The following is a 144,179-nucleotide window of genomic DNA, read 5'->3' on the forward strand; positions in this document are numbered from 1 at the left end:
TCTTTAACGCAATTTTCACCTTTGCAAGCTTCATCAACATCCTTAGGTTCAATTTTAGAAATCAATCTATACTCTTCAGCAATTCTTCTCCTAGTCATCACACCTCTATTCTTATCTCCCATGATCTGATTCTCTGAATGATTCAACCTTACATACCTAGAAGTCTTAGGATTTTCCCGATTCTCATATCCTTGAGCTCTTTCTTCTGCACTAGCACTTGCACCTTCTCCTTCATTCTCAGGCTTTTCTGAAGAAATCTGATTCTGGGTCTACACTTGCTTTCCTTTATCTGTACTGACATCCTGATCATTTGAATCATATCTGGAGCATCTGGGCTGATACTCATTTCCTCTATCAACTTTCACATTATCACTCTCAACTATCTTTTCCAATCTCTTATTATAACACCTGTAGGCCTTCCTCTTACTAGAATAACCAAAAAAGATTCCTTCATCACATCTAGCATCAAACTTCCCTATCTTCATCTCTTCTGATATAGCATTTACTTCCAAAAATTCTTAAATATCTAACTGTAGAAACATGACCAAATCATAACTCATAAGGAGTCTTACTAGTATCACCTTTGATATGCACCCGGTTAAAAGTGCATACATCAGTACTCACAACTTCTCTCCAATAGATATGTGGAGCATTTACTTCAATCATCATCTTCCTAGCAACTTGCTGAATTGTTTTGTTCTTCCACTCCACAACATCATTCTATTGAGGGGTTTGCGGAGCAGATAACTGTCTCTTCACCTCATTCTCTTCACAAAAATAATTAAACTCATCGGAAGTAAATTCACCACCTCTATCAGATCTCGGACACTTCATCTTCAGTCCAGTCTCAGTCTCAACCATAGCTTTGAAAATCTTGAACTTCTCCAAGGCTTTAGACTTCTCCCTTATAAAAGTAACCCACATCAACCTTGAATAGTCATCAATTAGCAACATGAAATACATTTCACCTTGCAAGCTTCTCACTCTAGAAGTACCACACAAATCAGTATGCACAAGATCCAATATTCCATTACAAGTATATTGTTTTCTTTTCAAAGAAACTCTTGTCTGCTTCCCTAATTGATATTCCTTACATGTCGGATTAGAAGGTTTTACCAACTTAGAAAGATCTCTTACAACTTGAGTAGAACTTATCTTAACCATGTAGTCAAAATTTACATGACACATCCTTCTATGTCATAACCAACTTTCATCAATCTGAGAAATCAAACAACTTTTACCACCAACATTCAAGTGAAAGATATTACCTTTAGTTTTTCTACCTGGTGCAATTTCAATTCTGGAGCTACTCAAGATCTTACACTTACATATCTTGAATTGCAAAGCATAACCCTTATCAACCATCTATCCAACACTCTAGAGATTATGCTTTAGACCTTCAACATACAAGACATCATCAGTGTTATGATTATCATAAAGAGAAATAGAACATCTACCACGGATTATACCAGCTTTATCATCTCCAAATCTTACTACACCACCATCATACTTTTCCATACTCACAAACTTACTCTTATCACCTGTCATATGATGAGAGAAACCACTATCAATAACCCATTCATCTTTCTCTTTAACTTTAGCAGCCAAAGCTTTCTCCTCAATAATGCAGCTAGTAGAATCGGTAGTCACCGAATCATCTTCCTTGATAGCAATAAACACCCACTCATGTCTTGAATTTCCCTTATAAAATTCATCATCTGTCACACCTTCATGAGTAGCAAAATAACACTTCTTCTGATATTTAGGCTTATATGGCTTTAATGTCTTCTTAGAAACTCTTTTTGAATACCTTGAGGCAAAATGTCCTATCTTATTGCATGAAAAACATTTAAGAGGCAACTTCCCTTCATGCTTACTGGCACCTTTAGGAAATATTTTGGAAATCAAGGCTTCAAGCTCTTCAATCTCTCTTTCTTCTTCGTCAAGCTCTCTCATCTCCTTCTCATATCTAAATACTCTTGTAGAACTTTCTCTCGGGTCATATTTCTGCTTCCCAAAAATAGTAGCTTTGAACGCAGATTTTGACTTAGGAAGAGATTCACCAAATTCTCTCAACTCAAAGGCAACAAGCTTTCCAATTAGCATGTCTCTAGTCACATTTGTCACCATCTAGATCTCCTAAATAGTAGTAGCCTTGTGCTTGTAAGGAGGCAAGGATCTCAACACTTTATCCACAATCTCATATTCTTTGAATGCTCCACCACCACATCTGATATTCAACACAAGCTTGTTCACTTTCTGCATAAAGGAAGTAATGTTCTCATCTTCGCCCATCTTTAGCATCTCATAGTTTCCCTTCAAGCTCTTCAACTTAGCAACTTTCACATGGTTGTCACCTTCATACAAACTCTCTAGATTCTTCCAGATCTCATGAGCAGTTTGCAAATCCATGACATTAATCATTTCAAAATTAGACAAGGCACTCAACAATGCTTCCTTAGCTCTAATATTGAATTCATCTTCCTTTATCTCATTCGGAGTTGTAGGACCATGCGGAGGAGCATTATACACATTCTTAGTAATCTTCCAATAATCTTTATCGATAAATCGCAAATGACATTCCATTCGGTTCTTCCAAAGTGTAATTCATTTCATCAAATCTCGGGCTATACTTCTTAAAAACAAAGGTCATCATCTCGGATCTCCTCAAGCAATCAAACTTCTTCCAAAGGATCTAGCTTTGATACCAATTGTTGGCAACAGTGTATCAAATTGAGAGGGGGTGAATCAATTTTCTCACAAACTCTACACAACTCAAACTTAAATTCAGATTTGTTAATTAACAATGAAAGCACAAATCAACATCACATCAATAACACACATTACACCAAGGATTTTTATGTGGAAAACCCGGTTAAGGAAAAAACCATGGTGGGAACCTACCTACAATGAGATAATATAAGAAGGGCTACAACCCTAAGGAAGACTCATTGTCTTACAAAAACATTTGGATTACATCTGAAAGATTATGAACTAATAAAATAGCATATCCTCATGCCTGGTTATAGTTCCAGTTAATCCCACAATCTGATCTACTCTGCCACACACTTCTTCACACTACTAAAAGATCAGAACAATAGTTCGCACACCTATTCAATTAATTTGATCTCAAAGATTTCATTTATAGTGCATGTTGCTTTATGATCATGTGTTTGGTAAAATGCATTTCATACGTAGATCACCTCAAAAAATTTGTAGATTCCAATTCTAGAGATGCTAATGAAAAACCTAGTACTTGTACCTCTCCTAGGGTATCTAATGTGAATGAATAACAAGCTAATACTCTTATCAATGATCTCTCTAATGGAGAGAAAGCATTGAAGATCAACATGGTACCATCTTTTACTCATACACATACCCTAGCACAAGGGGGGCAAGATCAAAATATTGGTGTTTCCATCTCTAGATCCTCCTTATCCTCCTAGAGCTTGTTTAGTTATCAAAACATTTGTAAAGAAGCACGATTTATGTGCATCTTTTCATATTACTTCCAATAGAGATTGGTTTTTTGAATATGATGAATTTGATGAAGACAAGGTGTACTTGGATGATGATTCTCATTTAAATATTGTTGTTTAAGATAAAGTTAGAATCAAGTTTTGATGGTAGAATAAAATAGATTAATGGTGTGTTGCAATCCCTAAACTACCATGAAATTTGTTAGGTATAAGCCAGCTAATAGATGTGAGTGTATAGATAGTCTTTTCTAATGTAAGCTACAAAATAGTTAGAGGTGTTATGTGTTGAACACAAGGTAGGACTAGGAGGGGGTGGTGAATCATTCTCCATGAAATTAATGCAACACATAAGCAATTAATCAACAACACATGAACACCAAGATTTTCTATGTGGAAAACCCAAACAAGGAAAAACCACAATAAGCACTTGCCCACAAAATATATTCACTATGTATATTAGATTACAAAGAATGAGGTCACTTCTCTAGACTTGCAAACCAATGTTAACCAATCTTGGGGCAAGATACAAAAATGGGACTTGCAAAACTTGAAGCTAACTACAACAGGGTAAGATACTAAAATGAATTGAAAAGAAGGATCTCCTAATCATGAAGTTGTCCTTGAACTCTACACCAAGCGACCAACATCAACACACACAACTCATACCTCAACTATCAACACTCTTTCACACACCTCTACCATAATCTCAAAACAGCTTGCATATCATGCAATCACAACTCTTCTTCTCTTTTCTAAATCTCTTTGATTATCTTCACATCACATACTTTCTATTATCCTTTCTTCCACATGTCTTCACAACAACACTCTCGACACACAACATTATTTATATACAAGATAGATCATCAAATCTTGAACCGAGTCGGCCTAAAATAAAATATACCTTCTAGACCAAAAAACACACTCTGATCCACTCCAGGAGAAAGAGGGGACCAAAACACATCTTCAAAAGATCAATTCACTGATTCGCAATCACTGAAACATAACTAACAGCATACCAACACACTACACATCCATATAAGCAATTAACGATGAAAACATATCCTCCAATACAAATAACTCTAATCCAAATCTCCACACGCTATGGTGAGACACATAACACATCAAATTACCTTCCACAAATCATATTTGGACCCCAAGATAGGTCTAGCATAGAATATCACAACCAACTATGAACAACACCACAACATTCGAAGAACACAAAGATATTTTTGGACCAAAAAACCAACATATTCATGATCCCAAAAACATAACCAATGAAGATAACAATATCAAACAATGTCAACAACACTTCCCAAACTTGAACACTTATGGAACAACCGACTGATAGAACAATTGCAATACCAACACAGCAAGATATCTCTACACCACATACATTCTGAACCAACCACTATCTAGAACAACAAGTTTGAAATCAATGACAACTACAACAACACATACTTCTAATAATCTCCCTCTTTGTCATTGATGGCAACACTTGACCAAACATGACTAAAATCAAAATATTGATCAATCTACAAAACAATACTGCTCTATAGGGAACACTGCAAATACTGCTTAGTCTCACTCTAAAAACCTGAATCTCTCCACTGCTCAATCTCTCCCCCTATCAGAAATATCTTAAAACTAGTCAATCTCTCCCCCTTTGCCATCAAAGACAAAGGCCACAGAAACATTGCACACTCCATTGTACCCCCTAAGAGCTGCCACGACATCAATCCAAGATAAGAAATAGGCTTGAAATCTCCCCTTGGAAAGATGCATCTCCATAATGCACCTAGCTAGAAGAAGGAGGGGCAATAACCCCAAGCATCTCCTAAATAAACTCAAATGTATCCTTTGCCAATGCCTTAGTGAAAATATCTGCAACCTGTTCTTTTGTAGAAATGTATTCCAATCGATCTTCCTTCTCAGCAACCTTCTCCCTTAAGTATTGGTATCTTATTAAAATATTATTTGTTCTTGAATGCATGACTGGATTCTTCGAAATATTTATTGCACTTGTATTGTCACACATAATAGGAATTGATCCATCATATGTTACCTTGATATCTTTAAGAGTATGTCTCATCCACATCACCTGAGTACAACAAGATGTTGCTACAATATACTCTGCTTCAACAGTAGATAGGGAAACTGAATTTTGTTTCTTACTGAACCAAGAGACCAATCTATCTCCTTAGAAGAAATCACCACCACTAGTACTCTTTCAGTCATCAACACTTCCAGCCCAATTTGCATCAGTAGAAGCTTTCAACATGAAATATCCACCTTTTTTCTACCAGAGTCCAAAATCCACAATACCTTTCAAATATCTGAAAATTATTTTCATAGCTTATTCATGTGTCACCTTCGGATTTGCTAGAAATATAGCTACCAAACAAACAGCTTGCATTATATCCGGTCTATATGCAGTCAAATACAACAATCCACCAATCATCGACCTGTACTTCATTTGTTCAACCTTCGGAGACTCGTCATATTTTCTCAGTTTGTATCCAGCAATTAAAGGAGTCGTAACTGATTTACAGTCATCATAACAAAATTTCTTCAACATCTCTTTCATATACTTTCTTTGAGTGAAAAAATTCATTTTCAGATTGAATAACTTGCAACCCAAGAAAGAAAGACAACTCACCAATCATTGACATTTCAAATTATTTGTGCATCTCTTTAGAAAATTCTTTATGTAGGCTATCATGTCCTCCAAATATAATGTCATCAACATAAACTATAACAATCAGCAACTTATCTCCATCAATATTGAAATAAAGATTACTGTATGTTGTACCTTTCCTGAAATTATGTTGAAACAAATACATGTCTAATCTTTCTTAACAGGCTCTCGGTGCATGTTTGATTACATACAATGCTTTCTTCAATCTGCAGAACATATCCGGATATTTTGTCATTCTGAATCCATCTGGTTGCTCAATGTAAACTTCTTCTAGATCTCCATACAAAAATGTTGATTTGACATCCATCTGATAAACTTTAGAGTTCATGTAAGCAAAAAATGCAAGAAACATACGAATAGCTTCCATCCTTGCTACTAGAGAAAACATTTCTTCAAATAATATGCCTTCCACCTAAGAGTTTCATTTACATACCAGTCTTTCTTTATTCCTTGTAACTCGTCCTTGCTCATTTAGCTTATTTCTGAATACCCATTTAGTTTCTATCACATTTTTGTCCACTGGTCTAGATACCAACTCTCAAGTCATGTTCTTCTGGATCTAATTTAGTTATTCTTCCATCGCTTTAACCCAACTTTCATCTTTAATTGCTTCCTCATAAGTCTTCATCTTAGTCATTGAAAGAAAACAGTAATTGGCTTGTTCTTGAACTTCTTGCAATCTTCCTTCTTGTCTGAATACCTTTTTTCTTGTCTCCAATTATCGGGTTTTCTAAATGATGCTTCTGAGCATACTTAGCAGGAAATTTTGCTCATTCTTCCTCTTCTTCTTCTTCTTCATTTGTTTCCTTTTCATTTTTCTCTTTTGGATCACTTGTCTTCTCTGTAACTGTTGGAACAATCTCAACCTTATGTGCTAGAAAACATTTACTTTCTCTTATCCTTTCTTCCACATGTCTTCATCACAACAATCTCTATACACAACATTCTTTATATACAAGATAGATCATCAAAGCTTTAACCAAGTTATCTTGAAACAATATATACTTTCCACGCCAAAAACACACACATTGATCCACTCCAGGAGAAAGAGGGGACCGAAACACATCTTCTGAAGACCAATTCACCAATCCGCAATCACCGGAACATAACTAACAACATACCAATATTCTACGCATCCATATAAGCAATTAACGATTGAAACATATCCTCCAATACAAATAACTCTAATCCAGATATCCACACGCTACAGTGAGACCCATAACACATCAAATTACCTTCCACAAACCATAGCCAAACCCAAAGATAGGTCTAGCATATAATATCACAACCAGCTATGAATAACACCACAACATCTGGAGAACACAGAGATATTTCTATACCACAAAACCAACATATCCATAATTCCAAAACCATAACCAATGAAGATAACAATATCAAACAATGTAAGCAACACTTCTGAAACAATCAATAGAACAACTTCAATACCAACACAGCAAGATATATTTGCACCATAGACATTCTGAATCAACCACAATTTGGAACAATAAGTTTGACATCAATGACAGCCATAGTAACACATACTTCTAACACTATGATAATTGCTAGAGGTGGTGGATTTGGCACATTGTATAATTTGGATGCATACAAAATTGAGTGTAATAGTACTTACGTGCAAAGCAAATTTGTAGATACTTTGTTAAAAGGGGTGAGGGTTTCACTTTTAGCAAATGATCATGACTTTTGGGTACCCAAAGATGCTTTTTCTTTTGAATCAAAGTTACCTACAAAGAAAACTATGTTATGCCACTAGAAATTTGGCCACATTGAAGAAAAGGGTCCAAAGACCTTGAAAAATAGAAACCTTGTTGAAGGATTGATTGATTGATTGATTGTAATATTGGTTTTGAATTTTGCGAACATTGCAATTATGGAGAAGAAAATTATGTTTAGTTTTACTTGAGTTCTCATAAATCTTACGGCATATTGGATCTTCAATTTGGTGTGTTTAGTCCTGTAGATGATCCATACATTGGAAAATCCACATATTACATTTCATTTATTGATGATTATAGTAGAAAGACATGTATATTTCTAAAGATTAAATATGAGGTTTTCAGTCATTTTACCGAATTTAAAGCAATGGTTGAGTTGTAGACTTGAAAGAAAATAAATTGTTTTAAGGATTGATAATGGTGGTGAACTTTTCTATAATAATTTTAATAGATTATATAAAGATTGCAACATACATTAAAAAAAAAGACAATTCTATATTCTCCACGGTAGAATGGAGTTGCAAAAAGAATGGATACAACACAGACAAAGGCTAGGAGTATGTTGAGTGATATTGTTCTAGAACAAAAATTATGGGTTAAGTTCTTTTCATTTCTTTCTACCTAATTAATAGAACTCCTACATTATCTCTTGTTGACAAAATGTCTATGGAGGCATGGCCAAGTCATATGCCTTCATTGAGACATCTTGGTGTTTTGGGTTGTAAGGCATATGCGCATGTACGAAAGGAGCGAACAAAGTTGGAGAACAAGGCTCTAAAATGTATCTTAATTATGTAAAGTTATGGTGTGAAAGGATGCAAGATTTAGAATCCTATTGCACAAAAGGTACAATATAGTAAAGCATTATTTTTAGGGAAAGTAAGCCTCCTATTATATTATAGCTAGAACAAATCAAACAAGAAGATGTGATTCGACTTCCTTTAATGCCCGATAAAGTTAAATCAAGGCCCCTAGAAGTTAAGAAAAGCTCATCTAACTCTAAATCTTCAAAAGAGGAGGAAGAAGCTCCAACTCAACTTGTTCAAATGTCTACAAGACAAAAAAAACCACTTGAAACTTATTAATTTAATGATTATGCATATATTTTTTGTTTGAATACTAATATGAATGAACCTAGATGAGTGAAAGAGGCATTAGGTATGAATGATGCAGAATCATGAAAAAAATCTATAGATGAAGAAATGACATCTTTGAAAAAGAAAGATGCATGGCATCTAAAGCCATTTCCTAAAAGACAAAAACTTGTTGGTTGCAAATAGATGTCATTTTTCCAAATTGAAGAAAACTTTATATGGCCTTCATGGTGATTTGGTGGAGAAATTTATATGAGAAAATCATAGCACTTTGTGGTGAAGGGTAAGTAATTTGGTTTGTAAATTGAAGAAATCTTTGTATGGCCTCAAATAGAGTCCCTAGAACGTGGTACCAAAAATTTGGTATATATGCATTGAGTTTGAGATTTCAGCATTCTAAATCATATCACTATGTTTATTATAAATATGATGGTGATCATTTCCTATACATTGCACTATATATTGGTAATATATTATTCATTGATAAATGAAAATGTCTCAATTTGCATCTAAATTTGAAATGAAAGATCTTGGTGTAGTTAATTAGAAGAGATAGAGTGAATGAAAAGTTATGGCTAAGCTAAAGTAAATATGTACATTTAATTTTATCGAGGTGTAACATGAAATATTGTATACCATTGTGTTCCTTATATAGATAGAACAATGTTGTTTGCTTCATATTGTCCTACATCCCCATTAGGGATGGATTACATGAGTAGGGTAACTTACCAAAGTGCAATTGGAAGTTTGGTGTATGCTATGCTATGGTCTACAAATATCCTTGCTAACGAAGAAGTGGATGTTAAGAAAAAACTGATTAAAATGCAGTTAAAAGAGTCTTCAGATATTTGTATTGTACCTCAAAGTATTCCTATGTTATCATGGCAATTTAGTAGAAAATGAAGTTTACTTCAATATTTGAGGTTATGTGGATCCAAATTGGGCAGGTGATGTTGCTAGCAGACAAACAACTAGTGCTTATATGTTTACTTTATTTGGTGGTGCAATCAATTGGATAATTAAGTGATAAACTATGGTTGTATTGAAACTGAATATATAAAATCTACTCATGTTTGTAAAGAAATAGTTTTTCTTAAGAGACCATGTTCAAATATTGAAATAACAGTTTATTGTCACAATCATAGTGCATTCTACCTAAGAACCCAACATTTCATGTCAGGATGAACCACATTGATATTCAATACCATTTTATGATACGTTCAAACTAGTTAAAATAGAGACTTTGATAAATGTTGCAAATTCTTTAACTAAGACTATGAACGATTATATTATGGTAGATTTCCCTTTTCTTTTCTAGGGTGTTCGACAAGTGGGAGAATGTTACAAAAAATAATGTTTCAACCTTGCAATTGCATAAGATTATTATTTATAGTAAGTTTACATTTGAGAACGAATTGGTCTAAGAGGAAGGAGAGGATTGCATCACCTACAAGATATGTGAGGTAGGAGCATTCAACCTAGAAGAGCGTAGATAGGAGATCGTAAAAGCAATAGGCCAATGAGTAAGGTTAGACAGATGAAGAACCCCAAAAGAATGAAATGAATAAAAATTGTAATGAAATGTCTCATTAATATAGCATTACTAAAAATGGGTATCCCCACAAATAAATTATATGGAATGTGAAACCCATGAACAAAGAATTGCACAAAATAGAAATTCCAACTAATTAATAAAATAAAAAAATAAAAAAGAAAAATCTACATCACATTTACTCTAGCCAATTAAATAAGCTCTCAAGGAGACATGTTCGACCAATAAATGCAATTGATGTGTCATATTAATATTTATATGTTTTTCATATTAATATTCATATCATATCTTAAATTTAATGGTTGTTTGGCCTATAGTAAACATGCAACCAATTGGGATAATAATCAAAAACACAGAGCAAAATATACCATGTAAAATTTTCCAAAATGGTGCCCACAGGAGCACCAAGCAATTATATGCAACCCTTGAATTCCATTCGTCTCCAATTTTTACATGCACGTTGCTCAACAATTTACACTTGATTCAAGATTATCATACCACACAAACACTACCTCCATGATCAAAGAAAGAAGTGTGTCGCTAGGGGAGAGGGACCAATAGTTGTATAGGGTCCAATAGTTGTACACCCACTTGTGCTTATAATACCCAATCTTGTCATATATTTATACTATATATTGTAAACAAATAATCCATATGTAAATAAAAAAATTACCAAATGTTTGTCAAAATGGACCAATACTTGAACACAATAGAACCTATAAATGTTATATAAAGAGGCATAAATACATTCATTAACAAATGAAATAGATCATTTTTTGTTTCAAATAAAATGGCATAGCTATCCACTATAAGTGTGTCATTTATAATGTTGCATATGTCTTTCCTCACTTTGGAATTATACTTAATGTATTATTATGATTGGGTAATCGAGGTTTAACATTTATTTTTTCATATGGAAGAAAAACTCTTAACGATTAGGAATTCATTGAAGAAATAATATGATAATTCATATTTCATATTTAAAAGTTATTATTCGTTAAGATTTGACTAACTGATTTCATTTCATGCAACCAAGTGGATGCAGGATATGCATTTGTTGAGAATGGGTGTCTCAAACTTACTGGTTGAAATCTCGTAAAATGACTAAGTCATGTGGTTTCGTTACAGTTTTTTGTAGTGATCTGTTCAATGTCGGACAAAAGTGCTATTAGTAGAACCTGAGTTTTTGGAAGTGTCATTTTATTGTCGATTTTAGATTCTATGCCGATAAGTGATAATCTTGGTGGGTACCATGGCTGAGTCACTTTTCTCTTCGATGAGGACACAGCACTATCACAGATTGGAGATCAGGTGGAACAAAGCTTGATGACAGTGAGAACTAATAAGTTACACTTCAACCGGGTAGCAATAAGTTGATAAGCTTTAAAATAGTTTTGGTGGGGACCACGGCTAACTTGGTTTCATCTACTGAGTTGGAAGTCGGTGGTTGGAGAAGTTAGTATGTTGGCTAGTTGATGCTTTTGTTGGAGCCGAATTGCAAAATTCATTGTGCCTGTAATTTGTGTGATCTAATTTGATCTGATATTGTATGTTGCCTGAACAGAGACTGATTCAAAGTGATTAATTTGTAACTTGTATGTAAATTTGATTTATTGTAATACAATAGATATTGCTTTGGTGTGTAGGTTTTTCACCCGTAAGGGTTTTCCCACGTGAAATCTGTTGTTCACTCTGTGTTTGCAAATCTTTCATGTTTGCTCTATTTTTCTGTTATGTGCATCTTAATGACTATAATTGGAATTAAAAGACACCCATGCTTCTCTCCCCTTTGAATTTAACATTTTGGAAGGCATTTTACGCACTTTACTTTCCTTACAAGTGGTGTCAAAGCCTAGCCATTTGTGTTATCCTTGTGTAATTAAAAGTATAAAGCTAGTTGGTTGCAAAGAGTAATTCCCAAGTTGAGGGAATTGATTATGGGGAAATATTTTCTCTTGTAGCAAAGCTGACATCTATCAAATTTCTTGTGTCACTTACAGCAACATGTGACTTTGAGGTCGAGCACATGGATGTGAAGACAATGTTCCTTCATGGAGATTTGGAGGAGAAGATTTATATGTCCCAGCCTGAGCACTTTGTTGAAAAAGGTAAAGAATCATTGGTTTGCAAATTAAAGAAATCTCTTTATGGTTTGAAACAATCACCTAGTATGTGGTACTAGAAGTTTGACACCTTTGTGTTGTCATTAGGATTTGTAAGATCAACATCAAATCATTGTGTATTACAAAATTGAAAATGGTCGTGTACTTATCATTGCTCTGTATGTGGATGACATGTTATTCATTGGGAATGATAAGGGTATGATTTCTAATTTAAAACCTCAGTTGTCAGCACGTTTTAAGATGAAAGATTTAGGTGCAACTAGGTATATTCTGGAGATGGAAATCAGAAGGGATAGAAAGACTAGAAATCTTTGGCTCAGTTAGAGCAAGTACATTAGTACTATCCTTGAGAGGTTTAATATGTCAGATTGCAAGCAGCTAGTTGTTCCAGTCTCCCAGCCCACTAGAACTATAGGCCCTCATCTGAATGAAATGAAGGTGAGGGGGGCGACCACACACCCTACCAAAGTTTGCATGTTACGGCGAGAGCAGCCCTCCCCCCTACTATGTCGAAGGGCCCCTGCCCAATTCGGTTGGGGCGTACATTAATGGCAAATCGAGAAATGATTCGAGCATGCTTTCATTCTGGAAACTAATCTGTAGGGAACGAAACTTTCTATTGAGGATTGTCCAAAATATTCTACTAAGAAGGAGGGTGTGACCAAGGTGCCTTATGCAAGTGTTGTTGGTAGCTTAATGTATGCAATGGTCTGTACTAGGCAAGACATTAGCCAAGAAGTGCGAGTACTAAGCCAGTTTAAGGCAAATCCAGAAAGGCCACATTAGGATGTTCTGAGAAGAGTGTTTAGATATATGAGAGGTACTTCTCAGTATGCTCTGTGTTATCATGGGAATTTGGTTGGATCACGAAGGACTGTTAGCATTCAAGGATATGTGGATTTTGATTGGATAAGGGACATTGACAGTAGAAGATCCACCAATGGATATGTATTCACATTGAATGGTGGTGTAATTAGTTGGATGAGCAAGCGGCAAGTTGTAGTCGCTTATCCACTACAGAGGCAAAGTACATGGCAATAACTTGTGCCTCTCAAGAGATTGTTTGGCTTAAGCATTTGTGTTCTCATGTTGGTTTTAATGCAGGGCAGATTACTATCTGTTGTGACAATCAAAGTGTCATTTGTTTGGCAAAAAATCGCACTTTCCATGCCAAGACGAAACATGTTGATGTGCAGTATCACTTCGTTTGTGACATGGTGGAAGATGGAAAGGTTAATCTGAAAAAAGGTGGATACTCAGAAAAATGTTGCAAATGCATTGACAAAAGATGTGAGCACGGCTAAGTTCAAATCGTATATTAGCTCTATGGGCCTTGGAGCCCATAATTCTCTTTAGTCTCAAATGTTTTGGATATACCAGCAAGTTCTTTGTCTAGTGGGAGAATGTTGAGAATGGGTGTTTCAAACTTATTGGTTGAAATCTCATAATATGACTAAGTCATGTAATTGGGCATTTGGTTTCGTTGTAGTTTTTTTTAGTGATTTGTTCAATGTCGATGGAAAGTGCTATCAGTAGAATCGAAGAGTCATTTTAATGTCGATTTCTAATTCTATGTCGATAGTCGATAGTCTTGGTAGGGACCACGGTTGAGTTACTTTTCTCTCTGATGAGGACACAACACTATCGACGATCGAAGATTGGGTGGAACAAAGCTTGATGACAGTGAGAACTAACGAATTACACTTCCCTCAAGTAGCGATAAGCCGATAAGCTTTGAAATGGTTTTGGTGGAGACCACGGCTGACTTGGTTTCATCTACTGAGTTGGAAGCCAGTGGTTGGTCGATGTTGGAACATTAGCCGATAGTCTTTAGGATTCAATGGGGACCATGTTTGACTGGTTTTTCCTTTTGAATTGGATGTCGATAATTGGTCCAAGCTAGAGCCATGGGAAACTAAAACGAACCGTTTTTCCTAACAGAGATATAAAACGTCTGAAGAAATGGTTGCAGTTTTTTTTTTAAGTTGAGGATTCGATCAATCAGGTTGGAGAAGTTAATCTGTTGGTTGGTTGATGTTTTTGTTGGAGCCAAATTGCAAAATCTGTTGTGCCTATAATCTGTGTGATCTAATTTGATCTGATGTTGTATGTCACTTGAACATAGATTGATTCAAAGTGATTAATCTGTAACTTGTATGTAAATTTCATTTACTGTAATACAAGAAATATTGCTTTGGTGTGTGGGTTTTTCACCAAGGGTTTTCCACGTGAAACCTATTGTTCACTATGTGTTTGCAAATCTTTCATGTTTGCTCTATTTTTCTATTATGTGCATCTTAATGTTTGTAATTGGAATTAAAAGACACCCCTGCTTCTCTCCCCTTTGCATTTAACATTTTGGAAGGTGTTTTCCACACTCTTCTTTCCTTATAGCATTGCCCTCAAAAGGTAGGGAGAGTATCATCAAGGAGAGGGTCGCAGATATTAGAAATATTAGAAATGAGTTCTGGGTTCGGTTAATCGGACATACATCTTGGGCATCTCAACCTTGGTAGACTAAGGTCCATATCACCCTACTGATGTCGATCCTAATTCAATTTGTCACCCTTGTTTCGTCAGGTATTCAGATATCCTAAGTATGAGTTTATTCTTTTGATGTGAAGGATATTTTATTAATGTCTCTTTTGATTATGGATTTGAGAGAATATATGTGTGTGTTTCATTTATGCTTCTTGTGTGTGAGGGAGTTATATATATATATAACTTCGATGGTGTTATAGCTTGTGAATATATTAATACCCACACACACGTACACTAGAAACTGTATGTGTATGGATATTAATATATCCAATCTTGTTTATGTTTATGGGATGGTAGCACTACGATATGTATTGTGCTTCATGTTATAGACCACCGATGGTGGGACATGGTGGCCACCAACTCGGTGGCCGAGCTTTCTTATAACTATAGTGTTTTGGTTCAAGATTGTTGGTGCTCGCAAGCGCTTTATAGCAAGTGGATTGTTATTTAGTTTGCAATGAATGATGTCGTGGGGGTTGCCAATTTATTCTGGAAATGATTGAGTCGCTTTCTCTATGCAAATGCAAGTATTTGCTCTGTATTTCTTTTCTTTGGGGAGACTATTGTATTGCTCTTGGTAATACTGTCGGAACTCTGCTAAGGTGCAGCCCTCGATTTAGAGGTTGTTATTTCCGAGTTGGGACAGATCTTGAGAGTCGTAGGTTCATTTTTCTGTGTGGATTGGTTGTCATTTTGGTTGAAGAACTGAGCCGAATAGCTTGTGTCAAGAAGCTTCAAGGCACTGTCGATTATCAGGAATTTTAGTTTTGATGAATGCAGTAATAGGTAATGAAGATCAAGCATTATTATGCTTTGTTGTTCTTAATCTGTATGATTGATACTTAAGATATGCGTGTTTTATTTAATTGATTTCGAATGGAGCATCATATGCATAATACCTTCCAAATACTAGATCATAGTATCGATGGAATGAACTCTAGATACTTCATTAAGCCATGAATCTGAGGAATGTGATTGTCTTGTAAATAAGCTGAATGGATTCCGTAGAGTTCAAATGTTTGTATTGAAGTTGAGTTATCTACTCTAACATACGTTTTCATGTTGAACTTCTTTGATTACTTTTATTGTTGTGATCGAGACAGATCAGTTACTTTGGATTCTCTGTTTTGTTTTTCTTTAGCCGATTATCGAACGAATCACACTCTGTTCATAGATTATGTTGTTCTGAAGGGCGTTATGCATGTAGTCCAGTCCATGGTGAATGTGGGTCAGGGCAGACTGTTTAACATTGTTAATTTTGTCATGTTCCATCAGAGGCAGACATATTATCATTGATGGATTTGTTTTGTTATATCAGGGTTTGATATTTGATTAAGGCAAAACCGATTTTGTTCTGTTCGAAAACAGTAACCATGAATAGCTTGACAAATCTATCAGACCCAGATCTTAGTATGTTAACTTGCACCCTAAACTAAGGTCTTACATTGATTCATATAGAAGGGTTATACCTATGTCCACCTTGTTTTTAGTTTTCAAAGTTTACCAATGGTGGGATGGACCCAAGGGTAAATTGCAAGTACGCAACTATTCATTACTTATGTCGAGGAAGGGCAATGAACATTGATTACACTCCTATGTGTTTATCATGAAATGTTGACCAAGGTGGCGTCTGTCAATTCTCAAATGCACCACTAGTCAGATTGTCATGCAAATAGGGTTATACCTATAGTGTATGACCGATTAGTCTATGTAGATTCTAAACACCAGATTCAAAGGTTTATTGGCATTCATTATATCTTCTATTTGCTTTACTCGTGAAGGGTCATGCCCTTCCAGTAGGAAGTGGCAAGGGCCCCCCTTATGTTTGTGGTTGGACTGTTCATCGAAAAGTTCATTATTCTATTAACTCTTAACCCTTCTCTTTCTTTTCTTAAAAATATAAAGTTGTTGTATTGAGGACGCATATGTCCATCGAAAAGTTCATTATCTATAAACTCTTAACCCTTCTCTTTCTTTTTAGTTGATGAGATGTTAGTTATTTTTCCCTTCTTTGAAAATAGATAGTTGGTATCAATGTATATGCATTAGAATATTTCATATTAATAATGTCTTGTCACAAATACAAAAAATGAACACAATAAATACCTTATTTTTTTCTTGAGAGAGATTGTCCAAAAGTTTTAGTGCTCAACAATTGATCTGTGTGTTCAATATAAGTTGTATTTTATATAATATGTTGTTTTTATAACAACAAATATTTTTGTGTTCAACTATTGGTCCTTTGGTGTTGGATATAAAAGTTAGAGATAACAAATATTTATGATTACAATCAAATATTTGGTCCATTTAAGTTGCATGTAAGTTATATTTTACATTAAAAAAATGATATTATACTAATTACAAGTTATTTTTCTATTCAACTGTTAGGGATTTTTAGATAAAGTTTTAGTCAAATATTTAAAAAGTCATTTTTCGACACTTTGCACTAGATGTGTTATTTTGGTGAGTTGCATGATGAGTCGCACCTTCAAACCTTAGTTGTGGATAGTTAAGTGTCAATTTTACATTTCTAAAGAAACAGAGGTCTTATGATATTCAATGTGAAAACTACATGTTGACAAAGTTAGCCCTCATGACTATTGGTCCATCTCCCCTAACGAAGAGGTTGCAAGAACTGAACTTTAAAATCTGAGAAAATTAAAAAATACAAGACCAAAATCAGACCACCAAATTGAACTATAACTAATAGTTAAATGATTTTGAGTCGGCAGTTGTCCTCAACATATTTTAAAATTTAACAGAGTAAACATAAGAGGAAAATACTCTTGATCATATTGCTTTTTGTCAAACTCTCTGAAGTCAAAAACTGTGATTGGATTCATAATATTGCTTCCTCAAGAGCTAGCACCTGATTTATCCTTCACAAAATTTTGACATCATACACTTAATGAAACCAAACATTTGTGGAATATCAAAAATAACTAGATTATTCTTTTTGATGAAATATAGATTTAGGTTGAGTTTTCAACAAAACCTGTTAAACTGGTTGAATTTCTTCTTGTAGAATAATTTGCTCTATGAATAACCTGATCTTTAACCAATTTAGCTTTGACCAAAGTAATATGCCATTCAAGCTTACATTCCCTGGGTGAGATTTGGTCATAGAGCGAACATTCAATACAAGCAGATTATGTTAGTTATCTTTTCTGTATGTGGAAAAGTAGACATGCATGTATCTTAGTAGATTGTTGAATATTATCCTTGTCATGCCATCATTCTAGGCTAATACAAATGCCTATAAATCACTCAAATCGAACAAAAGTGGAAAAACAGCTAATTCCTTATCCAGATTGCAAATAGATCATGGCTGACAATCAGCTTATATGAATGTCCAACTGAATATTCTGGGGCAAAAGATTTTCAAAATACTGCTTTAAATGAATGGAAAACATAGATCTCAGTGACTGAACTCAGGCACAATAATCATCTTATATATTGAAAACATATATAACAGACAACTAATTCAGCCAGGAAACAAATGGTTAAACATGGTGCTTCATGTTGAATCCTACAATCAAAAAGTTGTGAAACACTGAGAAGTTAGTGGTAACATAATTGCATACTGTCAAGACTAATATGTACAAAATAAATGGGATGGACACTTAGTTTCACATTTTGTATCTAGCATCGAAAATCAATGAAATGAAATTGAATTATTATCGATGCCATCAGATGACCGAGAGTGGTCACAGGACAGAAATGTTCAAGTACAAAATAGGCTTAATGGGGTCCCTAATGCATATTGAATACAAATAGATACTATAAAGGTGATGCAAAAATATAAAAGGAGGGCAAAACTAGGTCAAGAGCTACCTAATTTCACACCGAAATCAAAATGGTTACTTACAAGCATCAGAAATTAATGCTGAGACCACTAAAGGTTTTTCCTATCACTCAGGTGAATCCCATCAAATTTACACCGGTGTCAATAATAGTGGCCATAAAAGCAGCTTCTAACATTTCCCTAGAAGCAGCACAGAAACATGTTTTATCTTTTAACTAGGTCCTATTAGAGAGGACTTTACTGTACAGAAGTAACTACAAAAATCTTGAGCAAAATGCTTTGAAACCATACCAAACCATATATGCCATGGTGGCTTTGTGCTATTGCTGTCTCTCACGCTGAAGGGAGAGGAGAATATCAGCAGTTGATTCTGATGCTGCCATAGCTGTCCGTGGAACAGCTTTGATTACTTGCACTCGTTCCTCCTTTGATGAAAACAGGGCTTTGTCTTTTACTGTTTTAGACGACCACAAAAAGGATGATGACAAAGGAAAAAGAGATAAGGCCTGATTTTCAAGATCCACAACATCTGGTACACCTGCATCATCTTCATTCAATTCCTTTGTGTTGGGACTTTCACATTCGTGAGCATCTTCTGAAAGTATCCATTTCAAAGAATCAACCCTCTTCTCCTGCATGTCTGTGTTGTTCAATTTTTGTTCAGATAATGATAAAGAGGGATGGAATGTACCATTCGTCTTTTTTGAATGCAACCCAGGCTGCCCTGTCTGGACAAGTGGTAGGTTATCTTGTCCAACTGAAACCTGTGATATGGAATCTTGTGATTGATATGCATTACTAGATTTGTCAATTGAAATGTTTGTTACCTGTTTTGATTGCTTCAATACAGATTCAGATCTAAAAGACCCTGCTGACATCTCCTCCGATCCATTCCCCACAATTCTTGCCGGCTTGAAAAAAGGATGGCATGCCTTACCCGCTGGTCTGAAAGGCTCAAATGGAACTGGTGGAGTTGGAGAGCTGTAGCGTAATCCATCCTGGGAGGGATATTTGGGGAAATGTCCCAAACCTATTGTTTGATGCTCTGCTGAACACTGGCACTGATGTTGACATCTATGCATATTTCGGGAGCCAATAGAATTTCCCTCCAAAGAACATGGTATGCCCATCACTGCATTTGGAACTCCCATCTGGTTCAACGGATACTGGTGATAATAACCATAGCACCCAGGACTGGCAGGCATTGCAGAGTGATGTTGTGGGTAAGCAGGATACCCCCATGCACTTGCGGACCCAGGAGAAAAGGTCCCTACTGGAAATGTAGCAGCATGTGATTGATCCCTTGTATCATTAGCTATAGGTTGAACACTTTCCCTAGGTGATTGATGAGATGACAAGCTATAATGTGTGAGCATTTCTTTATTACAAGGTTTAGCTTTAGCTGTTACAATTTCACAATCATGATCAACAAGATCTTCAAATGATTTTGTGCATTTCTCAGGATCAATGGTGGGTACACACTGTTCCTCTGATATACTGATAGGGAAGCTCTTATATATATTTTCTTCAATCAGCAAATTTGACGGCATAGCTATCAGCTTTTGGACCTGAACAGCACATTTTAAAAGTTAGAGCTTGTCTTCACAATCTACAAAGTTATAAACAGAGCACACATCATTCCACAAATAAGACATTTAAAAAATGTCCAGACCTTTACAAGTCGATGAAGTTCAAATACTTGAGTTGAAAAGATCTTCTGTTGTCTGAAAAAGGCAGAGATAAACAAAATTAAGATGATCAGTAATAAGCAATTGAAAGACGCCCAAAGTTTGCACTATACAAATTGTCCCACAGTCATTTATGTTGAGCATATGAAAATGTTTGAATTGTTTCTAGCAAAGATGGTTTTCCTCATGCCACTCTGGTAAGCTCTTCTCACAAATACAGGAGGGGAAAAGGTACTGGCAAACAGTATGACAGAAGCTCAGAACATGTTCAGTTAACATGAAGACCACAAGTTGAGATTTTTCCAACAATTAAAACAAATTGAAAAATCAAATATGGACTTTCACGGAGAAAAAATACTGATTTTACATTCCATCTGCATGAAGTTTGCAATCGAAGATAGAATGAACTCCATCTCTACAAATCAGGATAACATATGCAAATCAAACCAGGCAAATGTTACGAGTCTTGTCAAGCTCTTTCCTTTAATCTTTTAGTTACCAAGTCTTCATTTTCACCAATATGATATGGGTCCGGTCCAGCCAAATTTGACATAAAGAAAAAAAGGCTGAGTGGACATATCAAAAATCTGACTAGCTCTAGGACTCCTGCAACAAACTTCTCAAGCCAATGGCTAGGATCATTGATGTACTGCATTTTCAATTTAATATATATAGCAAGGCTTCTTTTCCATTGATCAAATATTCAAAAATCTTCAATCATCACTGTCAAAATGATTTGCAGCAATTACGTACACAAAATTAGCATCCTCTACAAAATACCTTGGACATGCCAGTCAGAGTAGACAACTTTGATGTTCTTATACATCGAACCTACAAAGAAAGCAGCAAAGCACTAATGCAAGAACACACACGTATATATTCAACAACGGAGGCTCAAAACATTAAACTGAATAAAAGAAAAGGCTTGCATGTTATAACACTTGCCTCAAGGACGTGAAGTAGAGACATTACATTCAGAGATAATAAACAAGGTGCCAGGATTTGGAACTTTTGAATGAAGCCCGCAGATATTGAAGCTGTTGACAGACATCTGGCAACATCTACATAGGAGATTAAAACGTCGTCACTAAATTTGAGTACAGAACGTATATGGTAGGTGACAGAAATGATAGGGACATTTTGGAAGTTGAGCAATCATTTAATCAATTTCCTGTAAAGGTAAGAGCAACAGTTCATTGTTTGTCACCTACTTGGATCCAGATTGGCTCTAGATTCCTGCCACTAATAGATCTCTTCTTTTGTTTTTTGGAACTCGGTGAGATTCTCCAGTAGTTTTTACTCTTGTTTCTGTAAATGCTCGTCATACTCTACACCTCCTGTTTGAGTCTCAAGCAGTACCACAATTTTGTCTTTTTTATCAACTTTTGAAGGATGATACCAAAAGCAGTTTCCCCATCTCTCAGTTTGCTTTTATTATCAATTTTTAAAACTTTCCACCAAATGGAAATGAGTTAACGGATTTCTTACAATAGCTACATATTCTAAAACTTGAATTTACTTTCCTTCATTTGGAGAGTATTGCTAATTTATGTTTGTGTTTTCCCAATCATCTGAGATGGTTCAGTCATAACATCAAGAAGTTGTTTAATTTCTCAACTATGAATGATCTTCCTCTTCTCCTATCACACCAGATTGTCCTTGAGAAAATTTTGAGTTGAGTAGTCCGTCATTCTTTATAGTGTATACTCTACATATGGTTACTAAACATTGACAAGTGTCAGATCTGTTCACATGCTCCGCTTTAATCATCATCATATCGTATCATTTTGAAGTCTGCCCCAATAATGATAAGTTTGCCTTTCTATGTTTCTTGACAACTTGTAGTTTCTGCAACAATGTGATTTTTGTCTATGTTGAATTCAAAGAAGAATGCCCATTCTAATCGCCACTATTAAATCTTATTTGATCCCCAAATCATTTCATATAAAATCACACCTTAACAGTCTTCTGGAATGTTTATATTCAGAATTTGGGCTGTTTTGCAAACAAACCATTTTTACTTGCTTTGCATTGATATAATTCTGATTTTTGGAGAATCAACTGTCTTGTTCTCTATTTTGGCCCTAAGATATCTCCATTTATTTTCTGATCCTATGACCCTTACACACCAGCAAGCCATCTTCGTAATTAATTTTAGTCTTTGTAGTTAGTATTTTTCAAACAATTAATGCCATGTCAAAATCCCACCCATGGCCCCAATAGTCTGCATGATCAACTAAAACTTATCGGCTCTCAAGTGCAGCCATTGGATCCAGAGCAGATGCTGTAGGCATTTTTATTATCATTTTTCATAGAATGAGTAAGGGATGAAAAACTTACATTATTTGTAGATTTCAACTTATTTCTATAGCTTTCTTCCCACCACCCCAGCTTTTCCAGTGGCTTCAAGAGGAAATACAATAGTTAGAATTTCATTTTTTGTGGGATTTGAATCATGTGTTTTTAGTCAATCCCAAGATGACCTTCATGAGTAATCGTAAAACTAACGACATCTCATCGCATATATTCCTTGGTACTTTGCATTTTCTCAGTTTTTTATGAGATTGATCAGACTCAGTTCTTTCTATTGCTTTGTAAATAATTCATCCCCAACAATGTGCAGAAGGAAATTAAGGTGAGACAACAAATAGTAATCAATTGAAATTGAGGAATATATCATTCAAAACTATGAAGCAGACAACACCCTTCAATTTCATTCAATTTTAAGCACATCAAGAGAGTGGCTGTAGGAAGTGCTTTGGATCATGACCTTGGATTTCTCTCTTCTGTGATTCCTGCATCCCTTTTTTGAGAGTTGTTCTTGTTCATATTGATCAATTTTTCTCCCTCTGAATAAACAATTTCTGAAGGATTCTATTATTTATTAGTTTCAGGTGGAACACTAATACACATGGAAAAAATAGCCAGAGAAGTTAAAAATTGTGAAATCAGACAATTTACAGTTCCCTCGATTTTTAAAGTATTCCAAAATTGTCAGAAACAGTAAACCACAGTTTTCTCATCTTGTAATTGATTTGGACAATCTGTGTAACATCGGCTTTAGCAAAGGCTTCTTCAATTTGTGACATGTTCCCAAGTGTCCAGGTTGGCTTCCATGTTGAAATTGTAATTAATGTCATCAATTTCCATTCCAATAATTCCTTGACCCTCCAATGGGTTGTAATTCAAACTACCTCACAATGGCCACGAGGTTTTTGCAAGAAAATAAGCTCTCCATCTTTTGCTTCCAAACATAAAATTTTAAGGCCATTCAACTTGACGACAGGTATTAGGGTACCCACGATCAGAACAAAGGAGCTATTAAGAAACTGAAATATAACTAGCCACAAAAAAAAACATTACATGGTAAAGCTCCAATGAATAATTTATCCAATAAACATCGACAGAAAACGCAAACACGCCCTCACAAATTTCAGCCTAAACCAAAAAATATTATTTCTTTATCACCTACACCAGATCGCCCAAAAAATCCTCCACATAATTAAAATTTGGCAGAGGCGAGATCTATTGTCTGGTCAAATGGAGAATATTGATTTTGGTCTAGTCCCCATGGTGGCCTGAAACGGCAGTACATAAGTTGAACTTAAACTCAGTGCAAAAGGGCATGTGGTTTACACAAGAACTTCCTTTTGACAGTGTTTCATGCCAAAAGGACAGAATGAATTATTGATGAAGATCAAGTAGGGTTAATTTACTACAAGATCAATTTAGTCAGCTTCATCTAATGTTTCAAGTTTCCAAAATGGAAGGACGTAGCAACAAGTTTTAGGGATACAAAATTTTGATACGAAGTGAAAGTACAATGATCCTATCTAATCTAGCTCACTATTTGATGTGAATGCCATGGCATACTCTTCATCATAAAACTACTAGACTAAATTTACTCTATAAATGGAACACTTACTAGCCCTTCATGTGTAGCTTGATCCTCATCAATCTACACCAGCTCCTCTAGCTCTACATCCCATCATGTTGTTCGACTCTCTTTGTACTCAATCATCATACAATCCATGGGACACAAAGCACCATGTAGAGCCACAAGCTTCTCCATTCTCCTAAGGACCTAAAGCTTAGCATATTCCTCTGATTAGAGTGGATGAAATTGTGCGTAGATCAATTTCTCTCAACAAAAAAGAAACTGCAAACCTGTGATAAGAGTCAATAGCTAGTGCATCTAACAGTGATGGAGGCCCATACAAGCTTTACAAATACCACCAACTCAATAGGTTCTCTTGCACCAAAGTCTCCCTACCTATCTTTGTCAAACTCAATTGCCCCGAGTTTGGCAACTTTGGCCCAACCATGTTGGAACAATGCAACATCCTCTACAATGTCTTCTTAGTGATCTTCATGAAGCCTCTCGTCGTCTCCACGTCATCTATGCAATGATCTCTACAAGGCATCTACACATAACACTTCAAGTTCAAAGCATAGGCAGCCATGAGCAAAGGAGTGTTGAGTCTCTCCTACCTTGACTGAATGATAGGTTAAATGTGCTCATTCTAGAAGTACAAGGTGGGTCTCTCTATCATATAATCACCTTCATTTTGGCCAAGCATTCTATCAATGCAAATATATATCTCCATAAGGTTGAAGACATGAAAACTAGGGATATAATAAAGGTGATATATTTGGCATCTAACGAAAAATATTCACTCTTCACAAATCCCTTCACCATTAGCCACCACTTATCTTTGACTCAACCCATTGATTCCAGTCCTATGTCATGATCATTGGTTGCAAGGACTTTTGCAAATCAATCATCCTCTCCAAGAGACTGAAGTATGATTCATATCTAGTTTTGACAAGTTTCATTTATTTTTCTTGGATAAACAAAAATGTGCATGCAACTTATGGTGATTGTAGATAACTATCTACACATCTCTCACATTGGCAAATTGTTTGATCCACCCAATTTCACCAATGTTCTTCATTGCAATATTGATGGTACCCACACAAGGGGTCCATTAAATATGATAATAGGAAGATTCAACCAACTTCTTAGCTACCCTACATACATATGATGTACATAAATGACTTGCACAACATTGTTAGGGCCAATCTCCTCAATGGCACCTCCAAGTGTATAAAATTGAACTCTACATCCTTGTATTTTCCCATCCAATCAATTATCGAAGGTAAATGAGGATCCTTTCTACATGTGACTGTGATATTGATAATGTTGCACCAATGTGAGACCTATGTGGCCCTCATTTCCTTCATAAGTAAATTTATATTGGAATAGTTGTTATCCAAGATTGTAGTCCTCAATTTTGTCTCCCTTAATGCCACATATGAAGCCTACCCATGCAACCTTGGATATGGCTTCCTTAAAACAATGAGGGCAAGCAACATGGAATGGAATAGCATTGACAGAAAAACATTTGTCAATGGCATCATCTACCTCATCTTTGACCTATAGATTCAGCATATCTACCACCAAATTTGGAGTTGAACCCATGGCCTCACTTCCTCTTAGGATAAGAAAATACGAATGTATGCTTGTCGAGTAGTAGTAGTAGTAGTCTTAGAAAGAGGGGTGTGTGTGTTGATGTCAATGTTAAAAAAGGTGTGGAGATCCCACCATTAACTGATTTCACTATCTCTACTCTCTATTAAACTAAGAAACAACCACATGCCACAAGCCCTTTACTAGTGATGTGTGGGAGTTGTGCATTCACTCTTGTAATGCTGCCATATTATTCACAACCACGGAAATGGATTGCCAATTTTGAAGGAATCTAATAGTGTTTCAAATTGTCATAAAGGGGTTTTCTTATTGAATGGACCCTTGGCAAAATTTTCCAACATCTTAGAAGCGCAAGAGAAATTCACAGCACTCCCAATTGAACTACTTTGAATGTTCCCCCTTTACTCTCCCACACCTATATCACCAGTTTCTATATTCCCCAAATCCTCCTTTATGTCATTTAAATTTAAAGTAAATCATACTAACACTACAAATATAAAGTTCAATTAAAATTTTACTACTTAATGCATGAAATGAGGACTCTAGCCACAAGCATTATCCTTTCATTTAATCTACTCTACATCGCACAACTTGTTTGAGTTGTCTAAGGCTCTTAAGACATTATTTGATTACCCAATGCAATTTAAAATTGACTAGTTTTACAAACAAGGATTTTACAACTTTAGATTCCACTAGGAGCATAAGTGGATAATACACAAACGTTTTAATCCTTTCTTGACTTATCTACTACTCCCATTTGATTAAACTGTTGCAACTGAAATTTAAAAACAATCAATAGTCATACAAAGACAAGTATTTTTCTCATTTCAAATTGCACAAGATTGGAACCAAGGATATACAAAAGTTGCAATAACATATAGCAGGATAATCTATTATATTTAGTAATTATTTTTGTAAATTTTATTTTTTAAATTTGATAAAATGGTTGTGGGATTTTCCTTCTATTATTTTACTTAAAGTTGCACAAGGCACAAAAGTAGAGGATACAAAGAAGGTCAATCTCATTTGGCATTATATTAGTAAATGTATTTAGCATTTATGTAAATAAAATGGTAAAACAGCTATAAGATTTTCTTCTATTTTTTGTATTTCAAGTTGCAAGAGACACAAAAGTAGAGGATTCACAGAAGTTCAATCTCATTTAGCATTATTTTATTTAATATTCATGGAAATAAAGAACAGCTATTTCTCTGTAACTTTGAAATAGAAAGGTTCAATATGGGAATCTGAGAAACAGCCATTTGGTTTTAAAATTGAAGTAGAAACTTTAAAATGGAATTGGGCAATTGGAAGATTTGATCAAGATCCTAGGTGGTTTTGAAGAACAAGGCAATCTTGAGAAAGACAGCTTTAAAGATTATGCTAAGGAAAACAAGAGATTAGTAAACCAACAAACAATCAAGATATGCAAGTGAAAAAACTCAAGAAAATATGCATGCTATTTCTATTCATGATCATAAATGAAGATTATTGTGACCAAAAAGGGGTAACACATCAAACTAGTTTGCCAGCAACTATTCAATTATTTGTCCATTGATTTTGACAATCCTAACAGTTGGCATTTTGTAAACCATTCATGTTGTAAACCATTGATTTTGACAATCCTAACAGTTGGCATTTTGTTCTATGGTTAGAGTAGTTCACATGTAAAAATCTAGTAATGTTGTGAACTGTACACAAGGTTAAGTGAAATCATGAACGACAACGGCATGCATTGCATGCAAGGCACATGTTCTAAGGAAGACAGTAGAAAAGTTTCAAAGACTACCAAGGTGTATACAATTTTCCAAAGGTTTGTGTGGCCATGCTCTAATAATTTGCCCTTGCTTAAGAAGCAATTGCCTCCATCATGTCTTCAATGAATTGTGGAAACTAAACACTGAGCTGCTAAAGATCGTACTACTTTACTTGATCTACAACAACCCTAACTTAGCCCCTCTAAACAAATGACGTGAACTCGAGCAACCAAATGTTGTAGCAGTAGCCACTCTAAAGTCTAAACAAATGATGTCAACTCTAGCAACTACACATTGTGGCAATGTGATGATCTCATCTTACACAATTGTGCGCAAGTGCTCAAGATCCAAGTCTAAAGGGTGTTAACATGATGCTTGCTCAAGAAGAGGAAAATATGGTTTAAGAAGTTTCAACGTTGGATGCAAACCCAAAAAGTGTGAGAGACCGAGAACAAATATGTTCTCACCAAATGAGCATAGGATGGTGTATGGGCCATAGCACAAAGGCTTTATATTCCAATGTGGACCCTTGAAGCATTCCTTCGGGAGATGCAACCAGACTTTGTCATCAATCTTGAAAGTGAAAGGTATGTTGTGTGTGTCATGGCACTCTTTCTATTTCTACTACTAGCACAAGAGAATCTATTGAACTTGTTGGTGAGCACCTTCAATGTGCTGCAGAAATTTATGTGCTTTAATTGCTTCTTGTTTGTGTGTGAATCCCTATGCAATGGTACACAGTAGGCTATATTGAGGGGTGTTGTAAACTAAAACCCACGACATGTCTATAAAGGACTATGTCTTATAGAACTATGCAAAGCTCTATTGTCAACATATTGGATGTATACAAATTGCCATCGCAATTGCCCAAATGCATGCATTTGTAGGATGATTATGCAAGTCATCACCTTCCTTTGACCATCTATCTGTGGATGAAAGGTTATGGACTGATCCAATTGTGCAGTGAACATTTCCCACAAGGATTGCTAAAACGTGCTGACAAATCTTGGGTTACAATCAAACACAATGGATGTAGGTAGGCTAAAATTTATTCATACATATGATATAAAAAGAGGTGAAAATTTTTGTGCGTTGTGATGCCTTTCTTACAAGCAACCATGATGGCCATATTTTGAAAACCAATCCACTACAACAAATATCAAATCATTCTCATAAGGAGTTTGCTCATGAAACCTATTCTACTAGATTCCCAGGGCCTATGTGGTATTACAAGATGTGTGTAAAGTTGAGCTTCCTCATCATGGGCTTCCCAATGTGACGTGTAATCCAAGACTTGAAATGGCACTCGATATCCACATGCATGTGAGGCTAATAAAAATGTAGTGTTGTCAGTGTGTTGGTATCACCAAAGTGTCTAGTTGTCTTACCATAGTGCACCTCCTAGATGAGTCATTCGTGAGTTGTGCATTCTATAACACAAATATGTCCGAACTTAAAAAGAAGCATGTCACTCAAATGAAATTCACCAAACAGTTTGTGCAAGCATGGCATAGGTTTGTTTCAAGTTTCAGTCTATTGAGTAAAGGTTCTCTCAGTCAGCAAAATTGTGGCCACACAAGTCCAATGCCATGAGTGCATGAACTAGAGTTCAATTGAGAAAATCCAGCGTATTATTATCTATCCTCTTCTTATGCTTGATCACCAGATGGAATTGATGCAAGTTTGCCATCCACTTCATGTGGCACACATTCTCCAACTTGCTTTGTGTGCAAAAAAATTCAAGTAGCTTATGATCAAAATGAATGATTGTCTCCATACCCAAATTGTAATGTCACCACTACTTAACAGCTTGGACACTGGTATACAATTATTTCTCATAGGTGGAGCAGCACTAAATCGTGTTGTTCAAATATTTCAAATAGTAGGTGTAGAGGGTGGTGCAAACAAGATCCACTAGTCTAATTATGTAAACTAGGAATCAAACACATCTACCACCTCAATACATTAAGGAGATTTAATTTCAATAGGCCCTACCTCAGACCTATTGAAAAGGAGTTGGACTCTATTGAGAATCTCCTTTAAGTTGAATTGAATTGATTTGATTTGAAAATGATGTGAACTAGGGCTAATGATCCAAAATTGACAATAATCAACATAAACAGAAAGTTTCAAATCAAATATGCAGACTCTGAGTACAAATCTGGATATGGGAGTCAAAGAGTTATTTAAAATTTGAGGTCGAAAGTGTCTAAGTATGGGGCTAGGCAACCTACTACTCAAGGTGTCAAATTCGGATATCACAAATAGTTTCAGGATCAGAATGTCCCTCAAAATATCCTCCTGAGATTTTCTCGAAAATGTGTCAGACATTGTTCGCCGATTGCCACTGTCCAAGGTTTTCTAGTTCTTCAAAATTTGGTTCAATTTGTCTCAGTCTATAATATCTAGATTTGTATTTCTTCTCTTATGAATTTGTCACCTACAAACACAAGAGAGGGAAAATGATGTTGAGTTAATAGGGGTTTGCCTAAGTCGAACCCCAAGCTTGGAATTAACCCTTTAATGAAAATAGATGAAAGGAAAGCTCTGAAGTAAATTGCTAGATCCACAATATTATACCTCAAGCTTGCTATCGATGATGATGATGATGATGATGCAATGCTATGCTCTTTGATAAGACCCACAAATGTTGACGCAATAACACGACATGACAAAGCATAAAAGGTTCAATCATAAAAAGCCACTTGCATGAAGATTGTTGCTCCATAATGCTCAGATCTAAAGAAACTCGCTCATAATACTTGCTCTAGGAAGTGCTTGAGTGATAATGGATACTTGATGGATCAAAATGAATTAAGAAAGATGCTCTTATATAGAGTTCCCAAGGTATTTCATAAATTAGGCCGACCTCCAACAATCATATTAAAATATCGGGATCGGGAATCAACTTGTGAGAACCAATACACTGACATATTTAAAAATGGGCCCTAGTCTACCTAGAAAGGGATGAAACAAAGGTGGAGCTATTGTACACAGCTCGAGGACAAAGACCCAGATCACCATATCATCATATGGCATCAATTTTGCAGTGCAGAGACAAAAATAGGCTTGGAAAGGAACTAGGAGGAGACACACTAAGGCAAGAGCACAAGAGCACAAAAAGGAGTGTGAAATTGTAAGCAGTTACAATTTACAACACTATAGTAGGCAATCAAATGCCCAAGCCAAGTGAGTATTGCACTGAATGCATGGTCAAATGCATCAGTTTGAATCTCAAATGGGTGCACAATGTCAAGCATTTCCAAGACAAACACTACTCAAAGACACTACTTGAGCTCTTCAAAAGTGTGTTGTTGTGTAAGGGTCCAAGCAAATGTTGCCTTAGCATGAATGATTTGATAGAGAGACCAAGCGATGTTAAGAATCCAAGGACAAACTGGCAACAAAAGTTGGCAAATTCGAGAAAGCTAAGCAATTTAGTGAGATTGCATGGAATCATCCAAATTTGAATCACCTTGATTTTCTCTAAATCCACATGGGTAGTATTTTAAAATCAATGAAGTCGCTCAAATACTAAATTTGCATTGTGTTGATGGTATACTTGCTAAAGTTGGATTGCAACTTCTATTGGCACAAAGTTTCCCAAACATGTGTTATATGTTCCACATGCTCGTCCCAAGTCTTGTTAAAGATAATGAGACTGCCATTGTAATGTTACCATTTTGAAATAGGATTTACTAATAAATAATAATTGATATAAAGTAATAGAAATTAATATAATATAGTTGAAATTATAGTTTTAAGACTCGCCGGACTCGCCACGGACTGGCGACTCCATGGGCAGGCCAAGTCGACTTGCCAAGGACTCGCAAGCCGAGCCCTGGCGCGTCTTAACAAAAGACTCACGAGTTTTTTACACAAACTCGCAAGTTTTTTACACAAACTCGCAAGTTTTTTTACAGAGACTTGCGTCGCCCAGCATGCACACCCAGCCATGTTTTAAAATGGTTTTTTTTCATTTTTCACTCATTTGGCATTCTTACTTGCTGAAAACAAGTTTGTAGGGTTTGAAGAACGAGAGAAAACATGTCAAAAAATTATATAATTTTTTTTTTTCAAGTCAGTCTCATTCTCTTCATCAGAATATATACATGAAATATAACATTTAAGTATTTCTTATACTTTAAGTTATATTTCATGTATATATTGGCAGGATGCTTGAGAGTGGTTTCAGATCTCTAGGAGTTATAATGCAAATTCTAGGTTTTAGAAGATCTTTTAAATTTTCAGACTCAATCAAATTTCAGTAATCAATAGGCTCCTATTAGCATTCTCTTACTCACTCTATCTGCCCCAAATTTTAGACCTACCTATCTCCCTATAACTCTTCCTCTATCCCCTCTCTCTACCAATCTCTCCTCTCTCCCCCAACATCTAGACCTATCTCTCTACCCCTCTCTCTCTCACCCTCAGATCCTAGCAAGTGATGCTACCCTCAACCTATTTTTGGCGAGCTGCAAAAGCCACATCAAACTCCTAGAACTAGTCCCTCTAGTTCTATCTCTCCCTTGGTTTTCACTAGAGCTAGTAAGAGGAAGATGTAGTCTTCTCTTTAGTTTGTTCATTGTTGTTTTTCACATTTGGACATATCATTATATGTAGTTTTGTTAACATTTATAAACTTATGCCGCTATTATACATTTTAAAGTTTGAAACTAAGAGTATGAATGATGAAATTTCAAATATCAAGTGTTTGGAGATCATATGACTATTATGACATGTGTAATGTTTCATTTATGGCTCTTATGCTCTCTAAATGGATTAATTTCTTTTTGTTTTTTTGTAAAACTACGGTTTTTTTTGGTTTTTTTTTTGCCGAGTCCTTTCACGAGTCTATGGCGAGTCCCAAGTCTGAGTCCAAATTTTGGGCTACCGAGTCCATGGCGAGTCCGAATATTAAAACTTTGGTTGAAATGTAATTAAGATAATGAATGGTCAAAAGGCATGGAACGAAAAGTTGTGACTCTCTCAAACATGAGATATAAAAGAGAGAAGAGATCGTTTGAAAAGAGATAAGGAAATGGAGGAGAAAAGAAAGAAGGAAGCATGTGAATCAAGGAAGAGTCAATGGAAGAAGGAAGGAATGGGAAGTAAATAAGGAAGTAACTCTTCCAAAGGAGGGCAGAAATTATGAAAGGTTGTGACCCTTTCGAAGGGTGGTGATTGTGAAAGGTTGTGACCCTTTCGAGGGTGGTGATTGTGAAAGGTTGTGACTTTTTCAAAGGGCAGGCATGTTGAAGGGATGTGACTTCTCCCTCATAATGGAAGATACAAAGGAAAGAAGGTCTCATTTGAGGAGGTGAGGAAGAGAGAACAATTGGGAAAGAACATATTATTTTAAAAGCTAGCAATGAAGGCTGGTGACCCAATTCTAATGAAGGCTGGTGACCCAAGTCTTATGAAAGGTGGTGACCCTTTTATCAATGAAGTATAAAAGAGATCATTCCAATTATTCAATCATCACTTATCAATCATCCAGAAAACCAAGCACTTAATAATTAATAAGGCACTGAATATACAGCAGACAACTTAACTGAGACAGTTCAGTATGAGTTTCCTACGTGTGTATAATAAGCACCGTGACTGTATATTAATATTTCTGCATATTTATTACCACTAATGTACTGTCTTATGATTGATTATACATACCCAAATAGATGTCAGTCTGATTTAATAACATTCTGCAGTTAATATTGTGATACTGTATTTCTCCATATTCTCTGAGTGCTTCCAGCCATGGTAGAAAGGGTATAGGCCTGCATGAGGGGTACGGTGATGGGGCACTCCTCTACGGTACGCCACCTCTCTGAGGGAACTAGATGGTTCCATGAGGCCAAGGGGGTACGGAGGGTACTGCCCTTGGGCCCAGAGTAGATGGCATTCCAGGGCACCCTGTAGCAGCCTCATTCCCCTACCATGGTGCAAGGAGACCAATCATATAGAGAGGGAAAAGTTTGGCCAGATGAGGGGATAACAGAAAAGTGAACACCTCACTGGGTAGACCACCTCATATGGATGGCATGGGCCACATGAGGCCAAGAGGGATGGTATATCCACTCTTGGGCCTAGGGTAGAGGGTCCAAGACACCCCATCAAAGTCACATTCTCCCAAGTTTTCTAATGGTTGAGTCCTCCAGAGATATTTAATATTCTCTGACTGAACTAATAATGCAGATATGAATTTATTGATTAGGATAATCTGATTGTTGTTGTAAATCTGATTTAATTTACTGATTGTAATACCTGATTATTATCTGATTCTTGGAATCATTGTTGTAAGTGGCTTCTAATCTGTTTGCAAGGGTTAAATCAGGAGAAAGGTATTCTCTAACCTACTTCTCTATTTGGAAATTGAGAATTAGGGCAAACTTAGGGCTTTCCCAATTAAGGGACATTACAAATGGTATCAGAGCATGATCCTGCCAGCATCCAAGGAAAAGCTAAAACGATGAAATACATTCTATTCAAAAGCAATCTGAAGGTCTAAGAAAGGGATCTATAAACTTAGTCCAAAAATCAAATCAAGTAGACCAACATCGCATTTTCTATATATGTATGCCTTTTATTACTCGTGTGTGCTGAGCATGCTTACTCCATGTATATTTAATATGTGTGCTTTTTTTCATGAATGCCTTGTGTTTGCTTCATGTCTGATATGTTTTTAGCATGTATGCCTTGTGTCTTATGTGCATTTATATGTTGCTTCATGACTGATGTATGTGCACTCCATGAGTGTCTTTCTCATATATGCTTCGTACCTTATGTGTATCTATGTATTGCTTCGCGCCTTACATGTGTGCTTCATGCCTCCGTGTATTTATGTGTATTACTTCATGTCTTACATGTTTTACGTGTATACTTCATGCTTTACGCCTTGCGTGTATTCCTATGTATGATTTATGCCTTATGTGTATTCATGTGTATACCTCATACTTTACATATTTGCTTCATACCAAATGTGTTTCAGCATGTTTACTCCACGTGTGTTTTATATGCGTACCCTTCTCATGTATGCTTGGCATCTTGTATATATGCTTCATATCTTACGTGCATTTATGTGTTTGTCTCGTGTCTGTCATTGTGTCTGTGCCTTCCTAATATATGCCTTATGTCTCGAATATAATTCACATCATGTTTAATGTGGTTTCAACAAGTTTGTTCCATGTGTGTTTGCAAAGCAATTTCATATTGCGAATAATCTTGACCACTCCATCATCATTGCTTGAGGACAAGCAATATTGGGCAGGGCGAACAGTAATGTCCCCATTTTGAAATAGGATTTAATAAATAATAATAATTGACATAAAATAATAAAAATATAACATAATATAATTGAAATGTAATTAAGATAATGAATGGCCAAAAGGCATGGAATGAAGAGGTGTGATTCTCCCACACACGAGATATAAGAGAGAAGAGATCATTTGAAAAGGGATAAGGAGATGGAGGAGAAAAGAAAGAAGGGAGCGTGGGAATCAAGGAAGGGTCAATGGAAGAAGGAAGGAATGGAAAGTAAATAAGGAAGTGGTTCTTCCAAAGGAGGGCAGAAATTATGAAAGGTTGTGACCCTTTTGAAGGGCGGTGATTGTGAAAGGTTGTGACCCTTTCAAAGGTTGGGGACTCTTTCGAAGGTCAGGCATGTTGAAGCGATGTGACTTCTCCCTCATAATGGAGGATATAAAGGGAAGAAGTTCTCGCTTGAGGACGTGAGGAAGAGAGAACAATTGGGAAAGAATATATTATTTTAAAAGGTAGCAATGAAGGTTGGTGACCCTATTCGAATGAAGAGTGGTGACCCTTTTACCAATGAAGTATAAAAGAGATCATTCCAATTATTAAATGATCACTTATCAATCATCCAGAAAACCAAGCACTTAATAATTGATAAGGCACTGAATATACAGCAGACGAATTAACCGAGACAGTTCAGTATGAGTTTCCTATGTGTATATAATAAGCACCGTGACTGTATATTAATATTTCTGCATATTTATTACCATTAATGTACTGTGTTATGATTGATTATACATACCCAAATAGATGTCAGTCTGATTTAATAACATTCTGCAGTTAATCTTGTGATACTGTATTTCTCCATATTCTCTGAGTGCTTCCAGCCATGGTAGAAAGGGTATAGGCCTGCAAGAGGGGTACGGTGATGGGGCACTCCTCTATAGTAGCCACCTCTATGAGGGAACTAGGTGGTTCCGTGAGGCCAACGGGTTACGGAGAGTACTGCCCTTGAGCCCAGAGGAGATGGCATTCCAGGGCACCCTGTTGCAGCCTCATTCCCCTACCATGGTGCAAGGAGACCAATCATAGAGAGAGAGGGAAAAGGTTGGCCAGATGAGGAGATAACGGAAAAGTGGACACCTCACTGAGTAGACCACCTCATATGGATGGCATGGGCCACATGAGGCCAAGAGAGATGGTATATCCGCTCTTGGGCCTAGGGTAGAGGGTCCAAGACACCCCATCGAAGTCACATTCTCCCAAGTTCTCCAATGGTTGAGTCTTCCAGAGATATTTAATATTCTATGACTGAACTAATAATTCTGCTATGAATTTAATGATTAGGATAATCTGATTATTGTTGTAAATCTGATTTAAATTACTGAGTATAATACTCTGATTATTATCCGATTCTTGGAATCATTGTTGTAAGTGGCTTCTAATCTGTTTGCTGGGGTTAAATCAGGAGAAAGGCATTCTCTAACCCAATTGTCTGTTTGGAAATTGAGAATTAGGGCAAACTTAGGGCTTTCCCAAGGGACATTACAACCATCCAAGTAGAAAATGAAGAAAGAGTTGGTGTAAGGTCAAAGGGGTTAATTCATTAAGTTGATGAATGTTGACAATGCATTGGTCAAGCTAAACGGCATAAAAAGTCTATCCGTTCAATCCCTCATCGGTATTGAATGTTGTCGTCCAAACATCTTTGGAATAAATTAGAAGCTAGCAACATCCTAGCTTGAGATCAATCTTCATGAAGAATTGTGCACAATTTTGTCGATCCAAATGGTCATCAATGCATGGAAAAGGATATCAATTCTTCCCAATAGTGAAAAGGATAGCCAATGAAGAGGTGCCATGTAGCATTTTTATTTGGAGCAAGGATTATCAAATTGCCACATTGGGAAGAGTCAGGTCTAATCTTGCCCTAATCAATCAACTCTTGAATTTGGCATTGAACTTCATCTTTCTCCAAAACAAATATGCAATATAGAGGGCTATTGGAAAGAAGGGATTCTAGGACCAAATTATTGTACGTTGCATTGCAATATGTGTAAGATCTTAGCCCTCTTCAAAGACATCCTTGTACTGCTAGAGTACCTTGTCAAGTTGTTGCAATAATGTTAGTACAACCTTGCATGCTACCAATCTATGCTTGCTTTCTTGCAAAGTGTCTCAAGGCAAACCATGGGCAAAATGATCTTATGGCATTTTATGGTAGTCGATACCAAAGCTACTTTGGTCTTTGGTGAAGACTCGTTAAGTTAGAATTATCAATCACTAACATGAAGAATCCATCATTGTGGATTTACCTAATAAACATCATCTCTATCATACACACATGGCCTCCCAAGTAGTTTGTTGGTAACTTCAAAACACACAATGTCAAAGTGACTATCTTACGTGAGTTTAACTGCAAAATTGAAAGTACATTAGCATTTTATCTAAATATCCTCACCTTGTTGCAACCATCCTAGAGAATATGATCTTGGGTGTGCTTTACTGGAGAGATCAAAGCACTTGACTACATCTTGCACTATGTTTTTGGCTTCCATTGTTGATGATGACATGAACTTCTCATATTTTGACCTAGCACTGCATATGGAAGAGACACATTCCTCTAAAGCGTTAGTTGTCATAGTACTTGTGCTAAGACATTGTGCCTCTTGATCAATATCATTGAGCTAAATGGGATCTAATGCAGTTTGCCTAATTAGAGATTGTTACATTTAACATTTAGCATCACTATGGGAACTCATACAATAGTGATGGCACCATTTATGACCTTGTTTCTTCTTTCACTTGTCCTTGTTTGGAGAACACGATGTTGCGGATTTATAATTTTGCATGGTCCGTTTAAATTTTTGTTGTTACTAGGTAGATTTTTCTTATGTGTGGAAAGCTTGGAAGTTGTTTCTTGCATGGACTTTCTACACAAAGAAAACTCAACTTGAGCTTCACCTATTGTATGTTGGGTTAGTATCAGTCCTACAAAGCACTAACAAATGAATCCCGTGTGAAATAAGAATTTGATCATGATCCCTCTTATGGTATGCGTTAGGCATAAGCCACCAGTGGGACACAATAATTGACATCTTCAATGCCACAAAAGAAATCTTCTTTGCATCTATGAAATGACAAATAGAGAAATGCACTTCCAATTGCCATGCCAAATTTTCAACATTATGTTGTCAATTTTACCTTCAAATGTTAGAATGTCCAAGTTGACTTGGACCTTGGACCTTGGACCTTGGACCTTGAAAGGATTTTGAAGTTGTATGGGAACAAGTTGTTTGGTGTTATAACATTGGCCCAAGTTGACACTTGAGTACACAAAGTTGTCCAAAGAGCTCCTTTATACTTACAAGGCATCGTTGATCATTAATCTTATGTTGTCGTGGACACATTTGTACATTTGTCCAATGAAGCAAAGACTAGTATAGGTTCATGCGTGGTGGTACCATGTGTTGTACGCAAGGAATGCTATAATGTCCCCTTCTTCAACCTAGGCATTTGGAGAAGACCATTTAGCCTATTTTATTTTGTAGGCTAATTCGAGTAATTGGAAAGAGAATAATTTAATTAATTAAATTAAGTTGACTTAAATTAAAGTTGCAGGCGACTTGTATTTAAATAATTTTTATAAAGCGACTTAAGTCCAAAAAAACAAAATAATATTAAGTCGCTTTATGTGGGCCTAAAGGATTATGATTTTAATAATAGGATTCACAATTGCATTTAAACGGATAAACAAAGATATTGTTGCCGGTTGCTGGTTCCAAGAAGTTTAGGTATACATCTATTTAGATTCGCCAACAAATAATAAACTTGTAAGTGTTGTGTGTAAAATTGAAAAATAAAACCAAATATTGTAGTGTTGTGTATGTCTATGGAAGAGCATTATAAAAAATCACATTTTATATATTACATTGGGATTTCAACTCAGCCGTACCATTTTATAGCCCCCAATGGAGCCGTACACATCATAAACAGTGAGTTGATGCATGGGGTAAGGCATTTAAGCCCTCTTAACATCCAATGCAGCATATAGGAGGGTCATCAAAGTCAACACACCATATAAAGGAGGGATTGCAGCACATCTTAAGCACATGTCATAAAGTCTTAAAGTCTTCACAATCTCTATCATAGCCTTTTATAGGCTCTACAAAGCCAGCAAGGCCTCAAAAAGTGGGTATTGAAGCCTTTATCAAGCTGTTGTACCAGTATATATGGAGCCGTACTGTCTAAATGGAAGCCATACAAGTCATAATGAGGTATAAAGAAGTGACTTAGTTGCTGTTTGGTCTATCAACAGCACTTTATCAAGGTCGGATATATCATTTTACATCAGCATATATATATATATATATATATATATATATATATATATATATATATATATATATATATACAAATATTATCTAGTGCATATTCAGCAATTCAGTAAAAGAAAATTTGACAGATGTATATACAAATTGTAAAAATAAATTTATGTGGTGGCTGTTTATTATATTATGTCAAAACAAAATTGAATGCAAACTGTTTGACAAAATTCCTGCACAATAACATTGTGAAAACTGCAAGTTTCAGTAAAAAATTCTGGGAAGACTTTGAGAGACTGTCAAGGCACATAAAATATTCCCAGAGCTTGCATAGTTGCTCTAATTGACATTCTTCTCCCTCCTCTCTTGGTGATAGAAAAAGATCATGGACTGGATTAGAGTTTTTTTTAAATTTATTTTCCTTTTTTACTTGTAGGGGTTTTTTTTTTTTAAACATCAAGGGACATCTTCCATCCACAAGACATTCAAGGAACATCTAGATGTCCCGCTCATAGGGAAACATCTCTGAGGATGTGCCTACATCTGCATGGACATCATAAGGAATAGGCCCCAATGAGGGCACTTTTTTTCCTCATCCCACCACCTCTAGATCATCCCCGTTCCAAGGGACAAGATAAAAACCCTTATAGCATGTTTGCTTGAAGCCTTCACTTTCCTGCTTAAAAGAGAAAGTTCTCTTCAAACAAGAATACTCCAAGTTCATGAGCCATGAACTCATGGATGAATAGCAAGCAAAATAATCAAATCCAGGAGATCATTTCGATACCGTAGCACAATAAAGTGCAACTGTTCAAAGCAAAAAAGATAACAGCATACACACTAATAGGGTACCACCGGACCAGAAATAGATGGATAACAACGGCATCTAAAATCAAACAATCCTCAACAGTATATGCTATAACACATGAATCTACAATCACCCACAATGAGAGAAAGTGCTCTCTATATTCATACACATATAAGGTATGCACAACTACAAGTGGAAGATTCCTTTAAGTGGGCACAAGTACAGGTGGAAGCATGCATTAGCATGTATAAATAGAAGAATAGAAAGACATGGAAGAGTACTCAAATGTACAAAACGACAGACACGATAGAAAGGCATATATATGCTAGTCACGAGTGTTGCCTAAAAATATTATCAAAATCAATTACATACTCCTACTCATCAAATATTACATATCCAAAAAGATTTATGAAAACAGCTCAAAAGCACAGAGCTTAGCACATCTAAAAGTCCCACACTGCATAGAGTCCAGAATTAGTTTTCTTTCTTCATTTATCTGTCCTTGTCCACATCTTACCTGATGCTGTTCTGATTGTACAGATGTCATTATTAAAAATTGCCTTCATATAAAATATACTCCACTTAATTTTCTAGGATACATACATCGTACCATTTTACAGAAGTTTTCCTTATATGTTAAATGCATAGTAAGTCATTCCTTGTGCCATGCAATCATATATAATACAAATTTACTCAATTATTGATGATAAACATCAGGGCAAGCAAGAGCTACCACAAAAATAATACTTGCATAAACAAGCGTAAAAAGACAGGGTTGTAGTGTAAGCTTATATATAGATACACACGCCACAATCAAATAAGCTTACAAGGTGATTAACCATTGATAGAGGATCTGGCAAAAAAAAGGCCTGAAATGAAACAATACAAGACAAGATATGTATTATATCCACAAACAGTAATCTATACAACTCACAAGTGGTTATGTAAGCCCAAATAAGCATTTTTAGTTAAATGGAAGACTTGATGATCCATCATTGCCAAGCAAATTATAAGCTTTAAATTGTAAGTACAATTATTAAATGCAAAATACCTTAGAATTGCTTTCCGGACTCTCCAGAATTCTTTCTGCCCAATTGCTGAAATGACACTCTTGGGAGTTATCTCAAAGGCATGGAGTGAATCTACCATTGAAGAATCAGAATTCTGATCAGATGAGTCACCCTGATCGCTTAAGATTTCATTTTGATTGCTTTGACCTTCTTTATGACAGCCATCTATGTCTTCGTCTGAATCTCTAGAGAGAACTTCTACTAAATACTGGGATTCTGCACGAGCTGAACTAGCTTTCAAATGTTCTCTAGCTCTGTGACTTTGTTGTACATAGGCTTGGGATTCTCTTATGGAAGAGCAGGTATTGATCCCTTTTGAATTTGCATTATTATCTGACATGATACTCTTTTTATTTTGAACATTATCCTCATACTCTACTCTAGATCCAGCTCCTTCATTTGGATGCTTATCCAAATTCAGTACATCATCAGCACAATATGAATCACCAAAAGGGGACTGACTACTGTCCTTGCACAACTCAGGTTCTCTATCTCTAGGTTCTGTTTCATCATCTTGTATCACAGAACTTAAACCTTGGTGAACTGGATACTTCAACCTACTGTCTACTTGCAGTGGAAGCGTTCTCAAATTTTCAGAAATGCTTCGGACAATAGGATTGCTAGTCTTTTGTCCTTTTTTTAGCAGATGTGAACCACCTTGCATCATGCCATCTTTTACATCACTATTTTTCAATTTTCGAGATGCTTGCAATGTCAAATCTTCATCATGATTCATATGTGATGAAAAAGGGTTTTGATTACATTGAACATTATGATCCCTTGGACTACTGTGAGATGACTGTTGTGTGCTTCTAAGCTGATCACATTTTGTTGACTTATCAGACTCTGTTGCAGCACTATTGCTGCAAGACATCACATTCTGTCCCAAAAACTGACCTGGAAAATTTACAGTCGGATATACATGCGGAGAAACATAATATGGAGCATACATAAACCTCCCATCACATGAAGCCTGCACCAAATACATTTATCAGAATAAAATATACCATTTAAGATCTAGTTCTACCAACTGGTTGTAATAAGAATTTCTCATGACAATAAGAGATGAACACAAGTTATGAATGTTGATACAGGTGACTATAAACATACATACGTACATCATAAAATGAGCTAAATTTGATCACATGCAGCAAGATAATACACTTAAGAGATCAAACTGAGCAAAGAAGCACGAAATCTAATCGTTTACAAAGGAAAAAGAAAACCAAGGAAAATACATGCATCCACATAAAACAACTCTCCAAAAATTCAAAATATTTAGGCATTTCATTTGTGGTTAAAAAATCTAGCTTCAAATGAACATGAAATGTGATTACATTTGATTCGACTACTAGACCAAAACATAATTCACTGTAATTGTTCTTAAACAACTTTCTCAATTTTGTTATTCTTATCTCTGTCACAAGGAAAATTTACAGTCGGATATACATGCGGAGAAACATAATATGGAGCATACATAAACCTCCCAATACATTTATCAGAATAAAATATACCATTTAAGATCTAGTTCTACCAACTAAGGTTGTAATAAGAATTTCTCATGACAATAAGAGATGAACACAAGTTATAAATGTTGATACAGGTGACTATAAACATACATACGTACATCATAAAATGAACTAAATTTGATCACATGCAGCAAGATAATGCACTTAAGAGATCAAACTGAGCAAAGAAGCACGAAATCTAATTGTTTACAAAGGGAAAAGAAAACCAACGAAAATACATGCATCCACATAAAACAACTCTCCAAAAATTCAAAATATTTAGGCATTTCATTTGTGGTTAAAAAATCTAGCTTCAAATGAACATGAAATGTGATTATATTTGATTCAACTACTAGAGCAAAACATAATTCACTGTAATTGTTCTTGAACAACTTTCTCAAGTTCGTTCTTGTGATCGACAACAATAAAATTCGGATGAAGTTCAACAAGAGAAAAATTCAAAAAAAAATGTGAAAATATGATTTAAAAAAATATATAAATTGTAAATCCATAAACATAAAACAATATTATGTTGAATCTAAATACATTATGCCATTCATCGAAGAGTGTGATGGTTAAATCGTGGCTTTGTTGTTGCCACCAAGGTTCAAACCCTCGTTAGGCCATTGTGATCGTGGACATTGTACCCTTGCTGATCCATTCCACTCACAGGTTTGAACTTTCGCATTAATGATGTTGGCATTCATGCAAAGTGACCTTGTGTTCCAAACCCTTGTTAAGCTAGTGTTCTTGTGGGCTTTGTACCCCTATTGGGCTACTATGCTCGCAGGTGCAGATTGTTTGCATTAATGTTGTGCGTTCATGCTGAGGATGAGTTCTCCCATTTGTGGCCTCGCTTGGCTCAGGCCAGGGTAAAAGCTCTCAAAGTACTGAAAAAATATTGAATACAATATAATAAATTTAAAAACATTGCAATATAAATATGTTTAAAATTTTAATTTTAATAATTAAAAATATGTCAAATTTTATATATCATATATATTAGCAATTTTAGATCTAAATTAAATTTTTTAAATAATAAATTTTAATAACAAAAAATTTAAAACAATCCAAGTCAAACATCAAATCACCCTACAAAATGTAATAGAATATTAATTATCTGATCACTACAATATTAACATGTTAAATGAAACTCGAGATACCTAAAAAATGACTTAAAAATGTAAAGATAAAATAATGGAGAGATATATTTTAGATAAAAAAAGTAAAGTATCTTTATTTTATTTTGAATGTAATATCTCTGCTTTTAGGGAGACGTTTTAGGTCACACAGCTTTGCAATAAAGATCGGTTGGCTCTATCTCTCTTCGCTCCAATTTGGAAGTAAATGGTGTATTCAATATTCTACATCACCGATTCTTCAGTTTGGAAGTGTTGATCAACATGAGTCATGATGCATTAGCAGATTGAATGGGTTGAAGATGTTTGGGTGAGAGATATGCTACACATTCAGCAACCAGACCTCCTTTGCTTGATTTATTGCTTTTGGCTAGCCTTTGAAATACAACCGATCTTCACTCATTGAACAAGAATGACAGCATTAAGAAGGTTTTCTATTCTATGCCACCAATTTAGCTCAACTACCCATATTCGTGATGTGACGTTTTGTGATGCAGGAGGCTCATGACAAGAGCTTCCAAACTTTTTCAATTTGATGATGAAGGCTTTCTAGAAGGGCCAGCTAAGGACTTGATTGAAGTAACCAAAAGGGGAGCTGTGAACTAAGCAAATGCACTTTTAAAATATATTTTTATATAAACTCTATTTTTTTTCATATGAATTTTATAGTGAATTAAAATGATTTTTATTTTAATTTCCTTCCAATTTGCCAGATTTCAATTTTTTTGTTTCAAGTTTGGCGAACCCTGTGACATAGATTCTTATATTGTATTTTATGTGTATTGTCAAGATTCCATGATAGTATGATACTAGTGTGATCTGATTATTCTATACTTGTAGGCATGCACTCTTTATTATTTCCTACACACATCTCTAACTTGACGCATACTGCAGTTCTTAATTGTTTTATAATCATAAGCACATCTCTAAATAAACTCTGTTCTAATCAAAATGGGTGCACTGTATATGACTTGTGATGTCCAGCTGCCATCGTACAGTCCTGCTTTGACTTCACAACACCATCTAACATTAGATCCATCCATCTTTAGGAATTCAGAATCGTCTAGATGACTGGGTGACCTGAACTGATTATGATATTCTTGATAGATAAATAAAACTAAGTTCAAGATGTTTCTTGTGGCATCACACATTTCTATTTTGGAGACCAAACCTGTGTCCAATTATGGCACAATTTACATGAAACTTAAAACACAACTTATTTCCAAAAGGAACACATCAACTTCTGCAGCACTTTTAAAGAAAAATTTCTGATTCGCAATTAGAAGTGGTAAGATTCACCTAATGTGAGAGTGCTCTTCCCAATTCTAAAGAAAAGTTTGAACCATTATAATACATATTAAAGGACACTAACAATCTATCACTTAATATTTAATAACAATATTGAAATATAAGATCTTAAAATTGGCTGCCGAGATATTTGTTTCCAGGTTCCATGAATTTTAGTTGTCAAGTAAACACCACGCTATACAAGATTTTAATTGGGAGTTTTCCATAAATGTAAATCATTTATTGCTTATGTTTTGTCCTAAATGCATGAGCTGGATCATCAAAAATCAAGCCTTTCAGCGAGATTTTCAGATTTTAATAAGGGTGAATTATTACGCACAAACGAACAAAAACAACTTCCTACATGCTAAAGCAAGAACCAATTTTCTAATGCAACAAAGATTTATTAAATGAATAGCATAGGTAAATGCTTACTGACTAGCTAAAATAGAGACCAGTAGGTTTACATCAGCAGAAAATAAATAAACAGATGAACATCACACGATTCTCGAATGTAAGTTGCTAAATGATACACAAAGTTATTACTTAGTTACTAACGAGCATCATTAGAAAGCTTGACAAAGTTGATCAATTCAATTTAATTAACAGAACTACAAACATAGGATCAATAACTTCAACAAAACACCATTTACTGTAGCATAGGCTTAGCATCAACTAAAATTCACAGTTATGTACCAAACGCACTTATTTATAAGTTCACAAGGGTAGCATTTAGGTATTTACAATAATAATAAAATATCCCAAAAAAGTACCACATTAAAATTATCATATCCCTATATATAGAAAAAGCAGAAATAAAACTACTTCAAAGCAATATAATTCTAAAACAATTCATAAAATAAAAAGCCTACTAATTGTCTCATTTCCATCACTTGAAAACACCCACTTCCAATGATGACAACTCCCAAATGCAGTCACTGATGAAATAGAATTAGGCACGAGTAACCTTTCGAAAATCTAAAGGAACTTTTGCAATGAAACTGCTAAATCCTCTGAAACCTCTGAAATATGGTGAACATTCTAGAGCCTCAAAAAACTTATGAAAACCCTATGAACATGAAATTTATAAGTACCTTGCCAACACCAACTTGATGACTTGATGCAAGAACCCTGACCATGATTACTAATCTACTGACACCATCATACTGATATGTCAGCCTTCGTAACATTGGAACCCTCTACCTCTAAACACTTCAAAGCTAAATCTATCCAAAGATCTCAATGAAACCTTAGATTTGATAGTATGCCAATACTTTGCATTTGAAACCTCAATTCAGTAACAATTTGATTAATTCCTCCATGATGGCAACTTGAGATCTTGAAAGACGACATCCTCTTTGCTGCATGAACTTGTCCTATAGTTTTAGACCATACATCTTAATTAACTCAGCTGATATCTTTGTAAGCACTACAGCTGCTCCAAAAACCTCCACAAATGGCACTGGAAACTCTTGAAAGAACTGCAAATTATGAATAAACAGCCTTGTGCCACTATGAACAGCAGATACAAACTTGTTTATGAAGTCTGATAAGTGAATCACCTTTAACTTTTCTTTCAGCTGACTGAGATAGTAAGAGGCAGAATTTCTTGATGCATTTGCCACCTTTTAAACCTTGGGCACTAAAAGTGAGTAACAAAACCCAAAACGTGGCACCTTATGTCTCGTTATATGCTAGCAAGTATCACTTATCCTCTTGCCACTTAAAATGATCTTGGGAGAGTTTTGGAGTGGTTAGGCCGCTAAAAATGTGTACCCAGTCTCAGTTTGAGCTCATCCTTTAAACAAAGAACTTTTATGAAGCAATGCCACTTTGAGAGTGCAACTCAACAGCTTGTTATTTCTCTCTTAATATACAGCTGCATTTCAATCATATTTCTGCCACTTTTTCAAGACTCGGCCCTGATTTAATGTGTTTTAAACATATTGTAGGCTTGGCAAGTTTTATAACCTCACTGCCATGTTTCATAACACATTAGTCATCTTTTGAACAATGACTTGAGGGAGAACACTTCACATTTGGTCACCTTTTCATTGACTTAGGTGTAGTTTCCTAACACTCTTGCTACCCTTCATAACTTGTGAATGCTTTGATATCGTTGGGGGCAAAGCCACCCCAAAGGTGTGCAACAGATGTTGCTGTTATAGACTTTTAAGTTGGGTGCAGATCACTACAGAGCTAGCCAAGTTTAGCCGATGGCCAGTCAGAAATTTGATGGTCTCTGCCACTAAAAAGGGGGGCCCCATTTTGAGTGACTTCTGAGCAGAGTTTTGGGTGCTAACTGTCAGGTGCACATCACTAACCAGTTTGCCTCTTTTTATGCTACTCCAAAGTGTGCATCATTTAACTTGAAACCACCCCTCTTGAATACTAGATGGAGTTTTTAGGTGCTTTTCAACATGCCTGGTGGAGTTTTTGGTGCTTTTCACTCAGCTCTTTGCCACCTTTTTAACATGCCTGGTGAATATCACTTAAGCCTTGGTCAATTTTCCATAATGTTTGAAGCCAGATCACCAAACATGTTTAGAGCAGAGAACTAGACAGCAAATGCCATTCACTTGCCATCAAAAGTGCACACCAGCAGTGGCATTTCCAAGGGAAACATGCTCAAGCTTCCATGCCTTAGTCATTCCACGCTTTTCCTTTTTTCATAGCCACTGTCAATCAAGATCCTCATCAATTATTATTTGGAATAGTGCAAACCTGCAACTTGACAAGATCACAACACAACAACACTGCAACTTGACAAGGAAGAAGGTTGTAACTGATTTGACTTGGCACACATATGATGAGAAATTGATGACAAAAACATATACAAAGCAGTACAAACATAGTTTTTATATGGCTACCAACACAACTAGAATGGCATGGACTTAGTTAATAATATCTTCAACCCAATCTTGTCCGTATCCTGTAGTAGTGGGTGAGAGAATTCTCTTCGTTCTCTAATCACAAAGGTAGTACCACAACATGGAACTGCATATTTGCTACTCTATCAGATGACTCTCCCAACTTGATTGTCAAAATTTGTTCCACAAAGACATCTTGCTTCCCTAGTTTCACAACTACCTTTCATGTGAGCTCCCAATGCAGGAGGGCCATACACCATCCACAACACCTCTATTTCCATCTTACCATCGTTTATCTATAGCCTTATAATCATTCTCTACTTAAGCAACACGCTAGATGATCTAATTTGTCATCATCTTGCACCAAAATACAATTGCTAACTTAAACACATCCACATGGACGTGAAATTCCTCACTCCAATTAAGATATGCTAGAAAAGGTGTGCTTATCAATTGAGCAGCAATTAGCATGCATATTCCATTACTTAATTCATCAACATGAAATGTAAGAACTTCCTAATATACTTACTTTCTGTTTTAGTTCTACTTAAGGAAAACAAAATTTAATGTCCTAAATTGTGTTTTTTAAGTGCTAAATGTAAAAGGAATTCAAAGGAACATGAACAAGACTGAAAAATATCACAAAAAACAAAAGGCTATTATGGTCTCAAGAAAACCAATATGGATAAAAAATTCTAGGAAGAGTGAGATGTACACTTCCTCAAGCCACCATCTTCTCCAGTTGTTTATAAGTCGACTTGCCCCAAGTACTTGAGGAACATTTGCAAAAACACTCCAACAATCAATTGTCACAGCTCGATTTAATCATTTACGTTTTACACCTATTTTGAGGACTTAATCATCATCGAGATATATTAGACCAATATTTTGAAATTCTGTGTTTTACAATTGCATGAATTATTTATTAGTTAAAAAAGAAAATAATTTGATGTAGTGATAATAATATTAGCATTAGATAAAGTTACTATAAATATTAAATAACTTTTCATGCTAAATTTTTTTTAAAGTATAATCAAAACAAATTAAGGTAAATAAATTTTAAAAATAATAATAATAATAACTAATGATCTCCTGCTGTTAGAGTTGTGGTTCTGTTCCGAGGTTTGCAGCCTCAACATTCCAAGTTGGGGTCTCTGCTATCCCCAACTCAATTTGGTGGTGGTCTAAAGAGATCTGACAGATTGGTTTCTCTGAAGACGGGTTTCTTTGTCCCAGTTCCTGTTGGATTCGAAGGCTGATCTGTGCGCTCTCCCACTGCGGTTGGTGCCCTGTCGGGGATATTGACTCCCTGCTTGTGGTTTTGGTTCTCAGTGGCTTTGGTCTCCATGGAGCCATCTCTGGTGGGTCTGTTGGGGGTTTCTAGTGCTGTGATTTTTTACCTCCTGGGCGCTTTGATCAGTGTAGTTCCTCCGCCCAGAGTAATAGTGTTGATCAACACAAGAGGGGTCATATTGATCATACCCCTACTTTCTCTCCTGCAACTCCTATAGAGGTGAAGTTTGTTCCTGCAGGAGAGGGTTATGCTTTGGTGCTGTTGGGGCTCCTCAGTACTATTGGTTTTAGTTCTCCTTTGGCTTCCATCCAAATTGGTGATTTTTGTTGTTGCTGATCCTATTGAGGTAGTGTCAGAAGCTGGGGTTCCAGGGGTTTTGCCTCTGAGTTGGAAGTACGCGATTGTAAGACTTCTTCTTGCTCTTTTCCTGCATACATGGGCTCTTTAGCCCAGATCTTTGCCTTTTCTCTTCTTCTGGATTCAGTTTTTTGCCTTCCTCTTCCGCCGCTCAAGCAGGTTCATCTTTGTCTTTCTTTCTGTTTTGATATGGTCTTGGGTGCTATCCAGGTGATATTATTGGGGTTCCTTGAAAGCCCTCGCTGTCTGAGGTGTTCTTGGGGCAGGTACCTTCTTACTATCTGGTTTTCTAGGGGGACTTTTGCTGCCTGTCTCCCTGTTCTTTCTACTGCAGGTCCTATGGAGGTAGATTCCATGGTAGGTTTCAGTCTCGTTGGTCCTATAGAGATGGACTCCGCGATTAGCTTTGCTCCTAGTATAATGTCTGTTCTAATCCATTCTTTGGCTGAATTTTCCTCAGTTCAAAGTGTTCTCAATGTTAGAAGCTTCATGAGTTCCTTTCAAAACCCGTTGTTCTATTTATCCATTCTTTGTCAGTCCTCTTTAACGTGCAAGGTGACTTTAATTCATGCTTTCGCAGTGTTAAACCGCTCTTTGGTTGTCTTCTCTCCAATTCATGGTGTCTTTGGTTTTAGGTTTCAGGGTCCTTTTGAAAACCTGCAAATTCTGTATGAGTTGACTTAGCTCTAGGTTGGGAACTGTGTCTCCCACCGGTTTGTTGCTCCGGTTAAAAGTTTCTTGTCAATCTCGCTCCTTGTGAGACTCTTTGTTCACGCCTTTTGGCGGTTTTTACTAGCTTAGCCATTTTTGGGTAGCATTGTTAAGGGTTTTGGCCCTAACCCAATTTACCCAATCAGAACTAATGATTATTTTCTATCATTCCTTGAAAGAATTATCACCAAATTTCACCTAAAGACTAGCTGTAAACACCTTAATCATAGAGGAAATTAAGGGGAAATCACAGATCACCAAGGTTGGAGCACCAACATTACAAAATCCATTAATCCATTACAAAAAGTGTGTCACAGTTTGGCACCAAATTGCCTTCACAAAATTGATTAAGGATCAGCATGGAGAACGATCAAGGAATTAGGGGAGCTTCAATGCAAAGGAGTCATCATTCTATCTAGGGGAAGCAGCAATGGAGTCTAGTTCGAAGAATGGGCACCAAAAGTAGTAATGGAGGAATTAGGAAGATTTTACCAAATAAGTGACATAGACTATCACTTTTAGTGGAGAATGAAGTTAAGTAGGGAATGTTGGAAAAGATTGGGAAGTCAGGCCTTATGCCTTCCAATTGCACTTGTAAATAAGATTTAAATCTTCTTTGATAGATCCATGCCTACTAATAGATCACAAGCCTTGTTGATATTCCACTAAAAACAATTAAATTGTTTCAAAATGCCCAACATTGAACATAAAATCCACAAAACATATTCCTGACTTAACGTATAGATACACAAGTAAAACATTAACTAATATAAAAGTAAATAGAACTAAGAAAAAATAAGACAATACTGTAAACTATATAGTTTGCCTTGACTCAATCAATGTCCTACCTTGAAACTCCTCAATGAATAAAACCCATGCCATCATCTGTTGGCCTTCCTTTGATAATGTCCACTTCTGTGTTGGCCTTCCTTTGATAATATGTCCACTTCTGTGAGAAAGAAATATGATCAAACTGTCCAGAAACCTCCTTTAGCTAGATTGCTAACGTTTCAGGGGAAACACAAAGAATATCATGTTCATATGTCATCCATTTTATAACCAAAAATTGTATCACCATAGACTGGCAGCTTTTAATCTCTTTATCCCATGCCAATTTTAACAGTAATCTATAAGCTAGCAGCTCAGCTAATTGTTAGTTCCAATTTGAAGACAAACTGTATATTTAATATAATAGTTGTCAAAAAGGAAGAATGCTCCACCAATGGTGCTAAAGTCCCCTGGACTTTGCCAAGCTCCGTAAAAGAAACCACAAGGGATAGATGCCTTTCCCGTATGGATAGATGCTTGAGTAAACATGTGGATAAAAATTAAACAACTTTGCTTTAAAAATTAATAAGAAAAGAATAGTGTTAATTTTTTAGGTATATGAATTGGGTTATTACATCAATTATCCTCTCCTGCTGCACCTAACTTCCTAAGCACGATAGCTTACAAGAATGCAAGGGAAACTACACAAGTTCGTTTTCTCTTTATAAACCTACCTTAATTCTAAATATAAATCTTCCATTCATCTCCTTCCCTAAACCTAATTGGATGATAGTCGCTCCTATGATCTATCTTGAAATAGTATCGTGCACCACTTAAGAAATCCATTAGGTCATCCATGCGCAACAATCGACACCTATTCTTGTTGATTGTGCTAGTCTATAGCCTTTCTCACCTCTCCATCCTTCTTTAGCACAAGTGGGCACCACGTAACAATTGGGACTCCCATATCAAACATCGTTCCAATAGTTCTTCAACCTACTTCTTCTACTTTGCACTCATGTCCAGTTTCATTCTATATGGCACCTTATTTGGAATAGTAGAACCCTAAATAAAAGATGTTCAAAGTTAGATGCTACACTCAATGACAATTCATTTGGCATTCCTACACCAATCACAATTGCATACTTCTTAAGCAATGTAACAACTTATAATCCCTTAGATTTGAGTCAATAGCAAGCATGCAAAGTTGCAAACATCTCACTTCCTTGAAAAACCCCTTTGTTGACAACATCACCTTGCTCTTTTGCCCACATACCTCCTCTTCCTGCATGGAAAGTAATTCAACGTTTCTTACCATCCTTCATTATGATGAAGGTGTTCTTGAACCCATCATGCATTGTGTGTCTATCACATTACCACAACCTTCCTAATAACACATAGAATGCATCCATTCAAATCACATCACACCATACCTCATCTACATATCCTCTAATGCAAAGTGAAACCTACACTACTCTATCAATGTGAGTTGCTCCTTTTGCAACCAAGAGACCTTGTGTGCACAATCTTTTTCAACCCCAATTTCCACACCATCTTTGTCGTTACTAAGTCGTCAATGCTACCTCAACCAATTATCACCTTGCAAAACTTTCCTCCTAACTTGCACTTAATTCAAAAGAGGCTCCTACTCAACCACAGTTTCTTGTCTTCGAGTGTGCATTTTAGAACCTTGCACATCATCACATTCTTCCCAACCTCTCAATTTGCACACCATGATTCGCTTCCCACCTCCTCATTCTTAGCCTGTGCAATATGCACACACTTCTCTATGCAACCTTGCTCTCATGTGGCATATGGGCATTCAACCACCCAATGACCTACATGCTAGCACTTGAAGCAAGTCCCACTAAAGCCTTTGTCGCAACCTTGCCTTGCTCATTCTTCACCTCTATCAAAGATTTTTTGACACTTTACACTTTTCTATGTGCCCTCCTTGCATGCATTTGTTTGCCTCCCACCCACCTTGCTTGCCCTTGCCATTGTTGCAACAACTTTGTTATCTATAAGACAACTTCTTAGCTTTGAGTGATTCTTGGTGGTTCTCCTCTATAGAATGAATTATTAGGACACAAATCTCATCTTGCATTGAGATGCATAAACCATTCGCATACTTGGACACCTCAATGTCATCTTTCAAAATGACCAATGTGAATGCATAGTTTGTAAAACTCCTTTGTTTACTCCTTCATGGTCATCTCCCATTGGCATAGGTTTTGGAGCTTCTTGAACAACTCCAACATAGTTGGTTGACATAAACTTTCCCTTATGTTTCCTCGCCATTCAACACCACTACAAGATCTTTTCTAGTTCACCTCAATGTGACAACACTCAAAAAAGCACAATGAGTTTGAATGTAACTTGCAAAATGGTAAATAAACAGGCAATCAGTACCAAACAAATAACAAAATACACAACTAGTGCAAAAATGGCAGTACCGTATAAAAAAGAAAACAACTGGTTCACAGCTAACAATACACCAAAGCACAATGAGTTTATAAACAACTTGTGATCAAATAGTACAGCAACAATGACATTCAAACCAACAGGCAATCAGCACCAAACAAATAACAAAATACACTTCTCGGATGAAACTGGCAATAATATAAGAAAAAGAGACTAATCATGATTTTTTCACAGTCAATTAAGTAGCGATGAAATGCAGGAACATTAACAGGGAAAAGTTGAACAAATAACAATCAGATCCTGTCAACCAATTATCAAGCTTCGAAGGATTTTATGCAAACACGCCAGTTAAGCATTTGGCATTTTGTATGGAATTAATGTCCGTGATCATCATCATCAGAATTGGTGAGAGTGAAGAAACTGAGGCATTCCTGTATTTATGTTTACAGGACTAGTGTCACTGGGATTATTATATTGGGCCAAAAATTCAGCAGTTTACTTGGTATACAAAAAATTAAAAATATCTGTCCATAAATATTCATGCAGATAGGTATACAAAAAACTAAAAATATCTGTCCATAAATATTCATGCAGATATATTTACCAGAAACTGGTTGGTTACTGGCCATTATACTTGGTAAGCATCATCAGCAATTAACTAGCAAAGAGTTGCAGGAACATTAACAGATAAAAATTGAACAAATAACGATCAGATCCTGCCAACCAATTATCAGGCTTGGAAGGACTTTATGCAAACACACCAGTTAAGCATTTGGCATCTTCTATGGAATTAATGTCTGTGGTCATAATCATCAGAATTGGTGAGAACAAAGAACTGAGGCATTCCTGTATTCACGTTTACAGTACTAGTGTCATTGGGATTGACATATTGGGCCAAAAATCCAGCAGTTTATTTGGTATATAACAAATTAAGAAGCAAATCTGTGTCAACAAATATTCATGCAGATATATTTACCAACATCTGGTTGGTCCTGGCCATTATACCTGGTAAGCATCATCAGCAACTCATGAGGAAACATAAATAATTACTACAAAGAATTCTTTCACACTCTGCACAAAAAATAAATTACATCACAAATCTTAGTAAATATAATATGTATTGACACTACCAACTCCAAGAAATATAAGAGAACAAAATATGTTTTACTAACATAAGCACAAGTGCTTTGCTTCACTACTAAATTGATGAATTTGTAGCCACATCTACTTATAGCCTTCTTAAGCAACAGGGTAAGGAAGTACAATCTTAAGCAACAGGGTAGACAATGCAATCTTAAGTGACAGGTTAAGTCCGTGCAGAGAGTTGAGGTGTGGTGGTTTGTGGGAATGTGGACCAGTTCACTGAAACGCAAGATGGATATTCAATAAATAACCTGACCTCTTTAGTTATTAGAACATCCTCTATAGACAATAAGTTGGCAATGATTCAAAATACTTCTAACATGCATGGTTGATGTTCCTCTATAAGCAGAAAGGAAGCTGGTAGTGCGCATCTTTCGAGGACACCCTGGACCAAGGGCAACGTGGATATCATATCAAAGTCATTTTCAAATTCCAAACCAATTTATTTTCTGCCTTTCACTCATCTTTTTGATTCCATGAGAGTGTTTCAAAAAATAGTTCTGGTTAGATGTGTATGAATAAAATATTGTGTGCATCTATGCTGGTGCCTTAGAATTATTCCTACAACTATAAAAGCTCCTCCAAATGCAAATCATATTGGAGATTTTTTCCAACAATAATCAGACCCTTGTCTATGGTAATTCTGTTAAACAAAAATGTCTTTCTACACGTGTGCATTTTGTAATCTTTTCCTTACTCCACACATGATGCAAACTCCAAACATGTCCCCTAATAAAGGTTTGGGAGCATGAATTTCAACTCACTGGAGAAAACAGAACCTACACATGGTCTAGATGCTCAAGGTCCTACTACAAGTTCTGGTCATTTAACTTGCCCCAGTAAGGTCAAAAAGTCTTCAGCTTCTCACAGCCTTCTATTCTTAGAAGGTAGAAAGTTCCCAAACTAAGATTTCTTTCTCTTCAATACTGATTTACAATCTGCTGCTTGCTCATTATGAAAAAACTCTATATGATCCTTCTCAAACAACTGCATCTTCAATTTCCCAAAATTTGGGACCCAAATAGATGGCACGAAGTCTACGGGATGTCCAAGACATTGGGTGCAACCCTTGGACTCTAGGTGACACAACCCCACATCCCATGGAATGCTAATTTCCAACTTTAAACTTCAAGAATCGAATCAAGGTAAATTGAAAACCTTCAGTTTTTCTCTCATTCTTTCTTCTTTAAATTATGTAGTATTTTGTTTTACAAATTTTAAATTCAAAATCTGTAGAAGAAAAGAACACCCTAGGGTTTTATCCTTTTTTTCGCGTGCATTCTATTTTATGTTCTTGCAATTTTTAACTATAACCCTTCTGTTTTTTAATCTCTTTATACTTTATTAAAAAAGGAACAAAAAATAAAAATAGCCCAAAATTTTAAAAACGAAGCAAAGAAAAAAGTACTGCAGCAAAGCAAATAAATAAAAACAGTCATTCAAAACCAGCTATAGAGGCAGCGCCTTCTATCCTATGTGCCACTAAACCATGCAAGTCTTTGAGGAGAGAGTGGGTTTGAAAAACTAGATGCATTTGAGTATGGGCAAAAAACTACATCCATGGCAATCATCACTTCACTTTATCTATGGGTTTAGAAAATTGTGGGCACCTAGGTTCAAGCCACAAAACCTCAACATAGATCAAACTTGCAGATGCACAAACACAGATTCGCTAGTTCTCACAAATCATTTTACACCAACATTAAACTTGTTCCACCTTCCACGAATCACATGGATTGATGATATTTTAGCCTGAATCCACCTTCCACGAATCACATAAATTGATGATGTTTTAGCCTGAATCAGCAACTGCAAGCGGCCACCACATCAGCCAATAAATTTAACATAGGCAACACAAGTTGTAAGCACCCATGGTCAATGAACAGGAAAAGACATGTTTTTTAAATATATTTTAATAAGAAAACCTAAGCCCTTTACCACACATATTTTAGAGCAAACCACAATGGCTTTTTTAGGTTTTATCCTAAGTTCATCAAATTTAAATTCATGCATTAAATTCAGCAAACCTCTGACATAGGTAAGAAGGACAAAAACCTAGAAGCAAGGAGTGTAGTTGGTAATTTTGGTATCGTTGCAGCATTCCCTTCGATACAACAGGGTAACATCTTCATTTCTCGAGTCTTATTTCTTAACATAAGAAAGCTTCTTTTAAGTTTAAGGGTCGATACAATTGCCATGGCTAGTTGGGGATTCAAACCCCCTTCATGTGATGATTTCTGGGGACTAATTTTGATGGAGAAGGTGGATGATGAATAGTCCATTACTAATGAGCAGCAAGTTATTTTGAGGAAGAAGGGTTGCATTATCACGTCTAACAGATGGATAGATAGAAAAAACCAGTGTCCCATGGGGACGCATCCCCCAAAAAAACCCTGCATCCCCTTGATGGGGGCATTCTTGGGACGCAGGGACTTTGGGGAAATGTCCCCCAACAACACTGTCACCTCCTCCAAGGATGCCGCCAAGTTGCTTACTATATAGCACACGCCATTACATACTGATTGCAACCTTCAAGTTTATGAAAACTAGTTTGCCTTTCACAGGGCACTTGCAGAAACGTTATATTGCAGATTTTGCCTTGAAGATTTCAACTCACCTCAATTTGTATATGGGTTACATTTACGAGGGAATGGACCAATCCAAGGAACATATTAGACATTCTATGGTGTTGTTGTGAAAAAGTACAGGCCCATTTGGGACATCATAGAGTAGGGATGGATAAAGAAGGCTTCATAGGCCACTTCATACTTGTGCATATTTCCTCCACCCAACCATACAACTTCTCGAGTCTTCAAGGCTGATGAGAAGGTTATTCAAAGGTCTCTAAACTATTATAGAGGCTATAGAGCAATGTTCCATGGGGCCGCATCCCCCCCCCAAAAAAAAAACTCAAGTCCCCTATAGGGGGATGTTTCCGAGACTTCGGGACTTGGGGGAAACATCCCCCCATATCACCACCACTACCGCCACCTCTTCGAGGATATCGTCAGGTCGCTTGCTATATGACACTTGCCATTACATACTAATTGCAACCTTTAACTTTGTGAAAACTAGTTGGCCTTTCATGGGGCACTCACAAAGATGTTATATAGCAGATTTTGCCCCAAAGATATCAATTCACCTCTATTTTTACATAAGCACCTCTTCGAGGATGTCGTCAGGTCGCTTGCTATATGACACTTGCCATTACATACTAATTGCAACCTTTAACTTCGTGAAAACTAGTTGGCCTTTCATGGGGCACTCACAAAGATGTTATATAGCAGATTTTGCCCCAAAGATATCAATTCACTTCTATTTTTACATAAGCAAGTCAACAAGGACAACTTCTAGACTAGGTAAAAATTGCATTCTTTGAGACATTGCTATAAAATCTAAACATATTACTTCTTTGTTATTAAATTTAATATTTATATATAAATCCTTAACATTTTACGTGTATCATTATAGATGCATGGTGGGAAAGTTTTGGTACCAAGGTTGCCAATCTTAGAGGATTGTCATGCAAATGTTAAGTCAACCATGCAACAATTCAGGTTGTAAGCACAATTGGAGTATGTTTGAGCACATACACTCCAAAAAATTAAAAAACACAAGTTGTCAATGCAAAGCTTGAATGACCTTGCATTTGTGCATTAAAATATGCACCTCTATAACAAGAAGATTTCAGTTGAAAATGAAGAATTAGCCATTATAGTATCGAAGGAGTAAGGTCTTGCATTTGAGGGGATCATCAAAGATAGTGACCCCATATTAATAAATGACAAAGGAGGAACATGAACATGTCAATCAAGCTAATAGTGAGGCAAAGCTTGTAGCGAAGGAGGAGAAGACACAAGCCTATACAACTAAAGACGACGAAGTCATCCATGATGTTGTTGCTATCTAGTTTATAGATAGAATGGCTAAGTTGCTTCTATGACATATGCAAAGTAGCACAAGGTCTAGCAACTTATATCTAATGTATTTTTATTTGCTATGTATTTTTATTTTTTTTGCTGTGTATAAAAAACAATTTTTAAGCATATAAAAGCAATTTTTCGTTTGTATTAGCATGCAAGTTTGAAATTCACTTTCAATATGACATTTTTTACTTATTTATTTGTGTACACATTAGATCTACCTAATTAGTTGTTGTGTATATTGAAGTTATTTTGATATAGATGCAATATAGTAAATTTTTCATTAAAATTCTATTTTTTATTCATTTTTTAAATTTACTAAATTTTCGCCAAGTTTTGACATTATGTCCAAGTCCAAGTCAAAAAATAGCAGATGATCTTCATTTTCCAACTTCAACACATCCAAGCCCATCCCAATTGTGATGGCTCAACTTGGTGGAGTTGACCCCTAATGATGGCAAACAGAAGAACCTAATTTCAAATAACTTAGTTGATTGTCTTTGTTAGGCAAACAAGCGGAAGGATCTCTATAAACCAATTGACCACCATATCGCACTAGATCCATTTAGGGTGTTGAGATGGACCATCTTATCAAACAATTATTAGAGAAAGTCAAGATTCAACCTAGATTTTTTCCTTGTGGGCCTAATACACTTGTTGTGCCAAAGAAAGAGTATAATAAGTGGTAGTTACAAGAAATTGGACTCTTCCCAAAATTACTATAAAGATAAAAATATCACTTCCCAAGATCAATGATTTCCTAGATCAACTTTTAAGAGCTAAGCACTTTACTAAGTTCAATTTGACTTCAAGATATTATTAAGACAACATGGAGCCTCTTGGTGACTAAAATATAGCCTCAAAGACAAAGTTTAAGATCTACAAGTTGTTAGTTGTGCCTTTTAGCCTCACCAACATGCAAACACATTACCAATGATGTTTTCAAGTCCCATCTTCACAAATGTGGCATCTATCTTTCTGACATTGTGATTTATAGCAAGATTGGGATGATCACTCGGTCCATGTGCAAGAAAACTTCTTCGTCTACACCAACTTCAAGCCAAGATGAAGTCATCCTCCTCTAGACAAACTTTCATCAAGTATTTGGGCCTTCTTCATTCCCAAAACATGCATGCATACAAATGCAAATAAAGTCAAGATCCTTCATTAACAACCCATTCCATCCAAGATTTTAAATTTGACAAGTTTTTTGGTTGGTATAAATTTCTATAGGAAATTCATCTATAACTAATCACATGTTGCCCACTCTTTCATCAACAAACTCTTCTACATGGACTACACAAGTTGCCTGAGTATTTAGTTACTACTTGTTCCAAAGGCGATATTTGCAAGTTCCTATTCTCGCTATCCTTATCCTAGAAAAACCATTTACACTTGGTATGAATGCTTCTTGGATTGAGTGTGTCGAGACATATTGCCAATTCAAGAGATTGGTAAAGGCAAGAGCACTTCTTATGTATGTAGCACTATTGTAGAAACAAAGAAAGAGAACAATAAGTGGTAGTTAGTAACAATTTATTGAGCTCTAGAAAAATATTGTTTAAAACAACTACCCACCTTCCCAAGATCAACCATCTTCTACATCAACTTCACAGACATGAGTACTTCAACTAACTCAACTTGACTTTTGGAGATCAAGTTTGCATGTCGAATCATGGTGTCTAGAAAACAACCATCAACACAAAGTTTCAACTCTACCAAGGGTTTTTTATGCCTTTTGGCCTTGCCAAAGATCCTACCATGATCATTGTTTATGTAATTTTTATTGAAGTAATATTGTAATATTTAGCATGTAATTGTCATCTAATTAGTTTTAGGAAGTTTCCTTTTTGTCTTCCGTCATCTAGTTAGTTTTAAGAAGTTTCCTTCCTGTCTTTCATTCTCAATCGTTTCTCTTATAGAAACATCACTTGTACTCTCTATTTAAGGAGCTTTCGTCAACTTTGTTAATATCGAAAAATCAATTATCATTTCATGGTATCAAGGCATAGGTTCTTTTTTCGCGAATTTTTTTAGTAAAAAATTTGTGGTGTTTTGCTTAGAACTTTCTAGAAGTTTCTTTTGATAGATTTTTTTTTTTTAAATTGTGGTTAACCTGGAATTTTTTATCATATCTGGACAATTTTAAAATCATGGGAACAAACTAAAAATCGCGTAAGGGTTGTTTGTTGCAGATCACGGATTGTTCTTTCTCTAAGAAACATAGGGTCCGTGTCTAACAAAGAACGCAAGTCTCTTTTGTTGAAAAACGTAGTTTCATGTCTTGCAAAATCACGAATATGTTTTTCTACGGGTTTTGTTGTGGAATCAAAGGTGTTTTTCACACAATTTGGAGCAATTTTTCTCTGCATTTTTCATGACATTTCAGCTTATTATTTGTTTCCGCTGTGTGTGTGAACTCAAGGGTTTTTCTGCAATCTTTGAGGCACATGATGAGTTGTCTTTTTTCCTCCAAGGCTGCACAAAAAGTCTTTGCTCACGCCAGGGTTTGTAGGCTGCATTTTTGACAGCTTTTTAACAAAAATTTTGGGTTTGCTCTTATCTTTCAGCTGCACGACTAGGATTTGCACAATTTTTCCTAAAATTCTGGGTTCTCTATTTCACACAATCTGTTCTTCTACACCCGGTTTGTGCGACGAGGATGAGGGTTTTGGTGTGGTGAGATTTCAATTGGTTTTTTAAGAATTTTTTTTTAAATCGTGAGATTTCTTCATCCACAACTAGGGTTTCAGCACACAATGGTTTTTTGATGATTAATGTTCACAAAAATCATAGTTTCCGATTTGCGATCTAGTGTTTCATGTTTTTGACAATGTTTTGAACAAGAAATCGTAGTTTTTGCAGACTTCCTTTAAGATCTGCAAGCGCTCCCTTTCCTATGACCAAGGATTTATATTTTCTTGCAGTTTGTTTTGGGTCGCACCTAGGGTTTCTAGAGCGAACAATGTTCTTCTGCAAAAGTTTTTGACCCTTTATTTACAAAATATGGATGTTGCTGTTTTTCTAAAGCATGGGAGGGTTTTTGACCTGGTTTTCTTTTGATGATTTTTGGCAAAATCGTGGGTTTTCAAGATTTTTGCACAATTTCAATTTTTTGCCAATTTTTTTATCAATAAAAAATTGAAACTTGTTGCTGGAGCTGATTTTTATCTCGTTTTCCATGTTTCTGAATAGTGGGAGGGATGGCTTCATTACCCAACGTCATGTTGGAAGGATTGTGATAAACTTGGTCATATGAAGAAATTTTGCAGAAAGCCGTTGGCTGATCAAAAATCCAACCAGGGAAGGTCTCACCAACAGGCTCATTTCACTGAGCATTAAGAAGAGAAGGGGACAGCCTTCTATGCATTCATGGCCTAAAGACCAACAGATTTTGACCAATAGAATGACCATTAAGGGTATTTCAGTAATATTGTAATATTTAGCATGCAATGGTCATCTAGTTAGTTTTAGTTGGTTTCCAATCTGTCTTTCGTCATCTAGTTAGTTATAGCAAGTTTCCTTTGTCTTTCATTCTCGATCGTTTCTTTTATAGAAACATCGCTTGTACTCTCTATTTAAGGAGCTTTCGTCACCTTTTGTTAATATCAAACAATCAGTTATCATTTTAGTTTTTAGACCCCATCTTGGCAAATTTGTGATCATATATCTCTATAACATTTTGTTCCATTGCAAGATTTAAGATGACTACCTATTCCATGTGTTGGATCTTTATCAACACCACATCACGACCAAGATAAAGAAATACTTCTTTGGGAAAACTTATATCAAGTACATGGGCTTTTTATTGATGAGCATAGCATACATGTGGATGCAAATTAAGTCAGGGTCTTTTATTTGTAGCCCACTCCAACTAACATTTCAAATTTAACGATTTTTTTGGGAGTTATGAAGAACTTCCATAGAAGTTCATTCAAAACTCTTCACAAGTTGCCCACCCCTTTCATCCACTCACTCATCATAAACTCTTACTTGGAATCTACAAGATGCCTCAACATTTAGTTGTTTGAAAGATATTATTTGCTTACTTGTGTACTTGTTCTCCCTAATTTAAACAAACATTTCAATTTAAAACTAGCACTTCTCAATATGCCATAAGCTTGGTTCTTAAGCAAGAAGGATACCCAACGGCATGTCATTCCAAGGCCTTGTCTCAAGTCAAGCTCAATTATAGCACATATAAGAAGGAATTATATGATTTATCCAAGCACTCAAGCAATGGTGTCGTTATCTTCTTCATATAAATGTGGATCACTAGCCCTTCAATTCTTGAATTCTTAGTCCAAGAGTAAATGCCACCATGTCATTTGGCGATCACATATAGGTAAGGTGTTACCAACAAAGTGCCAATTCTTCGTTGTCATCCTTGTACTCAAATACTTAGAATCATTCTACTGAGTTGAAATTTTTCTACTCTATGGATCAGCACTTTGATTTGATCATTGATACTTTACAGCGGACCACAATGTTTAACCAAATGCCTTTCTTTGACTATGGTATAAAAGTTTGGTTATTGTACAAGCTCACTCAACTCTATGTCCCCATGGGGCAGACTCTTCTGCCCCCTTTCAACAGAAAGAGATCCATTCATCATATCATTGGCATTCTAACATAGAAAAGATCTTGCAAAACTTGCATTGCCATTTTTATTGCAAAACCCACAACTGAAAATCAACATAATTGCATACTGCGTTGGTTTGTCAGTTTTCCACAATGGAACTTTCATGCCATCCACCAAGACAATTGATGCTCCACAAGCTAATGACTTGTTCTTTAACAATGCTTGGAGCAATTTCAAGCTGCCACTTCCAAGTATTTTGATCATGAATCCCACTACTATTTGAATCACTTTTTGAAATCATTATAAAAGCTTCTTGACTGCTTGTTGAATTTCTCCACTTCCATAAACTAATAGCCAAATTAATGTTGTTAATCACACATTAGTTTGTGCATTTTGCACCTACCATTTGGGAAGAATGTCTACCCACATTCAAGTCATGGTTCATTAACAGAAATCTTTAGGAGGGGAAGTTAGCCCTTTGAGAAACCTCACCAAGGACTTGCACACAATTAAGGATGGCCAAGAGAAGATGACTATGCAGCTGAATGACTCTGTAAGATTCAAAGAACATGAGACTGAAAATAAGGTGATGTGTTCAGACAGGAAGAAAACAGAGGTTAGAAACCTGCTCTCCCTCAAAGACAACTTTGTAGTTGTTAAATCCTGGACTCAGCAGTCCATCCCTTATATTTTCAATTTCATTAAACAAATCATCACTTAAGGCCTCGGGAATCTTATCCAGGAGGAGCTACAGGCAAGGCATGCTCCCCAATTAATGACCTGTAGACATACAAGAAGCCCTGGAAGCTGTTCACCAGTTGCCAGATTAGATGATGGATTTTTGCTGGCTTTTATATGGCTATGTGGATGGCACAGTACAAGAAATTGCAACAAGGAGATTGTTATGGAGACACTGGAGCTGCAGCTGTCACAGGTATAGCTTCTCCTCTGCAGTTCCAGTCTTTCAGATAATTTCTCTATGGATATGTTGATAAAATAGCAATTTTAATCTGATTCACCGATATATAAATAGGATAGAAATTACTATTTTTGATGATCTTAAATCAGATCCATTTTAGAACCTTAATGCAGAGCTTTTACAGTACATCTGGATGGCTTTGTCAAATTACTTGTGATGGCTGCTTGAGCCTGGAAGTACACCATATTCTGCCATACAAACTCACTACCATGAATCTTGATTATTGAAATAGTTTTTAGAATTTGCTGTAAAATAGAGATCTATGAAGTGTACTATGTTCACTAATGAGTTTTTTTTTCAAATTGTCCTTAGATGTTCTAAAAGTGCAAGATTTATCAAAATAATTAAATATATGGTAAAAAAAATTGGTGGTTTTTAACGGCCTACAGATTCAAGAAACTTGGTTATCAGGACCCCTCAAGATGCCCACTATGTAAAGCAAATAGTACCTAAATCACCTCCTCAGTTGCCAATTTGCCTAGGAGTGCTGGCAGTGGTTATGTGCAAAATTGGGGTGGTCGGGTGCTCTTCCAAATGGCATCCTAAGCTTATTCAGCTATAGTGGAAGTAACTAACAACAAGCTTCACAATTTCGCCCCACGAAACAACATTCATACTATTTAGGATAACCTGATGATAAGAAGATGGTCTGGGCTGAAAGCTTCCCCTATAAATGGGGTCGGGTGAGATGATTCCCAAAGAAGTCGACAAGGCAAAATGGATGCTGTCCCCAATTGGGTAGTATAATCTTAATTTCGATGGGGCTTCCAAGGAAATCCAAGGAAGTTGAGAGCTCATTGTGAGGTTCAGGATTGGATGGGAAATTTGGTGTTTTCAGCTTCAAGAAGGCTCAAAGACGGAACAAACAATGAGGCTGAGCTACAAGCACTTCTATTGGGCCCCCATTTGTGCCTCAAATTCAATTTTCGCCAAATAATGATAGGAGACTCTACCTTAGCTATTAATGTAGGTAGAGGAAATAAAGCACAATGTTGGGAATAAACTTTTATTCTCAACTTGGTGACTCCAATGCTTGAAAGGTTGGATGAATACACCCAAAACCATATCCATAGAGAGGCTAACATGGTGGTGGACGCCCTCGCCAACTCAGCAATCGATAGCATGGTGGTGGTTTATGTGGACAAGCATAACATAGCATCATTTAATAAACATGAGATATGAGATCCCACAACTATTCATTACAAGGCATGAACTCTAGTGAGGTTGTAAGTTGGCTTGAAGGGTAATAATGAAGCATTAAGTTGGCCCGCTTGAGAGTTAATCCCTATGAAATTGATAATTCAAGATGGCCACAATTATTCATTGTTGTTTATGGTATCGACAACTTCTTGGTTCTGCTCTCTCTCCCTGGCATTTTTGGAACCCATGAATACTCCCTTTAAGTTGACTAGTGCCACCAATTAAATGGCTTTCCTTGGGCTGGTTTCTAAGAGATCATCGTAGAGCATCTTCAAGACTCGAAGTGGAATCATTATTTTTGCAACTCCATGGGTGTTGAGGGATGATTTTCTAATATGCATAGATAAGGATCAACTCAAAAGTGGTCTCAATGTTTCTTGTTGTTCTGCTAGACTTGGGAGGCTTGAAGGATAATATCAAGATCTTGAACTTTGTTCTCATCAATAAGAGGTATTTGGGCAGCCTAAATGAAGTACTAGAGGTTAAGTGTTATGGAAATGGCACTAATCTGCTGAACAGCTTTGCAGAGCTTCTGGGTTCAAGTAAAACAATGGATTGATACCCTTTTGTTATCTCCTTTCATCCAAGCTCGGCTCTGCAACAACAAAGAAAGGCAAAGAAAGGGGTAGAATTTCTAAATAAGGTATTGTGACAAGTTTCCATGGAGGGGATGGATTGGATGATAGAGTTTGTCAATGCCATCTCGAACAATAATGAATAAGGTGCTAGTCAGGCTTTTAAAAAGTAGATGAATAGGAGCTTCTAGGTGGTTAGGTTGTTTTGAGCCTAGTTTTTGTATATGCCCAAGCTTTGTTAAAATACGTTAATATACGGTTCATATAAAATTGGCACACTATATATTTTTTTGTTTCAATAATATAAATAGAGCAACCCCCATGGTTGTAATTCACAAATCAAAAAAAGAAATATTCTCAATTTTTGTTCTTCCCACTCTATTTCTATTTAAAAGGTTATATACAAGCATCGGCATGTTCACTTGGCATATTTGGCATTGAAACATCCCACTTTTAAAGCAATGTTCATAATTTGTTAGAGTCACCATTACTCTGCTAATAATTTTTACCCCTTGTCTTCCTCTAAATGGCCCAATGGGGGAGGCCTACCATAGATGGATAGAGTTTAAGAAGAGTGACTTCAGATAAGGCATATCTTGGAAAAGAAGAAAGGGGTGAATTCAGACAAAGTAATGCCTTCCTATTTATTGTTAGGTACATTCCAACTATGAATGCAGAACAGAAATTGAGACAAAACAGTGAGAACATGGGAAGCTGAAGCAGTAGCAAGAAGCTACAGCTGAGCATACAGCAAAGAAAATTGGTGGTGCTTATTTCTATTCACCTGAATTCTTAACCTTATATTAGCACATGCTATTTGGGCCTCAAAATGAACAGAAATCATTGCGTGCAGAAGGAATCGCTGGTTTTAGTTTCTTTTTGTCTCAATTAATCAAGCTTACATGAGGACGTGTCCCCTGCCCCAAAACCTGACGTCCCCGTCCCCGTCCCCTAGCCATTTCGGGACAGTGGTGTTGACGTGTTTTTTATGACAGCGTCTAACACAGAATAAAGTTACCAATGGTCACTTCACTCTCTCTAGATCAAAGTTTAACCATATGCTAAGATTGCGGAAAGTTCAAACGGCTAACTCCAAGGTTCCTTCATGCAACGGACGTGACTCAATTGGCGGATGTGATTGCTGGTAATCCAAAGGGACTTACGTTTGAATCATTCTTTCACTTCTTTGATGTTGCATGGAACTTCATCATCAAATATAGCAATTTGATGATGCTTACGCTTTGAATGAACTGAAATGAACTGAAAATAAATGGGAATGGGTTAGAAAGGCCTAGATCTACTCCTAAGGGCAGTGATATCAATAGATAAGGCTTTAGTGGACAAATTCCAAATAAACCACGCTCTGCTTCGCCAAGTTTAACTACAACTCCACAAGAACTGATGCAATCTTCTAAGGATGTTGAAGGAGATTCAAATTTTACTAGGAGGTTCCTTAAAGGGTCCTGATTCCAATTCTACATTCAGTTTTTCGAAAACCCTAAAAGAAACCCCTAAAATCTAGGACTCAAGACAGAAACCCTAAAATTGACGAAACGGGCCCTAGACTCCACCAAATTCACTCAAACAAAAAGAAGACTCAATCAATTTGACCCCCGAACACTTGCAAAGCGGAGAGACTGACGAGACTGCCACCAAAAGACCCCAAAAACCAAAACAAAAGACCGAGAGGGCCTAAAAAGTAAGGGGTCCCCATCTAGAATGGGGCGATGTGTGAAATCGTCACAATAGGCAGGACATCAAGGGGACATCCCCTTGCCATCCTCGCTACACAAAAAATCCTCAAGAAATGCCTAAAACGTTCCATGCCGTTTGGGGATGGCTAGTCATCCACCACAGTTGGGAACACTTCCGCACCAAAAATAAAAATAAATAAAGTTTTTATTTTTATTTTTTTGTTGTATTGTGGCATGGGGGGGCCACAAGCACTCCCACACCACAAAAGAACCCTAAAATCACACATAAGAGTTAAAACAAAAAAAAACAATAACCAAGCAAGCATGTTTCCTCTTTCACTTGCTCATTTTTTGCTCCTTCTTGTGAGAGTTTGCTTGTTGGAGAAGAGATTGGCACGATCTAGAGGACAAATTGGACTGATTTTTGTTTTGCTTCAAGTCTGAAACAAGTTCTAAGCTGCAAACTTGAACCTACAGCAAAAGTATGTCATTTTTTTAAGTTTTTAGCTTGTTAGTAAATTTGTAGATTGAAAAAAAAATTCATTGATTTGGTTTCAGACTTTTAGCCATAAACAAAAACACCACAAAATGAGCAGCAGCAGTAGCGACAATCATGAGGGTAGTGAAAGTGAAAATGAAGTGAACACAATCTCAACAGACCCTTCTGCTTCTGAAAATCAAACCTCAGCTTCTATCCCACAAGACCGTTATGCATTCCCTACATCTCTCTTCAAAAATTTGCAAAAGGCCCTTTCAACCCCCAGAAACCATTGCTTCAGTTTGCCACACCACCAAAAAGGGTAAAAATACAAGGGGCGGCAAAAAGTGGCTTTGTCATGTTTGCAACACTCATTACCATGGGAGCTATACTAGGGTTACAGGCCATCTAGTGGGTGAGAGTGGAAAACATGTTAGAATTTGAGAGTCAATAACATGGGAACAGCAGGTTGAAATGGCAAAGATGGCTAAAGTGAGTGACGACAAAAGCATTACAGCTCACAATAAGAAACAGTCATATGTACTAGTTTGCATGCCTCTTCCAATGTGTCATTTGGAGAGAGTTGTGATAGAGGGAAGAGGGAAACAAGTGAGAAAAAACAATGATGGGGTTAATGATTATGCAAAAACGTGAGCAAGCCGATGATGCAGTGGCCAAAATCTTTTATGCACATGCTCTTCCATTTCATTTGGCAAGGCGACCTTATTTCAAAACCATGTTGAGAGAAATATTGACAATTGGACCCTCTTATGCCCCCCATAGAGAACATAGATTGAGTATCTCTCTCCTTGACAAACAATATTCAAAAGTAACCATGATGATGGAGGAGATGAGGCAAACATGGATTAGGACCAGTTGTTCCATTGTCGTAGATGGGTGGACTGATATTCGACATAGGCCAATCATTAATGTTATTTTTACATGCCCTGCTAGTTCATACTTTCTTGAGCTATTGAATGTTTTGGGAAAGTAAAAGATGCTTATTTCCAATTTGCTATTTTGAAGGAGGCCATATAGGAGGTTGGGTTTTCTAATGTTGTTTAGGTTGTGGCAAATTCAACTCATGTTTGTAAGTTAGCTGGTTTGATTATTGAGAGCTAAGTCACCGTGTTCAAATTCAAATTCGAGTTCGGCAACCATAAAATTCAAATGAATTCAAAAAGGGCAAAAAATTCGAAACAAAAATTAGACATTAAATTCGCCTTACATAATTTATTTAAAATATATATATATATAAACAAAAATTAATATATATTTTTTAAATTTAAAAACAAAACAAAAACACTAAATACAAGTAAATATAAAAAATGCTATTTAGTATTTAATATTTTACTCTAGTTGACAGATCAATAAGCAAAATAGAATAATGATAAATTAAATACAATAAATATTAATATTTTAATAAAAATTAATACAAATTAAAACTATTAAATAATAAACGTCTCTCAAGGGACAGGGAGACGCCCAGACATCTCCTGTCAGTTTGTCATTTTGTCTTTGACTCTAGTCTCTTTTGTAATGCTATTGCATTTGGCTACTCATTGTAATAATGAATCATGTAATCATCTTTATTATTATAGACTTTGCAATGGCATCATATATTCATATTTTCCTTTTTCGATATAATAGAAATCTCCAATTTGACAATTTCATTTGTCAAATTTTATTTAGCAATTAGCATTGAAGAAATCTTAGTATTTAGATTTAGTATTTCAAATTTCCTATAGTTTCATTTGAAATGTAATTCTTATACTGTTATACTATCATACATCTTTTCAAAACTAGTTTTTCAAGTACTATATGTATATGTATAACTATATCAGCACCACCACCACCCCGTCGTCCCCAAACTTAGGGCCTTGGTCCCCCTGTCCCCGAAACCCGTCCCGCTTCCCCCCGTCCCCAATGCCGATGGAACACTGAAAAAAACAAAAACCTAAAAAAGACAACAAAAAATTCCCAAAATACAAAACCGAAAGCATCCTACTTGGGCGAATCGATGACAAAATCACAAACAGCTTTGAGCTCTGATAGCAGCATTGCGGGGGAAACTCGTGGCCACCTGGCTAGGGCTCACAAACACACACGAATAGAAGCACACAAACGAAGCACAAATAGAAGCACACAAATGGAGCACGAACACACACAAACAGAGCACGAACAGCACACAAACGAAGCACGAACAGGGACGACCAGCTTCAATCGCGCGACGGACCAACTTCAGCTTCAGTCAAAACCCTAATATTTCCATCGTGCGAATTTTACGCGAACATTTATGAATTTTGAACCTAAAGCCAAAAATTCAACAAATGTGGTGACACAAATTGAGAGCACTTACAAACATATTTATTAGACTTCGTGTTTGTACATACTTTGAATAATGCTTTGAAAGGCATTGGCAAAATAGATTGGGTGAAGGTAGCAATGGCAAAGGCTAGAGACATACAAATGTTTGTATGTAACAATCACACTTCATGTGCACTATTTCGGTCTTATTCAAATAAAGAATTCCTCAAACCAAATGAAACTAGATATGCTAGATATTACATTTTGTTGGAGAGGATGTTGGAGGTGCAGGATGCTCTACAATCCATGGTTGTTTGTGGAGACTAGAAAAAGTGGGCTCAATCAAAGACAGAAAAATGGAAGGCAACAAGAGAAAGGGTACTTTGTGACACTTGATGGGCCAATATCAGGTAAGAAATCTGAAAATTAAAATTTATTTTGAATTTGTTACACTTTGTTTTACTTTGTATTTTAAGAGTTTTAATTTTTAAATGTTGCTTACATGTATATTTGCTCTATCATATCACCAGTTGTGGGGGTAATCCAATATGCAGATATAGACCCTCCTAGCCTAGGAGAGATCTATGAGACTTTTAATAGCATGCTTGAACAAATGAAGCAAACAATTCATCAAAAGGATCCCAAATTGCAATTCTATGAGGAGCATATTAGGCCTATTGTCACAAAGAGGTGGAACACGATGAACAACCCTCTTCATATGCTTGCCTACGCTCTTAATTTGAAGTGGTATGCACCTAGTTGGCTGAATGCTTCCTTTTGAGGATGAAGAGGTGATAGAGGGGCTTACAGCAACCCTTCATAAAATGTATAGCAATAAGCAGGCAACCATTCTTCAAGAGTAGTGGCTTCAATTTGCCAATCTTCAAGGTCCTGCTCAACAAACCAAAGGCTAGGACAGATAGGGCCACCGTTGCACCAAAAAGCCCCATCAAATGGTGGAAATTTCATGGGAAGGTTACATAGGATTTGAAACAACTTGCCATTCGTTTTCTCTCACAAATTGCTAGTTCTTCTGCTACAGAGAGGAATTGGTCCACCTAAGGCTTCATCCACTTCATTAATAGAAATAAGCTTACATCAAAACAAGCTGAAAAATTAGTTGCAATTCATGTGCCTTGAGACCGACAGACTACTGAGCATCGACTGACTCCATCAACAAAATGAGATGTTGATCCTAAAGATGTTGGTCAGTGTTGGTGTACGTTTTATCATTCATCGAACATTAGAATAACATGTCAAGGACACTCTACACTCTCTTGAACAAAATCACTACGTGTGCCAAGATTGTTGATTATTCTATATTGTTGAAGAAAATATGCAACCATGTAACCATGCAACCACGTGATAACAATAAGGTTTCAAAGCAAATTGCAAACGAACTTATATTATCAAAGTAGCTCTTAGCAACAATTTCATAAATCTCTCCACACAACAAAATGAGAGAATGAGAGTTTATATAGAGTTCCAGAAAACAAATGAAAGGTCGAGATCAATATAAGATCAATGGCTGAGATCAAAACACAACCCCAATTAGAGTTTCCTAAAATAACATCAAGAACAAATGCATGGAGGACAAGTGGCAAGAGGAGCAATCTCCTAGGAAGGTGCATCCTTATCCTCTCGAGTGGCAGTGTGTTCAATGAACCTGGACACGAACGGGCTAACCTCCTCCATTGTGAGGGTCCAAGTCATCTGCGCATGCAGCAAAAGCAATCTCCCATTGCAACTCCTGTCTTTGGAAGGCATCCTGGATGGACAAGAAATGTGATGCCTTAGTCAATTTCTACTTCAAGACTGCTCCAATGATGGCGAAGAAAATCTCCTGAGTTCTGAGCTTTAGACTTTCCAGATGCATATCATTTTCTCAGATGGTCTCTTTCTCAAGCAAATTAGCAACTACAAGGACAATCTTGTTTTGAATTTCTCGAATATGCTCCTCAGCCTTAATACCGAGCCTTCACTTTTTCTAGGACTTCACTTCGTGCAACCAATGCCTAGTGCCATGTGTTGAAATCATATGCAACACCTGCTGCGATTACCTTTCCATCAATCAATTCCTGCTTTGGAATTCCTTTCAACACTCTAAGGCATGGGATAATTCCGTTCTAGACATTATGAAGGTCGTCCCATGCTTCAGCCATGTTCGCAATTCTAGAAAGCAAAACAAGGAAATCTACCCATATGCTAACATTAATTTTTCTACAAAAGTGGTTGCTTCTTCACTTTTGCTCGCCATCCACTCCTTGGTCTCTTTGGTTGTTACCTTTTCTTCTTCAAAATCTTTGATTGTTTCTTGGAAAGAATTCAAAAGTAGAGGAGCAACTGAATTGCCCTGATTGAGAGGCTTGGTCAGGTGCTGAATATATTCATTCAGACGCTCAATTTCTTTCTTGTATTCTCTTTTATTTCCTATTTCTTTATTCAGTCTTGCCTTCATGGAGGCGATTGAATTGTCCAAGTCCTCCACCTCTTGACCTTTTGTAGTTGGTCCTAAGTCGATAGTGGTAATTTCATACTCCTGAGGAGTAATATCTTCTTTTGACTTGTCCACTTTCGATACAGCAATCTAAACCGTACGACAGCCTGCTTTATCTCTTTGGATTGTGGAAAACTTTTTGGTTGGCTTCTTTGCAGCAACCTTCCCTAATTTGGCCAAGAAATTGGTCATGTCATCTTCTTCTTGATCTTCCACTGGTGCTTTCATTTTCAATCTTTCTTTCAACCAATCAAGAATCGTAGGTTGTTCAATGCCTTCCTCTTCCTGATTACTTTCTTCACGTGGAATATTTTGACCTCCTCGAAGAGTGTAAATCATTCCCTCTTGAAATTCCTCGCCCAGAATATCCATTTCATTGTCTGATTCAAGTATCTTCGTGCCTATAGGAGATGGGGGTTCTTCGTCTTCCTGCACGATTGACTCTATATTTCCCTCACGGATTGGAGAAGGAATCTTTATTTCAGCCAATGATTCATCCTCAATAGTTAATACATCATTCACATTCTTGGACGTGGCAGAATGGGATGGCTCTAATCTATGCTTCTTATGGGCAGGTTCCTCATTCACAACTCTCTTCCCTTTTGACCTTGTAGAGTCATCAACTTCTTCCTTCCTTTTCTTGGAATTAGTGCTTTCATTTGGCTCGGCACTTTGGGACGCTTCTGCATTTGAAGAATATGATTCCATTTCGCCCATCAAGTTATAAGTGAGGGTCAAATTTCTTCACCTTAGCACTTGGACTTGCTGATCAACCCACCGTTGTAAATATTTGACAATCCGCCACATTAAGGTGGATAAATTTGTGAGCTCTGGTTCTGACCATCTCACAAGAGGAAGGGGCCAATTCTCATCAAAGCACGGCTGAGTATACTCTCCATCATTCTCTAACTGATCAAGCACATTGAAAAGCTTTGTTGTTCTAATCAAGCTTACTAGCAATCTAGACCACAATCTTTTCCTAATATCAAACTCATCTGCAGCATTTGCCCAAAATCCTCCAAATCAACCCTATGCTTGTACCTCTCTCCATTCACTAATCCAATATGATTGTGAGGATCAAAATTAGCCCTGGATCGATAAAATGTGAATGGATACCACTGCATTTCTAACCTTGCACTCTCAACTACCTGCACCGTTGGGCAAGACTCCAACATATTTCTAATGAAAAATTGAAAGGAAATGGCTGCATTTTGCTTTGTTCTTTGGAAGCCTTGATATGTTTCCAATTGTCTAACAACTTCGAGCAAGATCATTCTGTTGGTAGGATAAATTGGAAGTCGGTAAGGACATCCGGTAAATCCTTGAATTCTTATATGCGTGAATCTTGGAATCGTGAATCTTGGATACTAGATACTGGATAAACGTTGCTTATCAAGCTCTTGGCCTCCTGAGTGAGCCTCTGATGAGTTACTCCCTGCAATGTCCTAGGAATGTACATCAAAAATGTATCATTTACCCTTTTGAAGTGGACCTTCTCACTAAGCTGCAGCTGTGGGTAACAATCATGGGACTTAAACTCATTCTCGCCATTGCCTACTATGCCTTTGCAAATCAGTCATGTATATTTGTAGTTTCTTGCCAGTAGATAGACAATGTAGGAGCTCATGTAAAAGGACTTCATCCTTTCCAAATTTTTCGTTGTCGCTGATTATCCTAGACCAATTGAACATTATGACTCCAGAGGTCATCTTGTCAATGAAATAGTAATCCATGTTTCAAATGGAGCACCATGGGGGCTACCCATTACTCTATTCAGCAATAAAATGATATCAACATATTCTTCCTTAAAGTTAGTACGAAGCAATTTCTTTGGCACTCTCTTGCGGGTGGGCCATGGCTTCTCCAGCCACATCTTGTTGACATTTGTTGCACAAAGCTCAAGCTAGTCCTCATAAAGTTTTTTGGTTTCTTAGTTTTATAGTTGTAACTTGGAATACCGAATGCTTCCTCAATGGCTAACTCTCCAAGATGAGCCAATACTCTCCCATCTAGCGCAATGATTTGTCTTTCTTGTGCATTGTAATGTATGGCACATTCAACCATAAGCTCAGCGCACTCCATAGCCGGTGGAAATCCAATTGCTTGGACAATGTCATTTCTCATCATCCGCCAAGCAATAGGTGTTGGCAATAGTCCATCTTGCCCATACATTGTCCTTTTGAAATTTTGAAATCTACGTGGCCGAGGTTGGCGTCTATAACATTTTTCCATTTGGAATTAATTTTTGACTCCGGTTGCAATCCTTTACTGGCGAACTTCATTTGATTTTTTCTTGAAGGTCCTCCTTTGGCGGTCATCAACCTGCAATAAAAATGAGAAATTTGACATTACTTTTGAAGAAAATTTAAGATTCTAACTCTGATTTTTGGACCTTTTGCTTGAAATTTTCACTTTCAGCCTGTCAAAAAGCTAAATTTCTGGGAAAAATCAGACTGAAAATGGACAAATTTGGCCAGACACTTAGTAAGTTTTGTGAGAATAAGTCAGTCAAATTCAGATTTCGAACCTTCGAAATTGCCCTTGTGACTGAATTTTGCCTTCAATTCTGAAAATTGTCTTTAACTCAGAAAAATCACTTTATCTTTGTCCTCCACTAATGAAATTTACTTTATCTTCAAAAATTCTCGTTCAAAAATCTATCTTTAAAAACCTTGAGAGAGAAAACCTTTTGCAATCGAAGAGAGAGAAACCTTTCGCAATCGAAGAGCGAGAAAACCTTTCACAATCGAAGAATGAATTGAAAATGACAACTTAATATAGAGTTGAAGGGTTCAATGATTTTAGCAACTTCATGTTTTTTTCTTAGATTCATCGAGCCTAGACTCTTCCAAAATGGAAACTTAATCTTCTCTAAGAACGAGTTGGCATGGAATTTTCTAGATTCTTCTTGAGTTCGAAAATTTTCCTAAGTGTTGGATTTTCAAAAATTGTTCCAAGTGTTGAAAATAATTCTAAGTGTTGGAATAATATAAAAATATTCTAGGTGTTAAGTTCATTTTTCCAACTTCAAATTTGTTTAAACCTTCCTCCATGGTGGATTCATGTGTTTCATGCCATGTTTGTTTGTTTCTCTAGTCATTTCTGTAAATTTTAGTACTTTCAGATTGAATAAAACTCAGAAAATCAGAATTAGTTTCTAACTAGGTTAATTAGATTTATTGTTTTCCAGATTTAAGCATAGTAAAGGAAATGAATGCATAAAGACAAAGCACAGTTACCCTGGGAAAACCTCCTAGGAGGAAAAACCCAGCCAGAAAAGATCCTCAGATCTGATTGTGGTTTTGTATTCAACTAATAATTACACACTTATCTGGAGTATAGATGTTGCAGTCACAAGGAAGATGACATAGAAGTCTACACAATTAGTTTACTGATAGAGATCATGATTTGCAGTCCTTCTAATCTGACTTGCTGTGCATAACAAGGGTTAGCTGCACCTTTCAACTAGTTCGCAGTCCTTCTATAGGGTTTTCTTGAGTCTTCAATGGAGTTCTCTATCTTTTGGTGATGATCTGCTGCCTTTGATGAAGTTCGCTGTCTCCTATTAATGATCTGCTGCCCTTTAATGAAGTTCGCTGTCTCCTATTAGTGATCTGCTGCCCTTTAATGAAGTTTGCTGTTATCAACTGCCTTGAATATGTATTTCACTTCCTCGGGATATATTTCGCATCTACTTGAAACTGAATGAATATTATGTGAAGTATATGCTTTATTTATAGGAGTAGCAATACTTCTAATCATATCGGCCTTCTTTGCAAATTAAACATTTTATTTAATTCCTTTTATGCGTAATGGATAGGGTCAGCCCTATCATGGTGGCGTGTTGGGTTTGGGTGTCGTGGGGACCTTTTAGGTGAAGCCGAGAGGTATGGGTCCTAGCCCTATATGTTGGAGAAGGGGCTGGCCCCCTTAGGCGGATTCCAATGTTGCCCAAGGCAATTGGAATCCGCCAGCCCTAATTACAAACAACAATTTCTTCCTTTCTTCATGGTGAACTTGATCATATGCTAGGCCAGCTTGATCAAATGTTAGTTTGAATTGTGCTTGGTAGCTGGGCAGTCTTTCATGTTCTTATGCCATTTGTCACTCATGGCATGGCGGAGTTCACACTTGTCTTGCCATCTACACCCTTTTCATGGCAGACTTCATGCTTAGCATGTCACTTTGTAGGGCAGACTTCATGCTTAGCATGCCACTATGCATAGCGGACTTTACACTTGACATGCCACTTTGTGGTGGACTTGGAGATTGCTTTGCATCTAATCATGGCGGAGTTTAGCCTTGGCATGCCACTTTGTGGCGGACTTTGTGTTTATTTTGCATTTGATCTTTTTTCTTTCCTTGGCAGACTTCATAGCTTGTTTGCCATCTTTTTCTTTGGCATGGCGGACTTTGACGATGTCGTGCCATTCTCACATTTGCTAGGGCGAACTTCATGGATTTGCTTGCAACTTCCTTGGGCAGAGTTTACAAACCCTTTGCCATGTCAAATGTGGGCGGACTTCAAGACTTGCACGCCATTGTGCAAGGAGGACTTAATGACCTGCACGCCATTGTGCAAGGAGGACTTCGTGACTTGCACGCCATTGTGCAAGGAGGACTTAATGACTTGCACACCTTTGTGCAAGGCGGACTTTGCACATGATCTGCCATCTTCACCTTTGGCATGGCGAACTTCATGGATGGCCAAACACTTTGAATTTTTTCAATTGCTATCTCCATTCGAACTTGTCCTTGGCATAGACACTTAATAGATCTTCTTGCTTAACCATTCATGTTTATCTGGAACATCTGGAACAAATACTCGCCCGGAGATTTTACCTTGCGTTTTACACTTGGGAGACACAAATTTTGATTTTGAAGATAGGAATGATGTTGCAATGACCTAAGGGACCCAATCCTAGGTCAACTTTCAAAAAAGCTGAAAAAAAGCAAAAAAGCAAAAAGCAAAAAGCAAGCCAAAAAAGCTACTTCCCGGATTGATCCCAAAGTGCCAAAAATCAAAAAAGCAAAATCCCACAAAAATAGGACGCTATCAGAATTGACCCTAAGCAATTGCTTTTTTTGTCCTTCGGGCCTTCTAAGCACTTTGACAATGTCCAGACACTGTTCCGAGCATGATTTCCCTATTTGACCTAGATGACTTTTCGAACTCTAACTCCAAACTCTCAAAGAAATGGACATGAAATTGCAATGCTAAGACAAAACCCTAAAAAGCAAACTATCGAAGCCCCCATTTGCAATGGGGTGATGTGTGAAATAGGTCACAACAGACAGATTGATGAGAAGGTGCAACCAGGACTAATTGAGCTACCATTGGATGATCCACTTCTGCCAAAGTGGGATAGTGACTCAGATGGTTCTAAGTCTTTGGATATTGATAGCCCGAATGAATCTTAGTTTCATAGACTATTGTATCTTGATGTTTGAGACTTTTGGATACATGTTTGAGAATTTTGAATATTGATAGACCATGGTTTTTTTACGTTTGAGACAGCTGTTATAATGCTTTATTGAAATTTATTATGCTGTTATACTACTACTCTGCTGATTTGTTTACATATTGATATTGTTGTTATCAATTATTGACATATCTCTCTCTTTCCCTCTCTCTAATATATTAATATATTTTTAAAAATTTGTGTGTTTAATAAGTTGTATATCGTTGTCCCCTAAAATGAGAACGTGCATGTGTGTGTGTAGAACGTGCATGTGTGTGTGTGTGTGTGTGTGTGTGTGAATTAAATTTGTATATCACCGTCCCCTAAAAAATGGCCCTCTAGGGGACATCTTGGAAACACATCCCCTTTCGTCCCCGTACCCAAAAAGTCATGGAACGTAGCAGTCAATCCCTTTTATGCAAATGTAATATTTGAGCCCCAAGAAAAAAAAAATCATCAACAATCTAAATCATGCTTCAAACCCATTTCAAAACATACCCTCTTAGTATTACACATATGATTAATGAGGCATTCCTAAAATCTTGGACAAATAAGACGCAACTAAGCCAAAGGGTACTAAAATTCATTATTGTTTTCACCACTCTAAAAAATAAAATAGTAAAATTTACTTAAACAATTCACCAATTTTGGGGGCAAATAGGAAAAAAGCCAAACATTCTAAACCAAGATGTTATAATATTTTTCCATCTTCAATGGCCTCTGATTTCAATAAGCGACCAGCCAGAAAAGAATATAGGTTTTTCCAGGCCTTTTCTTGTAATATACCCTATAGCAGACCAGTGGGCATGCTCCCTGCATTAAAGCAGTCACGTTAATGCATGTCACACCAGCATGACACTAGTTGCTGACCATGCTCGCTTGTTTAATTAACCATATTCATGCAGGCCACAACCGGACAAGACTCACTGCACATTATTTCTGAGTTTGGGGCTAGTCGAAACCCTTTGTTGGATGGCTTCTAAACCAAATTGTGTCCTATGCTTATTAGTGTAGGATGATTAATTCCCATATGAAAGCAGCAGTGTTGAGAAAGGTTAAAGACGGATGAGGCTGAATGCAAGCAGCGATGAATTTTGGCAGAAACGAAACTAAAACCGCAACGTGACTTCTAAGCTTAATAATGTTCTGTGCTATACGGTCCAACTGCTAAGAGGAATCACCATTACCGGGAATGTTATAGTTTACCTATCAAAAATTGCTACAACGTAAAATCAAATAAAAAGTTCTAGTTGAAAAAGTCGACATCAGCTTACCATACATTAAAGATACAACTTTGTAGACATTTCACTTCGCATATCGGTTCAAAAAGCATAGATTTTTCATGTTTCTTCAAAACAAACAGATTTTCACAATGCATTGAAAGGATGATGGCTTTACACATTTTAAGCAAAAAAATATTTATACCGCTCATTTTTAGCTAGACATATATTTGCATACCGGTTGATTTATCACTGAAGTAGGGTTTTGCCGAGGATTAGAGTTAGTAGACTGCATAAAACGGTGAGATGGGATGGTGAACTGCTCGTACAAGGCCATCTTATTCCTCGGTGGAGCTCTCGGCCCGTCCGTTTTTGTCTCCTTCACATGAAGCCGGGGGAACATAACCCCGTTCTCCGAGCCCGATGTCTCCGTTCTGCTCTTACCAACATTTTCGCCCTTACCATCTTTACCAACTTTCATAGCTGCTCCTCTAATTTCCAACGACCTTTAAATAAGAAGAAGCCGATGCCTCAGGGATTTGGTACAGCTCCGGAAATCAGAATCCAAATTTCCGCCTATGAACTATTTTCAGATGCAATTAAGCTGCAAATGATTGAAATAACTTGCATCTGAAGCCGATGAAATTCCATGACACCGACCTCTTGAAAAAAAAAGAAAAGAAACTCTAATTTCCGGCCAAAAAACTAAAAAAATCTAAGAACAAAACAATCGCACTGCACTGAAACTTTCGCCAGTCAGCGAGGGCAAAAACACCCATACGCCAATCGAATCCTGCCGGTGATCGAAACAAGCTAAATTAAAATCCGGTAAAAATCACATCTCAAACGTTACGCGCCGGGACCCTGATTTCTCTCACCCAACCGCCACAAAGCTCTGACACCTACAGCTCAAACCAGAGCAAGACGGAGCAATCTTATAAATCCTTACGAAAAGATCGCCAAAATCTTCACTGCAGATTCCGAGACGGAATAATCCTAAATCCTTCGAAAAAATGGGTCAAATCTTCACGGCAGAGCCCAAGACGGGGCTCATTCGAATGGCAAAGTGAGGCAGAAATCAAAGCCGGTGCGATCAGGGGCTTCCTGCGAGGAGCATCGAACGGTGGACCGCCAGAAAATCGCTTGAAACCCTAGTGTAAATCGCGAAACCCTTGTTGTGGCCCTTTGTGTATAGTATGAAGACATACACGTCATGTTCCATGGGCATCATGGATAGTATTGGGAGGAGCCATGATGGAAATATCGCTGTCATGCCTTGGAAAAGAGTGCGCTTTTAGGATCCTCGGAGCATTTCGCACCGGACACGTGTCCAGAGCAGTACCATTGGCTTTACAGTCTGATAAGACGCGTGGCCTTTCAACAGGTGTCTCCTCCAATCTTCGGTACGCAACAGATCAGATATCGATTTCGGAAGAGTTTATCTGCACCGTCCAATCTCCATCTAGGGCAGAAAATGAACGAATTGTTTATTTATTAAAGGAATCCTGCTGCTTTTCGCTTTTTGAAATTGTTTTTTATTGCAGCGCTCAAGATCGAGGAAAAGATTTTTTGATAATAAAATAATAGGGAAAGGTGATAGTTTAATTGGCGAGGAAAATATTTTTGGAAATAAAATAATAATAAGGTAGTGTTATGGTTTAATTGGAGGGATGATGATGTGTTTTTATTATAGCACCATTAGAGTTCAAATCATATGGTTTAGGGATCAAGTTTGACTCATGGATGACGTTGAGAAAGTTTAATATCTATTTGAAACAGTAAAGATTAAGAATGACGTGGCTGCCTTTGATGGACTCCATTATAATGTCTAATCATAATGCAAAGAATGATATTTGCATTGAGTTATAATATCTACTTTCCTTTACATCCCACTACCCACTTAGTTAAAAGATATTTTTTAACAATTTAAATGTATCCCATTTTAATATCTAAACTAAAAATATTTTCTTATGTAAATATATGTTTCTTCGTAATATTATAATTAATTATTTAAAATTATAATATAAAAAATTTTAAGTTTTAGATTTATTCAAAAATCTTGATGGTTTTAATTATTCTTATTGAGTCCCTTCTAAAGCTCCTTGGACGCTTTCTTTGGGACTCATCCAAAGAATCATAAATGCTTTCATTGTGTGACATAGCAATGTTGTTGTCTCTCACGTGATTCTAGAGATCTAGGTTTAATTTCAATTGAACACCAAGATTTGGTTTTTGTGTAAAATGGATCATTTAAACTTTAGAAGGTAATGAAACATGATAATATTAGCATGCCACTACATTTCTTTTAACGTCCCATTTAAGAGACATGCTTAGAAGGGGATTAGAATTTATACACTCTTAATTATGAAAGAGCTCATTAAAATCCAAGGGACTCTTGTGATGAAAAGTATTTGGAGAATAAGCCTTAGCTTCTTTAAAATTCCACTAGCTTTCACAATGGGTTTTCCATTAATCAATAGTTTATTTCGTGGACTCCTATTTTACATTACTATAATTGCCCTCTCATTATGCTTTCATATTTTTCAAATAGATGACAAGACCCTTCCAAATATTTTTTCTAAAGTGAAATAAGAAATTTTAACCTAGCCTAAAGCCAAAGTTGACATTCATTCATCTAATTAGGACCATGAAACTTTTGAAATTATTATTCATTTTGTTCCTCATGATATTGCTTACAAAATTGGAGTTTGGTCTTTCAAATCATGATGGAAAGATTGGAAGCATACCCTAATACGTAATTTCATAGTCATAAGCCTCGCAAAGGCTATTCTTTGCTTTCGCCTCTTTTTGCCTGTGGTGCCCATCTTAAACTAGAGATGGCTTATGCAATCTATATTTACAATTTGGTAGTGCATATTCCACACAAGTTGGTCAATTATTCTTGAGCCAAAGCTTGCTTTGTTTTCCTAGTGTATCATTTTCAAGGTCTTCTTATCAATTCCAAGTTAATCAAATTGGGAATTCAAGATCCCAATGTTCATTTTATGGTCTTTAGGAATCTCTCAAGAATCTTTTATGGTTTTGTCATGGAGCTCAAATTGCTTGAACTCATATCCATGGTTTTTTCAAGCCTTTTCGGGGTACTAACTAGAACCCCTTCCAAATATACTCAAATTTGGCATGCATTTAGGGTGGAAATTATTTTTAGTATTTTGAAGGATAGAAATGATGCTCTTATCTCTATATATTTTTTTGATCCTAATTTCTTACATTATACTAAAGTCATGATTTGCTCTAATATGCTTATGCATATTCAAGCCCAAGCCAACAAGTTTGCACTTAAAGTTGATCATCTTATAGGTGTTGTTGGAAATTGGGATAATGTCTCATGCACTATTACCAAATTACCTCTTATTCTTACCTTTAGGTGAGGTCATTCGCCACCTTATGGGTGTTGTCAACGGCGCAACTAGTTTACTCGTGGCAAATGGAATGTTCATTCTCAAGTCTCTCTATTTCCTTTGAGAAGAGATCATGGTTAGTGAGGATTTTAGTATTTTGAAGGATCAAAATGATGCTCTTATCTCTATATATTCTTTTGAACCTAATTTCTTACATTATATGAAAGTCGTGATTTGCTCTAATATGCTTATGCATATTCAAGCCCAAGCCAACAAGTTTGCACTTAAAGTTGAACATCTATAGGTGTTGGAAATTGGGATAATTTCCCATGCACTATTACCAAATTACCTCTTATTCTTACCTTTAGGTGAGGTCATTTACCACCTTATGGGTGTTGTCAAGTGCGCAACTAGTTTACTCGTGACAAATGGGATGTTCATTCTCGAGTCTCTCTATTTCCTCCGAGAAGAGATCATGGTCAGTGAGGATTTTAGTATTTTGAAGGATAAAAATGATGCTCTTATCTCTATATATTCTTTTGATCCTAATTTCTTACATTATACTAAAGTCATGATTTGCTCTAATATGCATATGCATATTCAAGCCCAAGCCAACGAGTTTGCACTTAAAGTTGATCATCTATAGGTGTTGTTGGAAATTGGGATAATGTCCCATGCTCTGTTACCAAATTACCTCTTGTTCTTACCTTTAGGTGAGGTCATTCACCATATTATGGGTGTTGTCAAGGGCGCAACTAGTTTACTTGTGGAAAATGGGATGTTCATTCTCAAGTCTCTCTATTTCCTCTGAGAAGAGATCATGGTTAGTGAGGATGGTCACAACCCATTATCCTCCATTTTGATTTGGATGTGGGACTATTAACCGACAAAACTCTGGTAAATTTCCTCAATTGGATCTTGTTGCTTCTCCTATTTGTGATACAATTAAAGATAAAAAAAGATGGCAATAATAATGATAAATAAAAATTTATCATAAACAATTTGGACCCTATTGATGTATGGGGTAAATTGAATGTTTGAAACCACCTCCTCCTTTTAATACCATTGCTCTTTCCATGTAGCAACTTTTTGTAATGTCATTTTGTTCCAAATTAGTGCGTCATTTGAAATTTAAAGATTGACTCTTTCCATTAATTATAAAAATATGGATAACGTCACTTTATAAATAATAATATGGACAATTATTCAGTAAAAAATATTCCTACTCCATATACAAATTTTTTTGTTAAGGAAAACTTAAAAAACATATATAAAGAGAAAAAAGTAAAATGTCTTATATCTATCATAAACAAACAAGTTTAAAAGACACCTCTTCCTCTATCTATGTACCATGAATCTTCATGAAATGTTTGAATTTTTTGTTTACATCCATTCACTAGAATTTACTTTTTCAAGTGTTTTTAATGATTATGGCGTGTAGGTTTTTTTCTTATCTATTTTCAATTAAATTTATGTTATTAGTTCCTCCCACAGGCAGGAATACTAATGCATTCACCCAAATTTATTAAATGTCAAAGCATCAACCAATCAGAATCAATAATTAAAATAGCTTGACCAATTTTTCTAATGTTTGTATTTTTTCCAAATTTATTATAGAGTATATAAATTGATTTATCTATTATTCTATTGGATAATAGTTCTCTACAAGATTATTAGGATGATGTCAGTATTTTAAATGTCAAAGCATCAACCAATGAGAAGCAAGAATTAAAATAGGTTAACCAAATTTCCTTATGTTTCTATTTTTGTCTTCATTTTCATCAATAGTATTCTACAATCATTTCACTGTTATATAATAGTAGCTAGTTTTGTCCTATTTCTTTTGATAATGAAATGAGTGATAAAGCCACTTGATTTTTTATATCAATAATTTGAAAAATACATAGAATTATAAATATCAAACATATAAAAAGATTAAATGTATAGCTTTAAATGACTCATTTATATAATGATAATATATTAATTCCTTATATACTATTATATAATATATAAAATTATTAGATAATAAATAATAAATAATAATGTAATGTAATTTATATATATGAATGAAATAATTATAATACATTAATTATATATAAATTAAATATAATCAAATAATTAAAACTTATTACAGCCCAGTCGCTGCAATGCAATCCACCTCAGCCTCTGTCAGCCGATCACGTAACCCCTGTGTGGCAGGATGTCTCTCGCACAACTGTAAGATGCGCAGATCCTCCTACACAAGTGCAATCAACCATCATCATCAGTTGTTTTGTTTCAAACTTTCTTAAGTTTAAACCTAGACTATCAACAGATACTTTGATCAAGTATCTTCGGGTCTCAACAGGTACGCAATCATGACACACCTAGACTTCAACATACATTTATCCTAATGACCTAAGTCTCATCAGGGCTGCTATGGTTCAAAACAACTCTCACTTCACATCTTCATCCATCCATCATTGGCATCTGGAGATTATTTGTTCAAACCCTAGGGCATCTTTTTTTTTTTCTGCACAAAAGCGTTATCTGCTAACAATAGCGCCACTTACCTAACACAAGTGCTTAATCAACTATGCAAAAGCGCTCAAACTGCAAAAGCGCTCAACTACACAATAGCGCTACATCTCAACAATAGCGCTCAATCAACCACCCATTAGCGCTAAACAAGAAAAAGCGTTAAACCAGCTATACAATAGCGCTAACATTGACAAAAGCGCCCAAACGACTATGCAAAAGCGTCATTGCGGCACAAAAGCGCTAATTCATTTAACAAAAGCATCAAAACATAGTCCTAACACTATTGTCTTGACTCAACTTGGACCTAGCTAAAAACATATCAAAAATTCAAATTTACATATCGCTAGTCCATAGTCGTCTAGTCACTAGAATCGATGGACACGCTCTAATCGATGCTCTGCTACTGGTACCAGCATTCTAACTGCTCCTTGCTCTTCCAGAAAATCACTATCAGAGCTAAAGTTTCACTATGGACATGAATGCAAATGAGCCTATTTTCACCCCTTTCTCCCCATATAAACCCTTCACCGTAATCGTAATTTTCCCCCGCTCACCGCCGTGGTCCCCGTGAACTTCCCGAGCCTTCCCTTTCTTCATTTTATCTTCGATTTCTTCTATTTTTCACTAGCATGGCTAACTTCTTATCTTCTATCACCCTGCCAATTTTCATTCTTTTTCGAGAGATCGCCCGATTTTTCAAAAAAAATTGGCCCATTTCTCGAGGGGGCATACCACCCATTAAATCAACATTTTATGGGGTATTTCTTCACACCTATTTTTCTTTCTTTGAAATGACGCGATAAACCGCACCGTCTCAAAGAGGGGCAAATGTAGTCACATAAATCTGTCCATTTTAATTAAATGAATATTTGTTATTTATTTGATTAGAAATCCACTAAGCCATCAATTAATTAAATTAATATTTAATTAATTCATCTTCAAACATTCTTCTATTAATTAAATAAATTATTCAATTTATTTTAATTAATTCATTAAACCAAATTCACAAATCAATTAAATGAATAAATCATATTTATTTCATTTAATCCTCATTTTCCTCTTTTAAATAAATTAAATAAAACATTTATTTAAATCATTTATCCCCCCACTTGCATTTTCCTACAAATGCAACTTGCACACATTTATTGAAATAAATTAATTTATTTTAAATAAAAATCCTATTTTTTCTCACCCACCAAATCCACTTGCACCCCTAAACCCTCTTCTAGATTCTTCTAACCCCTTCCTAATTAACCTAATCCATTCCCTAATTATTGTCACATTCCTAAGCAACTTGAAGTCACTGGAAAAGCATTTGATGCTTTGTGTGTTCAACAATTTAACCTCTAAAGTCTTCCAAAACCACTAATGGCTCTTACATGACCATTAATGGCTCTTACATAACTATTTATGGTTAATTCAACTTGCACTCATGTGTCTCCTCAAACATTTATTGCTTTGACCATGGTTACCCATTTTGCCTTTGCACAAGAGTTTATCCATTGGATAAAAGTTTTTTTCTTTGAATAAAGAATTTATTCATTCAACCCAACGTTGACCTTCCCAAGTTAACTCTCAAGTCATGTCAAACATTTAATGCTTATTCCCTCTCCTCTCAACCTATCTCACATTGACACTTGTCATCTTGGGATTGGGTTGAAAGCCATCACATGGATTGAATGTCATTCAATCCTGACCCTTATTGAGATTGTTCAATCTCAACCATCCATTGCTCCATTTTTCCTATAAATAGAGCCCATTTCTTCATAATCCAGATCCTGAAAACTTGTATGCATCTAAGTTATAGAGAATTTTAGAGAGCATTTAGCATATCTTACTCATATTCACTCTTTTGGATTAAAATCAACACTAGATTAGATAATAATCTCATTTCTAGTTTATTCATACTTGCATAGCATTTAGAGTAATCATCTACAATCTTGAACCTCCATAAGCATCCATAGTGCAAAACGTTGCTGAGAGCTACACTGGTTTGGAACTTGGAGAGGAGAGGAACAAAAGAGAAGGAGCTAAGAGCATGTTAGGAGGCATTTGGAGATGTCTCGTTATATTTACTTTCTTAGTTAAATATTCTTTCATGTTTTTGGTGTCTCTTTTGACATGTCTGCTTAGATTAGTTTTGGGTTTATTAACACTAACAGTTTGTTGTATTTTTGGGTGTTATACGACCACAAGTTCTAGTCTAATCTTCCCCCATTTCGCAGTGCATCAAATAATAATAGATGTTTTTAATATTTTTTATTATAATTAGATTAATTATTACATGTATAATTATACATGATACTAGTTATCATAATTATTTTAGTTTTTATCGGTAAAGTTTATGTAATTTTATTAATATTATCAAAAATCTCAATAAGATTTGTCACAATTTCAGCTCCTCCTATTTTGAATCCATACATATTCACAATCTACAACTATCCTATCCATAATAGTTTCTACATACAAAACTTGTCACAGTTTATGCTACTCCTTTGAATCCATACAAATTTATAGTTTGCATCTATCCTATTCACCATAATTTCTACATACGTTTCTACAAAAAATTGTGGTTCCCATCCTACTTCTTATAGAAATATTTCTAAACTTCAACAGAAAACAAAAAGAAAATTGAAAACCCTAACCATCCTTATTCACATTCTACAACATAGGCATTATGGCGACAAACTTCTCTGTCACTATTCCACCTTGCCTTGCTTGGTAGCCTCAGAGCTCACAAAGATGACTTCGCTCACTCTTCTTGTCTTTGATCCCACGAGTCTTCCCCTCTTTCTCTTTGTCTCATTCTTCTTTCAGCTTCTCTACTCCGAGAGTGATCATAATTATTATTATATTTCAATAATTAACAATAACATTTGTATAACTATTATAAAAATACATGGAGCTTTAATTCTAATTTGACATACTCTATTTATTGCAAAACCTTTAGTATACATATCTAATATTTGTTACATGTAGAAATCATTATTGTTACAATGTTGTCTAACTAAGCAACATGTTATAGATTTTACTAATTGACAGGAACTAGATGCAACACATCTATTATTTACTTACTAAGGAGAAACATTTTATGTTTTAATATTTAAATATAGATGCTACAAAGTTAAACTTTCTTCAATACTATTTGTTAAAAGATTTACTATATTATTACTACAATTGTTATTCAAATAATTCCAATTTATTATTTAACGATGTCAACATTTTACTATTATTACTACAATTCACAAATTCCAACTTTAATACAAAAGCACTATGGCAGGAACATGATGTATATGCATCTCTTGTTATATTTGTAAGGATCACTATAAAGATAAAACAATATTAGAGAAAAAAATTCAACAATAATTTTTTTATGTCATTTTATAGTATTTAGTAAATTATAATTTATAAGATTTTTTTTTAATTATTTGATTACCAAATGTACATGTTGATATTAAGAAAACTAATAGTCACATTACTAGAAAAAAATATTTAATTTTAGTCCATTAAAAAATATCACAGTCAATATTCAATTAAAATTACATAAATAGCATGAATATCCACATATTAAAGAAATATAGTTTTGATTAATTAGAAGGTGTCATGATTAGTAACAATTAAAATTGCATAAATGTTTAAAATCTATTCCAGATTATATGTTAGCGGTGTAAATGAATGAATTGTGCTAAAATAGGTAAATGCTTTTTAAAAAAATAGATAAAACAATGAATTATTTAACTAGACAACTTGAGAAGTATCAAAGTTGAGCCAAAAATGCAAGAATATAGATGATGCTTAGATGAATGCTTTAGAATCAATAAATGTTTTTTTTTTTTTTTTGCTAACTTGACAAGTAAATTTGATATATGCCTATAAATCCAATATATAGTAATTTTCATAAAGTCACTTGAAGTGCCTTGAAGTGGCATTCCCATAGAAAATTGGTTCATGTGCTTTATGTCTTGCATGTGGTAGCGATAATCTATAAAAAGCTACTTAGTCAACAACTAGATAAAATATCGAGAACAACGTTCTCAAATATGCAATACGTTCTAGTTATGATTGTGCAATACAAATGCTTGGCAAATGATTCTAACAACATACTCTAGTAGTAATGATAGTTCTAGGATGTACTTTGAATTTCTAATGAGATAATAAAATAATCTAGTGATCTACGGTCTCACCTATAAAATACACCACCAAAAGTGGCAAATGAAGCATTTCCTACCTTGTTGGCACAAAATGATCATACAAATATATCAAGTCAACCTAGAGCTAGAATTTGGATTATAAAAGCAAAGGGGTTATTCCACAAGTGTGAAAAGTGATCAATGTCACATTTACAATTGTGATTGTAACCCCAAAGAGGAAAAATCTAAAACTAAGGATTGAGACCTACCTTGGGAAAAAGCGCAAAAAAGAATAGATAAGGCTCAATTCATTATCTGCTTTCAGCTAAAACTTTATCATTTGTACACTTATTATTGAATAAAGGTTACTGTAGTTGAAGTGGGACAAAACATAAGGGAAAAGAGCATGGATATGTAATTTTTGCTAATGCAATTTTTCCTCTTTGATTTGTATACAAATTATCACAAAAAAGAATGTCAAAGTTAATACAAGTAGCCAATAGGAAATTCAATGCATAAACATCCATACAAAAGATACATGTGTGGAAGAAGTTTTCACCTCTATACTTGTTCCCTTAAAATGAGTGTTATGTTTTGACAAAAAAATACAAATAAAGACTAAAGGAATGAGTAACATCACGTAAGAATTCGGTAAAGTCTTTTGTCATTGTTAAAACGAAAAGAAAGGTGGAGTTGGAGGTGTTGCACTTAAGCAAAACGGTGGTTCTAAGATAGTGTTATGGGTCTATCATGGATAACTTTGGATCGTGTACAGTCTTGAAACCATGCTTAGCTAAGAGAAACATCAGTGATACTACACATGCCACCTCCAATTAGATGCATACATTAGAATAGAGAACAATATATACAAAATAAGATAAACTTGAAAAAACTCAAGGATTGTAGAAAAGACTGTCATGCATAAACAAAATTTTTTAAGTGGTGTCTAATTGCTTCATCAATGCATTTGTAATATTTTATATACTATTAATTTTCTCTAGCATCACCCTCCCATCCTCCATCATATCATGTGTAATGTTCCAAATCGGGTGAAATTTCCAAATAATTTTAGTTTAGCTCATTTTCTATGTTTTTTGTGAGCTAAAGAAATGCATTTAGTAAACATATCATTTTATATTTTTTTGGCCCTATTTTATTTCATATCCTTGTTAGGATTTGGGTCATTAAATATTAATTATTATTCAAATTTGGAAAAGCGAGCATGCCATTCTCTTGATACCATTTGAGACCATTCCTAATGTGCTTTTATAACATCAACTTTGCATATTGGGTTTTGCAAGAAAAAGGGTGCCATCTGGAAATAGGTAGTGGTTGAGCTTTTTATTCAAATTCAAATTGGGATTTCCCTTCTAATGTGGAGTAAGTATCTTTGGATTCCCAATTTTGTATTGATTTTCTATATATTAATGGCTTGATGTTTTGTTGTGATCTTTTGCTAGTTCATTCTATTTTTTCACATTGTATGAACACTTTGTTTTGCAATTAGCTTCTATGGATGAAAACTAAAAGAGAATTATATTGTGTGTGGATCAAACCCTGTGATTTTTTAGAGTCATGTGATTAAATATTTATAATTCTTATGAGAATTCTCACTCCAAGGGTGCATTAGATCTTCAATAGATAGTGCAGTTCAACTAGAGTTAGAGAAGTGATTGTTCATAGGTGTAATATTTGCAGTCTATTTTCTACACTTGTTGCAGGTGTGTTTGCTACTATGTGAGATAGATTATGTTTTTTTCCTATTTATAAATTAAAATACTTTTTTTTACGTATCATTTCTTTGTAATGTTTTGGTAAACTCAATCGATTCTAAAAATAATATCAATTTTAGATTTCATTTGGTTGTTGCTATGATTTTTTTGATGCAATAATTTCCTAATCTCACATAATGATTAGTTTATTGTATTTTCTAATATTTATGAATTTTTTAAGGTTTTTCAATGCATTAGCCATGCAAATCAATGGTGTAGTTTTTATTAGATTTTGTGAATTTCGTTAAGCAATAATATCGATATATTTTTTCTCTTCAAGCCATAGATGTTATATTACAATGGTATCAAATCCAATATTCTACTTTCTTGTAGGTTTTTGCGATGTTTGATGATCCCAAGTGAAAGGGAGCTCAAGTACAGAAATAGAGAACTAAAATGTTACAAGAGAATGAAAAGAAAATACAGATAAGATGGTTCAAAAAAAAACCAGGCTTAGTAACTTGTTCAGTTAAATATTTTAGTGGATGCAAAATAACACCAAGAGGGATAATGGAAATAATAACACAACTAGGGGTTCAGGTGAACTAGTATTGGAAAGGGAAAAGAAAAAGAAGTGAATCCCCAATTCTGGAGAGTTGGATTTGATAATAGACCCTTCGATCCAAAATTCATATAAAGGGTAGAAGAAATTCCCAAATTAGAAACTTCATTGACATCTCAAATTCATATGTTTAATACAAAGCACTTGTACCTCAAATTTGAGAGATCTAAGATCATTGAAAGATTCCATGCAATGAAGAGAAACAAGGGTGAAGGAAATCATGAACCTGAATCTCAATCTAAGCCAAAAGACTTGAAGCATTCTTTAGGAAAATTATACCTCACCACTTTTGATGGGGCTAATAAAAGCATGGCTAGAGCTTGGTTGCTGAAGTTAAACACCTATTTAGTCTCAAACCCACGTCAAAAGAGGAAGCCATTAATTTTGCTATACTTCATCTAGAGGGTGTTATTGACGGGTGTTTTGACACACTCACCAAGAAACAGGTAGTTTATGTGACCACTCACCATCTCTCCTGAAAAGCAACAAGTTTCGAGAAACTAACTACTCCAAGGTCTCTATAGTCGGGTCTCAATGGTGATGGGCAACTCAACGGTTGATGCGGTTGTACCTATTAAGGGGCTTGCTGGTTAAATGAATCCCAATAAGTTCTTTTTTGTATTTTATTATTTTAAAAGTCTTTTAAAATAAACTACAAAAGATAGATCAAGAAAACAAGAAAATAACAATGAAACTAATGCAATAACAACTTAATCAACTACTCAATTAGTACCCTGCAATCCAAAAATCATCAATATTATTTAAACTAGCATTCAATAATGGACCTCCAATAAACCTGCAAAGTCAACAACCTCACAAATTCATGGAAAGAATATCACCACAATATCGTCTTATCACAGTAATTCTCATATACCACTTACATGCGCAATATGATTCATAAAGTAATAAAATATAAAATCAGAACAAGTTGTTGATTTCAAACAATAGACATTATCAAACTGTAGAGAACAAATTTATAGCACATAAGCATAGATCAGGCAATCTATAAGCTGCTTCTTGTATTAACTTTAATGAATGTATCACAAAAATATTATAATTCATAACAATTTGCATAAAATAATCTAAAATGTCTAAGTGGGCCTCAAATCATCAATTTGTGGACCCTTACAAATGAATCGAAAACTCCAATTTATAGAGTTTCTTGTCCTACTTTCTAGGAAATAATCTTATCTAAATTAAGCTCTAAAAAAGCAAGGAGTCGTAGTTGACATGCAAGTCTTTGCCTTGAACTCTAGTTAACTATTAGGAAACTAGGACTAGAGGATCATTACGAAAATGGAGTTGTACGAGCCAACATTTTGTAATCATGTAAAACCCATTCCATAATCCATGTACATGCTAAAGAGACAGTCGAAGTCCCAGCTCTGGTATCATGCAAAATTCCAAAAAAATACGATGTTATCATTAGCAGTTGCCTTTTTATTCTTTACTTATTTTTATCTCTTATAATTTCTAATGATGCATGCAACAACTTTTGTAGGAGGATCAACAACATGCTTGATTATGAACTTGCACTTCTTCAAAATCTCCTCTGCATTCTTATTCCTATCTTCTAATTTTCCAATTATTTATGCAGCTTGTTGACATTGAGTTATTAAATATGTATATCTGTCCATTAACTCAATGTTAAACTCAACGGGAGTTGTAAGATATTGCATCGCATATGCATCCCATTGACAAAGTACATTACCTTCCTCCATGTATCTTGCACTACTAAGACCAAGCCCAAAAATGCCCAATAGATGGCCTACAAACCTTTCATATTTATTCACTACACCTAGGAGAGAAGAATGGGCATCTATTATATCTCCCATATTGTTGAAGCATCTCAATCTTCAACTCCAAAATGTATATATACGATTGCAGATTGCAATACTTTCCCCTCCTAACAAGTCCTTGCCTAATATGATATCCGCTCTGAGGTTCTAAACCTTATTCAAAAACTGATACTGCTTACCAAAAATGTCAAGCATCTGCTCCCATTGCTGAGAACATGAAGCTAAAGTTGTCGCAACTTGTGTAGCTTTCTTATATACCTCCATAGTATTTTGCAAGAATAATCTAATTTTGGAGGTATTTGTCTGCACCCATGCCTTCGTAGTGGCTACCACCTTCCTTACTTCCATAAGTGCTTTCACATGTGCTTCTGGTAGTGATGAGGTTGAAGGTAGGTTATCGTCCATCTATACATCTAGGGGCTTGCTCATCTCTACCAACGACTAATTGCACTGCTCCAATTGTGCCTTCACCTCGGAGTGAGAAGTATGTTCCTTTTCTATCCTACTTCTCACTACATTGGTTGCAAGTTCCAATGTATCCAATTCTCTCCATTTGGTTTGTTTGCCCAATTTTGCCTGTGAAACTTGGTATTTGGGGGAGCTCTGGCCTTCAGCTTGTGTCAAAACCGTAACATCAGCAACCACTTCACCAGAACCAATTCTTGATAAATGATGTATGGTCTTGGCTTTCTTCATTTTCCTTAGCTCTTCAGTGATTGCTTGTTGTAGTGTCACCTTAGGCATTACCAATTTCTTTTTCTTCTCGAAGGTGAAGCTCAACCATTGTGGTGTGTCATCATCCTTCTCACCTTCATGTGGTATGATGTCTGTAGTCACCATATGTACCTTTGACTGCTCTTCTGCTTCATCTTTTTGCTCTTCTTCCTGTTCAAGGATCTGAACATCTTGGGTTGAAGTACCCGTCTGAGCTTGGTAGGTTCGGAGAGCAATATCAATATTTAACTGTTGTTGATTATGGAGCTCTCCTAACCTGCCACTTATTTCTTCCTCAAACTCTTTATCCCCTATGTCTATTCCTTTTATTTATCCTCCGGCAACTATCTCTTTCAATAAATCCTCTTGGTCCTTCGGAGTTAAAACCAATCTCTCATCTTGTGAATCCTCGGGCTTGTTTTGTTCCTTTTCTCTCCTAAGTGGTTGCTCAACTAGTAAACCATGTTCATTAATGTCCATGGGGTCAATCGGTGCATGTTTCTTGAGCCTAGTAAACTTCTTCTCTTTCTTCTTTTCAGTCTTTCTCTGCACCAATTGTACCACAAGTTGCTCATCCTCCTCGTCAGAATCTGACTCAATGTTATGAATGTTGACCTTTTCGGTAGTGGGAGTAAATGTTTTCTTTAAGGGAGGCAATTTTGTCGATTTCGTAGCAAAAGTATGAGTTGGGGCAGACACAGGTGTTGTCCTAGGAATGGTAGTGGTTGATGTTGGTTGTAGTGTGGAAGTAGATGGAGATGTTACCATGGTATTAGGAGGAGGTTGTGTAATTTCATCAGCTTTTCCTTGCTCGTCTTCCTCTTGAGCACCTTCTCCCGGTGTTTTCCCAATCGTTGCTATAATAGAATGCACTTCTGCTAGTGGCACAGCTCCTAACCCTTCTCTTACTCTGAAATCGCTAGCCTTCTTCAAAATTTCAGCCTTCCTCGTTTTCTCCTTGACTTTCTTCAGGAGTTCCTCAGAACTTTATTCATCTTGGGTAGCTTCTTTTGGGTCCATGGACGTATTCTTTCTGGAGCTAGACCTTGTCCTATGGGCATACTCTTAATGAGCCCTTGACCGAGGAACACCGAAGGTTGATTCCTTTTGCTTCCCTTTTTTTTTTTTGATCAATAACATTATGTAATATATTGCTTAAAAAAGAAAAGTGATACATCCAAACAGCAGAAAGACTATCTGCTACACTAAGGGGTCACGCCCCTACTACAAAAAGGAACCCAATAAAGCACCAACCCACCCTAACCAACAGCCACAAAATGGGTCACATGCATACACAAAAACCACACACTAAGCCTCGAATAACCCAAAGATCCTAACTATGAAACCACCCCAAAACCTCTTCTCTTGAAAAATTGGGGATACCCCCGCTGGGTCCAGCCTCCAGCGACACACTCCCTTCACCTGGCACCGTTCCTGGCCTATTTCCACATAGAGACCCATGCTCCACCACCTTCAATGATTTCTTTGGAAGCTAGTGACGAACCAAAGGCCTCCCGTCCTCACCCAGAGGGGCCTTAGACCGAATGGGAGTCACCTTCCCGCGTATCTTCACACACTCAGTTGGCCCTAATTGACGAACAAAATTCACAATCTCACCCCAACCTTGCCTTGCGTCCTCCATCTATAATGCAACCAGTCGAGAAGCAGACCAGATGACAAAAGGCTGCAGCTCCCCATCGTCCACTCCAATCCTCCTATGCGGACCTTTCGCCGACTTCAGCCCCTCGCCAATGACAGCACGGGCCACCACTTCCTGCAACCCTCCTGCCCATTTGGGTCTTAACACTAATGAAGTAATCTGTTTAACTTCCTCCACCGACTTCCCTACCTGCAAGGCCAAGGCAGTAAAAAGCGACGAAATGTCAAGGTTTGTTCTCGAATGAGTCAGGAATTCCTCACCAAACATCAGCCTCACTGCCCTCTAGAAATCATCTCCATCCACTCTGAAGACGTTCGTTAGTGTAATCCACGAGATCATCCCATGAAATGCAGGCAATTGCCCATCCGACTCCAAAGAAAAATTTGCTTCCATCCTTACTCACAACTGCAAAAGAAACCCTGACCACTCTGTCTACCACCAAGCAGCCACCACAAAATGCTAGGAGACGAAACATAAGGGCCTTTAAAGGCCACCACCATCACAAGTCATGAATACTCCACACGCTTCGCATAAAACTAGGCATCATCACCAGTCACTCACACTGCTTGCCTCAATCATCATCCATCACTGCGAGGCCACTTGCAGTAACACCGTATAACACACACCACAAGGAAAATTAATTCCCATAGGATCATGGCAACAAGAGGTCACTTCAAATCAAGCTCGGGTTCACTTTTCTAAAACAAGCCTTCTACCCAAAATCAGGATCAAGAAGACTACAATTTCTAAAGTCCTCAAACAAACTAAACATATTTTCGAAGGAGCCATTCGCTCCCATATTGGAAATTTTATCAGCTTCCAAGTTTGCTTCCCAAAGAACATGAGTTACCTTAAAATCTTCAAAACCGTTCAGCAGAAGTTGCATTCTTCGCACCTACTTGTCTAAAAGCCACACTTCCATTCGATCTCGAGCTATCCCATTCACCACAACCTGAGAGTCGCCTTCTAAATGAAGTTTCTTGACCCCCAATTTCCCAGCCATTAGGATTGCTTCTAACACTACTTGACACTCAACCACGTTGTTCGTTCCATCCACCAATCTCTCAGCACCAATGGCTAGAGTGTTGCCCCGATCATTGCGGGCAATCACCCCAACACCCGAAGGCCCTAGATTGCCCCTCGATGCGCCATCAAAATTGATCTTAATCCACCCCTTATCAGGTAGAGTCCACTCAGGGATTGATAGGCCCTGTCTTTGAAGATTATCCCTCAACAACCCATTAGCAGGCCCCTTTTGCTTCCCTTTTGAGGTGCTTGGTCTAACCCTCAAATTTAACCATTGGCTAGTCCTCTCTATAACATTTTGGGTTATTGAATCTATGTCTATCTCCTCCTATCCTGACCATCTTATTGGAGAGAGAGGCTTCTTATCAATTTCCTGCTCTTTATACGTTGGGTCTAGTAATTCGCCATCGTCCCTCGATTCTTTAGGGAGATTAGTTTCTATTTCAAAATTTCTTATCTGTGGCACCAAGAGTCTAGAATAATTTTTCTCTCCGACTTCAAAACTATCTTGGAGGTTAGCCCAAAAATCCTCCAACCTTGGCTTATGCCCATCATATGTTTTTGGCATTATTTGCTTTAGTTTACCGTATGGGTCATAACATTCCTGAGCATAATTAAACTCCCTTAGATGTAGATCTTTCAACTCTTGCTCTGCCGACTTTGCTACTTGAATTTTGGAACAAGAAAAATAACCAATCAAAATAGAAAAATCAACACCTGTCTTGTGCTTTGAAGACAACAAAGATTGTAGCCCAAGCATCTGCCTGATATACTCTAAGAGTATGATTCTATCATTATAGTATCTGGGGAGCAGCATGGGGTTCCATGCGAACCCACTAACCCTGATGTATGTGGAATGTTGGTTCTGAATGAACCAACATGCATATTCCTTGATTATTGCCATGGCCTCCGGGCTTATTCTGTACCCTATATCACCTATGAGTTTTATTATAACGGGGAAGAGGAAGGCATCATTTATTCTCTTGAAATGTGTCTTTGCATTGCTCAATAGGAGTTGAGTATTGTACTCCCGTACCTTCTTTTGTCCCTCTTCATCTCCGAGTTGGCCTTCTATTTGCAACCTTGGGAATTTGCCTGCTCGGGCAACTACCCAGATAACATATGAGGTGAAGAAGAATTTATTCGTTCTATGCACATCAACCAATTTCTTATATATATATATTGTCCGACAATATTTGAGCCCAATCAAAGTATTGTTTCCTGATCAGAATGGTTGTCATGAATTGGAACATTCAAGGATGGAAATGTCGACAATCTGTCTTGAAAAAGGCCTTGCTCAGCATAATGATTAAGTCATATTGTGGCTCCTTGAAATTAGCCCTTATAATATCATTGACCTTCAATATTTTCTTTCTCTCCTCTCCGAGCCAATTTTCATTTATGTGTCTTTTACAAGAGGTGGTATCGTCATTCCACACCTCTCCAGCTTCCTCCTTAGTTGTCAACAACATGTCTTCCTCTCTTGAAGGAATGCCAAATACAAACCCTAACATATATGCTGACAAATCTATTATAATTATGCCTCGATCATCTATGCACTTCCTAGTGTCTGTGTTATAGAATTGTGCAACAATCATGATAAACACGAGGGCTTGGATAGATTGTGGAAAGATGGTAGCCTCTACTAGCTCTGATCTCTTAATTCTCCTTAAAGGGGCCTCCAACCTCAGCCTATCCAATTGTGTCGAGATGTCCTCTATCTCAATGTGTCCTACTTTAGTATCTGTCACCCATTTAATCTGATTGTCTAGCTTGGAAGAAAAAACCTGCCCTTGATAGTGGTATTTCATGGTTGTGGGGAGTCTATCCATTCCTTGCCTTTCTTGCTGGAGGTTGGGTCCATCTGATTTCTCTGATCTACAAGAAAGAGCCACGAATTAGCCTATCACATAAAAAATATATCAATAATATCACCCACTTCGGGACTACGGAGTTTCGAGGTGGGTAACTCCTAAAACAACTGACTTCAGAACTCCAGGGGTCCGAGGTCAGTATAGGCTAAAATAATATGGCTCGGAACTCTGGGGATCTGGGGTAGACAAAACATTGGAGTCCGGAACTCTGGGGTTCCGGTGTTACGAAACGAGTTTAGAACGATAAAAGGCCGGAATTCCGAGGTGGACTAGTTCTAAACTTGGCTCATTCGGGAGGGTGGTTTAAATGATGACCCAAAAGATGGTCCGGAACTCTGAGGTTTGAAAACCTAGGGCACACAGGAAGAAAAAACACACAAAACGAGGAAAACTAAAAATAAAAAATTTATGCTAAAAAACTAGAAAATCTAAATAAGAAAACACAAAGAGGGAGAAAATCCACCACCCTGGGGGAAGAAAACCCATGAAGAACTCAACAACACAGAGGAGCGAAGTCAGGAGATCACAGGTAGGAGACTAGAAAACTTGATTGCACAAATGAGCTTAAAAAAGTTCATCTCTCCTATTTATACCCGCCCCTGATACTTTGTCTGTACGGTCTCCTTAAACACGACCTCAGGAGTCTAGGGTGGTGGACTTCTGAGATGTAAAATATGAAAAATCGAAAGCACACCTCGAGACTCCGGGGTTCCAAGGTAAAACACACAAAAAAGAAAAGAACTCACCTCGGGACTCCAGGGTTTCGGAGTTCCGGGGTTAAAACAGAACACGAAGAACTCAGAATTTTGGGACTCTGAGATTCCGAGGCTTCCACAAAAAGAACAAGGCAAGACACCTCAGGACTGCGAGGTTCCGAGGTCAACTTCAAAAAAACAAGCAAAGAGCATCTCGGGACTCCGGGGTTCCGAGGTCAACTTCAAAAAACCAAGCAAAGAGCATCTCGGGGCTTCGGGATTCCGAGATGAAAAAGCAAAAAACATAAAACTAAAACAAAAGAGAGGGGATCCATATTTTTAAGACAAGGAAATTAATGGGCATAACAGGTGTTGCACATGATAATTGGTATCATGGTTTGAATACTCAAAACCATAACCAATTTAGATCTTATGGTGAATTACGATAGTTTGATTGAAATATTTGATATATAGGATTATAAAGAGCGTTTTAGAGAGTTGTCTTACCTTAAACAAAGAGGGAACATAGAAGAATACATTGTTGATTTATAAAAAATATCATTTATGGAAGTGGTATATTTGAAATAAGACTCTCATGTTATTAATAAAAGGTTTATTCAGCATATTAGGTGACATATAAAGGTATTTGATCCTTCTACATTGTAAGAAATTATCAAGAAGGCCTTAGATTTGGAGAGCAACATACCCCAACAAAAATCTTCTGAAAAAATATTTTTAGGAGTGAAAAAGGAAATTTTGAAAAGAATCCATGGGCTACCCCTGCACTAAAATCAACACCTCTAATTGTCTCTGACCAGGTTGATGAAGATACCAAGAATGAGCTTGAGAGAAAAACTTTGCTTTTCTTGTAGGGAACCATGTACTATTGGACATAGATTCCTTGGTAAAGGACAAGTACATTATATAGAGGTTACTTTTGACAAAGTATCGGATTTGAATGATTCCAAATAATTTCATGGCATTGAAGATCCCTCCATGAAGAGGAAGAGAAAGAGGGAGATAATAGTGGAACACTTGCATCACTCTTGGGAGCACGTAGATGCCACCTATTTAGAGTTTGTGGAGAGCTTTTTGGATAAATTTCTTGTGTTAATTGATAGTGGATATACCTATAATTTCATAGACGAAGGCCTGGTAAAGAGAAGAAGGCTAAAAATATAATGTCTTGAAGGTTTCAATATTACTATAGTTAATGGCTATAAAATACCATGCAACAAGAGGATTCGGAATTTGGACATAGCCTTTGGAGACAATAAGATTGTGATGAATTTTGTGTTACTATTTTAGGTGATATCGATTGGTTTTCAATGTGTTGTTATTACACTCCTTGGGAGAATGTTTCAGATAATCAGCCAATGGAACTAAGTTGAAATATAATGGGAAGGAGGTAATTTTGAAAGGAATAAAAAATGGAGCTCCTCAAGTTGTTATTGCTACAAGAATGGAAAGTATTTTTTGGAAGAGCCAAGTTGCTTTGGTTTCCATGTGTTTGGTGATCTCTGAGGAATCTTGCAAGGGTAAAAATGGTACATTTCGTGTTCATATACAAAGAATTTTGGATAATCATAGTGTTGTATTTAATAATATGCCTTTGGGATTAACATCATAAAGTTAGAACTCAATTCAAAGCTCATTATGACCATTTCAAATTGTCATCAAATGGTGTTAAGGAGATAGAGAAGGTTTATAAGGACACCTTGTACATAGGATGCATCAGACTAGTTTCCAATCCCTTTTCTTATTTGTGGTATTGATGAAGAAGAAGGACGCTACTATACACATGTGCATAGATTAAAAAGTCTTAATAAGTGGACCATCAAGAACAAGTATCAAATATCTTGGATAAATGAAGTTATTGTTGAGCTACATGATGCTATGCACTTTTCAAATATTGAATTAAGGTCTAGGTATAATTAGATATGCATGAGAGAAGAAGACATATAGAAGACTAGTTTGTGTTGTCATTGTGGGCACTTTGAGTTCTCGATAATGCCATTCAAACTTACCAATGGTCAATCCACCTTATAATCATTTATGGACCATATTTTTGGTGAGAATTTGAGAAATGTTATTATGTTTTTCATTGATGATATTCTTATCTACAATAAAACATGGGAGGAACTCTTAAAGCATTTGGACATGGTTTTGGGAATTTTGGATCAACAATCATTCTTTGCAAAAATATCCAAATGTGAGTTTGGATAGACTAATATCTCATAATTGGGGCATGTGATAAGTGTCAAGGGAGTTTGGAGTGGATAAACAAAAGATCCAAGCTATAGTAATTAGCCACCACATACAAATTTGACTCATTTGACAGGCTTCTTTGGTTTATGTAGCTAGTATAGGAGGTTCATTAAGGGCTTTTCACATATTGTTTTACCTTTCAAAAAATTGACCAAGAAAGTAGCATTTGAATGAGTTGAAGATGCACAAGCTACTTTTGAGAAGTTCAAAAAGGTAATGATCTCTTATCATTTACTTGCAATCAATACTAATATCTCATATTCAGGGAATGTGATAAGTGCCAAGGGAGTTTAGAGTGAATCAACAAAAGACCCAAGCTATAATAATCAACCATCCCCTATGAATTGACTCAATTGAGAGGCTTTTTTCATTTACATAGCTTTTATAGGATGTTCACTAAGGGATTTTCACATATTGTTTCACGGTTAAAAAAATTGATTAAGAAAGGAGAATTTGGATGAGTTGAAGATGCACAAGTTACTTTTGGGAAGTTGAAAAAGGAAATGAGCTCTTGTCTTGTACTTTCAATTCCAAATCTCACACTTCTATTTGTTTTAGAATGTGATTCATCAAGAATAAGACTTGGAGCTATTATTTCTCAAAGGGGACATCCCATAGCCTTTGTGAGTAGAAAGCTTAAAGTTTATGAAAAGGGGATTTCAATTTATGACAAATAAATTTTGACCATCATGTGCATGCTTTGGAGAAATTCAAACAATATCTAGTATGTGGAAAATTTGTTGTCAAATTTGACCATAATAGTTAAAATTCATCCTTGATAAAAAAATTTGGATGACAAGCAAAAAATTTGGGTTAGTAAAATCCAATCATATGACTTTGACGTTGAATACATGTAAAGGGGGAAAAGAATGCGATTGCTCATTCTACAATATTTCTGCCATATTTGCAATATGGAAAGTTTCCATTATCACGGAGTATACAAAAACAAAAAAATCTACCAGTATTCTTAAAGTAGAGAAATATGACAAGTACACAAATTCATACAAGTTTATTGTGTTTAAAAATAGAGCCTATGTGGTTTTGAGTAAAAGACTAAGAAATAGATTTTGGACGTTGTAAAGGGGAAAATTAGGTGACTTGGCAATTTGCAACATAGAAGGAGAAATAACCTATTTTTGCTTGATATGGGGAGATGCCTTTACATTCAAAAGAGTGGGGGGGGATCCCCGAGATTCAGTCACTAATCAGATTAGGACTGAATACTAAGTAGATTGATTGAGATAGAATGTGTTTGACCCTCTTTTGTAAGTTGACTAGTTGAACTAAGACTAAGTGTTGGAAATGAAGACAAATCTGAGAAAATAGTGAGTTGTAAATTTGGGATTTCGTCGTGCACCTGGAACTAAGAAGTATGAGATAATTCGAAACTATTTTGTGAAAACTGCCAAAAGTAGTAGGGACCAGGATGCCCCCTCTTGGTCCTCTAAGATTTTGAATCACTGAAAAGGGTTTTTCTGTCTCTGTATCTAAATCTTATCCTAAGAGTTATAGTTGCACACCTGTTTTTCTGCACACAGAAGGAAAGGGAAATATGTTGGGGATAGGGGTTTTCCTTTAGGTCAAACCCCAGTTTTGGAATTAACCAAGTGGTTGAAATAATGTAATTGAAATGACTGAAAGTAGAAATCCTCCTCTTTGAGGGGATGTTGAATTGACTAAAAATAAAATGCTTATACCTCTTTGTGGAGTTTTGCTTGCCTCCACATTGAATTAGGACTTCATGAATTAGTATGATGATCTCCTCTTAAATACTTGAAATCTTGACTCTATTGGTGCTCCAAAGCTTGAAGGAAGACTGAAAATGCTTAATTGCTCTTGAATGCTTGATCTCTTGAATGCTCAATGCTTTCTCATGAATATCATCTAATGATCAAATGAGAGGGGAAATCCTCTTATATATGTTGGTATTTTGATGATGTTTAGTTGTGATTGTCATTGATGGACACACACTTATTTGATGAATGAATTATTCTTAATCGGTAGTTGTTCTAATCGGTATTGTATGTATAGTCTTTGTTTGTTGAAGACTATCGATGTTGTACAGAAAATGCTTACCAATCTTGGTATGACCAAAGACCCCAAGTGGTATGAAGATCTCAAGATGAACGAAGACCCTGAGCGACAGTTAATCTTTTGATCAGAACACTATGTTCCAATTTTCCAGTCTTCACTTGTTAACCGGTGATTGGTATATGTATGTATACCGGTTAATTACATATACCAATTACCAGTTAACAAGTGAAGATTGGAAAACTGGAACATAGTGTTCCAATCAAAAGATTAACTGTTGCTCGGGGTCTTCGTTTGGCTTGAGATCTTCATACCACTTGGGGTCTTCGGTCATACTAAGACTGGTAAGCGGAAGAGGAGAAACAAAGAGAAGAAGAGAGGAACAAACAAGCAGAGAAGGTTGCCAAGGTAGCTCAAGAAAGAGAAGAAGAGGAGAAGAGAAGACAAGCGAAAATCTAGGCCAAAGAAGGAGAACAGATTCTTAAGGCAACTGGAGATCAAGCCAAGCAGGTTGGTTCCACCAGCTCCATTGATTTGACTCTTGCCTGTCTGACCCAATCGGCTGATGAAATTGAGCTACTACGAAGCATTCATTTAGCGCAGGAGAGATTGGAAGAACTAAGGAAAAAGAAAGAGCAGGATGTCATTTAGTTTGTCGTTGACACCCTCTCCAGTCTAATTCCCGATACTAAACTCCCCGGTATCGACTCCTCATTGGCTAAGCTCAAACTACTTTGCATAGTAGTCGATGACCAGGTACAATGTTTGGAAGATGTTGCCCAGGCCACTGCAAAGAAAATCCATAAAAGGCACTCGAAGTTGCCTTAGTACAACACATGAATGATGACCGGGCAAAATTGCTTTAAAAAAAGATGATATAAGTTCAGCTATGGGTGAAGGTCACCTACTCTTGAGTAAAATCTGTCAACCTCACCTATTCTATGAAGATGCTCTGAAATAGAAGACACTATTACAAACAGAGTTACAGAAGTACATCAACAACTTCAAACTGTCCTATGATCTGTTCACAACCTATGGCCACACTGTTCATCAGTATCAACATCAAATTGCCAAGCTTGACTTAGAGATCTGCAATCAGACTCGAAATTTGCAGGAGCTTCAGTTGCTCCTATTGCCAAAATTGCAAGTTCTTCATAAATGCTCTCTGAAATTAGAAGCTATCACTGTGACCCAGGAGTTGAGCACCATATATGATATGGAAGAATTAGCATTCCAAATGAAGACCGAAAGTGAAATTATTGCCTCACTTCTTGAGTCATGGTCCTCAGACATGAAGGACTTCCTACAAAACTTTAAATTTCTTTTTGAAAAGTTTTATTCTTTATTGTCATAAACACATACTCTATTTTTACATTATGCAAACTAGCAAAATTTTGCATTTACTCTGTCATTGTTGGCAAAGGGGGACTAGTGTATCTATCTTCAAATTTTGACAAGTATTTTTGCACATACTTGTAATTTTTGCAAAGGGAGTAGTGTATATGCTTAGGGGGAGTAATTTTGCTCATGGAATTTTTTTGTTTTAGCACTTGTATGTCAAAAATTTTCCTAAGTGTTGCCATCAATGCCAACGGGGGAGATTGCTAGTATTTTGATGATGTTTAGTTGTGATTGTCATTGATAGACACACACTTATTTGATGAATGAATTATTCTCAATCGGTAGTTGTTCTAACCGGTATCATATAGTCTTTGTTTGTTGAAGACTATCAATGTTGTATAGAAAACGCTTACCAGTCTTAGTATGACCGAAGACCCCAAGTGGTATGAAGATCTCAAGGTGAACGAAAACCCAGAGCGATAGTTAATCTTTTGATCGGAACACTATGTTCCAGTTTTCTAGTCTTCACTTGTCAACCGGTGATTGGTATATGTAATTAACCGGTATACATGTAATGTGTGATGAGTTACCATCCACCGACACTATGTTGATGTTTTTGTGTCGTGTTACCAAATGTGTCTAGATGCATTGTACCTAGGAAATTGTAGTCTAATCTTATGGGACCGACATGAAATCAAGTTCCTATATAAGGATATCATGTCTAGGGTTTTAAATATAGAAGAGAAGTTGTTGTGTGTGAAGTTTTTGTAAAAAGATTAGGTCTGATTGAGAAAAGGTATCTCGTGACTGAGATTGAGAGTGCAAAACATAGAAGACTGAAGTAATGCTTGAATGCATTAACAAGGAATTGTCAAGGATCTAATCAAGCATTTTGTGCTACTATCTAGATCATTCACTTGTTGATTACTAATATCTTCAACAAGTCTGAAACCCTTAACCGGGTAGGCCCAACCAAGCCTTTTGTAAAACCTCTAACAAGGTGATTCACAGTTGTGAATTTGAAATCCTTTAATAGGACTTATCTCATGACAGAGATCTGGATTCCTAACAGGATCTGTTTTGGTGAAGAACATTGTATGACCTTAACCGGTCTGGTTACTATTCTACAGATAGTTGACTTGTGAGTTTTACTCACCGTGGTTTTTCCCATTTGGGTTTCCACGTCAAAAACATCATGTGTTATGGTGATTGCACTTCTGTGGGCGAATGCTTTATTTGCTATCTGACTTGTTTTTGTTCTAGTCAAGTTATTGTTTAACCTACTTCACTGGTCTACAGTTAAACTGTCCAAGTGTTTATTGAAGAAGTTAGGAATACTAATTCACCCCCCCTCTCAGTACCGGTTGGGGTATCTATTGTTCATCATTATTCATCAATATACTTGCCAGGAGGGAAAATGAATTAGTTTTTTGACATTAGCCGACATGGAGGGGGTTTTTCCCGCTCAAATTTGAGATGGGTCAGAGGGTCCAAAATAGGTCCCCATTAGGGAGGACTAGGGTGCCATGCCTTGGTCCTACCCTATTTTCAGGTAGGATCAAGGTGGCAATGAGGTGCATATTTGAGCTAGATGGTGTTTATGACATGTATGAGCATAATCAAGTCTCCGATCAGGCCAAGGGGCACAAACACTAAGGCAAAGACCCAAATGTGATAAAAATTTGCAAGGGGTGCAATTTTAGGATGCTACATTTAGCCCCTACTTTAGCGGGAGTATGAGCTTATGCAAAGAATCGTGGTAAATTAAAAGGAGTTCAGATTGAAATACTTTCACCATGTCAAAGAGGCAAGATACATCAAGCCCCCATTGTACTTTAGGATCTTACAACTTCAATGATAAGGTAAAAAGAAAGATCTTGAGAGAGAAAGAGAGTTTAATGCCCACCAAAATAACCTAGAGAAATACAACCAACTAACATACAACTAGAGATAATAATTTGTTTTTTTAAACATTTACTAACACAACACAGTAATCTATCATTTCATCAAAAGCATTAATTAACATCTACAAGATTATATAAAATATCTTTAACATCATAATTCTGCAAGCATAATACATCACAACATTTACCATTCCCTAGGGTACTTCAACACCATCACGTAAATAACTTTAACACATAAACACATCTCCATCTATAATACCATTCAACATTCATTACATTCATTTCCTAATCGATTACTTTCCTTCTTAGCACGAGAATCATTATTCAACAAATGCATATCCTATCATATCCCATTATCCATTTGATTCATTTTAAAACACCAAATCAAATGTTCTCAATCCCTTTCTAAACCTTCTAACATGTCATGTTATCATGAATTATCAATTAGGCATCAACTAACGCAATCTAGTTCATTTCCTTAAGTATAACCATACATCCTACAAGCTATTCATTCTTACTCATATTCTAGAGATATCCATGAACCAAGAATAACATCATTTCCATTGAAACATTCATATAGTTTCTTCCAATCTAGAATTGCATCCACAATGAATATCCTTTTACAACATAGTCATTTACAATGAATTCAGCAATCATGTTATGTTACAATACATCAAGATCTCAATCCACTACAATTCCTATTACATATGTTTTCAAGATACTGTTACATATGCTTCCTTTATAATTACGCCTTCCTCATGATATAAGATACATAATATCAATTCCATTACATAGAATATACTCCATGAATCCATCTACACGAAGATAAGATATGAATCCACATGCACAAGAGCATCCAATGAAGAAAATCCCAATGAAAGAAGGCATCAAACCACCTGACCATGTGGAACCATAAGGAACCACCCCTTGTGCTAGGAGACAAGATCCCACTAACACTCTAGATCTAGGTTGACACCTAGCTACCAAAGAGATGAAATAACTCCAAGACCATAATCATGACATAATCCACCACATAGGACATCTAGAGGCACCACAATACAAGCATAAGGAACTAGGATCAACATGTAGGGTAGAGTGTCATCACATGTTATTAAAGGATATCCTAGAACTCTATCCCGACATCCGTGATACACATGCAGAACTGTCTCAACCTTTGAGGAATCAAGGGAGTTCGGTTTATCCGGTTGCCAGATCTTCCCATATCTCACTCCGGTTTACTCCAGGCTATGAGATGGGGTATCACCACAACACATTTCTTATCTTACTTAGATGAGTTATTGCTACCCAACCCACCTAAGATTAGTTATTATATTATTACTTGATTAATACAATAAACCTCCAATGAGCTATCCAGACGGTCTAGACCCCGATTCCAACCAACAAGGAATCCTAGTAGTCTATTCCTCATGACCTCAACGTACTCATGGAAGCCCACTCTCCCTAATCATGCACCTAGACCTTAGGGTAACAACATACTCAAATACAAGAACAAGGGCTCTCAGATGCATCATAACTCGGATAACCAAGGTTATACATCAAATAATAATCTCCAAGAACATGAACAACATATGCCAATATCACAACCTTACAAAGGCAACCAATAATCCTTAAACATCGAGAATCTCATTATAAAAAAAACTCAACATGAGCCCAAAGAATATCATAAAGGCATTTTTCATCTTGCTCAGTCCAATAGTGAAATCAATCATCTCAAATCAATAAATCAAGCGTACAACATCACAGGGATAGACTCATTCACGACAATGCACAAGCACGAGAGTCTAAATACCAAAATTTGCAATAACCAAAATCAAGAATAAAATCTCAATGAATACACTGAACATATATTTTTTCACAGACACGAAGAATACAATCTTTTCAAATCAAATTGCATAAGAAGGATTTAAAATCCCCAACCTGGAAAATAGAAGTTATGGAATACAAAATTGCTACAAAAGCGACAAGCCAAATATTTAATCCACCAACAAAAATCACAACCTCAAGCAAATCCAAGCCAAGTTGGGTGAAATCAAAATACTGGTTCCCACTTTTTGACCAACTTTGACACTTAGATGAACATTTTGAAAAAGAACCTTCACTTTCCGACACCTATAACTTTTAAACCGTAGAGAATTTGAAGATGATGTAAACTAGTGATTTGTAACATATTTTTTGTAGATTCTAAACATCTTTTTTCAATTTTTTTTTAATAAAATTTTATTTATTTTTCCATCTCCCTCAAAAAGTAGTTTTTTTTTACAGCAAACAACATTTTTTAAGAGTGATGTGCATCTTGAAACGCATAACTTTTTTCTATAAATGATAAAAACTTAATTCTTTTAAATTTTGGTTTGTAACATCAATATCCAAGGCATGTAGTTGGTTTGGTAGTGATACATTGAATATTTGTTATTTTATTAAGTTTTGAAGTCTGACTAATTATAGTTTGGACATAGGTGTACGTTTGAACATATAACTTGTTCTATGTATATCAAAATTCAGTTTTATTTTTTTTGTTAGAAAGAAGACACCAATACCTAGTGCATAGATTTTTTTTTATTTTTATTTTGAATTAGTTTACTATTTTTCCCAATGTATTGAACAAAGAAGTTCATGTTCAATGAAAAACTTACATTCATAAAAAATAAAATAAAAACATATCAATGAAATTAAATATATTAAAAATTATACTATTTGGAACACTTATAATAAGGACTAGATACTTAAAAAAATAAAACTTCTAAATGAATTCGTTTGACCCCCCAAAAGCTAATGTAAAATTGGTTTTTTATCAGCATTTCATAGATGCAAAGGAGATTCCATTGCAAGTATGCTTTAGAAGTAGAGAGGTTCTATCCAAGAAATTTTAATCTAAGAGCCTTTGATCTAACTCTCTTCAATTAATTACTTCAAATGGGACCTTTTAAAGCTTAAATCATTATATTTTCTAAAAAATGTATGATTTCAGCAAAATCGGGATGTACCAAAAAGTGGGAACCAACATTGTGAGTTCACCCAGCTTTAAAAGCCAAATGAATAATTCTCAAAAATTTCTCCAGCCAAGCCACTCACGATATAAACTCAAATCTCCCAATAAATATAAATTAATTCAAAAACTATACAACTTCTCCAACCAATCAAAATAATCCAAAATCTAATATCTCATACTAACCATGTCAAATATTGAGGTAGAACAATATAAAATAATATTATTTAACTTACCCAAATATCTCAATCAATAATAAAATAGGGTAGGTAAGGTAAATAATTAAATAATAGATAAATAATTAAACCAAAATAATATATTTCTTATCAACCATCTCGGAAATTAAAACAATAATAATATAAAATACAATTATTACAATCTCCAAACTCATCGCCAACAATGGGAGAGGGTAGGTTAGATAAATAATAAATAAATAAATGGGTAGAAAAAATAAACAATAATAAATAATAAATAATCTCATTAACCAATAAATAAAATAAAAAGGGCTAATATGAAATAAATAAATCAAATGCCCAATAAATGTTAAACCACAACTCCCAAGAGAGCCAATCATAACAAGGGGTAAGTAAAAAAAAAAAACAAATAAATAACTAATAAATAAATAGATAGATAATAAACAATAAAGCAAATAAATAAATAAAACAATAAATAATTAAATAAGTAATAAATAACCCAACAATAAATAAATGGGTAAATAAATAAATAAAATAATAACAAATAATTAAATGTATAGATACATATAAATGCTCCAGCCAATAATAATTTAAACTCAATGCATATAAAATATAATAGTAAATAAATAATATTTCATGCATAATTATAAATGCCAAATATTATGATCCACAAAATAACATTAATAAATAATAACCTTCAATAATTAAATCGGTAATTATATTTAAATATTAATGACATCCACTAATTTAATTTAATATTAATAAATTATATAAACCAATTAATTAATTTATAATTTAATTAATAATCGCACATTAATATTAAATATTTATATCAACTATTTATTTAAGTTTTTTTATTATAAACTATTTAAATCCATTAATCTCATTTAACCTTATTAAACTATATAAATCAATTAGTTAATTAATAATTTAATTAATAAATAATCATAACATTACAAAGCAATCCAACATAGAATAACTCAAGAAACCACTTCACGCTAAACAACAACTCACATCAAGACTCTAAACTAACAAGGGTAATCAACTTAAACCTAGATTGTAGAATGGGTTTTCATGTCATCTTCGATCAACTTATCATTAGGATAAAGACATGCTCAGACCTGTGAAGCTAGGTGGAGTCGATGTCTGGTACCTGCAAACCCTGTCACCACCAATACATATACAGCAACATATGCAATATATATAACGTAAACACACAGACAAGTGAGGAGAATCGCAACATCTATTCTGCTCGCAATGAGTGACATGACATTGTCTCTATCACGAATACACTTAGAAGACAGTCACGACAATCAAACACTATCATAAACATCATCGTATCCAATATAAACATGAATCAAGGTTAGTACATGGTTAGATACCCTCAAATCATCATAAAATAAACTAAGCTATATCAATATGATCTATTAATGCAAAAAAGACAAGATGAATCAGGGAGGGGCACTACAAAGAGAACTATGACTACAACTAGTAAGGTTCTCTTACTATGAGTCATGAAAAGAAAAGAAAATTCAAAAATTACAAAGCAAAGATTGTTGGCATTGTGTTGTCATTGATGTCAACCAGTATAGAAGGACAACCGGTATGGGAATACAGTTGATGTGCAGTCATTGATGTCAACTAGTGTTGCAGGTCACCGGTAAGGAAGAGAATGTCATTCAGAGGAATGATCACTAGAGTCACTGGTATACAAGTTAGTGTTTGGCTTGTGTGGATGAAATGGACAAGCTACTAGTATAGTCTATCATCGGTAAGGAAAAATTGTCAATAGGTAAGAGTTGTGTTGACAGTGAGTAGTTGCCACCCGACAAGCTTATGACCACTGTACAAGAAGGATGAGAAAGATGTTAAGTTGTTGATTGTGATGAAGAGGCAGAATGTTACCTAAATCAAATCAACACTAGAGGAGAAGGATGTACAGGTCACCGGTATACTGTATGGATGCAAAACAACAGGACTCCCACCGGATAAAGATGCAGTCACTAGTTGAAGAGAAGACTGAGAGTGGATGTGCCCACACCGGATCACATGTGCCTGTTTGAAGATATGCTGCACAAACAGGGGAACCATATGAGTGCATTGCAGGATGCAGAGGCATAGATCCACTACCACCGGTAAGTGGAGCTTATCTCCTATTATGCAAAGTATGCATCTTAGTTTTGTGAGATAAGTTAGAAGAAGTAAAGACATGTGTTTGAAGGCCTATACCGGATCTAACCGGTGAAACAAAAGGACGCCTCAAGTTTATGAAATCAGGGATATGCACTGGACCGACATAAAAGGCATGATAAGCCACCGAGATAGAAAAAGAAGAGTAAAGAAGTGATGGGTCTGATGATGAAGAGGGCAAAGTGGAGCAATTGTAGAGAGAGTATGCAACCAGTATGCAGATGCCTTAAATGGAATTAGTTGAAGGTCAATGACATGGTGTCATCAGGATGGCTATCGATGAGCATGAGAACCAGTAAGGAAGCAAAGAGGCTAAGTGATGTGCTCCTACCTGATGAGAATGTGCATGATATGGATAGACATGTCTAGAGACTAGTTAAGGGGTTCCACCGACAGATCGACAAAGTGCAAACATGAAGGGTAACTGGTAAAGTGTGAGATACTGACAGGGTTAGTGAACCGACAGAGAAGAAGGATCGGTTGAGTGTTTGGTCGGTGAACCTGTTTGAACCAACATAGAGGTCCTAGCTAAGGTGGATGTTGACAAAGGTGCCATGTGGAGTCAAGGTGGTAGGCATGCATACAGCAATAGATGGAGTGTACATCATCGAGGATGTTGCAGAGTTGGTTGACATTAATTGTAGACCCCGTAAATCATGGGATGTGTTGCAGAGGTGTGCAGATCGAGGAAGGTTGAACAAAGGAGATCAATGGGATGCATCAATCGATGCAGAGTGTCCAGGTGTAGAATGAGGTTGGTAATGCAATCTACAGAACCATTTATGGTGATTGAGCTTGTGTCTTGCTAACTGACTGACCGTGCTTGCTAAACATAGCAAACATGTATTGGAAGGCACATTAATGGCGGTGGTGTGGAGATAGTTTTCTTGAAGCTCAAATTGAATGAGATCTGATTGGATTTGATATGCCTCATGATCAATGGAAGAAACCCTAACTGTGTGAAGTTCAAACTCACGTCTTGGCGGGAAAATCTAGCTATATGTATGCGAGCCAAACATTTTGATGATGCTACTCAAGGAGAGAGTATTGTTGTTGCATGTGAGATCAAATTAGTCAAGTACTCATTGAGTATCTGAAAAGAGACCGAGTGTGTGCGAGTGAGAATCAGGTTGAAAGGATCAACCGACAATGATGAGGAACCGGTAGTGTGCAAGTGAGTCTGTGAGAGAAGTATATAGGTGGTGACCAAACTAGTAGAGAAGAGTTGCAGAAGAGTGTAGAGTAGACAAGCAAAGAACTGGAAGAAGATAGTACCGGTGGAGAGCAACAGAGTAGTTGAGAGAAGAGGCAACCAACAAAGAGAACCGACAGTGAACTGGACAAGAGATCCAATAGAGAGATTTGTAGAAATGTTACAAAATCCATTTGTAACAAGGTTACTAATTTGTAAATGATTATGTTTTGCATTCACTGAGTTGGAGCTTGGTGCAGGGATTGTAGCTCCTTGGGTTGGTGCCCTAAAATTAGCCTGCTCCTTGGGTTGGTGCCCTAAAATCAAGGGTTGGTACTCCTTGGTTTGGTTCCCTAAACATTGTAATCAGAGATTCATTGTGAGGTTGGATTGGAGCAATAGTCTCCAACAACATTTCTCATCGAGGTTTTTTCCATCTTGGGTTTTCCTCGTATATGCTAGTGTTATGTGATGTCCCTTTATGTGTGAATGCATTTGTGATTAGTCTCCCCACTAACCAATAAGTTTGCATTGAGTTAGATTTGATAACCGGTATACTCACATAGGATAGACAAAGGGAAAAGACTGAGAACCACTGATTCACCCCCCTCTCAGTGGTACATTGTGTCTAACAAAGACCAAGTTCGCTAAGTAACTTTAAGTATCAAAAGAGAGAATCATGAGTGGAGTGTATTCCCCCACATTAAAGCGATTGCACACACCTTGTCGGGAGCAATTTATTTAAGGTAGGATACACCCGAAAAGACAAGCATGTTATCACAATAATTTAGCCCCCAAGAGAGGACAAATCAAAGGATAATGAAGACAAAACACAAAGCATGAGGTGGTTTCACCTAACTTTGGAGTTAGTATGCTTTTTATGATAACTCATTTATATGATGTATATATGTGTGCATAGAATTGTCCTCATCCCCTAAAGATAGGAAGCCACCATGGAGGAAGGGACACACATGTGTCTTTTGAGTCAACATGGAAGAGACAAAAAGAGATCTCAACACTTTGCATCGTCCTCAAGTAGACAACACTAGGGACAACAAATAGAAGAATAGAGAAATAAATAGAAGAATAGAGAAACAAATAGAAGAAGGATCACAAAAAAGTAAGAGAGGAGAGAGAAAGAGAATCCATGGTGCTCATGAAGATAATCAAGCATATCATTCTCCCCTCGATCTTGCTAATCATTGTTTTGGGTAGGTGGACAACATGCAAGAGGAGCCACATCAAGCATAGTAGATGGATCTATCATAAGTTCCAAACAAGGACCATGCTATAATGATGAGTCACTTTGTTCGTTACTAGGAGCTAGGATTAATGTTTTTGAAAATTTTGCAGTTAATGATTGTCAACATCAACATATTCATATTCATCATCAGAAATATTAGGATCAAAATTTTCATCATTAACAACATTTTCACCCATTCCTTCATCAAGATTAATAAAAAAATGAGCTCTAATAGGAACAAAACTTGAACCATCATTTGTCTTAAGCATTTTGCATCTTGGAGAATTAGGTTTAACATCTTGTTTAGGAGAAAATGGAATCATGTCAATAGTTGGTGTTTTGGGACAAGAAATGGTTTGGGAGGCAACTTCATGAGCTCTAGCACGACGTCTTCATCGACATTCTCTCACACAACAGTTTCATATAGTTTTAGTTGAAGGTTTACATTCATCAGGTATAGGTTTTGTCTTTTCTTTTAGGTAAGGATGAATGGGTTGAGGTCTTTTAGGTTGGAGAATAGGAGAGGCTGGTCGCTTCTCTTAATAAGATGAAGGAGGAGGAACCGCACCATATAAAGGGGGAATGCGAGGTGTAGGAAGGAGATTGGGTCCATCATGAGGAGGAGGAATAAGTCTACTCTTACCTTGAAATTTGAGAGGAGGAACATTTCAACCCTTGGGAGGGAGAACTGACTCATCCATGAGAGAAGGAATTGATGTATCTTTTGGAAGAAGATTATTTATTTCCTTAGGAGGAAGAATAACCTTATCCTCAAGAAGAGGCATATGATCATCATGAGAAAGGCTAAGTGTTGGATTTCTTGGTTTACTCAAGGATAAAATCATCTCATTTTTCCAATTTTTATGTGATTTAAAGAGACCATCACCTCTAGGTTGAGGAGGCTGAATTTTTTCAAACCAAAAGTAATCAAGACAAACATCTCCATGCCTCACTATAGGTTGATACATTATATGATTAAAATTTATGATTTTATCATTATGAGGAAATTTTAGATACTTATGAACAGTAGAAGCAATCACTTTCATGGAAGAGAGCCAAGGATGTCCCAACTTTACATGAAATTGATCGGATGTAGGAATGATAGAAAATTGAACATCTAGGCTTTTAGTGTTGGCATCAATAGGAAGTGTGATATAACCAATAGAAAGACAAGAGAATCCATAAAAAACTCTAACTACCACATCAATGTTATCATATATCACTTCATGCAATTGCAAAGTATAAAGAAATTCTTCAGTTATCACATTAACCATGGAAGCGGGATCAATAAGCACTCCTCTATAAGGTATACCTTTGATTTTTACACTTATGTATAATGGGTCATCGGGTGCTTTAATGGTCTCATTAATATCAAATGTGATGCATAAGTCCTTAGGAGGTTCTTGTTGATCTACAAGGTTCACCATGTTATTAGATTCGAAGCCAACATCATTGGGATAGAAAGTAAGATGATTGGTCTTAATCACATTAGTGGAATGTGATGGTAAAGGATCAGTCAAAATCTAAAAATTTTGATTAGGAGGAGCTACAGATTTGTTTCTTTTATCGTTCACACCTTCCATAGATATGGTATTGTTATCAATCAAATCTTGAATCTTACTTCTTAATGAAAAACACTTTTCAGTGTCATGACCAAGTTGACGATGGTATTCTTAGATGGATCAATTGGTTTGATTGGGGGAAGTTTAACACATTCCTTTGTAATAACTGAGACATAATGCTATGCAAAGATCCATTCAAAGGAGTAAATTATTTTTCTCTTTTTAAGCATTTAGACAAGGGAGGCACACTTATAGTGGCTGCTACTTGAATGTTGTTGTTGTTGTCATTGAATTTGATGAATCATTTATTTGGTTTTAACTTCGCAAATGATTGTTGAGCACTATCACCCTTATCACTTAGAGTCATGGAAGGAGATTGCTCACTCTCCTTCAGTTGATAATTGTGAAGTACTGTGCACAACTGTGGAAAGAAAGTAAACCCAGTTAACAGAAGTTTATCCCTAATTTATTTTTGCAAATTAGCAATAAAAATTCTTTGGATATCTTGATCAGGCATAGGAAAAGAAATATGAGAATACAAATGCTTATATCTTCCAATAATTTTTCAAAGTAATTTTAGGACCAATGTTATTGCGATATTGATGAATAAAAGCATTAGCCAGTTGTTGAAGAGAGGTAATAGAACAAGGAGGTAAAGAATAATACCATTGCAAAGATTTATCCCTTAATGTTCTAGTAAACAATTTAGCCAACAATCTTTGATCATGAGCAAATTCACTACACAAAGTTTGGAATGTTTTAACATGAGTTAAGGGATCACCTTTTCCATTATAAAGTTCCAATTGAGGGACTTCTACATGTTTGGGAGGGACATCCCTAACAATGTCATTGGATAATGGGCTCGCTGCATCAACTATGGGCACATTATACTTAGATTGATTCATAGAAGCTATTTGTTGTTGTAAGGAGGACACTAATTGAGATAGGTTATTGATGATAGCTTCGGTAGAAGGATTGAAATTAGACAAGTTGGATTGAGAAGGAGGAGTAATATTGTTGAATTAAGGAAGAGATTGAGAATAAGGAGGTGGGATGATATGGTAAGTAGGTATTGGAGAGGATTGGGTAACAAATGAAGGAATTGTGATTAAAGGAATTGCCCCCTTGACTAACATTTACAGGTGGTGAAGATGATTGGGTAACAAGGGGAAAACTCATGGTAGGAGGAATGAAAGAAGAGGTATTGTCCCCATGAATAACACTTGAATGTATGACATTTTGTGTAGAGGTGGTCATGATGTTTGATGTGAAGGTGGGAACACTAGTCATAGGAGTTGTCAAAGGAATGGAATGATTAACATGACTAGGAGGCTATATATAACCTAGGGCGTCAACACAACTCTTCATTGGCATGATATTAGAATTGACAATATGATAAATATCATGCAAGATATCAACACCATGTTTAGCACTTTGAATCATTCTTTTTAATCCTTCAATCAATGGGAGAGCCTCACTTTTTGGGTATTCTTAACTCATCCATTGTTGAAGATTGTCAAATTGATTGTCCATCTTTGCTAATTGGTCAATGGCTACCCTATTTAGTGATTCCTCCTCATCATGAGAATTATCAAGAGGATAAACGAGGATATCTGTAGGATTGGAAGAACCACTTGTAGACACCCAAAATTGTCCAGTCTAATTAAATAAATATTTATTTAATTATCTAAGCCTAATTCTTCTATTAATTAAATAAATCTTTATTTATTTAATTAATTCATTTATCCTCTTCTAGCTTTATTTCTCATTTAAATAAATACATTTATTTGTTTAAATTATCCTTTTCCCAAATTAAATAAATATCTTATTTATTTAATTGATCTCACTTCTTCTATTAATTAAATAAATCTTTATTTATTTAATTAATTCATTAACCTTTTCTACCCATGACACATGTCATTCATCTCTTAATTCATACACTACCTACCCCTTTCATTATTTTATTATTTCTTTTACCTACCCTCTAATCATAGTCGACCTCCTTTTACACCTCTCAATCTTATCCCTCCATTTCATATAGTGTCTTCTATACAAGGAGATGCTTCCTTTATTATCAAACCCTAATGAATCATTCTAACTACTTGATCAATTGACTACTTGGCATATGCGATCCTACTTGCAACCACATTCCGTTCTTTGTTGAGCTCTTGTGCACATAAAATCTGAGAGCAAATATATCAAGCAAGATCAATGGACATAGGAAGAATGGAAATCCAAACCCTATTGGACATGTGATGGTATAATCTTTGTGATTTCATTTGATTTGCATTGTCTTAGGTAATCTTCATATGTTACGGTGGATCTTTGTTGTTGTTAGGCTAGGATTTTGTGGTTGAATTCATTTAGCCATTTCAATATCATTATTATTGTTATCCATTTTCACCATATACATTTTGGCACACCCGGTGGGACTCTTGTCCCTTTTGCATTTAACATTTTGTTGTAGATGTTGTGTTTGAAGTTGCAGATCTGACATTTTCGACAACATTTTGGTATTTTCGCGCCTGCGTACTTTCGGATTGCGTTTTTGATTTTCTGCCGCATCTGTGACATCTGGAATTGCGTCTATATCCTCGACAGCATTTTATTTTGCAGATTCTGAAAACTGCGTCTGTGTTCCTCAGTCGCGTCTGCAGTGTTTTTAGAAGCGTCCGTGTCCAGAAGTCGCGTCTGGGTTCTGGAGCCGCGTTTGTGTCTCACAGAAGCACGTCTGCGTCAGAGAGTCACATCTATGTCTGGGGTAACTGCGTCTGTGTGCATTGATTTCATTTTTGGAGTTTATTGATTTAGTTTTTGGTCTTGCATTTAATGTTTTAGATCCAGTTTATTTTGAGCTAACATTTTCAAATCTAGCTAACGAAATTGGTGCAACTTGTCTTGAAAGCAAAATTGTTTTGTTGAAGGCCCCTATTTTCACAAAGTCTTTTCAATCTAAAATTTACCTAACTTGTGTGCTTGCAGGAAGGGGTGATTATTTGAAACAATCCAAACTACTAACAACTCTTTGTTGCAGGTCCTTGGCAAGGGTTTTTGGATTTTTATTGTGTGCTTTGTTTTCAATAGGCTAGCAAACACTTCAATTGGTGCACTAAAATTGAATCATTGTCTTTTGTGTCTTGAGAAATAGGCTCTTTTTGTTTAATCTTTAGAGGGTCTGTCTTCCCGTGTGGTCATTAGGACTACTAGTGAGAAGAGAATGACCCAAATGGTAGCAAAAGAAAAGCCATCTTCTTCCAAACTACTATAAATAACTGTATTCATGGTGAAAACTATGAATAACGTGTGCTGATTAGTTCATATCGACACTATGTCTCCCCATAAACCCATTTGATCAAATTTATTTGATCAGTTGTAGGGCGTAACCCCTACCGGCTAGGAGCCTTCTGTATTTATAGAGCTGGAAGTGCCGCATGTATGGCCACATGAGCGGATGCCCTTACTAGCACCTTTTTGTTTTAGAAGCCCAAATCCTTCTAGTTGTTGGGGCAGGAGGTTGGACCTCTGGTAGCGGCCCACACACATATGGTTCTTAGTAGAGATACAAAGTTCGCCACGGGAAGTTTTCGTGGGGACTGATGCTTGGCTGACCCGAGAAGTGAGTGCCAAGGGTGGAGCCAATGAGGTCAAGCATCTAAGTATCTACTCTGAATAGCGTAGCCTCGAGGGTAAAACCCCATGTGGGATCAACAACTATTGTCTTGGCCAGCCATAAGAATTGTGCTTGACTTATTTTAAACATTCAAACATTCAAGACCAAACAACAAAACATTGCGTCTTCAAGTGTATGCAAAACATTTTTACATCAAACAACACACTTTTCTTGGAGTCATTTTGAGTCTAAACACTTGCAAACATTGGATCTTCATCAACACTGTGTCCTCTTGTCACAAAAAACAGTCAAACAGTCAGATTTGGTCACAACAAAACAACTTCACAGATTGGAAAAAATTCCACAAATTTTGCAGAAATGCGTTTGTGTCTTACATAATAGCATCTGTGTTGTATAACCATGTTTGTGAAGGGCAGAAATGCATCTGTGTTTCCAGAATCAACAGTGCACTCTACAAAAATCTCAGAAACGCGTCTGTGTTAAACAGAACCACGTCTATGTCAGGAAATCGCGTCTGTGTAGTATACAGGCGCATCTATGTTCAAAATTGAAAAAATTTTACAGTCCAGCAAACAAACACAGTCAATTTCAGAATTCTTGAGCTTCCTAGGTTATTTCTCCAGGGTTTCATTTAGCATTCAACCTGTCTTTGGGTCTCACAAAGTCCATCATTGCTTTACACCTTACATTACATTCACATTTGTCTAAACTTGAGTCAAAAGGTCACTTGCTTGTCCTCATCATACTTTGTCAACACACTACATGCAACAATACTTTGCTAAGTGGTCCCTCATCAAGGTCTATCACCTTTGGGTCTCATTTGGTCTTACTTAGAGTCAAGGTCAACTTACCTCATCAAGAGAAACTATCCTCTCTTTGGAAGTCACACCTACTCTACTACATACATACTTGGTCTTACACTTTGGACATTGCAAGTACACCTCAGATTCATTTACATTCCATCCAACTCTTAGTCTTCCATACTTTTTCCAGTTTCATCTAGTCTAACACATCTTGGTCAATACCTAGTTCATGGTTGAAACCCGTCTTCAAAAATCTAGGAGAGAAACTAAAGAGGCTCAAGAGTCCGCAAACATGAGTGTCTATGAGTATGACAATGATGTCTTTTTCAATACTGATCATAACACATTACCTGACATGGATTCCTATAGAAACATTCCAAATGTTGAGCACATGGACACTACAAACAACAATGATACACACAATGACAATATGGACAACTTTTCTGTACATTCAGCAGATGTGGAAGAATCCATTATGGACCCCCGCTTCAATCGATTGATTGAGGAAATAATGAGGAGGGATAGACAATACTTCTTACAAATGATGGCACAAAGTGGAGCCAAGATACCTCATGATTTTGACATGTCTCAAATAATGGAAAATCGACCTTTGCAACAAACTCACTCCAACATGGATCAAAGGAGACCTAATAGTGGAGGCAATAGAGGACCACATATGGTACCTGAATCACCATCATCTTTGTTTCAAAAACCAGAGGTCCCACATACACATGGTCAAGCATATGATACTCACCTTCGTAGACCATTATGGAAGTCTTATGCAAAAAGATATGCTCAATCACATACCAATGCTAAGGATCAACCACCAAAGCAACTGGATATTCAAAGGCATGCTCAAAATTTGGACACAAGGAAACCTCGTGTCAAATTTGGGGGTAACACATTAGAACATGACATGCTTGTAGAGTATGGTATACATGGACAAAATAGATATGGCGTTCCTCAACATATATCTATACCAAGTGGTCCATATATGCAACATGCTCCTCCTCCAATTGGTGCCTCAAGTATGGGGTATGGTCCAAGAAGTCGATCTCCACCTAAGAGCAATTTGGAGCAACAAATCAGGGACTTACAAAAGAAAATGGAGGACATAAATACACCAAAGCCAACATACACAATGAGAGACATATGTCTTTATCCATTTGACAAGAGCATTCCAATGCCTCCTTTTCCTACACACTTTGTGACGCCTAAATTTGATAAGTATAGAGGCAAAGGGTATCCTAAGGCACACATAAGACAGTTTTTCACAGCCTGCATTGAGGTAGCAGCAGAAGAGACATATTTAATGAGATTATTCGCACAAAGCTTAGATGATCAAGCTATGGAATGGTTCTCCCAACTTCCACCTGGTATTAAGTCATGGGGTGACTTAGCAGAGGCATTTATCCAACATTTCTCCTACAACATAGAGACAGAAATATCAGTCACTACTTTGTGCAACACCAAGCAAAAAGAGGGAGAGTCTTTTGCATCATTTTTACAAAGATGGAGGAATCTAGCCAACAGATGCTCTTGTGAAATTCCACAAAAACAAATGGTAGAGATGTTCACCCAAAATGTTAACAAAGACATTGGCTATGATCTAAGGAAAGCTTGTTTGTCCACCTTCAAGGACGTCATTGAAAAAGGCTTAGCAATAGAGAAGGTCCTAATTGAACAAGGAGTCATTAAGATATTCAAGGAAAACAAGGATGACTTTAAAGGAAAGGACAAGCCAAGATTTTGGAATAAAAACAAGAACATAGTCAATGATGGTGTTGTTGATGCCAACACAGTGCGACCCAAATTCATTTTTTCGGGATCAAGTTCTACAAACAATCAAGTGAATACTCAAACAACTTCCAGATCACGAAGGAAGTACACCCCATTGGGAGAACCACTTGAGTCAGTTTTCAAAAAGCTAGTGGCAAACAAGGTAATCACTATTCCAGATTTTCCTCCATATGAGCCAAAGGTCAAACCAAATTGGTGGAATGATGACGAATATTGTGAATTTCATAAGAGCAAGGGTCATAAGACAGGAAATTGTCATCGACTGAAGAACATCATACAAGATCTCATTGATAGAGGTGACATTGAGATTGAGGGACACTCGTCCAATCAAGAACATGAAATGTTTAAGGAACCATTCCCAAAACATGACAAGGGAAAAGCTAAAGCCACAGATGACCAAACCAACTATACCAGAGCAACCTATAATTATGATTCAACTATCAATCACATTTCGATGGACAATTACGTCTCTACCATTATCATCAAGGACAAAAACCCTGAGAATTCTACCCGAAGACCCAAGATTGTCCTAAAAGGTGTTGGATCTTCTTCCGAACCTACCTCTGAATGTCATGTTACAACTCGTCGAGGTAAATTCACTTTGCAAGATGCTCCAGCCAAAAACACCATTTCTTCATCAACCAAGCCAGAGTACGACCTTGTAGAACAGTTAGGGAAGACACTCACGCTCATCTCCATCCTTGAGCTCTTACGCATATCCCCCGCACATAAAGCTATTCTTGACAAAATCTTGAGAGACACTGTCATTCCTATTGATCTGAATGTGGACCAGTTTCAAGCTATGGTGGGATACCTTTCCTTTCCACACTCTCTTGCATTCACAGAAGCCGACGATGCTTCCGTGAGCCAACCGCATAATGCACCACTACACATTGAAGCCTTCATACACAAACATCAAATAAAATGAGTCCTGATAGATGGAGGAGTTGGTCTAAACATTTATACATTGAGCACAATTAAACAATTGGGATATTCTGATAAAGCTATAAATTCTACAAACAAAATCACCATCAAGGCATATGATGATGAAGAGCGTTCATCCAAGGGCACAGTCACCTTACCTCTCAGAGTTGGGCCAGTTACGAAGGATGTGGTTTGTCAAGTCCTAGATCTAGATCTCACTTACAACATATTGCCAAGGCATTCTTGGATTCATGAAATGAGGGCAGTCCCATCTACATATCACCAATGCATCAAGTTTCCTCACAATGGAGTGGAGGTAATAGTTAACGGTGATCCTAATCCGTTGATATACTGCAATAACCTGAGATCAAAAACTGAGACCATCATTCCCAGTAATCGCGAAGCTGTTCCTTCTTCGGCATACATTGATCCTGAGTCATTAAAACCTTCGACATCAAAACAAGGTGAGCTTAAAGGCAAATTTCAGGACAAGGGCATGGGGGAATACACTTTAAATCAGACCATGTACTTACAACAAGTCATGAGTTCACCAAAAGAATATGGAATACCACATCCTAACAAGCAAGTATCCATCATTGTACTCAAATGGGACCCTACTACCTTTCAATGATGGGGCGAACTGGAAGAGGAAGACTTATAGAAAATGCTTTACAAAGACATTGAAGATGATACACAAGATCACATCAGTCTACCATGTGAGAAATATGGCAAAGGTTTCAAGATCCTCCAAAAATTCGGGTATGATGGAAAAAGCCCTCTTGGGTTACAAAAGGAAGGCATCATTGAACCTTTACAACCTGAATTGACTTTCAAAAAGGAACGCTCGAAGGGACTTGGTTTCCTGACTTCCAAGGTCCACACTCAAAGGACAGAAGAAGCCTTACAAATTAAAGCTGCCAAGATTCAACAAGAGGATCGCTATTCCACAAATTCCAATGAATGGGAATGGGGTTCAGACAAATCCTCCAGTGACTACGAGCTCACCGAGACATTCAGAGAGCCAGACGAACCCACAGAAGAAGAGGAATTTTATAAAAGATTCAAAGTTGGTCAAGAAACAACCCATGAGGATTCCACACAGTCCTTGTCTCGAGGTCCTAGGTTGAAATCACATAGGATGAAAACACCTATCCCAGAATGTGCTACTAGTAATGTTAATTTGGATTCGTTTGCGATCAAGACTGATGAGGAGAGTGCCATCGATGACCTCGATAATTACCTTGACATACTTGAATATAACTGCATCTTCACTCTTAGCCCCGCTAACTTTGAAGACATTAAAGGCCTTCCCCTTGTTCACCACCAACTCATTGATTGGGATCATGAAGGACCTGCACAGTTTGACACATTCCAAAATGATGAAGCTTTTATTGACTATCTTGGCATACGAGATGATCTTCCCCCCGGGGACCATAAAGCGGGATACACTACAAAACTCAATAGTGTGGCATATTTTGGTGAGGGCGTCGGACCTTCCAGTCGCAAAAATGTGAAAATAAGAACAAACCAAGGGTCTTATGGTGAAAACCACACTGTGGCGCTGTCTGACCCAAAAAAAGTAAAAAGAAAGGATGTATCTGAGGGCAAAAACCTCTCTGAGGCACCCGAAGATGGAAGGCTCGACATTCTCCCAGCATCATATGAGGAAAGGTCATCCATGTTGGTAGAGGAGACTATCAAAACAAACATTGGTACAGAAGAGGTTCCACACAACATATTCTTGGCCCAATCATTGACGGAGTCAAAAAGGTCAAAATTCATAAGTTTTTTCAAAGATCGACAAATCAATTTTGCATGGTCATACGCTGATATGCCTGGATTGGATCCAAATTTGGTAATGCATCATTTGACAGTTAAACTAGGGGCAAAACCAGTGAAACAGAAACTAAGAAAGATGCATCCACAAGTGGCATTACTAGTCAAAGCAGAACTTGAGAAATTATTGGATGTCGGATTCATACGCCCAATTGATTATCCTGAATGGATCTCCAACTTAGTGCCTGTCAGTAAACCAAATCGTAGCATCAAAATATGTACAGATTTCAGAGACATCAACAAAGCTTGTCCTAAGGATGACTTCCCATTACCAAATATTGACTTGATTGTCGATCTCACAGCAGGTCATGAAATGTTATCGTTGATGGATGGATTCTCTGGTTATAATCAAATAAAGATTGCATCCGAGGATCAACATAAAACATCATTCACTTGTCCTTGGGGAACTTTCTGCTAGAATGTCATGCCCTTCGGGCTAAAAAATACAGGCGCTACATATCAAAGAGCCATGACTACTATCTTTCACGATCTCATGCATGTAACTATGGAAGATTATGTCGACGACCTCTTGGGAAAATCAATAGACAAAAATACACATTTGGACATCCTTTCAGTCATCTTTGATCGGTTGAAAAAATACAAAGTAAGATTAAACCCCAAGAAATCTGTCTTTGGAGTAACCTCCGGGAAGCTCCTAGGATTCATTGTATCAAAAAGAGGAATCGAAGCTGATCTCCAACAAAAGTCAAGGCCATCCTAGAGATGTAACCACCAAGAAATATCAGTGAACTTTGGTCTTTACAAGGGAGACTCGAGTCCATATGAAGATTCATAGCGCAACTTGCAGATAAGTGTAATCCTTTTTAGCACCTGCTACATAAAAACATCAAATTCAAATGGGATGATAACTGTCAACAGGTTTTCCAGACACTCAAAGATTATCTTCTAAATCCGCCAGTTCTGATGCCACCAGTTCCAGATCAGCTTCTGTTACTATACATATCAGCTACTCCAACAGCACTGGGGGCACTCTTAGCACAACAAATTACTGAGGGCAAAGAAAAAGTAGTATACTATATCAGTCGCACATTGGTGGGATATGAGCTAAACTACACACCAATTAAGCGTGCATGTCTCGCCATGATCTTTGCTTCGCATAAATTATGACATTACATGCTCACTCATAAGACTAAGTTGGTTGCAAGAATCGATCTATTAAAATACCTTCTCAATAAAGCAACACTTACTGGGCGACTAGCCAAATGGGTAATGATCTCGGGTGAATTTGACATCGAGTATGTGGATAGAAAAGCAATAAAAGGACAAGCTATCGCAGATCAATTAGTAGATGCTCCCATGATAGATGATGTTCCTCTAAGTTCAGAATTTCTAGATGAATCCATTTTAACAATGTCACATGCGAAGCCATGGCAACTGTACTTCAACAACTCATACACACAGCATGGGGTAGGAGCTGGCATCCTCTTTATAACTCCTCAAGGGGATTCTATACCAAAATCATACCGCTTATCATTTCCTTGCACTAATAATATAGCGGAATATGAGGCATTAACGACTGGATTACGGATTGCAGTTCAATGGAAGATCCAGGAACTTCGTGTTTTTGGGGACTCTCAACTTGTAATCCGTCAAGCAACTGATGATTACCAAACAAAAGATGAAAAATTAATGCCTTACAAAAAAATGGTGGATGACCTGAAACAACATTTCACAAAGATAGACTTTGAGCAGATACCAAGGGAGCAGAATCAAGCCACAGATGCCATGGCTACAATTGCTTCACTGATCGATTTGCCTCTAAATGAGACCCGCTATGAGTTCTTGGTGGATAACTTTTTGGTTCCTTCATATGAAATCATTCCTACTGAGATGATATGTGTCGTCGGTCTTGAGTCCCAGTTATATGGTTCCATCTTCACATACCTTCATCACAATACCCTACCTCCTGATCTATCCAATAACCAATGTTGCACTTTCATTCGTCAATCTTCTTGATACGTCATTTTAGCTGATATCCTATACCGACGAGGTCTAGATGGCACTCTTCTTAGATGTTTAGAAAGCGACAAAGCTCAGATTGCGTTACGTGAAGTACATGAAGGGATATGTGGTCCACATGCTAGTGGTCCTACCTTAGCCAAGAAACTCATCAGGACTGGATATTACTGGCCCAATATGGAAAAAGACTCATATTAGTTTGTCAATAAATGTAAGCAATGTCAAATTCATGGAGACCTCATCCATGCACTAGCGCAAGAACTTCAACCAATTGCATCTCCTTGGCCCTTTTGTCAGTGGGGACTCGATCTCATAGGCAAGATTCACCCTCCTTCTTCCAATGGTCATAAATTCATTATCACTGCCACAAAGTATTTCACAAAATGGATTGAATTTGTGCCTCTTACACAAGTCACTAGAAAACAGATTGCTACGTTCATCCTCAACTATATCATTTCTCGATACGGTATTCCTGTTTCCATTATCACTGATAATGGGCGTCCCTTCAAAAATCAAGATGTTCGTGAACTTTGTGACTGCTTCCATATTTCCCATCATTTCTCCACACCATATTACCCCCAAGGTAACGGTCAAGCTAAGACGTCTAATAAGACAATCCTTAAAATCCTAAAAAAGACAGTCGATGACGCTGGCCGTAATTGGCATATCCAACTTAATCCTGCACTTTGGGCATACCGCACAAGTGTCTGCACACCTACAGGAGCTACACCCTATTCACTTGTCTACGGCGCTGAAGCCATCTTGCCTATTGAGGTAGAGCTACCCTCTTTATGAGTCTCTTTGCAAAACATTATCAGTGATGAAGACTATAGGGTCTCTCGCTTACAAGAACTTGAACTACTGGATGAACGAAGACAAATTGCTTTTAATCATCTCAAGGTTTACCAACAACGAATGAGTCGCACCTACAATCACAAGGTCAAACCTCGCACATTTGAGGTAGGTGATTTGGTTCTCAGAGAAAACCCCCAAAATTAGCAAGACAGAGAGAAGAAGGGCAAGTTCCAACCAAATTGGCTTGGTCCTTACATCATTACAACAACATATGGATCTGGGGCATATCAGCTCTCAACTAAAGAAAGTGAACCTTTGGAGGATCCTATCAACAGCATGCACCTTCGCAGGTTTTACACATAGCTCTTTAGAGTATCCTAATTCAAAAATACAAAAAAAAATCAAAAAATTCAAAAATACAAAAAAAATTCAAAAAAATAAATTTTTTTAAAAATACAACAAAAAAATTATAAAACAAAAAAAAAAATCGTTGCTTGTTGAAAACCTGGAAAACAGGCACCTTGTGACACAAAAAACATTGAAAAAATCGAAAAAAGTAAAGAGAAATAATTTCTTCCAACGGTGAAAACCACTTCGGTGGCGCCCTGGGCAAGTACCATGGTGAAAACTGGGTCACCAGCACTATGCGTAGAGACATTTCTCCTCCCTCCTTCAGGATTCTCTTTCATCACTTCACTTTGCACACACTCACAACCTATTCGTTCATAATAAACTTACCCATTCCCATCATGGCTTGTTATTGATCTACCCAAGATTGGTTAGCCATTCATAATAAACCTCCCTTTTCACCCCCCTTTCCATCCATAATAAATCAGATCCTATCTGTGGCTAAGGCAAATCCTACGTCTAGTGATGGGTGTGGAACTACGAACATCACATGTTTCAAGGAGTACAGTTTCTTCCAGCTTCCTTCAGTCTATCCGCGCACAATCTGCAATAAAGCAGCATCTGCATTGCCAATCCGCAATAAAATTTCCCTTTCTTCGCAGTAAAGTATCAGTTTCATGGATTCAGTCAGTTTCAGATGAGACACAGCAGCAACAATGGGCTTCAACAAAATCAAATCTTTTAACAGACTCAGACAACATATGGTTCAGTGCTATCTATCCTTTTTTGTGAAAGTAAAAATTGTGACCACAATCAAATGAGACTTATACAAGTGACAAGAGACACTAAACTTGAGAACTACAGTGGATGTTGGTGTCAATTCTTGGTTTTCTTTTGATTTTATTTTTTGGTGACATGTCTTTTAGCTTTTCCAGGATGTCTCTGACTAGAGATTCTATCTCCAGGATGTCTTTGACTAGAAAGGCGAGGATGGGGTATCGTCACCTACTTGTATTTGTTGTCTGTGGATTGTCTCTTAGTAATGCTATGACTTGTCCAAGGATATGAGGACACTGTGAGTCTAGTGTGAACTGGGGCATTCCTCGTTCGAGACTGTCTTATCTCCATGCAAACAGGTACAATGACTTTCTGGGTCGAACATATGCCTCGATTGTCATAACCTATTTTGCCATAATAAAGCTCAATGATGATAACACATAAGAAGCTCTTTTCACTTTCATATATTCTGTCTTCCATCCCCCTTTCTTGATTGACTTCCATCGTCCCTCTTGAGTCCATGTAGCCTGCTATCACACGACTGAGTATAATGACACACCAAAAACATTTGCATTTCATGTAGTTGCACCTGCATTACCGCATATAAGCATTTCATGCATACATATAGATATCACAACTGCATCACATCCTACACACAACACCTGTTAGCATAATTTACATTTGCATTATCATATTCATCCGCATTACATACATTCACATTTGCATCATGCATACACATATAAAAACATAAAAGAACAAAAATATGATATTTCATTATGTACATATTTGCATCCATATCATAAGCATCACATAAAACATACATCATTAAACTTCTCATCACATAGGTACACACGCATATAGCTGCCACAAAGAAGAATCATCTCATATATATAAATCAAAAGTGTCATGATACAATGATGTCAAAATCATATGGCTACAATCACCCGCAGGTGTCTACATCATCATACAAAATGGTACAATACTGATACATAGGGAGCCCTCTACGGCTGTGATGAACTCCCTCCCTCAGAGCCGCCTAGCCTTGACGGAATCTGAGCCCCCGAAGGACCCGCCCCAGGATCATCCCTCCTGTCCCATTTATTTGGTGGTGGTGGAGGACCCATAACCCCACCGTTGGATGCCTATCTCCTCTGGCTCCCTCCCATAGCTGTCGTTGTCCACGATGGTCTATGGAAGCTCCTCGCCCACTGATCAGTGGCATTGCACCATAATAGAGATCCTACTAGTAAGCGATCTCCTCCCCTACCCATAGGACATAGGCGTATCCAGCCCCTGTGTCCTCTGTCGCCTGCCTCCCAGCCCTCAGTGCTGTCTCAACCTCTATGTAGCACTGAATGGCCTGGTCCCGCTCCCGCTCAGTATCTCTGAGCTGCCTCCTGAGTCTATCCCTCTCCCTTTCCAGGGCCTCGATCTCATCTGCCTGTCCCTGGCAGATCTCCCTCAACTCAGCCAGCTCATCCTCCTCCACCTCAGCCCCTGTGGCTTCCCCTGTACGGGTGCCTGCCCCTGTGCCTGTGCCTGTACCGATGGCTGTATCTGTACCTGTCCCTATCCCTACACCTGTCTGGGACCCTATGCTGCTGGCACCTGTAGCAGTAATCCACCACGACCCCTCACCACCTAGGCCTGTCTGTCCTCTCCACCCTCCCTCCGCGATGCCACCCTCCTCTCTCCAACTGCCCCCCTCCTCCTCCGTCAACCTCTCCCCCCATCATCTCCATCATCTCCATCATCGTCACCATCCCCACCACCATCTCCATCTAGTGGCTCTCCTGGATCTGTCAGGCATGGGAATGGATGCTTAGCCTAATATGTTGTGTACTCTGCATCCATCCCGACATCCTCGATCTCTGGCCATATGTCCCAGGGTAAGGGCATCATCTCCACTAGCTGTGTAACAGCCTAATCATATGATAGCAATGACCCAAACTGCGCTTGATCCCTGACCGTTTGCGCATACATGCCTGAACCTCGTGGCATCCGCTGGATCCTGCCAAACTGCCTACCCACCCTGTCAACCAACTGCCTCTCTAGTACATAGGGCGTCCACCCAATCAGATACCTGCTCCGGAAGATGTAGGGTAGCTCTACTACATCAGCCTCCCACTACTCACATCCTAGGTATGACCTCCATATAACCATATCAATATCATCTATAACCCTCCACCAGTGCTCTAACCTGCCAATCCGTGGCTGCAAGGTGATCATATCATACAAATGCACGAAAATGCATCTGTGACCTCTGCCCCTGAAGTGTATCGGTCGCGTCACCGGTAGATGCTCATAGGCCCACACCTGTAACAATGTGACCCCGCAGCCTAATCCCACTGATCCATGGTACACAAACTGATGTAGCTCGTAATATAGGTGTGCTAGCACACACGATCCCCAGGTATATCTGGTGTGCTGTGTCATCAATGTCTCCAATGCACCTCCCCAGCCCACAGCTAACCCTTGTGTCGCTCTATCCGGAGACAAGAATCCACTGATCGCTCCTCCTACCACTACCAGCAGTGCCAATCCTGTCTGTGTCATGGTATCCCATGCCACATGCCCTACCCTCATCTCTAGTCCTGGATCCCGGAACACTCGTCTCGGGGCATCCCTATCTCCATCTCGATCGTAAGGAATCAGCTCCCCATCGATCGATATCCTCAGAATCCTGTATACATCCTCTAGGGTGACTGTCATCTCACCCATCGACAAATGAAATGTGCAAGTCTTGGAGTGCCACCTCTCCGCCAGTGCAGTCAGCAGTCCCATGTTCGCCTGAAACTTAGGCACATACAGAATATGTCTCAGACCCATAGCCTCAATCGCAGCTCTGTCCTCGAACGTTAACTCAGGTCGCAACCTCTGAGTCGATGGGAATATCTCCCGTGACTTCAACGTAGGCAAATACTCTTGCAGTCAAGCAAATCAATCATGTCAGTCATAGTGGCATTCACTATTCATCACAAAATGCTACTTTTTATCTAAGTGCATATGGTACTCTATCCTAGTGACACTCACTATTAATCACAAAGTGTTGCTTCTATCCTAGTGACACTCATTGTTCATCACAAAGTGTTGCTTCTATCCTAGTGGTACTCCCTGTTCATCACAAAGTACTACGTGTTTTGCACTCACTGTTCATCACAAAGTGCTGCTCACATTTGCACTCACTGTTCATCACAAAGTGCTGCTCACATTTGCACTCACTGTTCATCACAAAGTGTTGCTCATATTTTAGTACTCCCTGTTCATCACAAAGTACTATATCTTGGTACTCATTGTTCATCACAAAGTGCCTTGATCTATCCTATCTTAGGGCCTCTGCTTGAGTGAATCCTCTTGAGTAGTTTCCTAATTGGCAACGTATGTTCTATCACATAATTGTCAATCCTAGCCCTATTTGTTATCCTAGTCTTCCCTAGAGGACCTGCTTGAGTGTATCCTCTTAGCAGCTTATCCAATCGACAACGTATGTTCATCACAGAACTTCTGATTTAACCTAGAAGACACAAATTCACATTTTTGGACACAAATGCGCTTTCTTGACATAAACGCACTTAGAGACTGCATAAACGTGTCTGTTTTACACAGACGCGCCTAAAGCACACAGACGTGCCTAAAGCACACAGACATGCCTATGCTCTGCATAGATGCGCCTGGATGACACAAATGTGCCTGCATAGCGCAGATGCGGCCGCATTCTGCACAAACGCCTTTTCCCGCACAGACGCGCCTGGCACAAACACAGACGCGCCTAGCGAGCACAGATGCACCTGGCACCAACGCAGACGCGCCTGGACGTTTTTGACATTTTTTGGACCCTAACCTAGAGCGCATTTATTACTCTACCTAGCATGCATTAATGACAACAATAAATGCATCAAAGTACAAGGAGGTTTTACGGTACTTACTGGCTCTCCTGCCTCTGCTGGCCTCTGATATCGGCGAACGCAATCGAATCTGTGAGTCAAAGCCATCGCTGCTGATTGTTGCTGCTTTATTTTCGCTCTGCACTCTGCTCTCATGGATGTTTGGATGACAATGAGGATGTATTTTCCCTCGTGGTCTATCTTATAGACTACCCTAGCCCTAGCCCTCGTCTCCCAAGTCAGTCTTCGTTATCCCGTGACTCTGTCACTCTATCCTATCTGGCCAGTCCATTCTAGCCTTTCTTTCTTATTGAGAGATTGTCTGTGGTCTTTTCACACATTTTTTCATCCAATCTCTTGAGGGGGCATATCATTCCCATCTTGGGGCAACTCTGTATCAGTTCATCTTATCTTCTTTGAAACAACGCGACAAGCCGCATTGTCTCAAAGAGGGGCAAAATGTAGACACCCAAAATTGTTCAGTCTAATTAAATAAATTATCTAAGCCTAATTCTTCTATTAATTAAATAAATCTTTATTTATTTAATTAATTCATTTATCCTCTTCTAGCCTTATTTCTCATTTAAATAAATACATTTATTTGTTTAAATTATCCTTTTCCCAAATTAAATAAATATCTTATTTATTTAATTGATCTCACTTCTTCTATTAATTAAATAAATCTTTATTTATTTAATTAATTCATTAACCTTTTCTACCCATGACACATGTCATTCATCTCTTAATTCATACACTACCTACCCCTTTCATTATTTTATTATTTCTTTTACCTACCCTCTAATCATAGCCAACCTCCTTTTACACCTCTCAATCTTATCCCTCCATTTCATATAGTGTCTTCTATATAAGGAGATGCTTCCTTTATTATCAAACCCTAATGAATCATTCTAACTACTTGATCAATTGACTACTTGGCATATGCAATCCTACTTGCAACCACATTCCGTTCTTTGTTGAGCTCTTGTGCACATAAAATCTAAGAGCAAATATATCAAGCAAGATCAATGGAGATAGGAAGAATGAAGATCCAAACCCTATTGGACATGTGATGGTATAATCTTTGTGATTTCATTTGATTTGCATTGTCTTAGGTAATCTTCATATGTTATGGTGGATCTTTGTTGTTGTTAGGTTAGGATTTTGTGGTTGAATTCATTTAGCCATTTCAATATCATTATTATTGTTATCCATTTTCACCATATACACCACCAATATCCTTATTGAAAAAGCTAGCCAAATTAGGCTCCATCTCCTCGATAATTAAACCTTGGGCACCCTTAATTCTACAACTTCTTCTCATAGGGATACTATAGGGAGGACTAATAGTAGTAAAACTCATGCACTAAGGGAGGGAAATTGAAAATTTGAATTTTGGAATCTAAGTTGCAAAATAATTGAATAATGCAAAATTATAGGAAAAATGATTACCCAATTAGATGAATAAATTAATTGAAAGGACAAAGAGCAATAATGCAATCTCCTAGGAAATTGAGAATTATCCAAAAGTGATTGAATTTAAAATTAGGGCCTAGTGAAAATAACCTCTTAATTTTAAAATTGAAAATTGAAAGGAGGGAAGGTTTAAATTTAAAATTAAGGTTTTCCAAAACTAACCTCTTAATTTTAAAATTTAAAATTTTGAAATGTTGAAATATTAAAGAAATCAATTTAATTTTAAAAATTAGGGTGTATGTAATCAACTACTTAATTTTAAAATTTAAATTGAAAATTGAAATGTTGAAATTTAGATTTTCTTTCAACCTTAGGGCGACCTAAAATCAATAAAATTTCACAAACCTATGGAATTGAACAATAAAATATAGTCAAAACAGGCTCCCGAAATTTGGGGAGAAAAAGTCTAGACCAAGTGGCCCCCTCTTGGTCCGACCAACTTTTTCCCAAATTTTCAGGGATGCAAGATATTGTGATTTTAATGTGAATTCCAAAAGGATATGAAAATTGGTGATGTGTAGATATGTGAAATAAGGCCTTGAATGTCAAAATAGGACACACTTAGGATGTTTAATAAGATGATTAATTGAAAGAATGAAACCAATAAGGGTACACTTGAGGCTAAGGGCCAACTTTTATGAGCTTTAGATTCAATTAAATTGATTAAATGCTTAAAAGAAAATTTGAAAGTGCACAAGATTAATTTAAATTTAAAAATTAGGGTTTCATGCATAAATTGCTTATCTTTAAAAATTTAAATTTGAAAATTTGAATGTTGGAAGATGGGAATGTGAATTTTGAAATTGAAACAAGAATTCAAAATCTACACAATCCACAAGTTCAATTTTAAAATTTAAAACAAGGATTTTTTATTTAACCATTTAATTTTTGAAATTTTGTTGAAAATTGAACATGTGTATGAAAACTTGAATTGTAAAATTGAAGAGTTCTCAGATCTAAAACACTAAATCACATTTAGACGAATCACAAGCTCAATTTTGAATCTAAAAATTAGGGTTTTTGTGAATTTAACCTCTAAATTTTTTAAAATTGCAAGGAAATTAAACTTGTAATTGAAAATTTAAATTGTAAATTGTATATGAATCAAATCTGAAAATAAAAATTAGGTGACTTGGCAATTTGCAATATAGAAAGAGAAAACACCAATTCACCTATTTTCCCTTGAGATGGGGAGATGCCTTTACATTAAAAAGAGGGGCGGGGGGGGGGGGGGGGATCCACTAGATTCAGTCACTATTCAGATTATGACTGAATACTAAGTAGATTGATTGAGATGGAATGTATTTGACCATCTTTTGTAGGTTGACTAGTTGAATTAAGACTAAGTGCTGGAAATGAAGACAAATATGAGAAAATAGTGAGTTGTAAATTCAGGATTTCGTCGTGCACCTGGATTTGAGAAGTATGAGATGATTTGAAACTATTATGTGAAAACTGCCAAAAGTAGCAAGGCCCGTGTGTAGGGACCAGGACGCCCCCTCTTGGTTTTCCAAGATTTTTGATTGCTGAAAAGGGTTTTTTGTCTTTGTATCTGAATCTTATCTTGAGAGTTACAATTGCGCACCTATTTTTCTGCACACATAAGGAAAGGGAAATATGTTGGGGATAGGGATTTGCCTTTAGGTCAAACACCAGTTTTGGAATTAACCAAGTGGTTGAAATAATGTAATTGAAATGATTGAAAGTAAAAATCCTCCTCTTTGAGGGGATGTTGAATTGATTGAAAATAAAATGCTTATACCGCTTTGTGGAGTTTTGCTTGCCTCCACGTGGAATTAGGATGATGATCTCCTCTTCAATGCTTGAAATCTTGACTCTATTGCTGCTCCAAAGCTTGAAGGAAGACTGGAAATGCTCAATTGCTCTTGAATTTTTGATCTCTTGAATGCCCAATGCTTGCTCATGAATGTCGTCTAATGATCAAATGAGAGGGGAAATCCTCTTATATACTTGCCTGAAGGGAAAATGAGACATGATCCGACATGGAGGGGGTTTTTCCTGCTCAAATTTGAGATGGGTTAGGGGGTCCAAAATAGGTCCCCATTAGGGCAGACCAGGGCGCCACACCATGGTCCTGCCCTATTTTGGGGCAGGATGAAAGTTTCAATGGGGTGCATCTTTGAGGTAGATTGTGTTTATGACATGTATGAGCATAATGAGGTCTTCGATCATGCCAAGGGGTGCAAACACTAAGGTGAAGACCCAAATATGATAAAAAAAATTGGCAAGGGGTGCAATTTTACGATGCTATAGAGGCATAACATGACACTTCATTCTCTAGTCATCTACGATTTTTCCAAACATGAGGTAAACAAGAGAGAGGTTCTCATGGAGGGGACCGAAGGAGGATTTCCTTGTGCACATAAATGAATTTACAACTTATCAACAAAATAAGTGTGAACAAATTTATCTTGCATGCCTGCGACAACGCCTTCCAATTTCATATATGTGTGTGTATGTATATGTTGTGTGTATACATATTTACACACACATATGTGGTTGGTTTCCTAATTGTTCTTGTTCAAATGACAATTTTAAAGGTGTGTATATAGTTGTTTGGCTGGTCATATTTGGAAATCATTTATCTTTCAAGGTTGTGATTCATGTATTCAGTTTTGAAATAAATTCTTAGCATATGTTTCCAAAATGTTTCAATTAGGTACTTGGATATTTATGGGATCAAACATGTCTACTCAATGGTGTTGTCTGCTTGATCAAATTAGATTTTATTCAATGTGGTGCAGTCACCGATTAGGAGGGACCTCAAAGAGATTAATTTAGACTAGGTAGCAAGAGTAAACTCAACAAAAATAAGAGGATATGATGGAGGCAATGCAAAACTTAATGAATTAGATCATGAAAACTGATTATAATTAACCGGTAACATCCAGATACAAGCTTCGGCTCACCGGACTACTACATACATGCTTAATTACAGAATCAGTCGACTCCAGACCTCTAAATATTAGGATATATCTGTTATGATCTCTCTGATTAACTTATGATGCTCAATTACATTGATTTATATGGTCATGACGGATCCGGGTTGGCCCAAGAGGGATCAAATGCCGAAGAACAAGATCAAACGTGTAAAACCACCAAGTTAGCCTCTGCCAAAGAGTTTCCTCCGGAAAATCCAAAGGATGAAGTGTGGTTTAGAGGGAAAGTGGAACACACACACAAGAACATTGGAATCAATGAGTTGGGGCTCCACAAGCTACAAAAAGGATCCACAAGATTCAACAATAACAAATAGGTCCAAGCCGTTCCGATTTTCTAAGCCAAAAAATTGTCTTGGAATCCGGAATCCATAACTTGCTAGAAAATGATCCAAATACTCCGCAGTTTAGGAATAAGGAAGATGATCATGTTCTCAAGCAAAATACAGCTTCGCAAGATCCAGTGAGCAAATGCAAGAAATGCAGAAAGAAATTTTGAAACTACAAAATAGAAAACAAACTGAAAAGAAATGTTTTTGGTTGATGCAAGATTGCCAAGAATCGGGGATGCTCCCGCATCAGACATCTGGGGTTGTTGAAAAAGTGGGTCTCTCACTTTGTTGGGGTCAGAGGAAAACCAAGGCGGTCCACCTCTACTTGGGAAATCCAAGATGAATCTTCAACTGATCTGTCCTTCCACTTCACAAGATACTCCTTCTATCGATTGCTCCGGGTACTACGCCCAATTCTACTATCCAAAATGTCTGTAATCTGCTCTGATTCCTTTCGGGCCAACTGTTTCTCCAAGTCTGCAATACTGTCTTCACTAAATTCTGATTCATGATACTGATGTAAATCTGCAATATTGAATATATAGGTGAAATACTCAAACTATCCGCTAGCTCCACTTCATATTCATTTCCAGAACTGAATTTCCTTAAGATATTGCAAGGTCCAAACTTCCTCATCTGCAACTTGTTATAGGTTCCAACTGGAAATATTTCTTTTCTTAGATACACCATCACTTCATCACCAATTTCAAATTATTTATGTCTTCTCTTCTCATTTGCTTTCTCCTTATACTTTTTGTTCATATCCTCCAAATGTTGCTTAACCGGAATATGCAAGGCCTTCATGTGATCTGCAAATTCTTCTACCTCTGCACTCCACTTGTCTTCATTATTGATATCTCTCAATTCTAATATACCCCTAGGGTGTGCTCCGGTAACAATCTCAAAAGGCGTTCTTCTGGTACTCCTATTCACCGAATTATGTAGGCAAACTCTACTTGTGCAAGAATCGAATCCCAACTTCTAGTTTTCTCTCCAACTAAGCATCTCAACAAATTTCCCCAGCTCCTGTTTACTACCTTTGTCTGTCCATCAGTCTATGGGTGAAAAGTAGAACTGAACTCCAAATCTATCTTCATCTTCTTCCAAAGTGTTCTCTATAACTAACCAACAAACTTAGTGTCTCTATCTGAAACTATGCTCTTAGGAAATCCATGTAATCTCACTACCTCCTTGAAAAATAAGTCAGCTACATGCACTACATCTAATGTCATCTTACATGGTATGAAATGAGCCATCTTTGAGAATCTATCCACCACCACAAATATAGAATCATTTCCTCTTAGTGTCTTAGGCAATCCAAGTATGAAATATATGCTTATGTCTTCCCAAGGTCTCTCTGGTACTATCAAAGGCTTATACAATCCCACATTTTGACTGCTACCTTTTGCAACTTGACAAACTCTACATCTCTGCACAAGTTTCCTAACATCCTTATGAATCTAAGGCCAAAAGTAATGTTCACTCACCAATGCTACTATTTTGTCAACACCAAAGTGTCTGGCTAATCCTCCACTATGCTTCTCCTTTATCAGATATTCCCTCATAGAACTCTTAGGTGTACATAACTGAACTCATGAAAATAACATCCCATAGTGAATGAAATAATCCAACCATTTGCTTCTATCTACCATAACTGGTGCTCTACATGCTTTCCAAGGTTCTACAAAATCTAGGTCTTCATCATACAAGGTCTTCAACTATTTAAACCCTAATACTATCACTCTCATCTTTGTCAGCAAATTCCTCCTTCTACTCAATGCATCAACAACTTTGTTTGACTTGCCACTCCTATACTTTAACACAAAGGTGTAACTCTACAATAATTCTACCCATCTCATATGTCTTTGATTCAACCTACTCCAACTGTTCAAATACTATAAGGCTTGATGATAAGTATACAACACAAATTATTTAGGCAACAAGTAATGTCTCCACTTCTTCATGGCTTGAACTATGGCATAAAATTCTTGACCATATACTAAATATCTCCTCCTGGCTTCATTCAACTTCTCATTGAAATAAGCTACTGCTTTCCCTTCTTGACTTAACATGACTCCAATTGCATTCCCACTTGCATCATAGTCCGCTTGAAATACTTTGTTGAAATTTGGTAAAGCTAACATAGGTTGTTCAATCACTTTTTGCTTCAACAATTCAAAACTTTTATTTGCTCTAATTGTCCACTCGAATTCCTTCCTATCTCCTCTCATTGTCTCAGTCACAGGACTACAAACTAAACTGAATTGTTTTATAAACTTCCGATAGAAACTAGCCAATCCATGAAATGATCTAACCTCTCCAATGCTTTCTGGTGTAGGCCTTTCAACAATTGCAATTACCTTCTCAGGGTCCATCTTCAATCCATCCACAAATATCACTAATCCCAAATAGACTAACTGATGGAGGAGCATCCCTAGTTCATAGCAATCTTGCATCAACCAAAAATATTTTCCTTTTTGTTTTTCTATCTATTTGCAATTTTAGTTTTCCTTTTTGTGTGTCCTGGTTTTGGCTCATCAGATCCTATGGAGTTGGTTTCTACTTGAAGACTTGATCATCTTTCTTGGTTCCAAACCACATCACATTTGGATCATTTTCCGACAAGGTATCGCTATCGGTTTCCTTGATAGTTTCCTGTTACCAGTTGGAAGTTCTTGTTATCGGTTGCCTGGACCTATTTTGGTGATCTACTAGAACCCCTTCTGAATCTTGCGGAGCCTTGGGTGTTGATTCAAATGTTCCTTGGCGTGTGATCGATATTTTCCCACGATCTACATTTCATCCTTTGGATTTTCTAGAGGAATCTCTTGGCAGAGGCCGACCTTGTTAATTTACACGTTAGGTCTTGTTCTTAGGGTTTTGATCCCTTTTGGGCCGACTGGATACTTTGGATCGATGTAAACATTGTAATTGTGCATTAGAATGTAATCAATCAGAGAATCAAGTAGCTAGATTGTGCATAGAAGATAGATCTCAAGATTCAAGGTCCTAGTTGTGACCTATCCTGTATGTTCTACTAGGTCTATGAGTCGGTATGTTGTAACCTGGTTGTTGCCAGTTGGATGTAATCAGTTTTCATGCAATAAAACAATTTGTTCTGCATTGCCTCCATCATATCTTTGTGTTTCTGTTATGTTTACTCTTGTTGGCTGGTCCGAATTGATCTCTTTGAGGTCCCTCCTCATTGGTGACTCCTTCAAGTGGTATCAAAGTGAAGTTTCATGAGGTTGTGTGTACTGAAATTTTGTTGTAGGGTGGCAGACTGCGGATCCAACCTGCAGTTGCAAAGGACTAGCATGAATGATGGCGCGAAGAGGAGCTAGGAATGGTGGAGCACATGGGAATGCAGACCCTGTTGTGTTGGAGATGTTGTGAGGTATAGCATCCCAGTTGGAAGTCATGGAGACAACCTAGAGAAGAGGCCAACATATTGAAGATGTGAGTGAAGATGAAGGAGAAGAAGCCCCAACAGAACAAGCTAACCTACCAATAGTTGATCCAGATGAGGAAAGGTTTTTGAGGGTTTTGAGTAGGGCGAATACTAGACCTTATTTTACCTCACTAGAATATGATGGGAAGTTAGATTCAAATGAATTGATGGATTGTATCTCGAAGATGGAGAAGTATTTTGATTTTGAAAACACTGCAGGAGAGAGGAAGGTGAAATATGCCTGTACCCAGCTGAAAGGTCATGCGTCTCTTTGGTGGGAGCATTTGCAAATTGATAGACATAGAAAAGGTAAAGAGAAGATTAAGACATGGGATCAGATGATTGCTAAGTTGAAATCAAAGTTTGTGTTGACGAATTATCAAGTGGATCTGTTCCGGAAGTTGCAGAATTTGAGACAGAAGGAATCTAGTGTGAAGGAGTACACTGAAGCATTTTACAAGTTGAATATCGGATTCAGACATGTTGAAGATGAAGTTGAACAAGTTGTGAGATATTTGAATGGATTGCAGATGTCTATACAAGATGAATGCAGTTTGATCAAATTGGAGAGTATAGAAGAGGCTTACCAGTATGCCCTAAAGGAAGAAGAGAAGTTAAACAAAAGACATAAGTAGAGGTAGAGAGGCAGAGGTGGAAGGTTTACCGGAGGAAGATTTCAAGGAGGAAGAGGATATAATAGAGGAAGAGGAACCAGTACAGATCAGACCAAGGACAAGGAATTGAACAAAGAGGTAATTCATACCGGAAGGATGATAGAAATATCTACCAGAGGAGAGAACCAAATGGTTACTAGAATGAGAATTTTGGAAGAAAAGACAAGAGAAAATTTAGAGGAACCTTCTTTAAATGTGGAGGAGAAGGACATTGTGCATTAGAGTGTAAGAAGACATAAACTATCGGAAGAGAAACAATGGTGGAAGAAAACCCCACCAGATCAGACAATAAACCGGAAGATGGAGAACTATTGGTGATGAGGAGAGCTTTGTGTCATAGCGGAGGAGATGAAGAGCCCTTACAAAGGAAGAATTTGTTCAAGACCAAATGTAAGGTATCTGATAATTGTTTTAAAGTTTTTATTGATAGTGGTAGTTCAGATAATCTTGTTTTAGAAGAGATGGTGAATAAGTTGAAATTGGAGAGATTGAAACACCCTAAGCCTTATCAGATAACATGGATTTAGGATGAACATAAGTTGTTAGTAAGTGAACAATGTTTGGTGAAATTGAAAATTGGGAATTATCACGATGAAGTCTTGTGTGATATTATGCCTATGGATATTTGTCATCTTTTGTTGGGTAGACCTTGGCAGTTTGATAGACAGGCAGTGCATGATGGGAGAAAGAATACATACACTATTGTGGCCAATGGGATGAAGCAAACCTTGTTACCCTTGGAGGAACCTTTAAAGAATGAAGTCTGTATGAATGGTAGAATTTGTTTGGTAGATGGAAGGAAATTCCTGGATGGATTAAGACATGAGAATGTGTGTTTTGCCTTAATTCCTAAGAAGATCGAGAAACCGAAATTGAGAGGAGAACACTCGTAAGAGATAAAAGATTTGCTGATAGAATATGAGGACATCATTTCAAATAATGTACTTGATGGATTGCCACCTGTGAGAAGTATTAGTCATTGCATGGACTTGGTCCTTGGAGCTAGTTTTCCTAACAAAGCTACACACCGGTTGACACCGACAGAGAATGAAGAATTGAATAGACAAGTGTGGGAGCTGTTGAAGAAAGGTTTTATCAGGGAGAGTTTGAGCCCTTGTGCATTACCAACAGTATTAGAACCTAAGAAGAATGGAGAGTGGAGAATGTGTATCGATTATAGAGCAATAAACAAGATTACAGTGAAATACCAGTTTGCTTTGCCTAGGATAGATGACATAATGGACTGTTTGAGTAGAGCAAAATACTTTACAAAGATAGATTTGAAGAGTGGATATATGAAGGACTATATGAATGGTTGGTGATGCCTTTTGGATTGACTAATGCACCAAGTAGTTTCATGAGGCTAATGAATTGGGTATTGAAGAAATTCTTGGGTAAGTTTGTTATTTTGTATTTGGATGACATTCTAATTTTTAGTAGGACAAAAGAGGAACATTTGTTGCAGTTAAGACAAGTTTTGCAGAGGTTGAGAGAAGATAAGTTGTTGATCAATATCAAGAAGTGTACTTTCATGAAGGATGAGTTAATCTATTTGGGATTTGTGATTTTTGAGGATGGTTTGAAGACAAACCTTGAGAAAGTGAAAGCAATTGTTGAATAACCTACACCGAAAAG

General features: G+C 36.7%; 1 protein-coding gene across 5 annotated transcripts; it reads right to left on the reverse strand.

Moving 5' to 3' along the window:
- Positions 1-18,867: 18,867 nt before the first annotated feature.
- Positions 18,868-81,094, reverse strand: LOC131060137 (uncharacterized). Of its 5 annotated transcripts, none has more exons than XM_057993251.2 (4): positions 80,069-81,094; positions 41,394-42,385; positions 20,695-20,746; positions 18,868-20,590 (listed from the first exon to the last, which is right to left on the reverse strand). In XM_057993251.2, the coding sequence occupies exons 1-4, from the start codon at positions 80,309-80,311 to the stop codon at positions 19,343-19,345; spliced, it is 2,535 nt and encodes an 844-aa protein (XP_057849234.2). In that variant the 5' UTR covers positions 80,312-81,094; the 3' UTR covers positions 18,868-19,342. The 5 variants fall into 5 exon arrangements, with proteins under 5 accessions (XP_057849234.2, XP_057849267.2, XP_057849241.2 ...); XM_057993284.2 differs by lacking the exon at positions 80,069-81,094 and adding an exon at positions 54,776-54,841; XM_057993258.2 differs by lacking the exon at positions 80,069-81,094 and adding an exon at positions 54,532-54,759.
- Positions 81,095-144,179: the final 63,085 nt, after the last annotated feature.

The sequence above is a fragment of the Cryptomeria japonica genome, chromosome 1, assembly GCF_030272615.1.
Source record: "Cryptomeria japonica chromosome 1, Sugi_1.0, whole genome shotgun sequence".
Classification (NCBI taxonomy): Eukaryota; Viridiplantae; Streptophyta; class Pinopsida; order Cupressales; family Cupressaceae; genus Cryptomeria; species Cryptomeria japonica.

Excerpts from the sequence above, each read along its gene's own strand:
- LOC131060137 (XM_057993251.2), bottom strand. The coding sequence starts at position 80,311 with ATGAAAGTTGGTAAAGATGGTAAGGGCGAAAATGTTGGTAAGAGCAGA. Across the intron at positions 20,747-41,393 it reads GTCCGGAAAGCAATTCTAAG|ACAACAGAAGATCTTTTCAA; the intron begins GTATTTTGCATT and ends TGCCTTTTTCAG. Across the intron at positions 20,591-20,694 it reads AACTTCATCGACTTGTAAAG|GTCCAAAAGCTGATAGCTAT; the intron begins GTCTGGACATTT and ends TGTGCTGTTCAG.